At 35.0% G+C, this 123873-nt stretch overlaps 6 protein-coding genes across 7 annotated transcripts in view; 2 read left to right on the forward strand and 4 right to left on the reverse strand.

Moving 5' to 3' along the window:
• Positions 1-1569, reverse strand: part of Zyx (lipoma-preferred partner zyxin) — a 1993-nt gene extending 424 nt beyond the window's left edge. The window contains exon 1 of the mRNA XM_089640042.1: positions 1-1569. This exon is cut by the window's left edge and continues 424 nt beyond it. Within this exon, the coding sequence (XP_089496168.1) occupies positions 1-1307 (1307 nt within the window). The 5' untranslated portion in view covers positions 1308-1569.
• A 178-nt stretch (positions 1570-1747) lies between these two features.
• LOC149417469 (transmembrane protein 216-like) lies at positions 1748-5409 on the forward strand. The gene is made up of 2 exons (XM_089640043.1): positions 1748-2150; positions 2593-5409. Exons 1-2 carry the CDS (start codon positions 1931-1933, stop codon positions 2784-2786), a joined length of 414 nt encoding a protein of 137 aa, XP_089496169.1. The 5' UTR covers positions 1748-1930; the 3' UTR covers positions 2787-5409.
• Positions 5410-10117: 4708 nt separating this feature from the next.
• LOC149417470 (transmembrane protein 216-like) lies at positions 10118-13761 on the forward strand. The gene is made up of 2 exons (XM_089640315.1): positions 10118-10453; positions 11619-13761. The coding sequence occupies exons 1-2, from the start codon at positions 10234-10236 to the stop codon at positions 11810-11812; spliced, it is 414 nt and encodes a 137-aa protein (XP_089496441.1). The 5' UTR covers positions 10118-10233; the 3' UTR covers positions 11813-13761.
• Positions 13762-13910: 149 nt separating this feature from the next.
• Positions 13911-35688, reverse strand: sll (adenosine 3'-phospho 5'-phosphosulfate transporter 1). The gene is made up of 8 exons (XM_089640314.1): positions 35424-35688; positions 34991-35205; positions 29087-29289; positions 27621-27842; positions 24289-24439; positions 19658-19872; positions 17520-17645; positions 13911-15474 (listed from the first exon to the last, which is right to left on the reverse strand). Exons 1-8 carry the CDS (start codon positions 35450-35452, stop codon positions 15301-15303), a joined length of 1335 nt encoding a protein of 444 aa, XP_089496440.1. The 5' UTR covers positions 35453-35688; the 3' UTR covers positions 13911-15300.
• A 3562-nt stretch (positions 35689-39250) lies between these two features.
• On the reverse strand, positions 39251-67236 carry Ero1L (endoplasmic reticulum oxidoreductin-1-like protein). Its single transcript, XM_089640044.1, has 10 exons — positions 66781-67236; positions 66513-66647; positions 61551-61694; positions 59816-59953; positions 56023-56162; positions 52804-52943; positions 50473-50734; positions 49442-49595; positions 42297-42445; positions 39251-42076 (listed from the first exon to the last, which is right to left on the reverse strand). The coding sequence occupies exons 1-10, from the start codon at positions 66889-66891 to the stop codon at positions 42025-42027; spliced, it is 1425 nt and encodes a 474-aa protein (XP_089496170.1). The 5' UTR covers positions 66892-67236; the 3' UTR covers positions 39251-42024.
• A 6261-nt stretch (positions 67237-73497) lies between these two features.
• Positions 73498-99800, reverse strand: Med (Smad/Smad4 homolog Medea). Of its 2 annotated transcripts, XM_089640316.1 has the most exons (12): positions 99487-99800; positions 99056-99309; positions 98291-98465; positions 97747-97962; positions 95392-95685; positions 85831-85947; positions 84757-84987; positions 84261-84412; positions 83100-83191; positions 80564-80732; positions 79322-79445; positions 73498-78954 (listed from the first exon to the last, which is right to left on the reverse strand). In XM_089640316.1, the coding sequence occupies exons 1-12, from the start codon at positions 99542-99544 to the stop codon at positions 78737-78739; spliced, it is 2100 nt and encodes a 699-aa protein (XP_089496442.1). In that variant the 5' UTR covers positions 99545-99800; the 3' UTR covers positions 73498-78736. The 2 variants fall into 2 exon arrangements, with proteins under 2 accessions (XP_089496442.1, XP_089496443.1); XM_089640317.1 differs by lacking the exon at positions 95392-95685.
• Positions 99801-123873: the final 24073 nt, after the last annotated feature.

Consider the following 123873-nt stretch of genomic DNA (forward strand, 5'->3'; position numbering starts at 1 on the left):
GAGATATGGAAGCTGCGGTCCAACGCCACCACACGCACCGTCTCGTCCTGCCCCGGCTCCGGCATGATGGGCTGCCGGCACACACAGCAGCGCGGGGCAAACTTCTTGTGGAAGTCCTCGATGCAGTGGATCTGGTTGGTCGCATCCACCGTAAAGGGGATCCCATCCAAGCTCTTCCCGCACACCACGCACGTAAAGCAAGTGGGATGGTAAGGCTTGCCCGTGGCGCGCAGTATTCTGTCCAGGATGGGGTTCATGCAGACGGAGCACTTCTCCAGAGTATTCAAGTAATCTTCCTCGCAGTATGGCTTCCCGTCCAGGGCGTAGAAGGGCTTTCCTTGAAGGTTGATTGCGCAATGGCAGCAAGTGAAGCACTGTATGTGATAAACTTCATTCATGGCGGTACAGCCAGAGGTCTCTCCGATTACCTTCTCTCCGCACTTGACGCAGATTCCGTAGATGTCGATGTCCTGGGAGTCTCCCCCCCCCATGGACTGCACCAGGAGGTTGGTGAGTGCGTCCACCTCCGCTTCCTTGGGCGGTGCTTGAGCCGTGGCGCCCTGAGTCCCGCTGACGTAGGGCGCGTACAGGGAGAAGTTGGACCGAGAGGACATTTGACTGGGTGGGCGGGGGTTGATGGGTTCGTACAGCGACTCGTAGGTGGAGGAAGCTTGTGAGCCCCCGTAGGTGCCATAGTCGGGCTGGTAGCTGGAGGGTGGGAAGCTGGGCACGGGCGTGTATCCGGTGTCCGTGGCTCGACGCAACTCGCTGTAGCTTGAGCTCACTGGGGATGGAGGGGGGGGCATGTCCTCTATTGTGGGGTTACACTCTATGTAGCCGGACCCGGTGCCCCCTCCACCCGCTTGCATATCCTGGGGAGGTGGTGGCGGCAACTCTTCATTGGGATTGCTGCCATAGAGGCCCACATTGCTGTAGACATGATTGGTGCCTCCGGGGGGCAAAACGTTACTATATAACCTAGTATCCCCACTCCTCACGTTTGCTGGAGGCCTGTATGGTTTATTATAGTCGGTGTTTTGATAGTTCATCTTCATGGGAGGAACATTAGAATATAGATAGCTGCCTGAGGTTTCGCTGCTGCCTTGAAGTCTGGTGGAATAGGACGGTTCACACGCCGCTTTGACACTGTAACTTTGCGGAACTTGGGGCTGTGATTTCTTCGGTTTGGGAGGAACAGCAGGAGCCACTTTTTTCCCCGGGGACTGCCCATAATGTCCCGAGGAACCGTGGTGCATCTCCTTATTAAGTATGTTCAACTCCGCTAATTGTTGCGCCAGCGGATCCATATTTGCGTATATTATGAAAACGTGAACACAGAAAGTTTGACAAGAAACAAACACGGAATACAGCTCACTTCAAACACATCCAGACAACTGTTTCATTGACTCGACAGAAACAAAATCATTCTTAAGTGATGACTGTACAGACGCGTCAAAATTAGTCAGCGCCGTATCTTCAGATAGGCGACAAAGTGCATCATTTTTATCCTTAAACTCAGCCACACCCCTCCTTATCATTTGGGCAGCCGTCACTTTCCTTATCTATGGATGTCACCATAGATGTCACACACGAAATCGGAATTTTCCACAGAGAAAGTAGTTCTTGGTTCCATTTCAAATTGTCCACAGAAATACCAAAATTAGGTTCTTATCTATTTAAATATTAAAAACTGAAATACGAATCCGGCTATGGCAGCATTACGTTAATGTCAAAACATCAACAGAAATAATATCCAAACAAACGGGAATAGAGAGAAGCGCCCGGAATTTGGTCTATTTTTAACTAAGCTACATTTTGTAGCACAACATTGTAGCCGATCAGATATTCAGAAACTTTTACACTCTCGAATATTGGTCTAAACGTATAGTTTTTGTCCATTTTTTACACAAATTTTATGTAAATCGACGAAATGGTGAATTCAAGTTTGACTTATGAAATTCTGCTGTATTTAAATTCATTTTACTTTGGAATGTTCGCTGCGTGTGAATTGGGGATGGGTGTTCTGAAAGCCGTGAACCTCCCTTACCCCGAGAACACCCTAGGTACTGAGGGAGGGCTGATGCTCGCCCTGTGCCTTGTGGAGTCTCTTAGAATTATACTCGGAAGAAAAGGAAATCTGAGTGATCGAAGTAAGTCCATTATTCAACGCCTTGTTTTTTTAGTAATTTGGCTACATGGTTCCCAAGTGGAATCCCACCGAATTAAAATCAAATAATAGCGAAATTGGTATTCGCTTCATGTCTGTACCACTGTTAAAATTATATATACAAATATATTAATTATGTCCAAAGAAGAAATAAAACCGGTGGTTTCAGCAGAATAACGCATCCAATGGGTGAAATAGTTATATTCTTAATATTATATATTGAATTTGTTTTACTGAACATCTAAATTACACTAATTTCTTCTATTACACAGTGAAACATTCCACAGTTGTGTTAAAAATGTTCAGTACATTAAGTATTGAAAATTTGGAAGAATTTTAATAAAAACGGACATTTCCATTGTTTTATTGACTGTGTTATATCAAAATTGTGTAAAAACAGAATTTACCGTACTTTCTGTTTCCAGGTATACCCGTGTGCATTTCAATCGTCCTTACGATTCCGTCCGCCCTGGCGGTGGCCTACTTCCTCATCTTCCAGACCTTCATCCTGCGCCTGGAGTACATCCTGTGCGCGCTGCTGCTGACGTTGCACGCCACGGAGCTGTTCTTCGCCTTCCTCTTTCTTATCACCATGTGCCGACCCCCGTCCTATGATTAGTATTAGCGATGCAACAATCACGATTTAGATCAAAACGGTTATTGAAGTCGCCTAAAGTTGTTCCGCAGTTCAGTTGTAAGGTCTCCCTCATAAATGAAGCACGTAAACATCAGAAAGAAAAGTTACAATGGAAATCTCCGCTGCAAGACCATGTCTCTACTATTACATAAATTAATGTCAACAAGGACAAATAAGTTCAAAATACTTCTCATACAATCCTACATAATATTATACAGTAATTTCTTATTAAAATCACACTTGTGATCAATGCGATAAATAGTTATATTACCAGTCAGGTGGTGGTTGGTGTATTTTTCAAGTGGCGTGCATTTATTGTAATATCCCTGTTTTATAGTTAATACAGACTTAATTAATATTACATTTGAAACGATCTTTCAAATACACCCTAAATGGCCGTAATTGAATATTTCTACAGAAAAATTCGTACAGTCACTATTTTCTAAAATTGTGTAAGTGACACATTTATTTTTAGAATGGATATTACGCTTTATTTTCAAGAAATAACATATACAAATTAAAATGTTGTAATATAGAGGGTCAAAGCTTGCACGGCTCATCGACTCCCGTTAAAAGAGGGATTCAAAGTTTATTTGAACCCCGTGAAGAAATGCAAAAAAATCTTGAAAGAAAGCAAAGCTTTATGATTTTTTTCACCGTGTAAACTTTGCTACAATGAATATGTATATATTATTCTTGTTGAAAGTAAATGTGTCTTTCGTAAAGCTGTCATCTGCATTTACGGTTTTTAATAATGAGGGATTACTGTATCATAATATGTATTAGATATGGGACAGACTTTTCGGAATGCAAGATGTTTAATTTGAATTGTGTTGATCATAATCGTTTAATCGTATAAGATTGTTGCATTATAAATAATAGCGTTAACACTTTTCCCTGCCGTGCACCTTTGTAGCTTTCGGACATATCTTTGTGTTGTATGACATAGTATAAAGATAGAACAATGAGAATTGACCAATATTCAATGATATGATCATTATTTGAGTGGTGCTAGTCATATTTAAAGACAACACATATTGAAGCAAATAATAAAATCAATTATTGAAGTAAATTAACAATATAAGATATGAGTATTTACTATTATAGGTTAATGTTGCAAAAATTCGATTCTCAAATATTTTTATAGAGCGAGAAAAAAATAATAGATTGATTCAAATGAAAGAACTGACCATATTGATGCTTGACAATACATATCTTTATATCATGCTTCATTTGTGTCCTCATTAATCATCAGAGGTTGTAGACTAATTTACAAAATAATATTGTACCTGACCAATATCAGTTACACAAGTCAAAAAGTGTTGTTTTTTGGCCCTGATTTTAAAAGTGGTGAATAAGTTAAATATGGAAAATTCATAAAATTTAGATAAACAAATTAAATTGCATTACAGTTTATATGCTGTGAAATTAGATATTATTATGTAAAAGTAACTTGTTTTTGAGTTGTGTCACTGCTATTTGAAAGGTGCGATATCAAACCCACGTCCAATAGAGTTTATGTGTGTGAAATAAATTGCTGTCCAATTAGGAACATTATATTTATGTATTATGTAACTTTATGTGTAGACCCAATCCAAGTGCAATTAATTATTATTATTAATGAATAATGTTTTGATTGCCAGTGCATCCTTTTATCAATTAACTATTATTTTTAACATGCATTTATATTCTCTGTGATGTATTTCTATATTATACTTTATTTTTAGTTTTCTAATTAAATTTAGTATCCTTTTCGGCAAACCTTGTAAGAGTTAAAAATCAAATGAAAACTCAAAATAATAAAATTCCAATGATTTTGTATTTTGCAGCACAGGAATACAGTAACATGCAACCCTACTTTATTTAAAAGATCAAATCTAAATTAGTGTCTGTAATAATTTGAACCCAGATAAATAATAAAATTGGTCTCAAAAGTTTTATTTAAAATTTGTACAACTGATTTATCAACAAAAAAAAACAAGCATGTGTTTACTATGACTATTTGTATATTGTTGTCTAGCTAGTCAATTATTTATGCTAAAAGTTAACTTTACAACTTATTTATGTTATTTATTACAATAAGGTGAATTAAGAACATAATTTTTTATTCTTCCCAAATCAAACTTTCCACGTTGCATTTAATACTGTATTTGTTTTTCTTCTTATTTAAGGAATAAATTGTAAATGTGACAATATGAAAATCCACCCACCATAATAATGTAATTATGTATTGAATGTATTATTCCCGAGCACATGTATGTATGTATTGAATGTATTATTCCCGAGCACATGTATGTATGTATTGAATGTATTATTCCCGAGCACATGTATGTATGTATTGAATGTATTATTCCCGAGCATGTGTTACTATGTCTGTATATGTGAGGGTTCAATGAACCATCAATGAATAAAATTCAGAATTATTGATGATAAATAATTAATATACACCAATATTGTTAAGAAAATTAATTTAAGGATATAAGTATCTCTCTGTTCAAATATGTGTAATATTATAATGCCCCCATCAATGTGTGTATCAACTCATATGCTAGAGATTGTTAGGAAGCAATAAATCCAAGATGGCGAGCCAATCCTTAGTGAAATGTTTGTTCAGTATTTTATTCATATTTCAAAATAAAATGTTCACATGTGAGAGGAATTGTTTTATTTTGATTCATCACTTTTAATATCTTTGTCAGGAGGAATGGAAGTGAACCACGATATTGGCGAAAATTTTGAATAATTAATTAAAATATGTTATCACAAAAATAACTTCAACCCATATTTCAAATTTATTCAATGGGAATTATAACTAACTAACTAACTAACCATCACACCGTTTCCCCGCAGGGGTAGGCAGAGAGGACGGACCGCCAAACAACTCGGTCTTGGCACACACTTCTTGCCTCATTCACATTCATACATCGTCTCATACATACTCTTCTATTATTCTGACTCTTGACATGGCCCGCCTCTAGTATCTGATTCACTTGATCGTGCCATGTCTTCCTCGGGCGTCCCCGACTTCTGCTACCATTCGCATTTGCATCATATATCCTCCTTACACTCCTATCTTCGCTCATTCGCTCTACATGCCCAAACCATCTAAGCGTCCCTTTCTTAATCTTACTCATTACGCTTACATCAGCCTTGCACTCTTTGCGGATCTCCACATTCCTCACACGATCAAACATGGTTTTACCACACATACGCCTCAGGGATCTCATTTCAACAGCATTCAATCTACTTTCATCCTTTCTTTGCCAGTTCCATGCCTCACTTCCATACATCAAGGTAGGTACCAGCACTCCGTTGTGGACTGCTAACTTCGCTTCTTTGGACAGTTTTTTGTTAGCGCCAACGGCGTTCAGTCCTCCATTAACGGAATTACCTGCATTTACCCTTCTTTCAATATCTCTGTCAGCCTTCCCATCTCTCGTAAACATACTTCCTAAATACACAAACTCATCCACCTGCTCCAAGTATTCCTCATTCACAATTATATTGCACACTGTTTTCGTACTCTCTCTTTCAAACACCATTACTTTAGACTTACTTACATTCATCATTAACTCATTCTTCATGCATACTTCGTTCATCCTAGACACGAGAGACTGTAGATCTTCTATACTATTAGCAATCAGCACCGCATCATCAGCATACAACAGGCAACATACTTTCAAATTATTCAAATTCGCGCCCAATCCCACCTCTTTCAATTCTTGCATACAATTATCCATGTATAGATTGAATAACCACGGTGACATTACGCAGCCTTGTTTAACACCTTTTGTGATATCAAACCACCCCGTAAAACCACCGTTTACCCTAACACATGCAACGCTTCCCTCATACAGAGACGCGATTGCCTGAGTCAGATATGTATTCACTCCATACTTGGACAACACCTTCCATAGCTTTTTCCTGTCGACTCGGTCGTATGCTTTTTGTAGATCTACAAAGGCACAGAAAAGTTTCTGGTTTTTTGCCAGAAACTTCTCAGTGAGCATACGCAATGAGAAGATCTGGTCCATGCACCCCCTTCCACTCATAAAAGCACCTTGCACATCCCATATTTTATCTTTTGTTTCCTTTCTTACTCTTTCAATCAAAATTCTACCATACAGCTTGCCAACTGAACTTAGCAGGCTAATAGCCCTATGATTCCCACATTCCATACGTGACCCTTTACCTTTGTATAATGGCATTATCACAGCCCTTCTCCAGTCTAAAGGCGTATAACCTTCCTTTAAACATTGGTTAAAAAGATTGCACAACCATGTGAGAATTATACGGCTACCTCCTTTAAAATATTCAGCAGCAATATTGTCAAACCCGACAGCCTTACCATTCTTCATACATTTAATCGAACTTTCTATCTCATCCATGCTAATTTCGGTAACATTCACTCCATCGTCATTCATATCTGATTCACCGCTGGAATCACTGTCACTCACTTCGCTTTCAAAGACTTCCTCGAAATAATTCATCCATCTCTCTTTTATTTTTTCCTCATTCGTCAACATTTTTCCATCTTTTGATTTTATCACTTTCATGCTTCCGTTTTCTGGGCCACTCCGGGACCTTTTGACTTCTTTCCAAAACAACTTAATGTTTTCTTGGAAATGGTTTGTCATTTTCATTCCTTCTTCCTCTTCCAGGCGTTTCTTTCGTTCTTTCACTCCAACTCTTACTTTTTTCTTACATTCCTTATATACTTCTTTCACTCGATACTTCTCTTCACTGGAAGCACTGCCAGCCGCAATCAGACATAACCATGCTTTCTTCTTCTCTGAGACCAGTGCTTTAATCTCATCATCCCACCATGCATCACCTTTCTTCCTACCTTGCGTACTTATTCCACAAACCTCTCTAGCAGATTCACAAAGACACACTTTTATGTGGTTCCATGTTTCGTCTATGCTTAGACCATCCATTTCCTTCGCATTCAATCTTATCTCTGCACAATTCATATACTTACTTCTCACATTATCATTTTGTAGTTTTTCTATTTTGACTCTTGTTGGAGTTAGTACCGTTTTCACTTTAGAGCGCCAACCGCGAAAGAGGTTTACTCTTGACACTACAAGAAAGTGGTCAGTTTCGACCTCAGCCCCTCTGAAAACTCTTGTGTCCTCGGTAACAGCTCTCAACCTAGAGTCAATTACTACAAAATCAATAATTGACCTCTCATTTCCTCTTTCCCACGTATATTGGTGGATACCTTTATGATCGAAGAAAGTATTCGACACAAACAGGTTCCACTCTAAACATACTTCAAGTATTCTGTTCCCGTTGTCATTCGTTCTTTTATCCCCAAAAATACCTAAGACCGAATCAAATTCGTCACGTCTAATTCCCACCCACCCATTCAAATCGCCTGCCATTATAATCCTTTCGTTCATATTTTTTAGTCTCATTACATCATTCACACCAGTCCAAAAATCATCTTTCACTTCATCGCTTTCAGAATTGACAGGGGCGTAGCAAATAACAAGAAACACCCTTGTCAAACCGATTTTAAATCTGATCCACATTATTCTCGGACTTACACATTCATACTGCAACATACATTCAATCATTCTGGGAGACAGTAGCGCTGCAACACCTTGACAAGCCCTCTCCGTATCTGGTCTCCCAGACCAAATGACGAGCCTATCATTATGCTGCATTGTACCGCTACCCTTTTTCATACTCTCTGTTATACACAGTACGTCCAAACATTTGCTCACCATTGTATCACATAGTTCGTTCATCTTTCTTTCCATTCCTCCTCTAATGTTCCATGTACCAATTCGACATTGATCACGTTCCGTCCTCCTCTTTGCGCCACCGAAGGGTTGGCGATGTGATGGATTGCGAACCTCATCGACATCTTTGTCGGCCATTCCCTTCCAAGTACTACATAAACATCTTACTTATACAACTTAACATATCGTTACACACATAAAAAAAAAAAAAAAATTTATACGCTTAATATAACGTTTAACTTAATCCTAAACATAACCAAAGAAAAAACTGTTCCAGAATGACTAAACAAATAAACTACCACTAAAAATAGATATTTTATCACTGTATAATTGTTTTAAAACACTCCATGTAGACAGCAAACCAAAGAGCGCGGGTTCAGTCCGATTTCATCCTTCATTTCCGATGTCATTATTTCACGCGCGGAAGGGCACGAGCGGTGGGGAGCGGAGGTTGCGGCAGGGGTTGCATGAGTCGCCAAATGACTCTCTTCTTGTCCGGGTTAAGGGTAGATTCCGAGAAACGACGATTCTGTGGCCTAGGCAATGTCATATGGCCCACATTCTATAACCGCACTGTATGCGTCGGACAGCGGGGTTTGCAGTATTGGTGCGGGTGGACGAGGGGCAAGGGGCAAGGGCCGAAGGGATGATCACATCTGGTGAATGTTCAAAGCACTGGTCTCGTATTATACACATTGGAATTCACACATCTTAGGATTAACAATATTATTTGTCACCTATTCTTAAAGTCGTTATACGTCCACACTGGTCACAGTAAAATTAGTTTTTAGTACACTTAAGCAATTTGAACACAGTAAGGAACATTTATTGACACTTTTAAGGGCGGAATGTATGAAATATCCCTTGTAATTGTCGAAGAAAGACGAGACCGACCAAAACGCGTCAGGCTGCTCCGAGAGCCCGACACACTATTTATTTGTCAATTGATTTTTTTTTATTTATTTGTTACCAGTTTCGACACATTCATGTCATTCACTAGCAATCTTAAATTTTATTAGGTAAGTGGGAGGGATGATTTTTGGAGGGTAGAATGTTGGAATTATTATTATTATTTATTTTTCCGTGTGTTTTCTAACTTAAACTCATGCCATTCGAGATTAAAACAACATTTTCAGGATATCAGATAGGTGTTGTTATTATAAAGTGGAAGTAAAACTTCACTATAAATTGAAAATAATCAGAAAAGATTTGCTGATAAACTGAAGCAGAAATATTATACGGACCCCAGGTAAATTGTTTGCAATTATATAAAGCAATTATACGGACAGCAGAAATATTATACGGACCCCAGGTAAATTGTTTGCAATTATATAAAGCAATTATACAAACTACATGATTCCATCATAAAGTGAAAAATAAATAACTAATTTAACTAGGCTTACGCTGCTGAATGTTTAATAATTGGTAGAAAGTATAAAATGGACAGTACTATAATAGTGTCACATCGTCAACTTGACTGAAATAAACCTAAACAAAACAGGAATAGAGTGAAGCACCCGGTTGATCTATTTATAACTACTTTAAAGTTTCATTAGTGACAGACACAGTGGCTCCAATCTTCAGAACATTTTACGCACTTGAATATTAATTACGGCATTAAAATTTAATTATACAATCGCTATATTAATTGCCAATATTAAAAAAAGTTGATTGTCAAAATGGTGAATGCAAGTTTAACTTATGAAATTCTGTTGTATTTGAATTTCTTTTACTTTGGGCTTTATGCAGCCGTTGAGTTGGGGATGGGGGTTCTCAAAGCTGTCAATCTCCCTTATCCAGAAAACACTCTCGCTAAAGAGGGGGGGTTGTTAGTCGCACTGTGTGTTATTGAATCTATTAGAATTGTATTAGGAAGAAGAGGAAGTTTGGGTGATCGCAGTGAGTTTTTTTTAATGTCAATAATTGTTATAATGTTGCATAGAATACTGGAAGATGATAGCTCATTCAGAAACTTTCTATGAATAATTATTGATGTGATATAAATATTTGCTCATCATGCTGTAATATTTATGTATCCCAAAAATATTCGTAGAAACTGTTAACCAATAAGTGCAGAAATGTTCATTACAATGCTAGAGATAGCTTCAAGAGAGACGGGGGTAGTAAGGAATATATTACAGAAATAATACTGTTTTAAAAAACAAAATTTATTTAAACTATCGGCGGGTTTCTGAAGGACCATCCCTCCATCAGGACAATAGATACAAACATTTCCGGGTTATGAATAACCTGACAATATTTGAAAATCTCCTACTACCACCACAGTAAGCGGAAAATGTTGCTTGTGTTGTGATGGAGGACTTAGCCAGCCGAGGAATTGAACACACTACGCCTGCAACATATTATACTCAGCCACCTACCGGTCAAAAGTTACATAAATATAAGTCACTATTTAGTGTTGTGTAATGAGAAATTAGAGAAATAGAATATGTAGGTGGTAACGTATAGGAAAACCAGAATGGTTTACCATGAGTAAAGAATGATCGTCGTCGTTCACGAGACGGGGATATTAGTGTTAAAACACAAATTAGCGAAATTACTATTATAGTAAAATGCGGTTTAAATTACATTAGTAGAACCATAATAGAAACGAAAGGGATATATATGCCGGCTGTCACCAAGCTATAACCAAAATGCATGAACTATCAAAGAGCCAATGAAAGTTATGCATTTGATGTAGTTAGAAACAAAGGTGGGGCGCTGCTGTGCGTAGATGCAATTCGCAGTCATATGGGTGAACGATGTTGGTGACGCATGTTGTACACGCGGTTTCTGACTAATAATTAATGGCCCATCTCCCTTATTTCTATTATCTAGAACTGATTATCGTTCTAAAAGCATTGATGCGGACGCAAATAATTTTGTTAACTTTTTTTGATCAACTTTTAAGTGTACTTAGTTGTAATTTGACTTCTTTAGAGTACATAATTATGAATGAATGTTATGATTTCTGGTAATTTATTAAAGAATTTTATTATATGATGTTTTTGCTTTGTGAATATGATTTTATAATTTAATATAGCATGTATATTTGTGTTTGCAGGTTTACCAGTGTACCTGTCCATATTACTGACAGTTCCATCAGCCATGTTAGTGGTCTTCCTGCTGGCCTTCCAGACACACCCTCTTAAACTGGAGCGGATCCTGTGTGGTCTCATGCTGTGTCTCCAGGCCACCGAGTTGTTCTTCGCCTTTCTCTTCGTCATCACCATGTGCCGTCCCATTTCCTATGATTAGCGGCTTTCCCGGTGAACCCCTGGTAGCAATATGAATCCTTGTGTAAAGAACTTCCTACACATTGCTCCAACAACCAAAACTTCTTGTGAATCTCTTCTTACATAACGTAAATATTAATCTATCACCGTGTAAACCTTATTTGGTCACTTTAACCTTTTCTACGCGACTGTCACATTTTACGTGATCCATCGGCGGCTGTCCCCGCATGCAGATGTCGTAATGTATGCCATGAAGTTTCACTAAAACAAGTGCCGCGTGATGGGATAGATTGTGATGAAAAGATCGCCATTGTAAAGTTTAGAAGGAACAAAAAAACTGGTGGAAATTACATTTTCGTACACAAACATGGGGCATTCGAGATGTGCAATGAGACTGTTTTTATTGCAGGACAATAAATTCCCTTAGATTGAAAGATCGTATTTCAATTCAACCGCTGCATGTTTATTGCCGCCATTAAATGGCATTTCCGGATGTCATAAGCAGTGATGTGACGTGTGCAATGATTTTACATATGTGATGATGTTACAAACGCAATTATTTGACATGTATGGGGTGATGTTACACACGCAATTATTTGACAGATACTGCATATGTCAAATAAAAACCATCATGATGGTTTGCAGTTGACGTCAACTTCACCACCGGTTCACATATATACATTTTTGGAATGAGTGAATTTGAATGTTGTGAAGTGATCTTAGCGCAAAATTATTGACTCATGAGTGAACAAAATAATAGGTCTTCATTGAACATGTGGAATGAAATCTCACAATCCTTCCACTAAATTTTAAAGTGACACAGTTTGCTTTTGTGCGCACATTTGCCGTTATCCCTCAAACTAGATTATGATAAGTATTTGTTAGTTGTATGCCGCAGTGCTGTAAAGGTTGATACTAAAGGTAACACTAATAATTTCGCAAGTATGATTCAAATATTTTGATACTACATATTATCATGTATTTATTTACAAGTTTACAGAATATTTGACACTAAAGTAAAAAATATTATGTTTAAAAATAATCGACTACAAATAGATTCTAATGAAATGAACTACCACATTTAATAAAAAATTAACCTGTATAAAATAATTAGTAGCACATAATATAATACGTATTATAGGAGTAAAATTGTGGACCACAATAAAATTAATGGTTTTTAAAAAAATATGTCAGCATTCCTCCAGCTACTCTCCTTGCTTGCGAATGTTTCTCAAATCCAAATTAATCCTAAGTCTAATTATGTACGTTCATTGATTGAAGTGAAATTTTATAATTATTCTTTGAATGTTGTTTTGGTATGTCCATATATCTGTTATTTGTATTTATTGAACTGCTCTGAAGTCTGTAGTGTATATTCCAGAGTGGAAGATATTCTCAGAATCGTCATGGTGAAAACTGCCAATCAGAATCGAACTGTTGCTTGAAATGGCTTTAGTCATGTTTGGTGACGGGATATGAATAGCCAGGTACTTCTCCCACCTTACCAAATTAAGCCTCACAACATACCCCAATCGGAGATGCCATAATCCCACTGGCTCTAAGCATCTAGGAGCAGAGGGGATTCTTGTGTGGTATTGACATAAAAAATTTTAGTTGAGATGAAGACTTACTTGAGTTTCAGAGGTTGTGAATTTGATTCCCGTTAAAGTGTAATTTTTTTGTTAGTAATATATGTTAATATGCGTACATAATAAATATAGACATTGTTATTTTCTTTGTTATGTTTGAAATCTATTGAAACCAGCTTCGTGTCGGAGGAGCGGTAGGTACATTAATAAATTTAATGCGTAATTTTGTGTCTGATTTACTTATCCTGTATATTCACTTCCTAGCTTAAGTTAAACTTTAACGAAAAGATTTATAAAAAAACAAAATTTTAAAAAGAAAACAATGGTAAACGTATATTTGATCCAATTTTCAAAATACAATAAAATGATGTAATAGCCTAAAGAAGTTTTTGGAATTTATTTAAGAACTAAATTTTTAACAAAACAATTTAAAAGTAACTAAAATTTTATATTCGAACATAAAAACAACCACATTTTTTATTATTATAATAAGTACTGAGAAATGAATATTTATTACGAAATAAAAAAATAACAACAAATAAATATGGTAAATTTGGAAATCTGCATTTCATTACTCAGGAAATCTTAAAACTATGAATTCACATTATACATTTATGAATCTGGACATTGCAAGTTGTTATATTATGTAGGTACTTATTGTTACTATTTGCAGAAATTGACATCTTTAAATACATAGTACATGGTATTAAGAAAGCTATTTGAAGCATGATTAGTTCAATAGTGATATAAATTTCATAAAATATTTGTATACCTAAAAATGTTTTATGTAAGTTCAATACAGTGCATTAGTCACTAATTTCAAAGTGACAAATTCAATTAAACAAGCTGCATCGATTGGTGTTTTCAAATTTTGAAATTGACTAATAGACTGCTTGTACTCGGTTAAAGTCAATACCGCAAATGAATCATCCTCGGTTCATAAGCAAGCAAGAGCACAGTCATTCCCTAAATAGTTTTTGTCTGAACGTTACAAATGGTTATTCCACGGTATTGAAACTTACACTGATGAAATACATATTTAAATCGTATAAATAGTAACATCATACTGCACAAATATATTGTTTGTCAATAACTTGTAATTCATTGAATGGATTTGACAAAGTTTGCTATTACATACAATCAACCAGACAATATTTGAATTATGTATATTCATTACTTGCCCTTGAGGTGATTTTCACAGCACTATAAAAATGATCCAATGTATCACTAACAAATATGCATGTATTAACCTTACAGATCTATGGAATCAAAACTATCCTTTGAACAATACTCTCTTTTTTGCATTTTACCGACACTACAAAAGTGACGTTGAAAAATGCAAACGGGAATACAAAAATATCAGAGTGCTAGCTAAAATTTTCATGCGTAACAAAATAAATATGTATAAATGTAAACATAAATATGCTGCCACATTTGATTCGTTACAGAATCGCATACTTAATTTAGTTGTTAACACAAAATTCATTCGTATTTGTTAATTGTTGGTCTTAATTCATACAAATGTGGTCAATTACTTAAAATCTCACCTACGACACACTTAAAGAGGTATTATGACGTTAACCCCTCCAGCTCCATCCAGAGGTCAATCCTAGCAGTTCAGATGCACGGGCATCTTGTCCCAATTTCAACACATTTGCATTATTTTGCACTGGTATTTTCAACATCTACACCACCGGCTGCAGAGTTAGTAGTGTCAAGCTGAACGGTGATATTTATACCCACAACATTTCAATAAACATACATTTATAATTGTGGTAAAAACATTTTAAACTGGTAAATTGCGCAAATACTGATTGAAAATAGATTTTGAAACAGTGACGAAACTGTTGCTGTGACAAAAGTCATCTGTGTGCATCTGGCCTTACAGTGAAACATATAGGTATAGGTATATTTAATGAGGCTAGACAACTACCCGTGACTTGTAAACGGTTTCGATACGGCTACGCAGGGCGCGTAACCGCTGCTTGCAGTACACCCTCAGAAACACGGCGGCGAACACCACCACGATGCCCATGGAGCCAAGGACGCTGATATGGTGCTGGTACGTGATGCAGGACAGGAGGATGGCAATACCCTGAGAAAGACAAATCATTTGGATTAGATGACATCTGTACGTTTGTATAATATTGACTTCATTCCAGAATGTGGGAAGGTTATTAGAAATCTACATGTACCACATAGGGAGTTTGTATACATACAATAAGGAACCCCGGTCAATATTAACCTTTTGAACGCGTTAATTTGCTCTGTTTTATCTATACCCGTACGCGGTACATATTTTCAAATACCTATGCACGCAATTAAATCTCAAATTATAGCATTCTGGCATGATTTATTGGACTATATAGACAGAACAGATTATTCTCCACAATATGAAAACAAATCCTCGTGTGTCAACACTCTTAGATGTTTATAAAAACAAAAACATAAAATTTCACACAAAGACGTACCGTATCTTTTGAATGTGGTCCCGCCATTCACTCGGCGTCATAAATAAACCACTCTCGGCGTGTGTGTACTTAGGGCACTGCGTTGATAGATACAAGTGGGACACCATGATCACTTATCATTTTTAGTTATGAAAAGTTGTGAATGACATACTAGTACTAACCGTTGACAAAAATGTAAACTAAAAGGCGCGAAGAGGCACACTTGATTATCGATCTTTTTTTATGAAATACAATTTTATTTTTGAGAAATTCTTGTAGATGTCAGCCTCGCGATAGTTCTACGAATGTCCAAGTGAGCAAGAAATACATTTATGACGTAAGAGCGCTGGAATATCAGCCGTCAAAGTTTCCGTATCAACTGTTGATACAGCCGCGTGTGAGTATAGACTTTTTGCCGTAACAACAGTTGATACGGCCGCATGAAAAGAGTTAAAAAAAAATTTCATGATCCAAATTTGATATGTAAGTTTCGGGCGAAACACCGATTCTAAAAATCATATTCTAGTAAATAGTGTTGGGTAGAATGCGATTTCAGTCAACTAGTTTATGAGGTGTTGGCTAGAGAATTTCATAGAAAATTTTTTCCTAGAATATTTTCGTATTCTGGGGGGTGTAAAAATCATCTGAAAAAGGAGCTAAAGGAAGCTAAATCACTTTTTTGGAGCTGATGTCCCATCCTGTACAGCGTTAATACAAAAATTTTGCATACACGAAATGTAGAAATGCAGTGTATACATTCAAAGAAGATTCATTAAATTTTTAAAAAAACATCAGATTATTAAACTTGAGAATTATTCAACGAATTTAAAGTTTTACAATGAAATAGAATTATCAAAAAAATGCATCGCTTCAAATAAACAAAGATGAGCTAAAAATAGAATCATTTAGCAACAGGCCGAGAACCACGGCACAAAAAATAATCCCTAAGCTCAATACAACAAATATACACATACTCGACAATTAAATGTTTTAACAAACTCCCTAAAGAAATACAAGCTGAAAAAATTATGAAATTTCTGAGAATAAACCTAAAATATGTACACTATCTCAAACTAATTTGGTTGTGTGGTATAATATATGCATTTTTAAAATAAAATCAGTACATTAAATATACATGTATCTTTTTTTTAAATTTTCTGTTAAAATTTTTGCAATAGTTAGTGTACAGGAACATATCTTTTTCTGTACATGTACCATGAACATGTTTTTCTGTGCATGTTTGTGGTAGCATTCACAAAATTATTTAATGTATACAACTCGTTATAATACTCACTTACTAAACATGAGTTCTTCTCAATTAGGGAGGTATTAATTAACATCAAGAAACATTATTTGTTATCATTTTACCCTTAGTTAAAAAGAGTATAAAAATATGTTACCAATATTTATTTATTTATTTATTTGAGGAACATAAACAGTTGTATAAATATATATAATATAATATACAGAATATATTATATATAAATATATATAATATATTCTGTATATTTTTTTAAGTTTATATACACAAACAACTCTCCACCTCAAAAAAATTGTAGTAACACAAAGAAAAAAGTTGGGATAAATATATTTTGTGGGGTGGCCGGGACACTTGTTTTGGGACATTTGTATTGTGTCTTGTTGAGTACCTCAACACTACTAGTAAATATAACATTTAATTGTGTTCTACCTGTCTGAGGGTCATGATGATGGTGAACACGATGGGTCCGAAGGTGGCGATGGTGAAGAAGATGAAGAGCTGCCCGGCCGCGGAGCTGATGGACAGCAGCACGCAGTCCAACATGAAGGCTGGATACTGCACACAATACGTTCATGGTCACTCAAAATAATATTATGCTATCATGTAGTTCTATTTTCATTTTTTTTAGGTACATTTAAGTTTACGATATTTAATTATAACTTACACCTGCGCAGACACGTGAAAAATCACAGAACATTAAAATTGTAGAATTTGTGAAGCTGAAAAAATTATTTGTCTCAGTTTCTATCATCTTTCAAAAAAATAAATTTACGTTTATAATATTAGTTAACTTGAAAAATTACAACATCTATCCGATGACATTATAAAAAAAAAAGATACGTTTATCGAACAAAAAATGTTAAGCCACTTATGAAAAGGATAGCCAATCAAAGCTTATGTGTATACGAATGAAATAGCTATATGAACAGCCGCTAAAGTGTGTCCACTGGACCGATTTCAGTGAAACAAAGAGCGTTGCCTTAGTAATGTATCTTCACTCATACACTCTTCACTCACTCATCCGTCAAATATTTAAACAAAACAAATACCCATTTTGAAAAAAGAATTATTAATTAATTAAATTATTTTGATACCTATTTCATCGCTTGCCTTATTTGAAAAGCAGTTCCTATTTTGAAAATTTAAGGCACCCACAGATGAGAGACTTTAGACATTTGGAAGGAGACTTTAGACTAGGCGACAGTTGGAAGACTGATCCAAAATTCAAAAAAGGTCTTAAAGGTCTCTAGAATGTTTCTAGTATGCACACCTCCATATCCCGTAACGGATTTTTATGACTGCAACTGTTGCAACACAACTGTCTCCGCAACTAAAATCTCTCGTCTGTGGGCACCCTAAACGTTAACAAATTAATATAAGCAATAATTACTCACCTGAAATGTCCATACAAATTGAAAATATCTCTTGAGTAAAAATAAATGTCGCCAACGGGAATTCAACTAGCACCTTCTGATTGCCGGTCAGGTGCTCTGAATCATTAAGCTACGTCGGCTTATTCCCAACCCGCCAAATCAATCAAAATGTACTAGTATTTCAATCAACAATTATTGCTTATTATTTTATTTTTTTACAGCTGAAAATAAAATTATTTTTACTCGGGAGATATTTTCAATTTGTATGGATATTTCAGGCGAGTAATTATTGCTTATAATAATTTGTTTTCCTTTGTGCCATGCATAAAAAACCTTATCTTATAAACATTAGTTTATCATTAAAAAAAACAGCCCTAAAAGTTTATTGAGCTTGAATAATGTTACACATTACGCAGGAATATTTCACATTACCCATGTAACAACAATCGAAATTAGGATGTTTAAAACCATTAAGTTTTATCTTTCTTAATGTGGTTCTATGAAACTGTTTTGAATTTATCAATTGGTTTAGTTGTTATGGTTTCCGGCAACACTCTATAATATTTCATCCCTTTTGTTTCTTGACATTGACCTTTTTTGGTAGTCTGATTTCATTGCATGTTCTTGTTTTATGTCTGTGAAATAAGTTGTTTATTATTTTAAGTATAAATAACTTTGCGTTCAGTGTCAGCATCTGTTTCACTATTAGCCAATTAACTTAACATATTAACTTCTCAAGCGCCAAATGTACCCATTGGATACGAAAAATTTGAATTCTTTGCCGCGCATCCAATTGGCAATATGAAGACAATGCTTTCTTTTGTGGATTTTTACTATCGGCACACTACAGAAGTATTTTCGGCATTTCATTTTAGTTACATCATCCCAACTTTATTTTGTATATTATTATACTCAGCACGCTTGTTAAATGTTAGTTTTGAATCTAATATAACTCCTAAATATTTCACATCAGCAACATTTTCAATAATTATCATAGATAGTAGAAACGAAGGAAAATATGGTATGGAAGCGTGCCGACTGTTGCAGAGCTACGACCAAACTGCACGTAGACTATAGTGTGTAGGTAGAAATAAACGACAGAGATTTGCAGTAATATGGGTGAATGATGTTGGCAAAATGTGCAATTTCAAGGACATCTCCCTCGTTTCTATTAAGGTTAAGGTGTCGACTTACATCAGCCATGAACTGCAGCGAGTCCACGAAGCCGTTCTGCTGCGATAGAGACACCCCGGTGAAGAGGCAGGAGAACAGGTTGACTCCGCACATCATCTGCACGGGCGTGACCGAATAGGCGTTGAACAGCGCACCCTGCCATGTGGCCGTGAAACTGTCAAACATCATGTACGCGGCCAGCAGGATCACGCCTGAGATCGTGGTCACTGTCCTCACTGCAATTCAATTACATCATAAATTAAATCATGATTAATTGCACCTATTTATTTGTTTTGGTTCCATGAAATCAGAACATTGAAGAAAAGTGAAGAAAAAAACAAAAAAACAACATAAACCTAACCTAACCTTACCAATTCCTTTATAATTTTCTGTTTTATCCGGTTAAGATTTCTCTTGCATATTGTAACTTAGATACGATAAAAGAAAGATGTAAGTACAATATCCAAAAATAAAGACACATACAAAAAAGAGAAAATGAACACCTTATTTGGATGGAGAAAATTAATTTACTAAAACCGTTTTTAATGGGGGCTCAAAGTTTGGTAGGGTCACGGAGACGCATTTTTTGCTGGGAAAAATGTGTCACTCATCAAATACCGTGTAACGCCACTGTTGCATTCCATCAGCAACACTACCAATAGTCCTACTCCTAGCGTCCACGAGTGGTCTCTTAAGCCCCGCGAGCCCTGGGCAATGTGGCCAATGGCAATACCATCAGCCATAGCAGATAGGAGAGGATGAATGGCGAATCTCCGGCGCCATAAAACCGGAACCCCCCAGCTAAGGGATGGAAACCCCTACAGAAAAACCCTGGCCCTCCTGGTAGGGGGTTGGGCGAGAGGCTAATAACCTCTCCCTGTAAAAGCAACGCTATTACGAATCCTAACACAGAGCCTCGGACAACAACTGAACTTAGGAAAAGACCCGGCAAACGAAATAAGGACTTGAAAATAGCTACCTGGAACGCAAGGACGCTGTATAGAAGTGGAGCCCTAGGAGAGATCACTAGGGAGATGACGAAATACAAAATAGACATAATGGCGGTGCAAGAAACCAGATGGATAGGATCTGAGCCATTTGACACAAGAACGCATACGATACTGCATAGTGGAAATGAAAGACATCATAAATTCGGAGTGGCCTTCATTGTGGACCGGAAAATGGGAAAATGCATATTAGACTTTAAACCCATTAATGAAAGAATGTGCAGCTTACGCATAAAAACGAAATTTTTCAATGTAACATTGATCAACGTACATGCTGAAACGGAAGATAAAGAGGACATAATGAAAGATACATACTATCAGAAACTCGAACAGGTCTACGACACATTACCATCGAACGACATTAAGATGGTAATTGGGGACTTTAACGCCAAGATAGGACAGGATCCTCTGCTCCAACACATTACAGGAATGAACAGTCTACACAAGCACGCTAATAATAACGGAACCCGAGTGATTGATTTCGCAGAATCAAGAAACCTAATAGTGGCCTCGACTCAATTCCCAAGAAAAGACATACACAAACGGACCTGGACGTCGCCAGATGGTAGACACCATAACCAAATTGATCATGTCCTGATAGAAAGAAGGGGGGCAACGAGCATCACAAACGTAAGGACGTATAGGGGTGCCAACTGTGATTCAGACCACTACATGGTGGTGGCCACCTATAGGAGCCGAATTGCAAACAACAGGACACGAAAATCACCAACTATTCCAAAAATCAATACGGAAGCTCTAAAAACACCAGAAGGCAAAGAGCAGTATCACAACGCCCTTTTAAATAGCCTACCAAATCAGATCACTGAGCAGAACTCCCAAGAATCACTCGAAAAAGATTGGAATGATATAAAAGAAGCAATTGTAAGAGCAGTGGAATCAAGTGTCGGAAACATGCCCAGACAGCCCAGGAACCCGTGGTTTGATGAAGAGTGTGAAAGAAAGATAGCTGATAAGAATACACTCAGAAAGAAGTACTTGGAAACGTCAACAAGAAACAAAAGACAGGCGTACGAACAAGCGAGAAAAGAAACGAGTAAGCTGATACGGGGAAAGAAAAGAAAATTCTTGAATGATATACTGCTAAAAATGGAACAGGACTTTGTCAATAATAATCCTAGAGAAGCATATAGGGGAGTAAACTTCTTCAAGAAGGGTTTCAAACCGAATACAACACTATGCAAAGACGCTGATGGATCAATTATATCAGATAAAGAACGAATAAAAACAGTGTGGAAAAACTACTTCTATAAACTTCTCAACCCTAATAGCGACCTGAGAAGTCACCCTACCAACATCCCCACTGAATCAAGTAATGAAGAATCAGCGAATCCACCAACAATGCAAGAAATAAATGCTGCACTAAAGAAACTTAAAAACAACAAATCACCTGGGAAAGACAACCTCCCGGCAGAGCTGTTCAAATATGGAAATGAGCATCTGAGAAATCTGCTACTCAATTTAATAACTAAAATATGGACACTGGAAAAAATCCCAGAGGAATGGCAAATAAGCATAATATGCCCAATTCACAAGAAAGGTGACAAATTAAAATGCGAAAATCATAGAGGAATATCACTTCTATGCACAGCATATAAAATCTACACCATGATACTGAAACAAAGAATTGACAAATATGCAGAAAACCTACTGGGAGAGTATCAGGCAGGCTTCCGCACCGGTAGATCCACAACAGACCAACTGTTCACCGTCAGACAGATCTTGGCAAAGTGCTGGGAATTTGACATAGACATACACCAACTATTCATTGATTTCAAGCAAGCATATGATAGCATAGATCGGGAGTGTCTATATGACATACTACTACAATTCCAGATTCCACCTAAATTGGTTAGGCTCATAAAAGCCACAATGTCAGACTCAAGATGTCAGGTCAAAATAGACGGAGAATTGTCGGAAGAATTTACAGTATCACAGGGACTTAAACAGGGGGACAGTCTGGCTCCCACTCTCTTCAACATTGTGCTCGAACATGTAATACGAAAAACACTAATAGACACTGGCTCCAATATTTGTTTCAAGAGCAGTCAAGTTGTCGGATATGCGGATGACATCAACATTGTCGGAAGATCAATTTCAGCCATTAAGGAGGTCTTCGACCCTTTAGAAACAGCGGCGCGGGAAGTAGGACTGCGAGTTAATGGTGACAAAACAAAAATGATGGTACAGAGCAGGAACCCCTCACACAGAAGAAGAAGTAGTGCACTATTTAAAGACAACTACTCATATGAAGTGGTCGATCAATTCACCTACCTGGGCTCCAGCCTGACAGAGAACAATGAGGATCCAGCAGAAATCAGAAGGAGAATCACAGCAGCCAACAAAACATACTTCTCTTTGCTGCCAGTGTTTAAGTCACGTAGTGTCCACAGAAAAACCAAAATAACCATATATAAGACCATTGTAAGAACTGTATTGGCATATGGATGTGAGGCGCTGACACTGACGGTAAAGATGGCTGAAATGCTGGATACTTTTGAAAGAAAGGTGCTGAGAAGAATATGTGGACCCGTGAAAGAGGGCGAACAGTGGCGTATCCGGCACAACATAGAATTGTACGATATATATAAGGCCCCTAGCATCTCTGCACACATGAGACTCCTCAGGCTGAGATGGGCTGGGCATGTACAGAGAATGCCGGATACACGCGTCCCAAAAAGAATTCTGACTGGTCACCCAGGTGGAAAGAGAAAAGTGGGAAGACCCAGACTGAGGTGGGAAGATGAGGTAAGAGGGGATGCAGCACAGCTTCTCCAGGTGACAAACTGGAAGTCAGCCGCTGAGGACAGGAGGAGTTGGAGGCGACTGTTGCAGGAGGCCAAAGCTCGATATGGGCTGTAGCGCCATCGAAGAAGAAGAAGAAGAAAACCGTTTTTAATGACATAATATCAACATGTTTCAGAAACAGTGTTTCGTCATCAGGATACAAAGAATATTTTGTATAATGTACTATACAAAATATTACTTTATGTACTTTGTAGTATCCTGATGAATAAATATATCCCATTGGTTCTGAAACATGATGATATAATATCATATGTATACAATTAAAAATAAAGTTGTTCAAACTAAGGGTTTCATTATTATTTAATTAAAAATGGTGCCACAAAGAACATTCACAACTAGGTTGGAACCTAAATTTTTTTTAGTGAAAATGTATTACATATATACATGATATTTAAAGAGTTTAAATAACGACAGTTAAATTAGTTTGTCGATATCTTCTAAAATGACAAAGTTATGAGCTTTCAAAGCGAACTTGGGTATAACAAGCAACGGTGTCGGTTTTGGTGTCACATGAGACACAATTCAGAATTAGAATACAATGCAGTACCAACGTGTATGTACCGTGGCGTAACACGTTTATTGGCAGGTCGCAAATATCAAGATTTTGACGGCTTATATCTTTAGTACTATTCGGTATTTTACGAAAATTCTGTCCTCAGTATGCTCTGATAAATGTGTCTGTATTTAAAAAAAAAAAAAAAAATCACTGTAGGATAAAAAGTCATTATTGAAGAGTTTTTTGTTCTTTTTAAATAATTTTATTGAGCAGGTCGGCCCATATTTTACAATGGGTAATTTTGGTTCTATTCATTAACATACCTTTATTGTCATCGCTGCTCCCTATCATGAAGAAGATCATCCCCATAGAGATCATGCCCGCCGTCACATACTCGTAATATTCATATTTGTTTCTGGAGACTATCTTCCCCATCATCATTACGGGGATTATCTTGCAGGCCTTTGCAAGAACCTACAATCAAATAATTTATATAAACAAAACAATCATCTCACCTTTCTTTATCTAAAAATTATTACATAATACGCAATTTGAGATTTATGGGAGTTTTTTTTATTGATTCATGTGGTATACATATTTATGTTTTCTTTTTCTCTTTGAAGCATGAAATTGATATCAGGTATTAATAAGTTATATGCATACTGTATAATATATTATGAATCGTGGAGATGCAAAACCCGTTCTGGAAATTTTGGTTTTCATACATTAACAAGAAGTAAAATGAAAGTAAATAACCGCATCAAAAAATACTAATTTCGGTTTTGTCTGTCCTGCGTATCTCTGGAACTCTAATTTCGGTTGTGTCTGTCCTGCGCAACTTGGAAACTCTAATTTAGGTTGTGTCTGTCCTAAGTAACTCTGGAACTCTAATTTCGGTTGTGTCTGTCCCGAGTAACTCTGGAACTCTAATTTCGGTTGTGTCTGTCCTGAGTAACTCTGGAACTCTAATTTCGGTTGTGTCTGTCCGGAGTAACTCTGGAACTCTAATTTCGGTTGTGTCTGTCCCGAGTAACTCTGGAACTCTAATTTCGGTTGTGTCTGTCCTGAGTAACTCTGGAACTCTAATTTCGGTTGTGTCTGTCCCGAGTAACTCTGGAACTCTAATTTCGGTTGCGTCTGTCCTGAGTAACTCTGGAATTCTAATTTCGGTTATGTCTGTCCTGAGTAACTCTGGAACTCTAATTTCGGTTGTGTCTGTACTGCGTAACTCTAGAACTCAGATTTGCTTTGGTATGTGTAATTTTTTAAATTGGAACTGATATTTCCAAAAAGTTCTAGAGAAGTTTTGGGTTTTGCAATTCCATGACCTTTGTATAATGCTGGGTGAAAAAAGTAGAAATAAATATCATCATGAATCTTTATGTGAAATCAACATGACAATACTGAATAAATAAGTTTATTTTAACAAAAATAAAGCTTAATTTTTTTTATAAGTGATGTAGGAAGGGCAACTCAAGATAAATAGAAGTAGCTGTTTTTGACTTGTGCTCTTCATACCTAACATGGTAGATTTTTGTAATCATATATAATAAAATAGCCAGTTTTTTTTTATGACTGTAATAAATATTGGTAATTTCACGAATGACTTGCTAATCAATAAAAATTTCAAACCTGTCATTTTATTCTTAAGCGTAGTGTTTTGATGCTAAGATTCTAAAATAAACTAGAAAAAAGGAATACATACTCATAAAACGAAATGTAAAAATCGTCAGTACATATTATGAATAGAAGTTTAACTTCAAATTTTCGATTAGTACACAATCATATAAGTAATTTTAGAAGATGTTGATAACCGAGTGAGGAATTTGACACATTTTGGATTTAAAAATATATATTAGAAGCAGATTGTGGCGTAGAAATGAGTTTGAATAACCATTCTTTTAGATATACATATGTTGTGTATATATCTTAGTAATAAGATTGACGGCCGTTGTTCCCAATCCTACTAATCAACTGTTGAGCCGAAATTTTGGTTCAACACTGCTCAAACGCACAACTACGCTATTTCCAACAGAAAAGTGACGACTGAGCGCGATCAACCAATTTAAGGAAGCCAAACCACTGGATTCAGCTTGCCTCAGTAAATGACTACATAGTTATAAAAAGTGTCGAAAGAGTGAAAAATATTCGCAAAGCCAAGACACGATGGCATTAAAGACAAGCTGACACTTTATTTTTAACATATTACATATGTTTGTTTAAAAATATATAAAATATCAGTTTATAAATTATAATATTAAATATTTGGCTAATTTATATATTTATATGTATTACAGTATTTAAAAAAATATATCCTATAATAATATATATTTTTTAAGGGCGGAGACGGTTTACACGTAGTTCCCGTGAGCACTTAGGCCATAGGCCCACTGTGCTATCTCCCATTTTACCTCTATCCTTTAACCTCAACCCAGTCCCTTTAATAAAGTTCACCAGGGTTGTTATTGGGTATATGGCTATGTCTTCTGTTTCTACTGAATGTCCAGGTATCTAGGTACCATAGGACATTTGCACCATAGGTGAATTGGAATCTCTTCATCCTCTTCACATTTCCTGCATCTATTGGTGTTTTCCATTCCCAATATCTGCATGTGTCTCCTGAAATGGCAGTGTCCCGTTAGTAGTCCTACCAGTTCCCTCAGCGAGTTTCTGTCTATATCGAGTAGTTTCTTGGTTCGTCTAGGGTCTGGTCCTTTTATGAGTACTTTGGATTGTCTCATTCCAGGTACCTTCTCCCATTATTTGCGGTGCTGGGATTTGACCCACCTATCAATATGTAATTTTGTGTGGCAAGCTGCTACTCCTACGGCCGGCTCGGATCCTACAAGTGGTGCTTTCGCCCCTTTCCTTGCTAGTTCGTCAGACCGCTTTTTGCCCTTAATACCTTTATGTCCTAGTACCCAGATTAGGGTTATTTTATTGATGGCAGCGAGTTCTGTAAGAACAGTCCTGCAATCAATCACCAGTCTGGAGTGGCATGGGTTACTTCCCAGTGCCATTAGGGCTGCCTGGCTATCAGAACATATGCTTATGTTCTTAGCTATAATAATAAATACAATAGTTAATTTGTCAATATAAATTTAACATTAAAAGTTTTTACTTTGATGTCATTTTATAGTCTATGAAAGTGGGCGGGGCCACCTTAGATAATCAACAGTGAAGATGTTTGGAAACAGACGAATCGAACGTTACTGAACAAATCACTTGAGAAATTGATCGTTCGAAAAGTTTGGAACAACGGCCGTAAGGGTTTCTTTTTAATCGTTTAATAACTCATTTCATCTTTTTTTCCTGTGTCTTATTCGCATCAGGGAGCCATTGCTTCAAAAAGGCTCCTCCAGCCATCCCTATCCTCGGCTGCATCAGCGGTAGATCGTTGCCCTCCCCAACAATATCTGGGGCGGCCCACTGAACGTCTTCCGTCTGGAATTGCAGTCAGTATTTTATGCAGAATTCCTAATTGTTTAATCATTCCAACTACATGGTCTCCTGGTCACAGGCCATAACTGACCAACCATCACAATGTTTCACTGCAGGGGCAGAGAGGATGGACGGCTACACACTCATTGCTTGCTCATTGCCATTCACATTCATACATCAGGTGTTTATGATACGAAAATACAAAAAAATTAACCTGCGTGGGGAAGCTGACGTACTTCAGGGCCTCGTACTGACACCACGCACTGAGGATGTTGCTGAAGGAGCAAAAGGCGTACTTGTAAAGGGGTGCCTTGTGGCGCGGGTGGCGTTTGCTCATGATGTACACCCCTGACATTACAAACGCCAGTATCCGGTTCACAAACACCAGGAACTGCGAGTCTTTGAAGCGAGCCTTGCCACTTGCATTCTCATAGTTCTGAAACGACAATACAATACAATTTACGTATTCTGTTTAAAAATAGAGATAAATATCCCGGGTTACAAATAACTTGACCATATTTGAATTCTTGCTGCTTCAATAAAAGCAAAAAATTTTGTTTGTGCAGTGATGGAGGACTTAGCTTAAAATTAAAATAAACAATATAATTACAATTGAGATTTATTTTAACTCTGCTTACTTTATGTGTGGGCTCGTGAAATAAAAAACTTGGAAAATGTTGAATTATTTAGAACTAGCTGTTCCTCGCCACGCGTTGCTGTGGCTCAGTCTGTCTGTGCAGATAGATAAATAATAGCGCGTTTTGCTTTTACGTCCAACAGATGACATCTGTTCAATACAGCTAAATAAAAACACCCGTATTGGAATGCAACGTTGTGTCAAACTTTCAAAGCAATCAGTTAAGAACTTTCCGAGATTTAACATTTTTAACAAATTAATATTTACATTTTTATTTATATAGAAGATAGATGAACAATAACCATTGTCAATTGCTGAGAAATTAGGCTGCTGTACATATGGTGTCCAGAAACTAGTGGTACAAGCAAGTCGATTTTGTGGTATGATTTGATTAGATTTCGAGATAAATCGATTCCGTAGTTGGAATTTTTAGGTCAAATTTGATTAAAATTGGCAAGTAGGGGGTTAATATCAGCTGTTTAATGTCCTTAAAAATGCGTCGAAGCATAGCTAGACACGCTCCAAAAGGTTGTAACCCTTTAGTTAGTTGCCGAAAAAAAAGTTTAAAATAAAAAAAAAATCGCGGATCCAAAAAAAATTGTTATTGTGTGTTCTCTGAGATATGTATCTTATTTTCCCTATATAAGTCTGAGAGATCTTTAAAATTTTTGCCATCAACTGCACAACAAAAGTACAGTTACAAAAAAATACCTGTTAAAAATACTCAAGTATTTTATACTGGGACTGAGTACATACTTATTACTTCCATCCCCAGATACTCAGGTGTCCTAATCCTCAGGTCGGTATAAAATCCTTTTGAGTATTTTGTAACCGGTATTTTTTTGTACCTGTCCGAACTGTACCCAGTAACGAAAAGTACTCACAGGACCCACCTCTAATCAGAAGCCAGTAGGACTATGACATCCCCATTGGAGTAACCCCCGTTGTGAGGCTCTAGGCAGTGGGAGGGGGAAGAGATGAGGAAAAGTAAGATAGAGAAGTACACTTGAAGATAGTATAGTATAAAAAATAGGATTAGGTACCTGAGTCATGACCTTCTCCTGCAGGAGTCCCCAGGTAAGGTAGGAGGCCATGAGGCCGATGAAGCAACACGCCAGCAACACCAGCTCCTTATAGGTGCTGCGCCCCGCCTCGGAGTCGGACTTGGACTGCTCCCCGGGCAGCAGGCGGTCGACTTCCGGCTCCTCAAAGCACTGCCGCACCACCAAGGGGAAGAAACCACCATCTAGTACATACATGGATACTGTCAATTCTGTTGTTAAATTAAAATACCAGTCCTTAGAGGATTGGAGAACGCAACACAGTATCGCATCTACGCTAATGATAATACTTCTAGACATGAAAATCTCAAATTATAACCAAATAATAATGTGTTTTTATTGACAACCTGGAGTGATTTTAATACAATAGAACCTAAATCATACTTTCCAATACATTACATAAAAAAAGTTGAGTCAAAAATATTATGGCTTATAAAATATATATTCGTGTAGAACAAAAAATGCTGTTTCTGAATATATAAGTTTTATTTTGTATAATTATTTGTAGAATTAATAAACCGTCATTTAAAAACGATTAAAACCGTAGGAGATTAAGACGCCTCGCTTCCTCACATTCGGCTGCGTGCATTATAGGCCAGTCAATAAAGGTTCAAAATGAGGCTAACCCAAGCATTAATTCCCCCGTCGATGAAATTTTTGCAGTCACGTGGAGTATCATTTAGGGATGACGAATGACAAGAAATCCAACAAAATATTTAACGGGAAGTTAGTTATTTTTAGCAAAAACTGAAAAAAAATTATAACTCTCGCTGGAAAAGTATTTCTTTCGAGAACTCTTCACATATTGTTAGTATTAATTAATATCCACCTGATTAAATAGAAATCCAACAATATTTTTGTAGGGAAAGTGTTTTTTTTTAAAGAGATTTGTTTTTTAATTCTATTGTTACCGGGAAAATTACTCCCTCCAATTTTTGATCACGGAGTGTCTTTATATTGGTGTTTGCTTTATTTAATCAAGAGATCCAACATTTTTTTCTTTTGGAACATGCTTTTTTGATATCAGTCAAAAATATCGCTCCGGAAAAATCATCCGTCCAATTTTTTTACGCCAAGTTGATGGGATAGCTATGTAAAAACGATTTCTGCAAAGATCCAACAAAATTTTGAACGGCAACCTATTTTTTTAAATTAATTTCGAACGCACGCTCATTTCGCGTGATTTTTGGATGAACGGGAGCCCGCGGGGTAAGGGGAGGGGTGGGGCTAGTCGCACGGGGGGATAGCGAGCCGTTCGGCGCGGGATATAGCTGACCGCTGCCCGCGGGGCAAGGGGAGGGGTAGGGCTAGTTCCATTCGGGACTACGCTACGCGTTTGACGGCCGCTTCTAGAGTCTGTGTAAAATTAACAAAGGGCAAATTGCATGGTTTATTGACAACGCTTCGTATATCTGCTTTCGATTCGAGCTTTTAAAACCACAATTCCTTATGGATTAATAAATCCAATATGGACTTTTTGTAAATTCCATTTTTATTCGAAAAAGAATCTGAACTCATCAATTTTATCAATAAATTGATTACACTTTTCAACAAACTTTTTTTACATAGTTACATTGAAAAGAAAAAAAACATGACAATACTTCTATTAAAATCGAAAATAAAGTTGGCAGTTAATAAGTTAATAATTAATAACACAATTCTGAAACGAATTGATATTTGCCCTGAAACCGGGTAAAAACCATAAAAAAATGTGGCTTTATGATAAGGGTTGGCACATTCAACGATAATTAAAGTACATTTTTATTAATAATTTAATTCATAACAAAACATAACACACTTTGGTAAATTTGATTTGATTTGGTAAAATTTGGTAAATTTGGAATTCCGCTTCACGGTAAATATGGAATGTTTATTTGAATTGATACTTGAATTTAGTTATATTATTACTAAAAGTGACTCTTAATGTTAAAGAAAACCTAAAAAAATATACACTTCAAATTTTTATTTCGTTTTAATTATTTCACATATACATACGATAATACACCGGTCGTCAACCAAAATCATAACGCCATATTACATTTGTTCGCGAGATTTCAAAGCAACTACAAAGTAATATGACATTTGCTGGAAATACCAACCACACAAAATAAATCTGAATCCTAGTAAAAACGCGAAAGTATCTCCTATATTCTTCTCCCTTCCACGTACGAAAATTATTGCAATACGCCTAGAAACAAAACGATGTTTACGTTATTGTTCCTATAAGTATGTTTTTTATGTACCTGCCTACTTGTAGACGTAAAACGAGATCAGTTGACTGTCGAATTGTGTGTGATGATAACAAGTAATATGTTTTGATTTCTGTATTTTTGTACTGAATTGTATGCCACTCAATTTCAGACTTTCAATCAGTTTTTATTTGGCGTATGGATTTAAAATTACCATTGAGGTAAGTACCTGCAAACATTAAAATAAATAAATATAATATATATTTATTTCAAGCTTATTCCAGGTGAACGGGTCGGATATACAAAAGTGGGATAATAATAATGTAGTTCTTATAATTGCTTTAAGAACGTATCTCATTGCCCCTAAAATAATATATTTTACCTACTTTTTGTAGTAAATATGTAGATAGTTTTACGAAGAAAGATAATAATAATTTTTATTCTGGGATTCAGTTTGCCAGCAAAAAAATTCTATGCAAAAAAAAGAAAAATCGAGTGGGACTTTTTATTTTTGGTATTGTTTAATGATGTTTGTCGTTTTTTATAGGAAAAAGCAACATATTGAATAGCCAAGATGTCTCAGAAAAAGGATCGAACTTTGGTGTTACTTTTCTGAAGTAGATGGAGGGATGCATTGCTCCACAATTTAGAAATGGGAGTTAAAAAATAAACATCCGACTATTCCTCTCCAGGTCCAGCGCCCTGCGCCTTCCGTGTCCTTTGCGGCACCCATTTCAACGATTTTATTAGTGACTTGTAAAATTACTTTTTATTTTTGTTCGTAAAATAACATATTTATTATAAAGTTTGTAATATGTTTATTTTGTGGAACGACATATTGTTTTTTACTAAAGTTACTCCAAAGCTCTCCTCGCTTTAAGAACTCTGTGCTATAAAGTGTAAAGCTTACAAATACAGGTTTTCTAAGTAAAGTTATAAATGTACTTCTGCAATGTACAAAATAAATCCCTATATTTGATATTTTTGTGTGTTTATTTAAAATGTTTTTTTCAAAACGAACACATTTATGTGAATGCGAAAAAATGGTTCATTATTGCTTTCTTTAAGTTTCCTAAATGTGAGCAATCTAGGTACAAAACCAAAATGAAGTGTCGAATCAAGGAATTAAATGAATGAATTCGATGAATTAGTTCACTTGACCAGGTGAATAAGAATGAATTGATTCATTATTGTGAATGAATCTGCCCATGTCTAGTACTAACCGAAGCCACCGCGTGGAAAGGCTCGGTCATTAGTCCGCCGTTTCCCATAGTCAAGCCCATTATTCGATCCCCTCCCATATGTTTTCTTAAATACATTGGCATCAATATTTTTAATTATGACAATAGTAGTGAAAGTGATTTGCAAAGTGAACAACCATCTTCTTCAAAAAAATCCAAGTTTGCAGCGTAATTATTTCATCCGAATTAATTCAACAAACCTTTTTTGAAACACAGATTTTTTTTATATTAACAGCTAATTTAATTTTTTTCCTCGCAATTAACACATTATGTGGGACATGTTATTTGTTTTATCTAGATTTTAGATAGTATGAAAATATTTCTTATGATCTTATTGTGAAAAAAATGTGTATTTTAAAATGTAGTTCTATTTCTATATTTTTTCTATCTTCTGTTTCTATAATAACAAAAATAATATCAACCTTTGTACCTTATTTTATTGTATTTTTGTTTTATTTTTTGGTCAGTTAGTAAATGATCTCTAATTTTAGTTTCGCAGAGTAATGTTTTTAAGGTGTAAAACTTTTTTTCATATTATAATAGATTTTGATTCAACAATAAAACGTTAAAAATAAGAACTGATCCCAATTGTTGTCATTGTATTGTAGTTACCTATAATGTCTTATAATTAATATTATTATTCCACACTAACTACACCCATTTAATTTTCACATAAATAGGCAGTTGTCAAAATAAAGAATTGGTTAAAATAACATTATATTATGCAAGTATTTTAAAATTAAAATTGATATTATAGAAGCTTTACGTCTCCTTCATTGGTTTTAACAACGCTTTCGGAAATGCCTGTTTGTGTTGCTTTTTATTGAGAATTTGAAAATTATGAAACAACCTCATTTACAATGCCACAATAATTTAAAAATATATATTTAGTTTGTTTATATTGCACTTCGCATATAAACCACTAGTAAAATTTAATTTAATTCTATGGTTACTATAAAACACTTTTACAGTAATAGAAACAGATTTTGTTTAAAACATTCATTCTTCCATTGAGGTATAATATTCAATGCATTTTTCACATTTTCGGACAACCAAACACAAAAAACATCAAGTCGGCTTCCCACCCCTCCCCAAGTCCCCACCGCGGCTTACTCGGCCGGCAGCGGTCAGCTATATCTCGCGCCGAACGGCTCGCTTGCCCCCCGTGCGACTAGCCCCACCCCTCCCCTTACCCCGCGGGCTCCCGTTCATCCAAAAATCACGCGAAATGAGCGTGCGTTCGAAATTAATTTTAAAAAATAGGTTGCCGTTCAAAATTTTGTTGGATCTTTGCAGAAATCGTTTTTACATAGCTATCCCATCAACTTGGCGTAAAAAAATTGGACGGATGATTTTTCCGGAGCGATATTTTTGACTGATATCAAAAAAGCATGTTCCAAAAGAAAAAAATGTTGGATCTCTTGATTAAATAAAGCAAACACCAATATAAAGACACTCCGTGATCAAAAATTGGAGGGAGTAATTTTCCCGGTAACAATAGAGTTAAAAAACAAATCTCCTTTAAAAAAAACACTTTCCCTACAAAAATATTGTTGGATTTCTATTTAATCAGGTGGATATTAATTAATACTAACAATATGTGAAGAGTTCTCGAAAGAAATACTTTTCCAGCGAGAGTTATAATTTTTTTTCAGTTTTTGATAAAAATAACTAACTTCCCGTTAAATATTTTGTTGGATCTCTTGTAATTCGTCATCCCTAAATGATACTCCACGTGACTGCAAAAATTTCATCGACGGGGGAATTTTTGCATACCTCAAACTCTTTATTGATTGGCCTATTAAGAATTCACAGACTCACACAAGGGTTACCGCTACGGTAAACAAATTATTTCAAATGTATTCACATTTTTTGGAAATCTTGTTAAATATTTAAATTGGGATTTGTTGATTTCATACAGACCCGAGTGGGATTGACCTTACTGTCAACCGACAAAACCAAAATACGTATGACTTCACGCGTAACCTTTCAGATTTCGATCGTTTCAGAGGACTTTGAAAAATGCTAAGTTTTAAAATTATTTTAATTGTCAAATCGACGGTTGTAAAAAAAAATACCGACAAATAAAAAAATAAATACAAAATTGTAAAAAAAATTTATTTGTTGTTAGTTTGGGTTATTTAAGAAATTTATGCGTGTTTAGATTGAAACAAAACTTTCGCAAACGTTAAATCCATACTAAAAAAATCCAAAATGGCAAGGAATCGTTTTAAAAGGGAAATTTAGAACTTTGAATAATAATGGAATTTAAATGCATCGTTTGCCATCTCTCCCAACGTAAATAGTTGTTTCTCGTATTAATTAAGTTGAAACGAAGTGAAATTTCCATAATCTGTGCCTTTAAAAGTGCGGCGGTTAAGTAAATATTTACGATTTTCAGATTGTAAGTCGGTAGGTGGACTTATATATTATACAATGAAAGCAATTTTTCTTACCAGATCTTTCGAGATATTTGGTTTTCCTGACATACTTGTGTATGAGGAAACCGGGCACAAAGATGGACGCATATCCGAAGCAATTGATGCCAAGCCTAAAGATCCAGGCGTATTCTGTTTCATGAAAGTAGGCACTTTGACCTGAGGCAACCAATATTCCTTGGAATAAATGGGAGAATATATATATGGTTCCAATACAGGATATTATTAGCAGGCTGAAAGAACAAAACAATCCATTTGTATTTTTAAATATAACCCTTTAGCAAAATCTAAAAATATGGTACAATATTGTTCCAACAACGTTTTTCATCATCTGCCAACCAGACATTAATTTAATAATATTATTTATTCGTTATTGGATTGATGCGATTAGGCTCAATGATACAATTAATTAATACAGGGGTTAATTTAGTTAACGTAATACTTCCTTTACCATATTATTATTTCAGGAACCTGCGACATTCTAAAATATTTACTACAAAATACATAAATACTGATCAAAATTATAGTACGTTCAGTGTCAATCAGGAAGAACCAAAATAGCCAATGACATAAATATTAAACAAGAAATTGTCTAACATTAGAGAGTTCGGTTTTCGTTTTAATGTGGACATTCAAATGTTACACTATACAAACATAAATTTAAAAATATGAACGCTGATCTTTTTAATTTATGCACATTTTGACGTATGAACAATTCATTTCTATGGACAGAACTGTCAGCTGACGAAGCATAGAAAATGGATTATCTGCTTATTTTTCTCAACAGGTAATGGGTCCTACAAGCCATTCAACTTGCTCGAGCATTGTATCAATCTGCTTGAGATTAACGTAAAATTGAACCGCGTGTAGACGTGTTGTACGCGATAAGGGGGCGTGGCTATCAAATTGAATCGTGTACCGTCAGAGCATCCAATCACCCATAGATATACCATTCCAACCACCATTCAACCATCCACTCACGTTGAATCGTATGTAGCGCGAAGTAGAACCGTGGAACCATCGTTGAACCAAACTTTCTCGGTCTACCTAATACCGATTCAGGCCTTTCAATTTTAGTTGATCAACTTTTATTGAACGACAAGATTTCTAACAAAATCTTCATCAACTTTAATGAAAGAAGGTTCACACTTGTCATTCCGCTATTAAGTGTCGAGTTGGTCAACTTAAGTCGAAACGTCTGAACTGCTATAAGTAGCCGTCAAGGATTTTAAATGGAATGCCATGCATGACTAATGAACGTTAAGTTTTTTATACTTTTAGTAGCATCATATGGCTGATGATTTTCCTTCCATGAGCTATTTTTTCCCTACGTTTGTCTTTCTTTTCGTGTTAACAGTTAACGATGCTAATAGAGCGATAGCATTTTTTAAAAATCAAATAGAAGACATGCAGCCTGCGTTCCCAAGGCTAATAACTGACGAAATTGAACCAATATACGCAACACTCAACGGTTGACACACAGCGGTTGAATAAACCTAATTGATTGATCTGTAGGGGGTTTAAGTGCAAAGTGGTGACTGGGCAACTCGACACAAATTTTTACTAAAAAAATATTATTGATACTTCTCTATATACATCGAAAACTCTCTTTCCAATTGGAATCTAGGATAGTAATTTCCCATAAGGTTGTTGATAACGCGAATTTTTACGCAAAATATCGTAACATAAGAATAGCGTGATATTCTTAATTTTTGTATTTTTACTCAATATTGTTACAAAGCATTACAATAACGGGGAACCATGCGGGTACGTTTTATATTTCTTGTATATATGGTAGCATATGGTTTTGACAAGCTTGAATAGTCATAAAATGGAACGCAACTAACTTCACATCGGTGGACGACTACCTTTGGGCCGGCATGCAAATACAATATTGGATGAAAAAACTATTTATTCATATTGCATATGTGCAAATATTTATTCATCTTAACACATAATATTTCTGGCGGGTATTTTTTGAGCTGGCGCTAACGCTTTCTCAGGGTGAAAATAAAGGTCCCGCCCGTATTTCTTTAATTTATTATCGCTATATCTTTGAAAATAATTAAAATATTTTAATAAAAAATTTTAAGTAGTTACTCAGCATATTCAAGTTATAAAAGTTTTTTTTTTATATTAACTCCACACAGGAGGCCCTGAAGAAAATAATTTCCCTCAGGGCCTATGTCATCTTTGGGGATGCTGTTTGGAGGGTCTTTTTGTGGAGAGGAAGGAGTGAACATGGGTCTTGAAGAGTCCCATGTTGTAGGAGGGAGGAAACACAGAGGCCGGCAGTTCGTTCCACAGCCGAGCTGTTGAACTTAAGAACGAATCGTAGAAGCGACCCGTTCTCATGTGACAAATGTCAACTGTGTACAAATGTTGGGCGCGCGTTTGGCGTGTATCCCGACTACGCACCGGTGCCGAAGGGATCAATGACGCTAGTTCCTCAGAGCATCTTCCATTGTGCCTGTGCTCTAAAGATTGCAGTCCGTTTGTTAAGATTGGGGAATCTATCAAGTACTAAACCAAAATCGAATATTATTTGAAATGCCAGTTATATGACAGTTTGAAAATGGCCTTGAAAGCCGAAACCTCTGTAACAATAACAAAAACCAAAAAATACTTGCAGAACTTGATAATTATATTATTAAATTTGATTTTAATTTAATTTTAAAAAAAATTTCAAATGCAACTTAATTGACCTTGTAATATGTTTATCAATGTCCGTCTATCGGTATTTGCCCATACCTGCTTTCTTTAAATACGCCCGACATTTCTCGCTCGCTTGCACATAGGAGTTGAGTGAGGCGGAACAGAGATAGAGATTCAAATCAGGTTTTACGGACATAAAAACCCTCATTCCAGGAATTGAATTATTACAATAACAAATAATATACTATCCTGACGGCCGGCATAGTCCAGTGGTAACGCATTGGACTGCCATTCCGAAGGTCGCGGGTTCGAACCCGGCGTGCGCAAATAAATTTTATTTGATTGATTTGTGTTATTTCACAATTAATTAATTAAAATAATATATAGTATATTTGCGGCACGTTCCAGAGTGGAAGATACTACCAGTATCGCCCTGGTGTAAGACCACCATTCAGAATTGAAACGTTGCTCCAAATGGCTTTAGCCGTGTCTAGTGACTAGATCTGAATAGCCAGGTACTTCCCCACCTTCCTCTTTCCCTTCCCCACTTACCTTCAGCCTCACAACATCCCCCAATTGGGGATGCCATAGTCTCACTGGCTCTAGACGGGAGCAGTTGGGACTCTTGTGAGGTATTCACTATAAAAAAAAAAAATCCTTTTGTTGAAATACCGATGCAAATAAAAAGCACGAAGATAAACATAAAAAGAGAGGACTTGCATTACGATTCGATAATAATTATGGACATATAGTTGGGACCTTTACAAAGAGATTAATATATAAAATTCATATAAAACATTGAATAATTCCGTCTTTTCTGCCATTGAAATGAGGCCGGCTGAAAAAGTAGAGCTACCTTTCCTTCCATTAAGCATCAATCGACTGAACGGCTAGAACTACCTTTCCCGGCCGAAGTGTGTTAATATTTTAAAGTATGTATATATAAAGAAAACAATTTTAAACTTTTTCCACTTGTTTTATTTGACCGTGACCGGTTTCAGCCTGTTAGGGCCATCTTCAGACTGGTACAATTTTTGTCTTAAACTAGGGTTTATATACATAGGCAAATTACATTGAGGGGAGGGGTTAACATAATAGGTTGGTTTGAATTATGAGGGGTCAGTCTGAAGATGGCCACAGGCTGAAACCGGTCACGGTCAAATAAAAACAAGTGGAAAAAGTTTAAAATTGTTTTCTTTATATATATTTATAATGGAATTCCACCACGAAATAACAGTTTCAAATATTAATATTTTAAAGCATAACTTGTTTTTTCCTTATAATAATTAGCGCCATCAATGAATGAGCAGTTTATGAATATTTTCAAGTTAATCTTTAACTTTGAGATTTGAAATGTATACTTTCCACTCACAGTAATGAAAACTAAGTTAATTTTCTGGGGAGGTGAACACCGCATCCTTAGCTTGAAGAACTGGAGGGAGACAGCAGGAGACCGGCAGGAGTGGAGACATTACCTCAAGGCAATCAGGACTCTGCAAGGGTTTCAGTGCTTAACATAATGATATTTTTTTTCAAAAAGACATTATTTGGAATTTAAAATCCAAATGAATATGGTATTTTGATTGAATTATGGGCACATAAATAAATAAAAATCGGTTCCAAAATAAGTTATTTTTATAACAGAGATAACATTTTACAGGTAGAAATATCACAGCAGTATTTTAAAGTATTTAAATAAAAATATTTATTTTCAGCATCCCTAGTTCTGTAATTGGCATACGACTTGTCAAGGCGTACAGATTTATAAAACGTAAATAAGAGATATAAAATCAGTAACGGAATTACTATAATAATAAAATTGTTGTGGGCACAATAAAACCTATATATTTTTACGATGCAACCATTTAAACTAATAGTACTTGAATATCTTCAATAGCGTTTACCTTTATACTCCTGAGGTTTTACAGTACAACCCCGAAACACGGTGCATAAGAGCTCGTTAATAAAATAATGAAATAATTATAATTTTACAAGATTTCTTCAAATTTCCCATTCAGGGGCGTATTTTACAATATCGCCGACATTTAGCATAAGTGTTCAATACATAATTGTAAAAAAAATAGTTTTTATTGATTGATAAACAATGTCTCCCATTTACCACATGTACTAATTTTAGAAAACGATCCATAGTAATTTAATTCATTTGGCAGTGATTTTGAATTCCCGGCTGAGAGTGTAGAGCAGGCTTTACATTTCCTTATATAGTCGGTGTAAGTCCAATACCGTGAAAAAAGTTAATATAATTTAAATTTAATTTATTTTGAGTTTCTGTTTTATTAAAGAAAATATTTTTTTTTATATTGTTAGAATCTATGCAATATTAGTTGTGTAACACACGTGATATTGCCTTAGGATTATTTGTATTGTACCCGCTGTATTGGATCTAGGGAAATACGCGCCCTTGCTTGCTTCTTTAGTGGGGATGTTTCATTCGCGGGATTGGCTTTACGCGAGAGCAAGCGATCAATTTCAAAATTTGAATGCGTGTAAAAAGAGTGAAAAAAAAGCAAAAATAATTGCTTTCAAAATGTGAACTTTATTATTGTAATTTTGCTTTCTACGTAAAAAATTTCAATGTTCGTTTCTTAATATTAAGAAATCAAAAACAAATAGTAGTCACATAAATATAAATTATTTATATTGCACAAGTTTTTTCAATGCTCTCTTTATCATTGTACCATGCAAAACGTTAAATGCATAATATTGTAAGTTTTCATAAAATAAAATGTACAAAATGGATTCTCATTCTAAAAACTAGCGTAAAATCCAAATAATTGTCATTTTTACATTGTTCATCTGCTGAGCAACCTAAAAATTTCTTGATAAAATTGACAATTTTGACTCTTGGCACTGCGGCTAACTTACTTTAGAAATACATTAATTCTCTATCTAAGTACGTAACATAAACAATTCCTCAATTTATACAATGCCAAAACTGTGATGATTTATACATAGGCACTAATTAAAGCAAAAAATGTCACTGAATACTATTTCCTTAACTGTCTGTGTGTTAACCTCTAAGAGAGTGAGTTTTTGAGAGAAGAAAGTATTCTAAGGAGTGCAATTTTTTTTTACTAATTTCTAGTATGTATTATAAAAAAATCAAACTTTGTTCAAATAATACATAATATTATATATTATCAAAATAACCGAATTAATCAGACATTAGGAATAAAAAATATTAATATTATTACAAAAAAATTATATTAAATAATAGTTCTGCAAACACCGCCAGACGTCCATACTTTTTTATGCACATTTTTTTACAGACGTACACAGTACGGCTATACTCTCCTAAAGGTTAAACTATGTTTAGGAATGATTGGTCATGAAATTTAATTAAAAGATAATATTAGTAACTTATTATTTAAGAATCGGAAAATATGTTTTTTGTCAAAAATTGCTCATTCGTACAAACGCATTAACACTTCTTATGAAATAATGCTTCCTTCCAAAGCATATAGAATTCAGAGGAAATCAAATAATAAGAATATTAGGTCAACTAAGCAACTTTAGATCATAACCATTTGACTGCAGATTATGAGTAGAAGGGGGGGTAAACGTGCGCCCAACATTTGTACTACCATTTAATTCTCAGGTTCATCCATTTCTTTCCTTATAAAATCCTCCAGACAGCATCCCCAAAGATGATACTACTTAAATAAGTGAAAATATATTTAGCAGTCAAAGGTTTTAAGAAAAAAATTGAAGAGACTGGAATTCACGACTTCTAAAAGTTCTTCATTTGAAGCAGTTCTGTGAAAAAAAAGTAACATCTATGTTTACGTAAACTTTACCTTATTTTAAATTTTATATTAAAATAAGGCTAACTATTAATTTGTATCACTGCCGTGAGCATTTATGATTTTTTAAATGTTAAATAGAATCAAAACACACCGAATATAATATAATTAATATTAGGTCAACATTACATTTAGTACGTCAACTATTTAACCAATGTGCTCTGTACACCACTCAACATATTATACAGATCGATATATCTATGCAGCCACTGAATATACAGGGCATACTAGAAATGCCTTCGACGTAGATTTGAATGTCGCCACTGAGCTAATACCTTGGATTGGCCAGATTTTGGATTACAAAACATGCCCACATTGCATTTTTTGCCTTTTTCTTTATTCTATGTAAGAAGCAGATATTGGGGATACAAAAAACTATGGATTAAAAAATTAGTTTGTTGGTTGGTTCGTTCCTCTTTTGGCCTGCATAGAAGTGTCAAGTTTTAATAGTTTTATTTCATAAGATAAGCATCTTTTTATGCATTATTTCCTTCTAATGTCAACATTGTGCTAAAGAATATTATAAATAATATGTTTTTGTGTCATCTTCTTGTTTCCGTACCGTTGCGGTTGTTACCGTAGCATTTTCCTAAAATCTTCCAATTCCCGTATACTGGTCGACAATCTGAAATAATTAATAAATTTACATATATTAATGTGAATGCAGAAAGCAGCCAAACCACAATTTTGTGAAAAATAATATATTTTAGTAATCCGACGGAGTAAGGTCAGTTCTATGTTCTACTAAAACCAGCCAGGCCGCTTTCATACAAAAATTCAATTTGCATTCTGAAATATTTGTTGAATACGAAAAAACCATTTAAAAATGTGCAGATATTATATACCTTCCAAATCCATTGAACAGAGCAACTATTTCACTTCTCTCGAGCTGGAATTGGTTCTTATGTCTAATAGGTAGTTTTCCACTCATCGGATCGACTCCATCAAACTTTCCAGAAAACAAAATTTTCAGCGCTGTGCCGAGTCCGTGAACCTTCAACAAATAAACATAATCTATTAGTAATCAAAAGATAAATACAAATTAATCCTTATTCATAGCATTCCACATCTGGCATTCAACACAAATAACATGCATATTATGCATAGTAATAAAGGAAATCAGTTGCAGTGAAAATACACTACTGTGAATGATGTCAGCAACTCAGACCTAAATTGTAATAATAATATGTATGTACATGATTTAAAAATAATTTGTACAGAAAGGGAAGAAAATTACAAAAGCATTAGGTATATAAAATTAAATTTCAGTATAATAGATGAGTGAAATCTTTGTACATATATAAATTAAAACACTTTATTCAATTTATAGACATGTAACATCCATCTATTAACTTAAGTTAGAACCTTGAATCGAATTCCTACATAGCTCCCATTTGGTGAAAGAAGTTATAGACTTTTATTAAATTTGTACAGGGTTCTAACTTAAGTGAATAAACGGAACCCTTCTATAATTTTGAAACAAGGCTATGCAGGGGGTTATAACTCTGATAAAAAATTGGAACAGAAAAAAAGATACGGTAATCTCCATGGTTTGTGATGTCCACATCCACCAATGAAAAACTCTGAATGTCTATTGAAAAATTGTTGAAATGTGAGTGCTGGCTGAGTGGAATACATATCTATGGCCGTTAGAAATCTTTGTTTTTATCTCCTGTCTTGTGCATTTTTTGTTGTGGTCCCGACGCCGACGTAAAATTCAATGTGAATATTTTGAATATCTTATCTGCTGAAATTGTCGATTCCTAAAGTTCAGTCTAATGTTAAAGGCTGTACAGATTTCAATTCAATTCGACATAAGTTTCCGACAAATTTATGTTGCAAGGAGAGTCAGTTTCGGGAATAGTCTGGAGCAGATTGGAATATATTGAATACCCGATATTATAGAGATGGCCATCAGTTCGTGGCTCTCATTTCTCAATCGGTAGCAAAAGGCCGAGTGATTCGTTGAGAAATTGCGCATTGTCAACGCTTAATCTTTATATCTCGAACACAAAAAAAGGACTCATGATTGTAACCAAAAAAACCAGGTACCAATCTCTCTGTTTGTTTCTAATTTGTAATTCTTAACTTGACCAATTCTTAACCCTTTGCACGCGGCCGTATCAACTGTTGTTACGGAAAAAAGTTCATACTCACACGCGGCTGTATCAACAGTTGATACGGAAACTTTGAATGCCGATATTCCAGTGGTCTTTTGACAAAAGTTTATTTCCCGCTCGCTTGAACATTTGTAGAACTATCACGATGCTGACATCTACAAGAATTTCTCGAAAATAAAATTGTATTTCATTAAAAAATATCGATAATCAAGTGAGCCTCTTTGCGCCTTCGGGTGCCATAGTTTACAATTTTGTCAACGGATGGCGTAAGTTCAATTTTGTTTTTATATTAAGTGACATAAAATTTAAGTGTCCAGTTTTAGAAAAAGTTTTCATAACAAAAAATGATAAGTGCTCATGGTGTCCCACTTGTGTCTATCAACGCAGTGGCCTAAGTACACACACGCCGAGTGAATGGCGGGACCACATTCAAAAGAGACGGTACGTCTTTGTATGAAATTTTATGTTTTTGTTTTTATAAACATCTTAGAGTGCTGACACACGAGGATTTGTTATCGTATTGTGGAGAATAATCTCTTCTGTCTATATAGTCCAATAAATCATGCCAGAATGCTATAATTTGACATTTAATTGCGTGCATAGGTATTTGAAAATATGTACCGCGTACGGGTATAGATAAAACGGAGCAAATTAACGTGTTCAAAAGGTTAATCAGAATTGATTCTATTTTTTTTTCAGACCGTGTCTGTGTTTCTGCCAGAATTGTGCGTATTATATCATGCAAGGCATAATTCCATCGTTCTACCTCATTCATTAATGATTTAACCTGTTATACAGGGTGTATCGGCACTAACCCGACAAACTTTAACCAGCTATTCCTTAGCACATTTGGAGTAAAAAATGTTATGTGCACTTTGCTGTCCGGTAACGTTTTTTTTTAATAAAAAATTAATTAAACATATTTTCACCACATGTCACCACTGTTTTATCCTTTGTCAAAATTTGAAAGCAACATCGCAACTCTCGCGTGTTGCTGCGAACGAAGCCCGTATTACATAATCCAGTACCAGAAAAGAAATATTTTATTTAACAATAATGATTATTCACATTTTTCGTATGCGAATCACTGATTGTCTTCTTGTATTGTACACATCAGTTTTATTTTTGTATCTAAATTGTTTCACCTCTGGAATGCTTTGGTTTCACCTCTTACGCGTTTCACGTATTAAATAGTCTAATTTTGAAACTAAGAAACTAATTAGTAGATTTCCTGAATTTATAATCGAAGTCCAATAATTCTGAGCACTTTTAAAAACAATTTTCCTCACTTAGGTACTTATCAATAATAATAATTGGATTATTTGAACAGCGCCGTTGTTTTTTAAATCACCGTAAGTGCTCTGTCAAAATGTTACTTGCTAGGCTATCCTACAACGTATATTTTTTAATAAATTTAGTTATTTACAACTTCGCGGAATGTGATTTATGAATATTATTGCTTATGTTAAAAGCCTTCCAGAATTACCGGAATATAACGAGCAGCTTGACACACTTAAGTTTATTTCCACTAATTTGAAGGTACAAAGAATGTATAGTTTTAAAAACAATCCCGATGAATCAAAAAACGGTTCATATAAAACTGCTGCGCAACACACTGAGACAAAGGAAAGCACTCACACAAACGTCATGACTGCATTGGATTGACCACCTGCAAATGAATGCTGCCAGATTGCTAATTTATTTAAACAATAATTATTAAATTTTATTTAAAATATCGCAATTTTTTTAAAAAATCGACAATAAATTACAACTATAATTTAAAAAAAATATTCTTAACCCCACGCTTTTTCGTAATTGATTAATTAATTCAGAATTTAAACGTTGCTTGAAATGACTAGCCGTATTTGGTGACCAGATCTGAATATCCAGGTTCAGAATTTAAACGTTGCTTGAAATGACTAGCCGTATTTGGTGACCAGATCTGAATATCCAGGTTTAGAATTTAAACGTTGCTTGAAATGACTAGCCGTATTTGGTGACCAGATCTGAATATCCAGGTTCAGAATTTAAACGTTGCTTGAAATGACTAGCCGTATTTGGTGACCAGATCTGAATATCCAGGTTTAGAATTTAAACGTTGCTTGAAATGACTAGCCGTATTTGGTGACCAGATCTGAATATCCAGGTTCAGAATTTAAACGTTGCTTGAAATGACTAGCCGTATTTGGTGACCAGATCTGAATATCCAGGTTTAGAATTTAAACGTTACTTGAAATGACTAGCCGTATTTGGTGACCAGATCTGAATATCCAGGTTCAGAATTTAAACGTTGCTTGAAATGACTAGCCGTATTTGGTGACCAGATCTGAATATCCAGGTTTAGAATTTAAACGTTGCTTGAAATGACTAGCCGTATTTGGTGACCAGATCTGAATATCCAGGTACTTCCTCACCTTCCACTCCTTCCCTTAGCCATAAAACTTACCCCAATTCAACATAAAAATTGTTTAAATTATCGGATGTAATGAAATGCATAATAATTAGACCCCAAAATACTTAATTATTCAGGGAAATAAACCCCTGAGTCATCAGTTGGAAATACCAACGACATTAAGTGAAATTAACAATGCAATAATCCTATTATTGCATTGTTTAAAATTTCACTTAATTATTAGCATTAGCAAATAATATTGGGATTAGCAAATAATAATTTACGACAATTTACTCGGAAATCAATAAAGCCAGAATAATAAAAAAAGAAAGTTATCACTTACGTCGTCTGTAAGTGGCTTTACCAAAGTTTGATAATGCCGTCAGAAGGTGAAACAGCTGTCACGCGTAATAATAATTACAACTAGCAGAACTTGTTTATAAACACACTGTTTTTATAAATTTTTTAATAAGACTGTTAAAATAAAAAAAATCTCTAAATTGAAATGGAGTTCTACAAACTAAACTTAAAATCAAATAAATTTATTGCGAAGGTTCAAAGTACTGTACTGTAATATTATATTAAATAATTTTTACGTGTTTAATTATTGTTTAAAGTCAGATTAAAGCGATTAAAAAACCCACCTGGCAATTCTTATTCGAGTTTCGTTGTTTTTACGTATTGGCGCGCTTACAAGCATCAGTCGTCTCATTTTTAACCATTAATATTTAGTGTGTAGGAAAGAGAGAAGACGCTTTTCGACACACTTGTCGAAAAACTTGTTGAATGCCGACGGGCATACTCTTCTACAGATTTTATTAAATATTGATATGTAGGTAATATTGATGTGTAAATGAATGACATTGTGAGAATTTTACCAATAAATAATAAATGAAAATGCGGACATGTAGTTTATGTTAATTTTTTTATTGGAGCATTTGTTCGAAGTGACTACCATTATTTTCGATGCAAGCGTGTAGTCTTGTTATATTTTGATTATTTAAGTTTGCAGGATTTGCTTTAATTTCTGCAGCGGCTTCCATCACTCGTTCGAGCAGTTGCTCTCTTGAGGCTATTGGCTTAGCATACACTTTTTCCTTGAGAGCCCCCCACAGGTAGTAATCCAGGGGGGTCAGGTCGGGTGATCTTGGTGGCCAAGCAATGGCCGGACTTCCACGGCCTATCCAACGACCAGGAAACTCGACATCCAAGTAGTTCCGCACGGCAATCGAATAGTGTGGTGGGGCTCCATCGTGCTGGAACCACATTCTCCGTAGTAATTCGAGGTTCACATCTTCCAGAATCTCGCCCAGTTGCACTTGTAAGAACTCCAAATACATCGGTCCATTTAGTCTGGGAGGCAACTCGATTGGACCGAGTATTTGATTTCCCAGGATTCCTGCCCACATGTTGATGGAAAATCTGTCCTGGCTCGACGACTCCCGAACAAGCTTGGGGTTTTGTTCAGCCCAATGGTGCAAGTTGTGCACATTTAGCACTCCTGTTTTAGTGAACTGTGCTTCGTCGGTAAACAATATGTTTTTCATGAAGTCTGCATCTCTTATGACATTATGCAGCATTCTTCTGCAGTACACGACTCTGGAAAAGTGGTCATTCTCCATGAGGCCTTGGCAGCGCCTATAGTGAAAAGGTTTGAGCCCGTGCTTCTTCAGAACTCTCCATACCGCCATGTGTTCCCTGTGTCCTATCATCAGAGCGACCCGACGCACGGACAGCGTGGGGTCTTCGGTAATTAAGTTCAGGATTCTCTCCTCAACTGCCACAGGAACGATGTTGTGTCCTCCGCCGGCGCCTTCAATCCGTCCGATGCCACAGTCACGCAATTGTTGATACATCTGAAACAAAACAACAAATAACAACTGCTTTTATTATTCAGCTCAGTAATAATGTCAAATAAACAATCGCGGGCTTTTTCACTCATTTTATTTTTAAAGAACACTTATTTTAGGCACATATCAGAAAACTTACGTTTTCTCTTCATTTATTTCATTTTTTTATAGTAAAATGTATAACAAAGTGTTTTAAATTATAATTTTCTTAACTAGGTACGGTTGATATCTTGGATTCACAGGGGTGAAATTGAATTCAAGTAATTTAAATAATCCCATGGTGAGAAAGGGAGTGAATTCAATTGCAGTGAATGATGCATTTATTAGAGATTAAAATTAATTAACTTTTTAAAACGCCGTTTAGTGACCACTGAACACAAATCACCTAAAGTACAATTTACATTTTTAAAGTTGGTGGCCCCTTGTTATGTTTTTAATGTTCCCAGTTTAAATTTCAAAAGCGCTTTTTGGCATTATCAATGAATGTAAATAGTTTCAATAAACAATTGATAGGGTACAAACCTGGACAAAGGTAGCATGGTGTGGGACGCGTCTTCCAGGAAACCTCATGCGATACTCCCTTACGGCTGCTCGTGAATTTCCATTGCAAAATCCATAAACAAAAACAATATCTGCTTGCTCGGCAGGTGGATAATTGAGGGGCATATTTCAACAGTAAAAACTTAGATAACAAAACAAAAACGAAACTAGAAACTTGATGACATGCGAACTCCCAAAACAGCACTGACCACTGATACGAGACGGGGTGGCGGGAACCACACGGGACTTGAGACAGAATATGTGTGAAAGAGATGACAGTAGCGCGGCGTTGCCAATTATTTTACCCCTATACTGTGGGCAGTAGCGGAGTGTGGAAATTTTATTTATTTTTTGTTTTTAAAAGAAAAAAAATGTTACCGGACAGCAAAGTGTACATAACATTTTTTACTCCAAATGTGCTAAGGAATAGCTGGTTAAAGTTTGTCGGGTTAGTGCCGATACACCCTGTATATTTACTGTCTTACTGAAATAAAAAATACTTGACATGTAACTGAGTTTTTCATTTTTCTGTTATAAATGGAGAAATGTCAAAATTCGATACCGTCATAGAAAAGAACAATCATATTTGAAAATGTTCATTAAAATTTTTTGTCATTTTCACGACAGTTCGATTGTTTTTCAACAGGACAACATTTTGTTGATTTTGACAACAGGAATCAGCTTGTCCAGGAGTGACATGTGAATATATCCATCCCACTGCGGCGCAAGGCGATGGGTCGAGAGACCTTATCGTGAGGGAACATTTCTATTTTTAAAATTATATTTTAGGAAAGGGGTAGGCTCCTAATGAAAATTATATTGTCTATGGTTGGGCCTTTTTTTTTGCTCTATCCTCGCCGATGGTGTGTGACGTAGACAAATCGCATTTATAAAATGTGTCTAAATATATGCATATCTATGGTTAAACAGAGGACCAATTTTTTTCATACAAAAAGCAAGGAGTTATCAATCTAGTGAGTGGTTTATTTACGAGGCTATGACTCCTGTCAATATATGAGAGTTACGTAAAAATATTATTGATACAAGCAGTGACAATATAGTAATAAATCCAGATTGTAATGAATTACCTGCAATTTACCCCACAGCTTGCACTTGTCGCAGCCAACACAGTCCATGATGCGGGAGATGTTGCGGAAGTGTTGCTTGAATTCGTCCTTTAGTTTTATGGCCTGCTCGCCCCCGGCAAACATCACACTCTCGTTGAAGTGCTCTGGGAAGGAACTGAAATATGAAGACTGCATTGTTAATCCAAAACCTTAACCTAGATTTCCATGAAAACATTTAAAAGAAAGGTCCTAACATCAATGGATAAAATCATTGAGCTACTATCCTTCGAGTACCATATATGCAAAAGCTCTTTCTCTTTTTTTTTCTTTGTTGCTTTTTTTTCTTTCCTTCTTGCATTGTATTTATTATTTATTATGGGTACATCATTTATGTCAAGCAATTGACTGTGTTATTATTTAATTTATTTTTATTTTTACACTTACACAGACTATTATACTGTTTTTAATGTTTTAAATGCAATTGCTAGCATTTTTCCTACTTATTTTTATTTTTAAATACAACTTTACTCTACGTATATAATAAGTTTTTATGGGGTACTCCATCTCAATAAGATCTCCCACACTAAAGTTTGTTAATTTTTTTTATATATGTATGTAATATTTTATATCTAGATTATTTTATGTATTTTTTACTAAGCCCTGATTTGTTTACAAAATATATATAATGATACTGCTACCCGGCTCAGAACAGATATTGTCTAGTGAGTCGGGTAGTGCACATGATTTGTAAATAACCATTGATGTCAATAAACGACCAGGTTATCGGCAATTATTTTTATTATTATTATTTATGTATTTATGATTTTAGTGTTTTATCTGAACAATTGCAATTTCTGCGAGATTTCTAGCAGCAGCTACTAGAAAACTATTCAATGAAATAAATTATACTCAAACATACATAGTAAAAAACAATGTTAACTCACTTAACAACAATGAAATAAAATACACTAAATACACTTCAAACCAATGATAACTTACTAAACAACAATTGAATTACTAAACAACAATGAAATAAAATAGTGTCAACTTACTAAACAACACCCAGCAAATTCTTGACAGCGGACCTGACCTCGGCGTCATCCTCGCTGTTCCCGGTGAAGTACTCAACGCGCTCCAGGTAGGGCCCTGCCTTAGCCAGGGCGCGCATCTCCAGCAGGTAGATGAAGTAAAGGTTCTTCAGCCAGTAGGGGCCCTCGCCGCTGGTCTGCGATGGATCGAACCGGCGCTGGAACTCCTCCAGGTTGGGACCCCACTCGCTCATGGCGGAAGACGAGAAGTCTAATCCTTGCTTTTCTGCAAAATTTCAAATTCTTACGTATTTTTTACAACTCTGATGTAATCTACTTCAATTTAAAGTGCTGAAAGACAGTAAAAACTATGACTGGGAATTTTGAAATATTTAAAGATATTAACGCCACTATCGTTGGTGATCGTCTACTATTAAATATAACCTTTGGAAGCAACACCAACATTCTATATGATAGAAACCCAATTTTGAATTTACTTCAACTTTTGTTCTATGAATTAGACCATAGCATAGATGAGGTTTTTATGCATAAATGCATCAGGTTCATTGGCTAGTATGTGCATACAATAGTAGGATACAAGTGTAGCTAATTATGTATATTTGAAGGACAATCGAAAATAAATTATCATAAATATGTAATACAACTTTTTTCACCAGGCAGTATTATTAAATGCTGAGCAATCTGTGGTGGATGTATTTATAAAATAAGCATTCAAAATCAGTTTTCCGGTGGCTAAAAAAATCAAAGGGCACTCGCTTCTTCCTGTCTTTTCTCCTCACAACAATGTCACTTAACACGAAGCGGCTGGCACGATATCGGCGCGAATGACAATGTCATAAGGTAAGGGAGATGAGATCTCGCGCGTATGCGGTTTTATTGTGAGCTGAGGGTTATTGAAACATACTGATTACCAAAGGGCACATAAAATGAACAGGAATGGAAAGAAGGTAGGGCAAAGGACAATAATACTATCTCAGTACAGTGGTCGCAGGTATGTGTGCATGAGATGTATGTATAAGTTAATGTCTATTGCGCATTGGCGCAACTTCATACTCTTATTAATTTTAAATTTAGCAAAAAGAAAAAACGGTGTTCGTTCTTTTTGCTGCAAAATAATATAAAGTTAACATAACGTTGTAAAACACCACAGCTCTGGATGAAAAATTACACCGGTTTTCCGAAAAGTTCCACAAAAAACAAGGTTAATATAACAAAAATAACATGAATTTTCAGGTCCATATGGATATATTATCAAAAATGACTATTGTTAATTATTAGCTTTTATTACTCATTTTCGTTACATTGAAAATTTTTGACAGAGAATAATACAATACCAATAGGCGAAAATACTCTTTAAATTATTATTATACTACATAATAGTAGGTAAATATTAGGTAATTTTATATTTTTTAGTAACATTATATTCGAAAGATGATTAAAAAGGGTATTGACACTGCTCCAATTGTTTCTTTTACTAATATTAATTGTTCATTTACATAAAAATATGGTAATTTATTGATAAATATTTAAATAACGCCTGCCTTCTGGTTTAGTGAGATAAAAACAGGTTACCATAACAAGTTTACATAAAATAAAAGATGACGAGTGACTAACAATTTAACACTTCACAAAAAATAAGCATTGTAATGATATCAAACTGAGATTTACTAATATAGTTAATCATAATCTCTTACAAATCACTTTCGCTAAAACAACTTTTGGCCAGAGAAATTTTAGATATTTTGCAACAAGGCTATATAATGCTCTCCCACTAACCATTAGACTGAACAATTTTTTTTTAAACAAACACCAAGACTTGGATCATCAGCCAAGACAGATCCAAGATCAAAAATTTTATAAAAACCCCTTCATAAGTATGTACTCCAACTAGATGCTGATTAACCAATTTATCATTTATTATTATTATTTATTATTTTTTATCATTTTCACATTGTCATTTAATGTAATGAAATCTTATATGTATCAAATAATATGTAAACACTAATTTATGTATCCAATACGTCTGTCTCGACACAGGTATATCCTAGTGAGACAGACATCGAAAAACACCCGTAAAAAAACTTTATATTGATAATAAAAATAGTTAGAATGCAAGCAAAAAAAAAATTCTTATCATGCGCAGAAAGGGCGTGATTCATTAGTAGTTCGCTAGCGTTCGTTAGTGGCTTACCACGCCGCATTCACCTCCTGCACCACACTTCACTACGGGCGAAGCTACGGAGCGGTAATGTTTTTTGGTCGAACTACAGTGATAGTGAATAGTGAGTGATGATGCGGTACTTTTGCGGGGAGATTGACTTTGGGTAGACTCACCTGACAGCAGATATTTGGAGGACAGGTGAATGTTAATGCTGGTGTGGAGGCCTGATATGACTCTATAGAATACTCTCTTCTCAAGGCACATGTTGTTCAGGTCTGCGCTGTCCATGTAGGGGAAGATGCTCTTCTTTGTCCTAAAGGAAATACAACAATATTAATGTACATACATCATTTTAAATTATAATCATATTCTTCCTTACTCAATCTTAAATTCACCTCTCGAAAAATATCCTCCACAACACGGGTGAACTTCTAGTATGGAGGATATATACCTCATTTATATAAGACATGATTAGTTGAATTTACGCTAGGCAACTTTTACAGTGCCATTTTTGCGAAATTTCACCAGAAAGGCTCTGTTTTGATCCATTATAAACTCGAAATTTACATGCCTGTTCTATACTGTAAAATATGAATTATTATTACATATTGGTTAATTTTATATATTGTTGCTTATTTATTTTTAAATCCCCTGAAGTGTGCTTACAAGTTATTGTGTATATGCTGTTTATGAACTCGTGTGTGTGTACGTGTATTGTGTGTGTATGTTATGTATGGTGTGTAATACACTATATATGTATACATATGTGCATGTGTACATATACTTTTCTGTAATTCGCATTGTTTCTTTCTTTTTTTAATATGTATGTAAAAAACATAATTTGTATTTTAAAACCATGTATGTAACAAAAAAAAAAAAAAAAATAAAAAAAAAAAAAATTTAAATGTACTTTAAAGTTCTCAACATATGAATGTGGACAATGGAAATATATGTACATAAATATAATCTGTGTAATATTATGATGGTAATGTAAACCCTTTGTAGAAACCTGTATTTGAGTACATTATGTATTACAGTGTTAGACAACACACTTGAAAATGAATTTGAACAGTTATACTTAGGAGAGACATCCTTAGAGAGACACCCTTAGAGGCCAGACATCCTTAGGAATCTTTGTTTGTATAAACATAATTATTATGCTAGATAACACAGTTGAAGATGAGCTTGGACAATGAAATGTCAGACATCCATAGGAATCTGTCTGTTTGTACATATTACTATGCTGGACAACGAAGGTGAAGATGAGTTTGGATACTGAAATGTCAGACATCCATAGGAATCTGTCTGTTTGTACATATAACTATGCTAGACGACTAAGGTGAAGATGAGTTTGGATACTGAAATGTCAGACATCCACAGGAATCTGTCTGTTTGTACGTATAACTATGCTAGACAATGAAGGTGAAGATGAGTTTGGATACTGAAATGTCAGACATCCACAGGAATCTGTCTGTTTGTACATATAACTATGCTAGACAACGAAGGTGAAGATGAGTTTGAATACTGAAATGTCAGTCATCCATAGGAATCTGTCTGTTTGTACATATAACTATGCTAGACAACGAAGGTGAAGATGAGTTTGGATACTGAAATGTCAGACATCCACAGGAATCTGTCTGTTTGTACATATAACTATGCTAGACAACGAAGGTGAAGATGAGTTTGAATACTGAAATGTCAGTCATCCATAAGAATCTGTCTGTTTGTACATATTACTATGCTAGATAACGAAGATGAGTATGGATACTGAAATATCCATAGGAATCTGTCTGTACATACTACATACTATGCTAGACAACGAAGGTGAAGATGAGTTTGGATACTGAAATGTCAGACATCCACAGGAATCTGTCTGTTTGTACATATAACTATGCTAGACAACGAAGGTGAAGATGAGTTTGAATACTGAAATGTCAGTCATCCATAGGAATCTGTCTGTTTGTACATATTACTATGCTAGATAACGAAGATGAGTATGGATACTGAAATATCCATAGGAATCTGTCTGTACATACTACATACTATGCTAGACAACGAAGATGAAGATGAGTTTGAACACTGAAATGTCAGACATCCATAGGAATCTGTCTGTTTGTACATATTACTATGCTAGACAACACAGTTGAAGATGAGTTTGAACACTGAAATGACAGTTTTCCATATTTAGATACATATATATGAATAGAGTAAGCATCAATGCTCCAAATATGGGCCACAAACTTGAAGCCAATTTATTGGCAGCTAATAGATAACACAGACTTCAGTCGGTTACGAGGGCTCGTCGGCTACTTGTCTTCAGCGATCGCTGATTGTCGTCATCAAAATGCTTACATCTACCTTTCTGCCGCTCTGGAAAAGATAGAAAATGCAATGGTGTAACCTTTCATTGGGAAGTAGTGTTTCGCTCCACAAAAATTCGCTATTTTAATGATAAAAAAATATTATTTATATTTGACCAATGAGTGTTTGCCGTGTGCATCGCATCGATATAATACATTGATGACTGTGAACATTTTGTCGCGCTTACTCGGCCGAGGGCAGAGAAAATGAGAATAATTATATTTCTAAAATTCTTACACATTACAAAAAATAAAAGTTTAATTCATACATGAAATATATTATGTACAATATATCAATAAGGTTACAAAAATGTACAAAATTTCATCTTAAAATTTGCAGGCGATTGAGTCAATAGAGACTCTTTCAAGAATCAATATGATTTCACTTTTAAATCTCTCCTCATTGACGCAAAATATGCGAGCTATTGTTCAGGAGCAATATACTCCCCACCACCGGGAGAACCATTGGCAGGTTGGTCCTACATCTATGAAGATAACTTTATCTGAATCCTCCCAATATAAGGGAGCAAGGGAAGCGTTGCGAGACAAGGGAATGCGGAATAATAGTAAATAGAATACGTTTAACACCCTTGTGTAAAAAAAGGTGAAGAGACATTGGACAATCAATAGCACTCTTTTCTTCTCGCTCTCTTATGCTGCTTCTGTCACATTAGGCGTCAGAAGCACGGTCGTTACACCATCAAAATTGTGTATGTATAAACATGTAATTCATTTTCTAAAGCAGTTGAACAAGTGATGAAGAAGAGATATTCAACAATCAGTTACACACTTTTATAGTCATTTCTTCTCGATCGAAAGATATCTAGATCGAGAAATCATACCATATCTTTCATACTAGACACATGATTTCAATTTAGTGTAGAAAATTAATTAATAAATGTAGTAATTTATTTTTGAGGTATAGCTCACATAAGGCAGTTTACTTTATCATACTAGATGTCAATCACACGGTCATTAAAATTTAATAATTAGTGTAGAATAGAGTGATTTATTTTAGAAGTAGATAGTCACCTAAAGCAGTTCTCCATGTAGATGCTCCTCCAGATCCTCTGTGCAGACACCCCCTTGTAACCCGTGTACCTCTCGGGGTTCAGCATCAGGTCCACATACTCGTCGCCACCCATTCCGTCGGATACCTCACAGAAACTGTCCTAGTAATGAAAATAAAGAATTCGTTATCGACCTAATAGTTAAGAGTTACCTATGTGTGCAGCCAATAGCCCAATAGAGAGGAGCTCATCATATTGTGAAGTATACAAAAAGATCTGGACTTGGATTCTGCTGTTATCCAATATGACATCTCCGGACTTGCCAACACAGCCACCGATAACTGGACAGGTGCCCAAATAATGAAATGGAGACGGTAACCGGATGATTCTAAAAGTGATATGAAGTCATGAAAAGTATTGAAACAAAAACTAGATTAAATAGGTTACGTAGGTTAGGTTTGTGTGTTAGTTTTTTCCATCGCTTTTAATAACTTTATATCTCTTATTAAAGATGTGTTGAATTGTCATTGTGTTTTATAATGGAACCAATGGAGACGTAGAATTATTATTATTATTATTATGTAATGAGCAGGCAGCATTCTGCTGATGCGCTCATATCTGATTTCACAACAAGTTTGACAGTAATTGAGTTGTTTTAAGTTTGAATTAAGTCCTTTCTTCTCTCCAAATGTGAATCCAATAGAGCTTTGAATTGATTTATATTTGTTGCATCGATGACATGTTGTGGGAGTTTGTTCCAAGCATCCACTACTCTATTTGCAAGGAAGTGTTTTCTAGGATTAGATGCAAAAGGCGTTTTGGTAATTTTTTTTGAGTGTCCACGGAGATTTATATTTTTATTAGTAGTGAAGATTTCTTGGATGCTAGGGCAACTGTAATGTCCAGATAAAATTTTGAAAGTCTCGATCAAGTCACCCCTTTCTCTTCTTTCTTGTAAGGTTGGTAATCTTAGTTCCTTGAGTCTATCTTCGTATCGTAGATCTTTCAGATCTCTTGGTATTTTAGTGAAACGTCTCTGTACTCTCTCTAACAGATTTATATCCTTTGCGAAGTAAGGGCTCCATATTTGGAAAGCATATTCCAGGAGAGGTCGCACATATGTTTTATATATTTTTAACATCATGTCCGGTGTTAGGTCAAGGAAGGTTTTCCTGATTAGATATGTTAGTGAATTTGCTCTTTTCACAATTCCAGCGATGTGTGGTTCCCATTTCAAGTCCTGTGATATGGTAACTCCTAAGTCTTGTTGTAATGTCACTGCTTTTAGAGGTGTTCCATTAAGTTTGTAGGCAAGTGTAGGGTTAGTTTTTCCAACATGTAGGACAGTGCATTTTTCGACATTGAGTTTTAGAAGCCAATCATTTGTCCATTGATATATTTGTACAGCGCCCTTGAGGTAATTTCTCATGAAAACGGCGCTAGATAAATTACCCAATATTATTATTCGTGGGATTATTCTTAAATTATTGTATGTATTAGATGTTTTTTACCTACTTTCACCTCACCTCACCTCACCTCACCACACTAGCCGATGTCTGTTCTGAGACGGGTAGTTAGTTGATTAGACAAACATTCCCGGGTTACGAATAACCTGACTCTACTACCACCACAGTAAGCGGGAAATGTTGCTTGTGTTGTGATGGAGGACTTAGCCAGCCGAGTGGAACCCAAACGTGATGTCAACTCAGCCACCGACCGGTCGTTTAGTTTCACAGAGTGTTTTACTTCTCAACTCTCAGTAGCTTTCAACACTATTTTCTTAAATTCTTTTATCTTGTTCAACAATTGACCCGTTAATAGTCGTGTGCACATCCACCCGGAAGTCGAGGATTGAATCCTCTGCTAGCTAAGTCCTCCAACCATTGTACAAGCAACATTTCCAATTTCATGAATAATGTTAGTAGGAGGTTCTGAATATATTGTCTTGAAAAATATAGAATGAACAATAATATGAGTCGTGTAATTTCTATACCCGCTATATCAACTTTCATTGATTTGGAGAAAACCGCAAAAAACTGTCACATCTCTAGCGTACATAAGTAAATGCATTACATTTTTTTATATAATGAATTGGAGTAATAAAATTTCGAAAAGCATTTATTTTTCTATATATGTCTAGCAATAATTAAGTAATTTCGATAAATAAAATGGATATAGCGGATTTTGATACTCACTTCGTGATTTTGAAAGTCAACTGAGGCGACATGGCGGGTTTAGAAACTCACGCGTAGATCATTTCGACACACGAGCGTGGCGTCAGAGCGGCGGCCATATTGTATTTTGGCAAAATAACTGCTTGTGATTCGTTGAATCCGATATAGCGGGTTTTGATAGTAACTTTCTGTATGATATAGCGGATTTGGTTTCTCACTCGCAGTTTTAACATGGTTTTTGGTCGCGATAAGGAGAGTTTTGAAACTCAATTTTAGGCTCCTCTTGTTGCTCGCAAAAATGTGAACAAGATGTCATACTCAGATCATTTTGTCAAAAAATCGGATATAGCGGGTATAGAAATTATAGGATTCATATGGTGTTTGACTTATTTTTTTACTTATTATTTTTCGGAATAACTTATTGAGTAAAACCTCAAATTATAATATTTAAATATTGAAGACAATATTAGTGATTCTTAAACGCAAATCTGAAACAGAAAAATCAGAAAAGGAAACGGTCACATCTGGATGTGACCGTTTCCGGATCCCAGATGTGACCGTTTCCTTTTCTGATTTTTCTGTTTCAGATTTGCGTTTAAGAATCACTAATATTGTCTTCAATATATTATTTTTTTACGTTTAAATGGATTTTTCAAAGATCCTCGAAAATACTTGCAAAGAACTAGAAATTCCAGACAGAGATGGCTGTGTGAATTTCATAACGCTAGGGCTCATAGATTAAGAGATTTAAAGACATTATGTTTGAAGAAGATCGATGGCTTTAGGCTTGTCAGTTTGCATCTATACAGGAAGTGTTTGCATAAACATTCTCACACGTACCTATTTAATTTCTAAAATTATTTTCAAGTATTTATAATTGTCATTTTTTATGTTGTGGTGAGACTAAAACCACAGTACTTGAGTAACAGTCTAGAATGCATTTCATTACAATATTAGAGATAAATGCTGTAATTGGATGTCAATGCTTTAAATAACATTGGATTTGGTTCTAGGTAGGGAAACAGAAGCAAAAATCGCAGATCTGATCTTCAAACATGGAGCCACTGCTGGGCTGGATCCCCAAAATACTCGATAAACCTACTTAATTCTGAGCAAAGGAGGGCAGTCCATCTGATTGACAATCCATTGTTCTACAGGTATTTTAATGGAGCCTGCTCCAAGGAGCTTGCAGCATTGATGCCCGGTACACTGGTGCACATGAGTGAAACGGACACGAGCGAAACACCCGTTGGTTGAGAATGCGTCGCTACCGGCATCTGTTTTTCCTCCTTCATATAATCCAGGCCGCTTCAAGAACCGCATTAATAAATTCCTTCCTACAGCTCCTACCTTAAAACACTTCACACCGCTGCCCAACAGGTTGGCAACATAGTTGACCTCTCTTTACACTGTACAGAGAGGGGCGTTCTAGTGAGGTTTCAAAAAAAAATAATGGCTAAATCTATTTCAAGCAATATTTCGATTCTGAATGACGGTTTTTCACCAGGGCGATACTGAGAGTATCTTCCATTTGTCCTGTCGAGAATCGGCAAAACTGGAGAAATTTGAGGGAGGCCAATTTCCAAAATTGAACGCCGGATAGCTCATGAAGAAGAAGAATATATTCATGTGTGAACTTACCTGCGCATCATCAAAGGCAGTCCACTTGGCGATCTCCTCGTAGGTGGCAGCACTGATGGTGGTGTTGATGGAGCCCAGCTTCGTGTTGTGGTCAGTGCACCCCTTCTCAGGGACATCCTTCTGGGCCTCTTCCATATACTGGAAATATACAGTTTATTTTAATAAATACTATTTTAATATATCAATAATTAAGATTATGTACCAGAAAAGTAAATCTTATCCCTCCAAACAGTTGTTTAGGGAAACCGATATTTTGGACCTTAGACAAACCTATAGTTTTCAATGTCTTAAATTTATCTACAAGCACCCAAACAATTTTATTAAAAATTCTAATCGTTCCAGTCGAAGATGTGGCGCCTGTGAGTATGTTGTACCTCACTGTAAAACTAGACAGGCCCAGAGACACATTAGTTTTATTGCTCCAAAAATCTATAATTCAGTATGTTCAACCCTTAAAGAGACCACTCGTCAAAATCTTCATTCATATAAAAAATATATCAAAACTTGGCTCAAAACAGCCAAAATAGATATTTTTTCTTATAAGTTATTAACAAAGCCATTAATTATACTTACAACTAATTAGCTTTAAGAGTAGATATATAATAAAGTCTGCTATGTGTTTGTTGTATCAATTAATACTTGTTGTACCAATTAATATTCATTGAGCACTTAAATATTTTTGGAATTTTAGTAAAAGTAACTGAAATTACGGTAAAATCAATCACCATGTACAATATTTTATTTTTATTTAAACCACTGTTTTAAATATCCACATACAAATAATAATGCCCACGCACAGGCCTCGCCCTTTGTGGGATTTTTTTGTTACTCTCTTTTATTTTTTGTTATTATGTATATATATATGTATCAAAAAAATTTTCAATAAAAAAAAAAATTAAAAAATTAAAAAAAAAATACAATTTATTTTAATATAGTTTATTTTAACACAGATTATTCGGGCAAGAACAAGGGTCTCGTTCGAAAACCTGTTTCTAAATTTCTAGAATATTTCTAGAATTATTATTTTCTATATAATATTATGTAGGGGCAAAGCTGTTTTGTTAAAATTGCTGCCTCACATAGTTGTGAATGTTGCTGCAAAAAATAAAATAATATGCCCATTTTTATAGACCCATTTAGGTGAAATTTCACCACCAGAATCTTTTCAAATCTATTCAAACGATTAAGTAGGTACCTACCAGTATCATACTTTCGCAGACAATTTTTATCGTGATTTTTGAAATGTAATAACTAGTTAACCAATAATGCAGACCCTTGAAAAATCACAGGATATTATGTTAGTAAATAACGCTTTTGAAGTTTGTTCACAGTCATGTAGAAACAGGTCTATGTTAGGTGGAGGTTGACCTCTTTGTGTGATACTATGTGTGATGAATTTTGTTTTTATTGTATTAACGGTAAGAATATTCCAGTTTAGCCATTTTTTGACAACTGATAGACTTTTTTCGGCAATTATAAATACATCTTTCCATGTGGCTGCTTGACAGAGAAGTACTGTGTCGTCAGCGAAGGTCACGATTTTACCTTCAATTTCAATGTCACATAGTTCGTTTATGTAGATGAGGAACAATAGAGGGCTGAGTACACTCCCTTGTGGGACTCCGTACGTGATCAAAAGTGGATGACTTGTCTTGCTGTCAATTTTTACTTGTTGCGTTCTGTCAGACATGAAGCTTTTAATTAGATCGAATTCTATTCTATTCTATTATAATACCTTTGTGACGGGATCTTCTGCAAGATGCTGAACGTGCTTATCCTGGTATCCTTTCAGTCCCTCGGGGATGTCTCCTTCCTGGCACGCCTCCACATGGCAATGCCTCATGGCGCACCGGCTGTCGTCTGCCCAGAACGGACATACCTAACAACCAAAAAATGGTAGTTTTAGTAGAATGTGTGCAGACACCATCCAGATGTCATATTGTTGCCTAACTATATCCACCAATGAAAAACTCTGAAAGTCTATGGAATAAATTTTCATAGTTTTTCATTGGTGTATACTATAATAAGTAGGCCCCGAATGAGAATTGTACTGTCTATATATTGGCATATCTATGGTTTTTTAGGACCAATTTGTTTCATACAAAAAGTTTGAAGATATCGATCTAGTGGGTGGTTTATTTATGCTGACCGGCTTCCGACTTGGATGAGAGTCGCCCAGGATCGTTAAACTCCCGCAATGTCCAATGATAACATACCATAGATAAAAAAACAAGGGAGATGGGCGATGAACCGTAATTAGCACTAAACCGCGTGCACAAAAGTGTCACCATATACTTTCACCTTGCAAACTACCCTGTATTACTGCAAATAGAATCTATGCACAAAGGCACCCTGCTATTGTTTCTACCTGCATACAAAAAGCATAATTTTATAGACAGGGCAATTTGGTCCTAGCTCGGTGACAGTCGAAATGCTTCCATATTTGAATCTGTTATCTATGCAAATAACAGTCACATCGCCAATCCAGAAATATTATTAAAAAATTGTTTCTGAAAAACTATTAATATTATTATTAAACTCCAAGAGAGTGAGTTTTTGAGAGAAAAAAGTGTTCAAAAGAAAGTTCTTTTTTACCTCAAGAATTCCCTCATAAAAAAAAATGATTCTGTCACATGTCGCCACTGATCACACTGCTACACGCACGACGAGATTGCGTGATAGGCACTCTCTCTCCTCTGTTACCGTGCTGCTGGAACGAGACGGAGTGCATATCACGCGACCCGCTAGGCCGTGCTCATTGCGACGTGTGATGGAAAAATATGTTTTTGATTGAATATCAGACAGCAAAATGACATCTATATTTTTTAATCCAATGCTCAGGAATCGCTGGTTAAAATCCTCCTGTTACACCCTGTATAATATCAAAATATCCAGATTCCTACAAACATCGCTGTACGGTGTACTTCCATATCCCTTTACGCATATTTTATTACGGACGTACATGGTACGGCCATACTCTCCTAAATGTTAAAGTACAAAGGCACAAATCATTAATTTGTTCCGAGATGCAGACTTAATGTACCGTTTGTAATGCCTCTCGGAAAAGTATTGTATGCTTCAGTGACCTTGCTTTTGGTATCCACATTGTTAAAATGAACACGTTGAAAACATTTAACAAGCTATAAAGTAAATAATGTGTATGTATTGGTCATACCTGTAATGTATTTTTATTATTGGAACATTCAGTAAATAATTTCTTTTCAAATGCTGTAATCCAAAGACTTGAAATTCCCAACCTTCCTCTGACTCATCTCCCATCTCTTCCCTTCCTTCGCCCTCACAACATAATCTAATTGGGGATACCATAGTACTACTGGCTCCTATTGGAGAGTGATTGGGAGTCTCGTGTGGTATTCTAATGTACAAAAAAGACCGTCTAATTTTTCTACAGGTAAATAGATATTTCAAAGCTCCACAGCTCATGATGAAATTACATGATAGGCTGAAAAGAGTTGTGTTGACCAAAAAATTTACAGACAAAAAAACTGTGCAAAATTTGACGATGCAAATGACGAAATTTCATGACGTCAGAGCTAACTGTTTTAGAGTTTTCTCTGCTTTATAGAGTTATGATATTATGACAGTGAGATATTTAAATGTATTTTGTTTAGTCTAAACATGTGTTAAATTGTTTAAAATAAAATAAATAAATCAATCTTATTCACTGGCACAAAATGTGATAAAACAGAACGTAAAATAATTGGAAAAACCTTCAGATAACAGGGAGATAAAGAGCCAATAATAAATAGTATATCAGGATTATATGAAAAAGATTAAACTTGGATTAATATACCAACTGGTTACTAACAAAACACAACATGCACATATATGTTCATACTGCATTACTGATTAAAAGAAAAATCCTTATATAAATGAATCAAAGCAGATAAATTATATTCTCTATATACTAGCTGAGCACAAGTTTCATCATTCTTTTTTCGAAATCTTGTTTGTTTTCAAATATTGAACAATTAAAAAATATTAAAAAACTGTATGGTGCGTTTTTCCTATTTAAAGTAATTAAATATCTTACCGTCTTTCTCCTAAGTTGGGTAGACTTTTCCATATACATACCAACTCACTCATCATGCCATTTTCCCGAAAGGGATAGAGGAATGATTGTATTTCATACATCGTCTCATACGTACTCTTTTATTATCTGACTCTTGAAATAACCCCAATCAAGGATTCATTAGATTGCGCCATGTCTCATGCCATGTCTCATGCCATGTCTCATGCCATGCCTCGGGCATCCCCGACGTTTTTTAAGGTGTTAAAACTTAAAAACTGAAAGAAAATGTATTTATGGTAGCTGAGCGGCATTTTCGATTTTTTTCAATTTATAGCTTAGATCCGCAATTGAATCATAAAATTCTTAAAACTTTAAAAGAAATTTTGCCCAGAGTGCGGCGGTCGTTTAGAATACGGTGCTGTTTTTGTCTGGACGGTGTAAACACATGGATTGAAATTAGAGGCAGGATTGCATTTGAATTACGATGACACAGCGACCCTCGACATGCATCGCAAAGGGAGGGTAACAATGAATGGCAGGCATTTCGTTCATAAATGATTCTAATTCTACGGGTTATAATATAACCTGTTTTAGCACAATATATCATGCTGAACATTCAAATGCTCTAACAACAGATCAGATATGTTGTGAGTTTGAAATTGGCAAAATTCCAGAAAAAGGGGTTTCAAGGTTGAAAATGAAATAACTGAAATATATACTGAACTGTTTACCCATTGTTTACCAGTTATTGTTAATTGTTATTTACTTAATAATATAATGTATAAATGATTTTTTTTTACATTTACTCCACACAGGAGGCCCTGAAGAAAATAATTTCCCTCAGAGCCCATGTCATCTTTAGAGATGCTATCTGAAGGGTTTTTTTAAGTTCTGGGAAAGTAAAAGGTATGAGTGACGGACATATGAATATATCCCTCCCACTGCGGAGCAAGGCAATGGGTTGAGAGACCAGTTGGAGAGGTCAAAGGGTCTCCCCAAAACAGCCTCTCCCGATCTGACACGCCACGCAGCTGGTGAGCCGGCGCATCCTGAACACACCTCACTCGATGAACCCGGGCACCCCTGCTCGGAATACGAAACTCGGTTCGGTTATAATATCTCATACAAAAGGTACCTACTTATTAAGCGCGCTTAACTTGCTGACCGACTTTGACTTGTGCCTATGTTCGTAGCAGTTCGTTTTCGATTGCGATCCAAAATTTAACTGCTTTCTCGCATATTCTGTGGAACAGTCGAAAGCGTGGGTACATACCAGTTCATACTATCTTTGCAAATAATACCATATCAAGGACGGCGTTCGGGGTTTTACCACCACATCAGAAGGAACGGTTTATTCAGTAGAAAGTTAAACTAAAACGCGTATGTTTGATATTATTGTCGATATCGTGGTTTCAATTTACCATCTGCTATTTTTCAGCGAATGTTCCGCTTCTTTGATACAAGCATACAGGATAAAACATGTCATTAAGAGATGAGTGATGGTCAGATTACTTATTATCAGTTTAGTCAGTACTCGCAGTTGTCGGGCATTGTATGTTGAATTTAAAACATTTCTTACTCTGCGAAAGTTTTGAAGTTTAATTGCAGGTTATATCGATCTTGTATATCAATTATTAATAAGGCATATCAATTGCAGGTTGTACTAATTTATGATTACTTTTGTGTTTGTTCAACGTATAAATTAAGAATGAGTTTGAATGTGGAATACATTAAGAACAATAAAGTGATAATAAAAAATGCCGGTCCACCTAAAACCTGAACTGATAATAAAACAAGAGTGAAAATCTGGATCGAAGAAGTTTACTCGATCATTTAACAAAACAATGTATAACAAAGCTTCGTAGCTCTGTGCATGTGATCAATTGAATAGTTTATTTTGTTTTCCATGTTTAATTTACGATATTGATAGAGTTTGGACAATCAGCGGTGTTACTGATGTAACTCACCTTTCTGAAAAAATCAAAAAACATAATTCTTGTCATTTACATTTACAAGAAGTTTTGAGCAGGTTTTAGGAAAAGTTGACATAAGAATGCAATTGGATTCAGTCTACCGTGCCTAAGTTAAACACCATAATGAGCTATTTAATAAAAATCGATACAGGTCAAATTTCCCAGAACATGATTTCAATGTGACGCTTAAAACGTATGACTTCCTAAATAAAGTTCAGTAAAAAGTGAACTCTGTGCAATTTACGCCCGCGACGATTTTTCAAAAGCTAACGGCGCTTTATCAATTTTACAACTTTTTTATAGTACTTGTTTATTAGAAGACTTTCCCGAGACTGTGAAATTACTAACACTTTTGTGCACCATTCATGGCCTTTGGAATGACCTCAGTTGAAAGCTTAAGATGTTTCTCAATGTTAAAAAGAATAAAATCTTTTTTAAACACGTTGAGCCAGGAGGACAGACTGAACTCACTATCAGTGTTTAGCATTGATAGAGGTCTTCGCTAAACAAAAGGAACAGAGAATAGAACTTATTTATAAATAGGTATGTACCTTTATTTAATTTATTTTATGACTTAATGTTGTAATCCGGTGAACCCCCACATATTTTGACCACCGGCTGCCACTGGCCAGAAGTGCTTTATATTCATGTCATTTACAATTTTAAATATATTTAAACGTAGAACTCTTACCTTATTCAAATTAACTTTGTAAAATCGGAAGAAGTCTTTAACTAAAAGACTCTGAAGTCGCGGAAACACTTTCACATTGTTGAAATAGTCGACCGTGTCAATATTACAGCTACAGTCATCCAGATTTCCCTTTAGCTGAAACAACACAAAACATTCAAATTGATAATAAATAACGGAGCTTTTGAAGCCGGCACGACCTCATTAATCTATTTACATATTTAATCAAAGCATTCTACTAACACTACGCACTAATAAACATGTTTAATACCTGGCAGAAACACGGTTCACTGTCTTTCAGTTCAGTCCCAAAATACCCCCCGGTCACGTATAATAAACCACAAAAAACACTTATAAATAAAATTAAATCCCTAATATACATTTTGAGTTATTGGTTTATATAGGAAAATGAATACTAGCCAATTTAAGTAAACATTATCATTCCCATCGCAAATGTCACCTTCGCAATTTTGACAGAACCAAAAACAGAGTAAAATAATACAATACTACTAAAAACGGAACTACCAACTCAAAAATTACGAAAACTGGAACTCGCGGAATAAAATTATTGTTATTATTAGCGGAAAATACAAATTTACTGAATTCCACGAAATATATTGATTTTAATATCCTTTTATAGTCCTTTCACAGTGAACCGGCGAATGAAACTGTTTTGTTTAATATATTCACGACGCTAATATTGGAATACTTCCTCCAAAGAAAGCGAACCACGTCAGTATTGAGTATACAGTGGTACCGTTTTGTACCGTTTGTAATAACAGAGAGGAGAGATTGCATGTTAACGTGACGAATCGCGTCATTATATTCATCTTTACCCCCTACGCCCCTTTTGTACGTGATGTACGTCAGCTACGCAATAGGGTGGATCGCCATTGTATGGAAATTTTTTTTTTATATAAATCAGATTTCGCGGGGTGCGGAATAGACGCTCTAGGTACATACAATTAAGCATCCAAAATATCAATTTAAAATTTTGATAACAAGTACTGCCCCAAAGCCGTTGAATTATTTAAAATCTAGTAAAAAATTGTCCCTTTATAAAACATTTTTGTCTCAATATTAATACTTAAATTTTTTCTTTTATATTTCATAATGAATAAAAATTGCCGCGCCTTAAATAATATTAATAAAAAAATGTGATAATATTTATTTTCCTGCGAAAATTTGACAAATTGCTGAGTCCATTTTCGTGCCTCGCTCGCGCACCGCGCATTTCCTCACGCAGTTACGTAGGGCCGCGGGGGTGTTGCATGCGTTATTGCAATCATCAGTAAACAATTGTAATTAGCAGCTAATGTGTTACCAAGTTATGAAGACATGATGAAATATTTTATTCACGTCTCGCAAAGCACAGAAAAACGATTCCAGGATTTGGTAAGAGATACTAGTGAAATTGTTGCTACTAAAATAGAAAATATTTAGAAACGAGCGTCTTTACCAATTGTGGAACATCTCATAATTTTGGTGCGAATAAAGGACTACCATGAAAAATATCGGGCGATTCTTAAACCATGAAAAGGTAGAAAGCATAGTGTGAGTTACCTTAAAAAACTGGATGATTTCAAAAGACGCAGCCAGACGTTATTTGATATCGCTGCTTGCAAATGAGGACCACGCTAGGACCACACTGACTGCCATCAATCAGCCCCATTTTATTCGTGCATTTGCATATCGTTTAACGGTCGAAAGTATAAAACATTAATCATGGAGGATGGATGCAGAAAAGTTGTGAGAGAAAAACATATCAGTCTTTTGAAAGAACCTGGCAAACAATACATTTGCCACATAGGCGTTTAGTTCGGTGATGCTAAAACAATAGGTCAAAAATTGTTTGCATATTTTGTGGCAAAATCCATTGATTTAGCGTGCATTGTAGGCATCGGATGTGACGGAAAAGCAGTTAATAATGGAACTAAGTCTGACATTATTCGATTTCTTGAAGGAAAGCTCTATCGTCCACTTCAGAGGTTGGTCTGTCAGTTACTTGCTAACGAGTTAAGTTTAAGACACCTTTTCGAATACCTTGATGGAACGACAACAGATCCTAGAAGCTTTAGCGGCCAACTAGGAAAGTTACTCAAGAACTGTGAACATCTTCCTGTGATAGAATTTCAAGCAATAGAATGCAACTTACCGGACATTACAAAATCCCGTGACGACCTTAGCACAGACCAGCTTTATTTATTGGAAATGTGCCGAGCAATCGCCAAAAGACAATGTAACGAAAACTTAGCGAAAAGAAACCCGGATAAAATCTGTCATTCGCGTTGGTTAACAACAGCCAATTCTATTCTCCGATTTTACATTTCAACCAAGAATCCGATAGAAAATCAGGTGTTATTGACTGAATTTGTGCTAAGAGTGTATGCTCCGATGTGGTTTAAAATAAAAACACAACCTTCGTGTGTTTACTGGGCAAGACACCTCCACGAAACCATAAAATTGTCTCGTTATCTTCCAGAGCATTTGAAAAAGGTGGTCGATTCCGTAATTCAACGCAACGGGTATTTTGGACACAGCGAAAATATACCTATTAGTATGTTAAACGACGAACGAAAACAAATTAGAGAGTTGGCTCTGAGACGGATTCAAAGTATCCGAGAACTTACGTCAGGGTTCTCTCCAATAAGAGTATTTAAGCTACCTACTTTTAAATTCAACGCAGCAGACTATTTTGACTTGATCTACTGGGAAAAACCATCAGAACCACCTCTTACAAAACTGATATCTAGCGAGACAATAATTGATGCCATTGCAGACCACGAAATTATCGAATCCAACATTTTGTATAGGTTCCGATTGATGCCCTGTCACACGCAATCCACGGAAAGATGCATCAAAATGGTAACGGCATCATGTTCTACTCTTTGCGGACCTGAAAGACGTGAAGGGTGGATACAAAACAAGCTAGAATCTTGTCGTATAATGCCAGTATTCAATTCGAAGAAGGACTCTAAAACACAATAACTTTTATGATTTTTGACTTTATTTTTTAACATTGTTTGTGATTTTTTTGTGTAGCAATGGTACTTTTATTGTTTCTTGATTAGTAGATAATATTATTAGTAAATGAAATGTTAATTTTTTTTATATTTAACTACTTTTATTGAGCAAAGATTAAACCCTTCTTTTTCTAGTTTCTCGCTGTTTTTTTTAAATTTGAATTGACTTGGGGCAGTACTTGCACTCGAAATATCTTAATGCTGTCATAACGACTTTTAAAGGTATCCCCATAGAGCATCCATTCCACACCCCGCTGCTAAGAAAAACACAAAAACAAAAAATCGATCCACCCTACTACGCAACTGTTCAATAGCTTTTACGTTTGCATCATAAATAGATAAAAAGCCTTCATTGAGGTTAATATAATTTTACAATATAAGTTCTTGGAAAAACGTTTGAATTTCCATTATACAGGTACTTAATCTTTACTCATACTTAATTTTGAATTTGCCGCAATTTTTTTTACGTTATTTTTAGCATAGTGATGGGGATTTTTGTTTAGTTCTTAGAGCATAATCGAAGTGTTCGACATCTTTTCGAACTATTTGAAATTATATCGAAATATTTTGTGGTTCCTGTATGGACACGATGATCATTTCGAAATAAAAATCAATTCTAAAATAATGTTTCGAATGTTACTTATCCATTTCAACCCGTTTTTCCTTCCTACAATTTTTTGATGATTAAAAACCACATTCACAATAGTTTTTTATACAATGCAATTTTGGTCTTGGGAGAACTCCTCTCGGAATTAAAATTATAAAATGTCGATGGGAAAAAATTACGTCTTCGTTGTCCGAAAACTTGTGAATTTTAATCACATTTTGAATTGGTTTTGTGGTACTTACAACTTTTTTCGGTTTGATCTTTCGTTTTCCAGTAGGTAAATTGAGAGAAATTGGAATTTTTATGTTAAATTCGATAAAAATCACTTGCTAAGGGTTAAGATCAACTTTTTAATGAATTTTTTAGGGGCTTAAAAATGGAAAAAATACACATATGTACATATATTTATGTTCTACATGTGATGTACATTCACCAATTTCCCATTTGTACTGTGAGTTTTCAGACACCGTGTATATTATAATCAGGTCAAGCAGCTTCCGTTTTTAAATTGTTATTTAATTCTTTTTACACTAGCTTCATTAAAAAAATAATTTCCCTCATGGCCTGTGTCATCTTCGGGGATGCTGTATGGAGGGTCTTTTTAAGGAAATAAAGGAAAGGAAACAGATATGGGTTAGTAGGTCACCAGGTAATAAGTGGGGGGTCACCAGGTAATATCTGGAGGTCTGTGTCCTGTCGGAGGGGTCAAAGGGTCCCCCTCAACCAATGTATACCGACACGGCCTGCCACGCTGTAGGTGGGCAGATGCATCCGCTGCTAAAACCTAGACAAACCTAACCCCATGAACCCGGGCATCCCGGCTAAGTCACAAAAAGTAGCAAACCACTTGGGGTGACCTATGGCAGAGCTCTTGGTTATCCAATAAATAGTTTCCAGGGTGGCGGTACCTATACCTGAGTCCCAAATTACCGCACTGTCCAGAGCCAACAGGATTATAGCATCCCCAGTTTGGGCTAAATATAGTGACAAGGAGAATATTGGAATAGGAAAGTTAGGAAGTGCATTTTAACTCTAAATCTTGAAAGACTATTGGTAGACCGATCAGTGGCTGAATTGGCATCACGTTTGGGTCCCACCCAGGCGCGGTGTGTTGAATTCCTCGGCTGGCTAAGTCCTCCATCACAGTACAGTTAGATAATAATGAGAAGTATTTCATTTTCCGGATATGGAAAATAATGCATTTAAATAGTAACTTCGTTCAAATTAAAATCGTTTGTCACTTGGCGGCCATTGTTATTGATGTGAATTTTTAAGGTTGGTTAAGAAAAGTTGTCAAATTATAAGTTTTTTTTAACAATATACATACCTGTTAAAATGCACCATTTTCGGTTACTGAAATAGTCCCACTTTTTTGTATAGCAGATATTTATTTGACTGCTTGTCTACCATGTCTACAATATGATTTGCTTGGCAAGGTATCTCAAAGATTAGAACCAATGAAAACAAAATCATACATGAATAAAGTTTATTCAGAAAAATTAGAATACATATTCTTTCATATCATGATACATCTTTTCTCTTATTTGATTTCATAAAATTGCTTGGGCAGGTATCTTATCATGTATCTTACAACTTCTAAAGGGAGTGTTGCTTAGTTAAAGTCTATGTTATATTATTATTCAATTTCAAAGTGCCAAAACTGCAGACCTAAATAATAATAATGTATGCAAATAAAACATTTATAAATATTATAAACCACAACAGACATAATAATGACTACATTCATAAACTGGGTGACTTCATAGACTCAGTTATAAAATATGTTATAATAAAGAAACGAAAATTAATAGAATGCAATAAAAACAAAATGGCACACATATTTTGGCACTATGTAATTCACGCTATGGTCTTTTTTTTTTTTTTCGAAAATAGGGTTCTCTGTTGAGGTACATAACATTTTGTGTTCACGCGGAAGGTGAATTTCTACAACTTATACTTAAATACACCTCTAGTAGTTTTCATAAGCTCTCATTGACAATACAGCCCCTCCTCATTCCTTCTCTCACAGCCACGGCCCGTCTTCTCACTTGCACAAACGCAGACGTACTTCATGTAACCAATGTTATATAAGCCACTTAGATTTTAAGTAGTAAATGGTAAACATCCATATAATTAATTATAAGAAGGATATCTTACAGGAGAGCTACAATACTTTATATAACACACAACACAATAAACTCGAGAGCAGAAAACAAACAAATAAATACCATGTATAAAAAAAAAACTGTCATAACTGTTTATTATTGGTAAGTATAAACATAAACACTGGGACACAATATGCGTGTGTACACTTCTTGTCAAACATATTATTAACATCTGATTTGCATTTTATTATTTTAAGATTTATCATCATGAATGATTGGATCGCATTGCATTGGGGTTATTATCTTGATAAGAATGCCTGATGTAGACGGTTGTAGGAATGACGTGCTAGGGTCTATTGTACATATATCCAATCTATCTCTAAAAGTTATAAATTGTTGTTGGCAATGTCGACCTTGATGCAATCATTAGTCAATTTCTGTTGGGTGGAGACCTTTTTGCATTCATTAGTCAACAGCCGCTTAGTGGATAAAATTAATTCAATAGCAGCCAGGTGAAACCTAGTTCCATTAATTAGTTGATAGCCGCTAGGGGAAGACCTAGTTGCATCAAATAGTCAATAGTGTGTGGAAGAAGGTGAAAGAGGGAATAAAACAGCAACTGGAAGCAAACACAATGCGGCCTAAACTAGACAAAGAACTATCTCACTTGCTGCCCCACAATCATTATGTGTAATGTGTGTGCATTCCGCTAGGTGGTATAGGTTCGGTTTACGGAGATAGCTGAAAACTGTCGAGGGGCCTCAAGCTCAGGCTGGCATTTACTCGGTTGACTGCAGTATAGGCTAACCACCTGTGGCTTCCTAGATATACAGGGTGTATCGGCACGTACCCGACAAACTTTAACCAGCTATTCCTTAGCACATTTGGAGTAAAAAATGTTATGGGCACTTTGCTGTCCGGTAACATTTTTTTCAATTAAAAACAAAAAATTATAAAAAAATCCACACTCCGTCACTGTCATTGGCATTGTTTCTCGTGTTCAACAGCTGTTATTAGCAAGTGTGTCAAAAAGCGTGTTCGCTCTTTCATACACACTAAATAATAATAGCTAAAAATGAGACGAATGGTGCAATGCCCTTTCGTTGTGATCGTAAAAGGGCGTTAATGTAGGTACGTACGTATATTATTCAATGAAACTCGAATAAAATATTGCCAGGTGGGTTTTCAAACTTTGACAAAGGATAAAACAGTGGTGACATGTGGTGAAAATATGAATAGTAAATTTTTTATTAAAAAAAAATGTTACCGGACAGCAAAGTGCCCATAACATTTTTTACTCAAAATGTGCTAAGGAATAGCTAGTTAAAGTTTGTCGGGTACGTGCCGATACACCTGTATACTGTTGTAATGTTAAAACTCAATAAACAAGTAATTGTATTCAAACTACGTGTATCCTTGTAACCTTAATCTTCACAAAGAAGTAAATCCCTCGCACAGAGATAAGAACATTACATTATAGAAAGGCTCAACTAAAATATCTACTTTCTAACTTTATGTTACTACGTGTGCGTATAATGCCCAATTTATGCGGACAAGTACATTGCTAAAAATCTACAAATAAATTATGACCTTTCAACTACGGATTATTGCCAAACAGAAAGTTGTCATTAATATTGCCATAAATTATTTTATAATTTCTTTCAACAGTTTGCAGAGATTTAGAGCAATATACCGACCTCCACAAATGTGGCGTAAGCCCTATAAAATATAAACGCCTTAAAAGGTGATGCTCAAAAACATATAATTATCATTCTCGTAAACTTGTAAAGTAATCAACGTAATTTAAACAATAATAAATGACAAAGTCCACAAGTAAAATGATTTAATCTTAGGTAAAGGCAGGCTCTAAAGAAAATATAAACACGGATCTCCAATATCTGAGAATCTATCACAACAATGTTATAAAATACCCAACATAAAGATCATAAACATCTTTGAAACATTAAAATGTGTTAACTTAAATAAAAGACATCTTGCATTTACAGGCCAACCATGCAAGTGATTTTTTTTCCAATAGATAAAAGTTTTAGCAATTTCAAAAATATAATATTATATAATAGGTACTACAGAGCAATCATTAAATACTATGTACAAAAATATGTCACGTACAACGTATTTTACATAATATTATGCAACTAAGATTGGATTTTCCCATTCTTATCAAGGAACATGAATCATTATCAATTTAATGTTTTAATAGATTCATTTTAGAAAATATAATAAAAACTAGGAAACAATCTGGTGCAAAGTCAAATACATACACAATATGTACTTATAGATTTTGTCAGGATTTAAAAATTATCATGTTGCTTGTTCGTCATCGATGGTGCAACATAATTTAATTACTTTAGGAAAAAACACTTTTTGCAAGTATTTTTAGGCCTGTACATATGAATATGAATAATTCTTTCGAGAAAGACATACAAAAACAATATTGTATAGTTGATTCAATCCAATATTGTATTTGTATGCCTTTCATGAAAGAATTGAGTTTTTATACGGACAAAACTATTTATTCGTATTCATACACCTTTCGTACAGTCGCAAACAAAGAATTCATCTTAATATTTTGAATCATATCTTGCAAAAAGTGTTTGTTCCTAAAATAATTAAATTAGCGCCATCTGTGTAGAAGCAGTTTGAATAATTTTTATTTAACCCTTAAATATGAATAAAACCACATTTAAATCATAAATTCTAGATTAACATTGTCCAAATTTAAATTAGTGTATGGCCTTTCTTTTTAATACAAATAAAAAAAAATGAAAAGACAACATAATTGTTGGTTTTTGCAGTGCTAAGCCGTGATGTGCGACCTACTTCTTTTTGAGCCAATTTTTCTGATGATGGACACCGCAACACAGTCAGAAATATTGGCTGAACACCTTAAAAATAAACAACCATAATATGTACTAAGAAACGTAAGTCATGTTGTAAGCTTAGACGAATTAATAGAGGTTACCGAGACAACACATATTATTTGAGTGGCCGTCCTATTCATGAGTGGTGCCACATTTTTTATTGGATTAGTATGAATATAACATGTCTTATATTTTTTTATAATGTCATTGGATGTTAAACATTATTATTCAAAACCAGGTGAAGTTTGCAATGCTGACAAATTTATGTGTCAAATAATATTGTTTTTTAGTAAAATATGGAGTTTTATTGTATTTTAAATTACGCTTAATTAATAGTAAAAAAAATGCACCAATTTTAGTATGGACAAACACTCAACGGTACAACACATTCACACAACGCACAGGGAAGGAAAATAGGGTAGAGGTTTTCAGCGCTATTTTAGGTAAAAAGTAAATAATAATACATTGACTGTTCGCTTCTTTGGAAATACATTTATAGTTCAACGGTAGAGGGCTGGCACTCACAGCGCCTTCTTTGAGTGCTATTATTAGTTTAGGGAAAAGCAATAAACATATCTTCTAGTTTGCTAACAATAGTAGTTATTATGACAAATTGAGATCAACGTCAGAGAAGATGTTTAAAGTGTTACGACCGGTAACATTTATACCATTATTGAAATTGTCGAGCCAACAGACTCTACATACAGTATAACCTCGTTAATTCGAAATCCACGGGACATCAAAAATCAAATTTCGAAGTAACAAATTCCCACGTAATTCGAAATTTTATGAAAAAAAAAGACGCTGAAAATCGATTTTCCATCCGTCGCGGTGGACCCTTTGTAATTCATATATTCGAAATAAATTCTTAAAAATAGATATATTTACGCGTAAATAGAGATTTCGCGGCCGATTTCCGTCGCCGCCGCGACCATTTGAAATTCAAATATTCTAAATATTTACGCGTAAATCAAGATTTCTGTCGCGGCCGGCACTTTATTTCGAATATCTAAATTTAAATTAGTAAAAATGCGATATATGTATTTCTGCGTAAACAGACGATTTCGGTCGCGGCCGACCCTTTAAAATCAGATATTTGATGTAAATTCGTAAAAATATGATATATTTCCGCGTAAATTGAAATTTTGCATCCGATTTACGTCACGGCGGGCCCCTTAAAATTTAGATATTCGAAATAAATTCGTAAAAAATGCATATATTTACGCATAAATCGAAAATTCGCAGCCGCGTTTCGTCGCGGCCGACCCTTTAATATCAGATATTTGGCGTAAATTCGTAAAACTACAACATATTTCCAAGTAAAAAATAATTTTCTCGGCCCTTCAAACTCGGATATTTGAAATAAATTGGAAAAAATACGACATTCCAGTGTAAATCGATTAAGATTTACAAAAAAATAATACCAATCAGGACGATGTATAACCACGTAAAAATACATTGACAATAACGCCATGGCCGTCTTTTAGATTCAGATTTACGACATGTTCGCAAAAATCAAATTTTTTCGAATTACACATACAGATTTGTGCACGGACAAAAATAAATTTCCGGGGATATTTTTTTGGCGAAAATTTCGAATTACGCGTTTTTTCGAATTATCGGGGTTCAAATTAACAGGGTTCTACCGTAGTAATATGGCATTTGAATAGAGTAGAAGAAATAATAACCAAGGTCCATAGACTTGCATAAATTAGGGAATCTGCAATTTTTTTAATCATCTATTATTACGTATTATAATTCAGTTATGATTAGTTGATTCTGGTTATTTGTTCAATACTCTATCCACCTAAATTAATGTTTGGTTATGAGTTATGAAGAAGATGTTTGTAACTAGCTTGAGAAAGAAATTAAATTTTTTTATGACAACTATAATAAACGCTTTTAAAGTATGAATACCAACATAATTAATTAATTTATTATAATGTAGCAAGTACTCTAGTCATAACTGATGAAGTGAAATTATATTATAATCAATTGAACTTTGAAATGATTTGAAATCTATTTAAAACATGCAATGATAATATGTAATATGATCAACATAAAACAATACTATCTTAAATATTCCACTTGCAGAGAACAAAGCGAATAGCTTCGTAGAAAGCAAACATTAATTTATTCATATCACTTTTGATTACATCTAGAATAACAGAATTTCTTAAAGTTAAAGGCTGCACCCGGGGTGAGACACCACCAATGAGGCGTCTCACGATGGCGGAATTAAATCAATAGTTAAAATATATAATTAGGTGACAGGACAGGGAGATGGTCGCATTACCGCTATTCTTAGACTTATTCAAACCCTACAGCTAGATCCTATCCTAGATGAATTGTGTGGCTTCTTTTGTAATCCCACTGTAAATTGATTTCAAACACTCCCGAGCAGGTGGCGGTTTGCCAAATACAAAAATACCTTTCATTATATTTGTACCAGAATGGTGATAGAATTTCAAAGGATTTATCAGCTGACCGGCGAATAACACTAATTTCTTTAGCGTGCATCAACAATCAACAAACGATCCTGTAATTTTAAATTTTCAATCAAAAATAATAAAAGGCTCGCAACTGTAACACGCAAAATACAACTGTACAAAATAGATGGTATATGACGTGACTGATAGAGAGTTAAACTTTATACCAATCATTTTTATAATTTCCACACAATAATATGGGATAAATTTATAAAGAGACAAAAATAGTCGGTGTAACTAATGAAATTTTATACTCCAATCTGCCTAAAATGTTGACATGATCTAAACCGACTAATTCCACTCACAACACATAATTTTGCATTCCTTAGCACTCCTTGACGAACATCAATTGCCAAAACTTTTTATATAAATTTTACAAATTGCCAACACTCTTATTCCTTTTACAAAGAAATGAATATTATTTATAGAATGCACTATTCCACAAACACGAAATTCACAAATAGTTTTAGGTCAACGCTGCAAGTCAATCTTCACTTCAGTAACTCGGAACTTGCGGCCGAGGGAAATCAATTATAAAGTCAAATGAGCACTGTCTTCCAGTGGGATATACCACGGGGCACCGGTGAGGCAGCTGTCCGTCAGCTCCCAGCTCCCGCCGCTCTCCGCACCACCCACCCACTCGGATATGTGATATGCGGGGAAGAGACGGAACTAAATTGTAGGAGCAATCAATGCTCTGCGTTGGAATGGAAAACAAAACCTGCACATTTTGTTTAAAATATCAACTTCTGACAGTATCTACCTGCCTCCAACAACCGAGTATGCCAATAAGTTACCAATCACATTTCCTTCATTTTAATTCAGTCCAGGAATGTGATACCCTTTTGTCTCTTACACTTTATTGAGTATCTTTTAATGCTGATAAATTTCAGTAGTCCCAGTAGAAAAACCCACTAATACCAGAGTTATTGAAATGAATCAGCTCCTTTAGATATTGGCATACTGGAGTTAGTTGATGAATGGTGCCCGTGTTGTAGTAGCCCGGCCCCTGAGAGACGCGTGGCGGGCGCGCGGCTAGCCGGGCCCGCGAGGCCGGCACGTGGCTAGCCGGGCCCGCGCGGCCGGGTGCGCGTGGTGTCTCAAAAGAAGCCGAACAGTTCCTACTCTATCTGGCGCGCGCCGGGGCCGTCGATGGGCATTGTGTGGAGAACCTCGTCCAATAGCTGCAAGGCGCGGTGCAGGTGCACCTCCACCCAGCACGGGGTCTCCTTGATAGATTGGCGCGGATAGTCGGGGCCCCAGCCCTTCACAAAGGACAGCCGCACGATGCAGAGGCGCCGGAGGTCGTCCACGCCGATGCCAGCCGCAGCTGACAGACCTGCAAATGTATTATGAACATTCTGATTTTATTTCATTTTAAAATGAAAGACAAACATTCATGGGCTATTAATAACCCGACAATATTTGAAAAACTCTTACTACCACCACACTAAGATGAAATGAGGAGAGAAAATGAACCCAAGAAGCCGGTGGGAACCCAATGATAATAACTATCGCCAAGCTAGGACCTCATGGATTGTCAAGTGGCTACGCAATGAAAGTTTGGTGTATAGCTAGAAACAAAGTCGGGACGCTGTTGATGTTGGTGACAGTTCAAGGCCCATCTGCCATGATTCTATTATGTATGTCACAGCGGACTACATTAGTAGTGTAGTTGAGAAGTGGTCGGTAACAGGTTGGCTTACACTTGGTATTGGGCAGCTGCGGGGTTATATGGCCAGCCACTGCTGCGGCCTGAGCGGCGGCCGCCACCTGAGCCGTGGCGGCCTGCGATTGCATCTGTCGGTGGCACTGACGTAGGTCAAACACCTGCAACATTTATACATACGATTTCCTTACTATTTTATTGTATGAAGCAACATAAACTGTTAAAACATTAAACATTATTTGATGTCATGAAATTTTTTAATTTTTCTTGTGAACGCAACTCGCAGGGTAATTTTAACCATTATCGGAGTTATCATTATCGGGGAAATCGCATTCTCTCAACCTTCTCATTGGCTCGAAAATCAGGCGGGCTGCAACAAGGCCTAATGTTTTCCCTCATCTTTAATTTAGTTGAAACTAGTAATAAATAATAAGCATACTTTTTTTACATTTAACAGCTTATGCGCAGACTTTACCATCAGACTCTGTATCTGTAGAACGCCGGCCTATCGGCAAAGTAAAACCATATTTTCTTTTTGTGGGATATACTATGTGGGATTGTATCTGCGCCTGCTAAAAAATGATCCTAGCATACTAAAATAAATCATATTCGATTAGAAACAAAATAATAAACCCGATAAGAGTTCTTCCCTTTAGTTTTGTATAAAACTCATGCGTAGGAACTTTCTCGAAGCTTCTATTGTGTCTCAGTTCCATTGTTTCTCACGTTTTATTCATTGATATCTTGTAAAATATAAATCTTGTATATCTGTGTTGTTTTTTAATATACATTTAAAACTAGAATTTCATCATTTATTTTTTAATAACATTTATATATTTTTCTTATTATATTTATACATTTATTATTTATATAATTTTTCTGAATATAAGTAACTATTCTGTGAAAACTACTAGATATATACAATTTTTATAAGCACATAAATACATTATCAGGTAAGAGGGTACAAATTACAAAAACATCATTTTGCAAAAAACAAGTTGTTACGAAAATAAAATCATCTGGCGCACGGCAGGCCATGCGAAAAGTTACTATCAGCACACAATTGGCTTGGCGTTCCAAAGGTTAACTCCACACAGGAGGCTCTCAGGAAAATAATTTCCCTCAGGGCCTATGTCTTGACGTGTGCGCTGTAGAAGGAAATGAGGTTATTTGTTTCTATTATATAACACCGTTGGACAAGTGGTGGGCTCCCCTACAAAGGACCTATGTCTTCTTGGGGATGCTGTGTGGAGGAATACACATTGCATCAGTGGCCTACCTTAATGCAAGCACTGGGGTATATCTTGTGCACTGCGTCGCCGGGAGCGCGCCCAGCCTCGCGGTCTAGATAGTAGCTTTGCACAAACACCGAGTGGTCTGACAGGCAGCGCAGCCACACGTCCCCCTCGCCCCGCACATCCAGTTGCACTCCCTTGCCGATGTGGAGCCTGCAGACATAGGTTCACAAGACAAACAAACAAACATCTCCTGGTAGAAGCTGTTACACCCCTTACCAACCTCAAGTTAAAATGTAAATATTCTCATTAGCTTCCCAATGCCGTTCCGGGCAACAGCTTCCCTTCAGTGTTCTACTAACTGCTTTACAAAAAAATATACATCGTTACCCCTAAGGCTAATTTGTTCGCTTTTGAGAACAGCTCATGTATATGGTTTCATAGAAATATTTGTTTCTCCCTTACTTCTAATTTGAGAAATCTAAATTTGAAAAATCTCGGAGAATTTGAACAATTCATCAAATTTCAACGTTCATTTGCGGTTTCTGTGAAAGTCCTATTCAAATTCTGTTATTATATCATTATAGGCTAGTTGCTTGACAGAACTGAAATAAAAACAGAACTTAAAAATATCTTTCACAGAACTTGAAAATTAACTTTGAAATTTGAAGAATTGTTCAAGTTCTCCGAAACAACCCGTCCTAAGCTTTATAATCAAATCTAGAAGTTATCCACAAATAGAACCCCGTTAATTTGAACCCAGATAATTCGAAATTTTTATCAGAAAAATATCCCCAGAAATTTTTTATAATACAAAATGGTTTTCGAAATTCGAAATTTGTTAATTCGTAATTCGAAATTTATTTTTGTCCACACAAGAAATTTTTTTATTTTGTAATTCGGAAAATAAATCATAAAATTTCGAAAATCTGAATCTCCGAAAAATGTATTTTTACGTAGTACTAATTAGTTTTATTACTTTCTAAATCTCGAAAAATCTGATCGATTTACACTGGAAAGTCATATTTTTTCGAACTAACTAACCATCACGCTGTTTCCCCGCAGGGGTAGGCAGAGAGACCGCCAAACAACTCGGTCTTGGCACACACTCCTTGCCTCATTCCCATTCATACATCGTCTCATACATACTCTTCTATTGTTCTGACTCTTGACATGGCCCGACTCAAGTATCTGATTCACTTGGTCGTGCCATGTCTTCCTCGGGCGTCCCCAACTTCTGCTACCATTTACATTTGCATTGTATATTCTCCTTACACTCCTTTCTTCGCTCATTCGCTCTACATGCCCAAACCATCTAAGCGTCCCTTTCTTGATCTTACTCATTACGCTTACATCACCCTTGCACTCTTTGCGGATCTCCACATTCCTCACACGATTATACATGGTTTTACCACACATACGCCTCAGGGACCTCATTTCAACAGCATTCAATCTACTTCATAAGATTTTTTCGAATTTATTTCAAATATCCGAGTTTGAGGGCGGAAAAAATTCCCTGTTATAATATGTCGTATTTTTACGAATTTACAGCAAATATCAGATTTTAAAAAGGTCAGCCGGAAATCGGGCGCGAAATTTCGATTTCTGTGTAAATATATTGTATTTATATGAATTCATTTTGAATATCTGAATTTAAAGGGCCAGCCGCGACGTAATTAGAGGCGAAAGGGCCAACAGCAACGGAAATTGGCTGAAAAATTTCAATTAACGAGTAATTATATCGTATTTTTACAAAGTTACTTAGAATATCTGAGTTTAAAGGATCGGCTGCAACAGAAATCAGCCGCAAAATTTGGATTCAGGCAAAGACATTGTATTTTTACACATTTACTTCGAATATCTGAGTTTAAAGAGTAGGCCGCGACAGAATTTGGCCTCGAAAAATTACACGGGAATAAGTCAAAATATTACGAATTTACTACCTGAATTTGAAGGGGCAGCCGACGAACTTGATTTTATACATTTTTTTTTCTTAAAATTTCGGGGATAGTGGGAATTTGTTAATTCGAAATTTGATATTCCGTGAATTTTGAGTTAACGAGGTTCTACTGTAATATATTTGTCTAAAAAAATGTGTGTGTTTTTATTTATTTTTTCATTCATCAGTAATTTTAGTTACAAAAAAAAACTGATATGAACCATTTTTAAAACTTATTTATGTTTGCATTCAAAATTTTAATATTTCATAAATTATATTATAATAAAAATTGAAAGTGTATTTCATTACTTTTCAAGTACAGTTTTTAGTTTTCGGATCCATTTAGAAATATTCCATTCATATGTATTTTATTGCAAAGCAGAAATTCGTCGACCCTCTGACAGAATATGCTAATTAACCTGAGGGGTTAAAATAACATAATACAGATGCTGGAAAGGATAAATGGCTAAAGCACCATACTGCTAAATTATTCACTTATCCTTTCCATCATCCACATACATGTATTTATTTATCTAAATAAATTCATTCTTACAGACTCGAGTTCTTTTAATCATTTATACAATACAATCTTCCCACAGAAACTATAACAAGTCTCCAATTCAAGATTGAGAAGTGCTTACCTCGCTCTCTCGCTCTGCTCTGTTCTGTGGACGTTGCTCAAAGCTCCTAGGCAGAACCTGTTTCCTCCAGAGGGGTCAACGTAGCCGTCCACCTGGACATATTAATTCATTTAAAACACCTTTACATAATACATAACATTAGAGTTATGGGTACCGCTGTCCTGGAACGAACCTGAACGGAGAATTCATCTGCCCACCGGCTGAGTGTTGGGCCAGATCGGTAGAGGCTGGTTGAGAGAGACTCTTTGATCTTTCCAGCCGGACTCTCTCAACCCATCGCCTAGCACCGCAGTGGGAGACACTTACCCCCAGATACCTTTCTACCCCACATACCTTTTTCTTTACCATTACTTCATATCATTTAAAACACCTTTACATAATACATAACATTAGAGTTATGGGTACCGCTGTCCTGGAACGAACCTGAACCACCGGGAACGGAGAATTCATCTGCCCACCGGCTGAGTGTTGGGCCAGATCGGTAGAGGCTGGTTGAGAGAGACTCTTTGATCTTTCCAGCCGGACTCTCTCAACCCATCGCCTAGCACCGCAGTGGGAGACACTTACCCCCAGATACCTTTCTACCCCACATACCTTTTTCCTTACCATTACTTCATATCATTTAAAAGACCCTCCACACAGCATCTCCACAGATGACATAGTGTGGAGTTAATGCAATTTGTTTTTTTTAAATAGACCATCATCCAATTATTATTATCGAAAAATGTATCGATTGTTAAAATAAAATATTTGTATTTTATCCTTTCTCCTTACAAAATATTCCTAGTGAGACAAGGACAAATGTGAGAAATGTTTAAACCTAACATATACAGTGTCCGGAAACCCGAATAGACAAAAGAAATAAGTGAGATGCACCATGAACCAGCATTAGTATGAAACCGCATGCAAAAAAGTGTCACCAACATCATTTACCAATGCTACTGCAAATTGTATCTACGCACAACGGTGCATCACTAACATTGGTCCGCGTAGTTTTCATATCTCCTTTTTTTTATATTTTCTAGTGAAAAAATGTAATGAAAACTTATTTATTCCTTTCTCCATAATTTGAAATGATGGCCTAGGACACCTTTGAAACCAAAAGCCATGAATGATGAAAAAAAAAAAAATTATTTTGTAATAGACTGAAGTCATTCTCACCGTGACATTGGGCCGGCTGGACGGAACCTTGAAAGTCTCGCCCACCTGCGTATCCAGCTCGAAGTAGGCCACGGAGCACCAGTATTCGGGGGCGGGCTGCGCCGATAGTAGGCCCCCGGCACCCCCCTCGCCCTGCACGCCCCCGTGGGGCCCTGGGCATGAACAAGAAAAATGTCACGTTTGCATGTATTTTGTTAGGAAACCGGACAAAACAGAACAAAAATTAAAAATCCTTTTTTTTTTCGCCGCCTCCGGTAATCATTTATTGTATGACTAACACTGCTGATCACCCCAAGTGGTTTGGTGACTTAGCAGAAGAGGGGTGACCGGGTTCATGGGGTGAGGTTTGCATACGTCTTGCCGGCGGATGCATCTGCCCACCGACTGCGTGGCGGGCCGGATCGGAAATCGGGAGGCTGGTAGAGGGAAACTCGACTTCTCCAACAGGACTATCTCAACTCATCGCCTTGCATCAAATAAATATGAATAAACTCACAGTAGGAATGATGGTGCTGCCTGTTCTCCTGCGAGGGGGGTGCGCTCTGCGTGTATGTCAGCGTGGACGAGCCCGTCCAGGTGGCGTGGGGGGTGCTGGGGAGGGGGACCGAGGGGACAGGGGGGACCGAGGGGGGCGCTGAGGGGGGCGCGGGGGCCGAGGGAGGGGCAGCGGCCACGTAGCCGTTGGGGGGCAGGTGGCGAGGGGACACGGGCGACGTGCTGGAGGCGCCTGGAATCATCATCAAACAAAGATCAGATATAGAATAAAAACAAAACTAGCTAACAACCATCACAGCGTTTCCAGGCAGGGGTAAGCAGAGAGGATAGACCGGCACACACTCCTTGCTTCTTTCACATTCGTATTTCGTCTATATATCTACATTCATATAATATACAGGAAAATGTAAAAGTAATAAATATTAAATTTATCCAATAAACTGCGTTTCAACAAAATATCAATGCTTAGGTAAATTATGAATCGATGACTAAATAGTGAAATTTGGTGTGCAGCTCGGAATATGATCAAAAAGGCTTGAAAATCAACATCACAATAGACAGATGTGCCAAAACACGCAAATTAGTTCACTTGGATGGGAATCTAACCCATAATCTCCAAAGACACCAAGAGAGCTCATCTTTGACTAAATTCACATTGTTATAGTTGGACCAAAGACAAAAGACAGATAATAAATCTCACACTTTCTGTGCATAGCAAGAGACATGCTACTATTGCTTGTGGTCTAGCTATAGAGACATGCTACTATTGCTTGTGGTCTAGCTATAGAGACATGCTACTATTGCTTGTGGTCTAGCTATAGAGACATGCTACTATTGCTTGTGGTCTAGCTATAGAGACATGTTACTATTGCTTGTGGTCTAGCTATAGAGACATGCTACTATTGCTTGTGGTCTAGCTATAGAGACATGCTACTATTGCTTGTGGTCTAGCTATAGAGACATGTTACTATTGCTTGTGGTCTAGCTATAGAGACATGCTACTATTGCTTGTGGTCTAGCTATAAAGACATGCTACTATTGCCTGTGGTCTAGCTATAAAGATGGCAATACTAACCCAAAGGTTGGGAGATCTGCCCGTCGGAAGAGGAGTGGTCGGGCTGGAAGAAACCAGAGTTGGAGCCCGAATCCATGAGCGCCCCGGACATGCCCAGGCCATGCTGATTGATGCCCGCTGGAACAGTCAATAAGACCCTCATGACTGTTAATTTTCAATAAACTAGTCATTACAATATTACTTCTCAACCTTCCTCCTTCTCCTTCCCTTCCCTACCTTCAGCCTTACAACATACCACAATAAGGAAGTTGAGTAAAAAATATTTCGACTTATAAAAAATATGTTCATGTAGATCAAAAAATATCGATTCTAAATATATAAATATATTTCTATATTATTATTCTTAGAATTAGTTAAACGTTCTTGAAAAAGCATTCAATAGCAATAGACTGTATACGCTCCACGATTGGTCGAAAGAATTCTGACGTCACATGTGTCGTGACTTGTACGTACAACGGATCACCTATGGTGCATCTCTTTCTATTACATGAGAGATGGTCGGTTTAGATGAGAGAGGTGTATAGGCCAAAGGTTTATTTGGGTTTGTCAAATATATGTACGTATTTGTTGTTATTATTATATGAAATGGATTTCTAAAGATACATATTCGTATAGTGCTTTATAATAATATGTTGTTTATTGCATAACTTAGAAGTTTTTATTATTATACATGTCACATAGCATGTGATACACTTCAGGCCGCCGGCCGCCTAGAAAAGTCTCACAGTGAACTGGGCTGTAAACCGTTATTTTACTTTTGGTCTTTACTTTTCTGCGCGGTGGTCCTGAATTCGCGCGGGGCAAGTCAACAAATAGCGAGGCAATACCGTACCGGGCGGGAAAAGCAAATATTCTAACTTAAAATATTAATTTAACTATGAAATCTTAATCAATTTTCTTTTTTTTTAATAACATCAATTCTAATAGACGGTTAACATTGGTAAAAAAATTACTGGAATTCCTTGTTGAAGAATTACAAATTTTTCCATACAAAATGCTTATGCGACGTGGTTTTCACAGTTCGAATGACGTCACACCACACCCCGCCTCTTACCGCTCGGATTCCGCTCGTTTTGGCGGGCTTAATAAAATTTAAACTTTGAGAATTAATTTAATTATGAAAACAAACTTTAAAAAAAAAAAAAAAATACCAGTATTTAAGTTTGAATGCGAACATTGATAAAAAAAAATAAAAAAAAAACGACTCAACTTCCTTATTGGGAATGCCACAGTCAATTCTATCACTTCAGTGACAGATCCTTTACAGAGAAATGATATTCGCGCAACCTTGGAATAATGGTGGACGGTAAATTGGGTTATGAGGAACATGTTAAAAAGAGGTCACGGTGGTGCTATTCCAAGCTTTGTTTATTACGTGAGATTATTATTAAAGTCTTATTCTCTCAATATTGGACTATGGAGACACAGTGTATTCTCTTTGTGTCGGATAATGCTGTAATGTCCTGAGACGCGACCATGACTCTAACCTCCATCAGCACAGGATACTAAATATGTATGTTGAACAGCAGCACCCTTGAGGTGATTTTACACAAAAACAGCGCTATATAAATCAGCCAAGTATTATGTATAAGTAAGTTACATGGAATATGTTAAATGTACAGTTTGAGGAGTTCAAGGTTCCTGCCAATCCGTTAGTCTCATATACACAGTACATGCCAAAGAGACCATTTACTTGTTCTCCCCAAAATAAAACTGCTGTATTTGGGGGTAGTTACACTTATTCAACATCAAAACTTTGGAATGAAATACTCTCTTTCGAATATCGACATCGTTGCAGTGCTTCAAGAAGCTCTGCAATGAATGGTTGCTGAATGCAGTCAACCAAGCACATAATAATTGGTAATGAAAGGGATACCTACTTGTGTTTGTGATTACAGTATTTAATTAGAATTAGAATTTTATTTCTGGTTATTTAATTTAATTCTAATTTTATTTTAATAATTTATTACGTATTTTAGAGGCACTGCAGAAAATCAGCTGCATTCCGGGAAAAATCTGGAATGTACAGGTGAGCAGTGACCCTTTTGTCAACATAATAACATAATTTAAAAAATATTAAGTATTAATATGTAACAATCTATTGTGAAATAAATATTATTATTCCGTGCTCTCCCATTCCTCAGTTAGGACATGACACATCCTTCTAGCACGGAATGTCATTTCTTCGTAATTTGCGCGTGGCGACGGCATATCCCTAATTGATCGGACCCACTCTCCTGTCGTAGGGAGAGGAAGATTATACCATAGTGTGACACCACAACTATAATCTGTATAGGCCATGCCCAAAAAAGCATTTTTAATATTTTTTTAAAGTTAAAAGAAATATGTATACACTTTCGATTTCACTATCTTAACTTAAAAATAAGCATTAAAAAAAAAAACAAATATTGTTTACCACCTAACTTTAAAAATTACCTTTTAATTTCGCTTACTGATCTTAAGAGCATACAGTTTTTTTTTAACACGTTGAACGCCATTGTGGAAATGAAGAAACATTACCATTTTAAATATGAAAAAAAAAATACTCATCGGTGGCATCGGTGACCATCAAAATGTATTCCTTTTTTTTTGACCAAAATTTTCCAAGAAAATCAACTGCCGTCAACGGTGACCGTCATGGCGCTGTGGGAGAAAAATGACGATATTCGTTATGAGGTCACCGGTAATCTACATGGCGTTCAACGTGTTAAATATATTCATTATATTTACTGTTGTCAAGCTATCGGGAAGGAGATTGTATGTGTGTACACCCTTATGGTCTATGTTTCTTTTACCGCTTTCAGTCTTTACTGAATTTGTGAACAGTTTATTATTTTATCTTTTGTAGTGTTCATGAACTTGTGATTTTTTCATAAATGTTGTATTAACATATAATGATTAACACCTGAACTTAAGGAAAAGTAACATTCAATGAAACGTGGGGTTAGGTTGGGTTGTTAGATGGACGACACCATAGAAAATATTAAAACACCCAACAAATACACTACCATTGGGTGGTATCACTGCTACTTATCAAGTTTATCATATGTACAGACTTAATTCCAGCGCCCTTGAGGTGATTTTTAACAAAAACGGCGCTATATAAATTGCCCAATTATTATTATTATTATTAAGGTGAAATATCACCAAATTTCAATATGTACCTACAGTGAAGCCTCTTATAAGTAGAGATGGCAAAATTTCGTTTTAACTAAAAACGCGAAAAAATATTTATGGTTCGAAAATAGGGCATTTATGAGTTTTCTTTGCGTTTCAAGGCATTTGAAAGTGTTTCCAGTGATTTCTATTTCGCGAATTAACGCGAAAAACGTGATTTTGGCCGTATTTCAGCTAAATTATTCTATTTAGCGAAATAGGTGCGAATTTCCCGAAAATACCGGGTATTAAAATAATATGTGAGAATTTATCTTCTTTATTTCATTTTTGGAAGCCTTTCCTACGATTTTTTATAATTTTTTTACTATTTTATTTGTAAATATTTAATATTTTTGTAGGCTAAAATTGCTTTTTGACATTACACAAATTGTGCGAAATAAATTACGCCTATTGATGTTAATCGCAATCTGCATTTGTTGTGTTTGTGTTCGACCCGTACTTAGAGTTTCCTTCCTTATTAATTTAATATTCAAATTAGGGTCAATCCGCACCAAATCATCCAGAAAATTTTGGATTTGTCACCCACCATCTCAGATTTTGATGAAACTTTAAATTTTTAATCCTTCCATATAGATAAGAAAATATACCAAATTTTACCTTCCTACCTCAACTGGTTTTTTTTTTATGGGCAGTTGAAGTTTGGGCAAAATAAGCGTTTTTACATATTCCGAGCACTCCGGAAGAGCTTGTACCTTCAATGAAAAAAAATTGTATCTTTGTCATTTATAGTGCAAATGCAATGAAAATTTTCAATATTATCAAGAAAACTATGCTGATTGCAGAAAAAAATAAATAAACCCTTTACATTTATCTACTTGACTTTAAAAAATTACCAAAAGTAATTTTTTAAGTAATTTTTGGGACGGAAAAGGTACTTTACAAAAAAGCAATATCTCGGGAAGGTACAGTGTTAATGAAGTAATTTTTTTTTTATTCATATCTACAAATAGCATAGAATCACATACAAAAATAAAATTCATGGCATTTTACTTGCTTCAATAAATAAAATCCATTTTAAACTTTTTTCAAACTTTTTGTAATTTTTTTTTTATTCTTATCTACAATAAACATAGTACAACCTAAAAAAATAAAACTCCTGGTATTTTGTGTGCTTCACAGTGTAGAAACGTTTTTAAAATGAGAAATCTTAATCATACAGAATTGTTCCAAGTTTTTTAAAATCTAGATACTGTATTTGCAAATAAAAAAAGTCAAACTTATTCGGTCCTTTACAACATGCTGGTAAGCTTGCAATGTAAGCTTAAGGCACCAACAAAATAATGTACCTTGTTCCTTACCCTGAATGCATACACCATAGCAATATTTTATAACAAGATCAACTTTTTAACTCTTTTCAATACAAAGTTAACTCTTTAAAAAACAAATACAATAAAAATAAAACAGGCAATGTAGGATTAGGTTAAATGAAAGTACATTACAATAATATTGTTTACAAATAAATGTTCAAGTTCATTTTTTACTTTTATTCTTGATCTGACCCATAAGATGGTTGAACTTTTGATCAGCATGATGAACGTCTTTTTCAAGAAAGTAGTAAGCTCTTCCTGAACCTTTTGTTGTGGGAGGGTCAACGATATTAAAAATATTTTGTAGTGGAACAAAACAAATATCTTCTTTTTGATGTGGCCAGTAAAAGGATGGAGCTGGGCCAAAAGGATGCATAAACTTGATTGATACATCACACTCGTCTTCATCTTTGGAAACCACAAGTCCAAAAAACCAATGGTTGTCATATACGCAAGCTACATAAGAGTTTGTACAAATTTGTACCATACTTAGTTGCTCAGAGCGATTTCGTTCCCCACTGAAGTTAAAAATCAAAGCATAATCTGAATCTGAACTTATCCTTTTTGTGCCAACTTCATTTTCAGACAGAGGAACAAAGCAGTGGAAACCTCGAGTGCCTGGTATTGTTTTAGCTTGTGAAAAACGCTGCTGTAATTGTTGCCTGCAAGTGAATAAGCTTTCTTTTCTCAGCAAGTAAAAATATATATTTTCTACTCTCGACTGACAAAACTTAAAAGTTTTGTCTACAGTTGTGATAGTGTTGCCAGGGCCAAGTTGCAAACTTTCTCTAGTTAGAAGACGTTTTACTGTTCCACCTATTCCATCACAGGGAGATTTCCCATGACTCGTAGCAAAAAACGACCAACATGCTTTCAAGTTGAAGTCTTTTTGATGGTGACACAGATTTAAAAAGTTTTTGCAGTTTTTATATTGCGCTGCGCAACCATCAGTAAAATAATGAACACTTTGAATTTGGGGAAATTTTTGATTTAAAAATTGAGCAACAATTTTTTGAGTTTCGTAAACGAAACTTACATCATGTTCCAAGTCATCTGAAATTACACACAAGCTTGACACTGTGAGATCTTTGCCAGGCTCTTCACAAGTGTAAATTACCACTGGGTGGAGTGAACAACTGTCTTGCGTCCAGTGGTAACCCTGGACTTCATTCTGGATAACATAGGAGAAGTTTTCACTGAAGTCTAATAACACAACAGCTTCATTTATCTGAAGCTGTGCTTTTAGGGACTCTTTGAGATATTTTGATTGAGACTTTGTTATAAAAGAATGAGGAAGAAGTTTTACAAGACTCTTCACAAGATGTTCTACATATTCATGAAAGGGAACTGTAACTGAAACCTGCTGTGTTCTATCAGTAGTTACCCATGCACTGTATGTAATTTCATCTTCTTGGTCCCATTCTTCAAATTTTTCTAACAAATGTTTCTTAAGATTTTCACTAGATGTTGAACACTTATCGCAATGTCGAAGCATACAGTCTCTTCACCGTCACAAGCATTAAGAAGCAACACTACATTTTGATGAATTGCACAAACGCAGACAGAATGAGAGCCTGGAGAACCTACTGGCACACACCATTTGGGACGCAACCAACAAAATTTCGAAATCCCAATTTTTGAAGCAGGGTATTCAAACTTGAAGGTAGCATAAAGTTCATTCAGGTTACAAAGCAATAGTCTTTTTTGTTCATAAACATTTTTGGTTATGCTAACTTTATCTTTTTTCCCTGGCATAACACGAGAAAATTCATCGTTTTGGTAGAAATTTTTAACCAAAGTAACTGTTCCTTGGTCTAATGGTTTTCCTTTTTTTGGATCAGGTAAAGCAATGATACCATTTTCATTTAGTAGCTCTCGTGCTTTACGAACTGAGTATTCACCAACACTGAATTCTTCAGCAACCTTTTTTCTACTCCACGAAGTTGGAGCGAGAGTTAGAAGCTGAATTCTCTCACGGCGTGTAACTTGTGTTTCCAATTTTTTTTTAACCAACTCAACAAGCCTGTCCATGTCATTAGCTTTTTCTTGAATACATCTTGGTATTTTTGCATCACATTTTACTGGGGAAAATTCTTTTTCTAAAACTTTACTTACTTTTTTCTTTAAGGTTGAACAAGCAGAATCTAACTTCCGTTTAGCGTAACTAGACTTACTGTGGGGTGGTATTGCATGTAGTTTAAATGGAGATTCTCCAATGTCAGTTAAAGAAGTGTTGATTTCTTGTAAAAAAATTTCTTTGTTTAAAACATTTTCAACTTCACTTATGTCTTCTTGAAAAGTGTTAAGCTCTTCAATTTCATTGTTAAGGTTTTGGCTCTTACTAATTTTTGCTCTGCATGCATTACAAATTTTTTGTCCAGGGATTGCTTTATTAGTTACTTTTAGAATGGTATTAATGTTCTCTGAAAATTCCAAGGATACTGTTCTTAAAGTTTTTGTAATTTTCCTTTTGTGGCTTTGGAACGGGTCAAAACAAGCTTTTTGAAATGTTTCATATTTATTTAAGTTAAATATTCTGTGGTGCTCACAAATGTTGAAAACCAAGTCTGTAGATACAAAACTTCTTTGTTGAATAAGCTTTTTTTCAAATTCACTTAACAAATCCACACTCGTTAATTTCTCTGACTTAGTATAACTTTTTTTGTGACATTCAGTACCATTATGTTGTCCCACACTACATTTAACTAAACTTGTTTCGATTAGAGACATTTTAACAACGTACACCATAACATGAAACAACTACTGTATTTATATAGATGATCACTGCTTTGAAGCTGACTCAGAACTAAGCATGTCAGAGGAAACAAAGCATGTAGTATCCTGCAAACTTAGTGATGAGGCAGATAGTAATTTTCATGTTCTGTCTTGTTCTTGTTGCAGATACATCATTTCCATGTAGTGACTTGTCTCTAGGACTGTTTCTTTGATATTAGTCCATTCATTCAACCTATATTACTAGCTATATACCTAAACTATAACTTGCCCAATTACAAACTAAAAATAGATATAAAAAAAAAAACAAAAAGTTTGAAAAAAGTTTAAAATGGATTTTATTTATTTTTGTATCTAGATTTAAAAAAACCTAGAACAATTCTGTATGATAAAGATTTCTTATTTTAAAAACGTTTCTACACTGTGAAGCACACAAAATACCAGGAGTTTTATTTTTTTAGGTTGTACTATGTTTATTGTAGATAAGAATAAAAAAAAAATTACAAAAAGTTTGAAAAAAGTTTAAAATGGATTTTATTTATTGAAGCAAGTAAAATGCCATGAATTTTATTTTTGTATGTGATTCTATGCTATTTGTAGATATGAATAAAAAAAAAATTACTTCATTAACACTGTACCTTCCCGAGATATTGCTTTTTTGTAAAGTACCTTTTCCGTCCCAAAAATTACTTTTGGTAATTTTTTAAAGTCAAGTAGATAAATGTAAAGGGTTTATTTATTTTTTTCTGCAATCAGCATAGTTTTCTTGATAATATTGAAAATTTTCATTGCATTTGCACTATAAATGACAAAGATACAATTTTTTTTCATTGAAGGTACAAGCTCTTCCGGAGTGCTCGGAATATGTAAAAACGCTTATTTTGCCCAAACTTCAACTGCCCATAAAAAAAAAACGAGTTGAGGTAGGAAGGTAAAATTTGGTATATTTTCTTATCTATATGGAAGGATTAAAAATTTAAAGTTTCATCAAAATCTGAGATGGTGGGTGACATGGCCTGGATGATTTGGTGCGGATTGACCCATAATTAATTATTTATAATCTTTCACATGAAAATACTTGCAAATGAAGGTTAAAGATATATTTTACCAAAAATAATTAAAATATGCGCTAAAAAAATTCAGGAAATACATTTTTTTCTATTTTGCTACAAAACGCTAAATTATGCCTCAAAATGCTATAAAACGCTAAATTTCCAATTATTAATGCTAAAAAATCTGAAAATTAATGCTAAATTTTGCCATCTCTACTTATAAGGTTCCCACCTAACAAGTTTTAATGCTTAAGAATTTAATTTTTTTCTGTCCCTTAAAGAATGAAATTAAAAAATTACCAATTAAACCCACATATTGGGTGTATAAGGATGTACTCGACAATCGACCACCACAACACGGGCATGTGCCTAGTATGGTGCTCAAAAAGTTTATTCCTGAGTTTATTTGGAGTAAAAAATGTAGGTGGTAATTGGAAGGCCACTGATCATTGTTTAGGTAGCGGTTTAAATGCCGTCAGAACCCGCCGACCAATCACAGAGCGTTTAAGTGTCTCACGGTTTTAATTGTTTTTAAATGACGATTTATTAATTCTATGCTTAATTACATATAAAAAAACTATCAGAGTTTGTTGACCTTTATGGATATATGTTAAGAGATAATATTCTCTCAACTTTTTTATTCCAACTTCGAAAACGACATTTAAAATAACATTCTGTTAAAATATTGTAATAAAGGTAATAAAGTTTATCACTTTATTAGAAAAAGTTGTAATTTTGAAAACGACACTTAAATTCAAAGCAAATCAGAGTTCAAGAGTTCATTGAACCACTGAGTTACAGACAGACACACACAACCGAAATTAGTATATTTGATAACAAAATTTGGTTCGATGAACTCAAATGTGGAATATTCAGACAAGCACTTAAGTACCTATCTATACAATATAACATTTTAACAGCAAATTATTTTAATTGAGCCATTTTTAAAAATGGAACTGATTTGTCAAGAAGATTATCAATTTATATTTCAGATTATCCAGTCATTTTTCACAGGTTTGATCTAGTTACTAATACAAAATAACATATCCCTAACACCTGGGGTAGGGTTGGGTTGTGTGGGGTTAGTGGTTACTATTAGTTGGACATAAATAATACAGGCGAAGGTAATATAGGTATATACATATTTAAGACAGATGGGTTACATTAGGTTGAGTTAATGTTAATCGGATGACTTTGTTAAAAAGAACAAAAGTTTAAAAATACTGATTAAAAATAAAAAATAAAAAACTGAAAAAAGATTAAATAATAAAAAATAATAATAATAATCTCACGATGCTGTATCCTGGTGGGCAGCCAGGTGGCGCGTCCCTCGGGGGCCTCCTGCTTGGGTACCAGCATGGGCGGGGGCACCTGCCCCTGGCCTTGGTGAGGGGACTGGTGGGGCGGGTGTGGGGACTGATGGGGCAAGTGGGGGGACTGGTGGGGCTGGTGGGGGGACTGGTGGGGCTGGTGGGGGGACTGGTGCGGGGGGTGCTGCGGTTGTGGGGGCCGCGGGGAGGGAGGGAAGGAGGCGGAGGACAGGGGGGCGGAGGGAGGTGTGGCCGGCTCCATGGGGCGCAGCATGCCTAATCGTTAATAATGGTAAATAATAGTAAATTATAAAGAAATAAAAATAAAAACTATAAAATGTCTTCAAAAATAATAAAACATAATTCCTTGTTACCTGTTAACCTTTAGAAGAGGTTGTATCTGTAAAATAATATGGATAAAGGAGTATGTATGTACATACTTCGTATGGCGGTGTTTGTAGGAATCCTCCTATTAATAATAACTAGGTGTATCCCGCCACGCATTGCTGTGGTTTAGTCTGTCTGTGCAATAGAGAAACAATAGCGCATATTGCTTTTACGTCCAACAGATGGCGCTATTTTTGAAAAAAAATCAAGTTTTTACCTGTCACAGGTGACATCTCTATCATGTAGGTATATAAAAAGAAATACGTATTCCAAAGCTACGTTGTGTCGATTTCAGAGCCATCGGTGACAAACTTTCGGAGATTTAAGATTTTGAACAAACAAACATTTACATTTTTATTTATAACATATGTAATTTTTTTAACATAGTTTGATTTTTTCTAATACATAATATGAATACAATTTAAAAAGATGGGAATTTTTTAATTAAAATAATCTCAATTCTTTATCACACTGTCTCCTCTCAAAAACTCACTCTCTTGGAGGTTTTACATAGTTGAGTATAGTATCCACAATGGAAGACAACACTGCTGTAATAGAAATAAAACTTAAAGAAATTCAAAAAATTAATTTTGAATAACCACCAGAATTTGAATTGTCGAGAAAAATTACGAAAATGATGGCATTTTTATGTGGACAAGTAAACGTTTTATAATGATTACTTTTGCCGCCATAAAGATATATTTGTGCGGAGGGTTTTGGTGGCGTCACACAATGTGTGTGACACACATCCATATTCTATATCGTATTGTGAAAATACCCTATGCACAATTAAATACGAGTTTCATTTTTTTCTTTATACTAATTATTTGAAAAAGTCAAGTATGACATTTTATATTTAATTAAGTAATAACACGATTTTTTCATTTTTTAATCAGTTGAAAAATATCTGTGTCAGGGGACAAGTTATTTAAAAGCAGAATCCTTTTTTTAATTTATATTTTTTCATCTAATGTTAATGGCAATATCGACGGAATGAATAGTAATAAATTTAGTATTTCCTGTGGGGAAGATTTAACCCGGACATTAAATCGAAAAATAAAATTCCTCAACCCACCCGTAACCCCTCAGGCTATTTGGTTCTCTTTTAGGAACAGCTCTCATAGAAAGCTCTCATAGGTCTCGTAGAAATCATTGTGTCTCCCTTGTGAGCAATACGATCTAAATGGTATTAGAAAAAGAAAATACCACGCTTTATATTCAAATCTAGAAGTTAACCACAGAAGAATTAAAACATACAACTCTATGAAACCAAAGGTTCCGACAGCAAATTTAGAAAAAATTATGAAACTTTGTGAATTTATTTGTTATTATTTATGAAACCACAAAAAAAGTGAGGCGACAATAATGTTTACAGTTAGTACAAATGTGAGGTGAGATTTTAAAAACTTTTTCATGTTTGCATTAAAAATTTGAATATTTCGAAAGTAAATAGGTTTATCTCTAAATAGTGTAAAATAAAGTCTCTACCCCAGACTGTTTGTGAGTTCTTCTAAACTACCGATTTTGATAGGGTTTTCATTATCATGTAGAGAATTTCTTCCGAAAAGTTCATATATAATACAGGCATTTTATATTTATAGTTTGTAGAAAAAAGTCGAGCATTTTAGATTTCGGATACATACAGAAATATTCCATTTATTTTGATTTTATTGCAAAGCGGAAATGCACTTAAATTCTGATGCCTGATGAGGGGTTGAGCAGTTCGGACTCTTGTTCGGTATTAAAAGAAAAGCGAAATATTCAGGTCCCAATTAAGTATACAAACTTTTTTTAATTGACTTGTCACAAGCGTTAGAACATCTGTAAAACCTTTGTTTTATGTTTATTATGAAATTTATTTAGTTAAAATTTTTTAAATCTTTTATCCCCCAAGACAAAATCCTGGATGCTCCACTGTCTACTGTAATAACATATTTAGTATTTATTTACCCTGCCCCTGCTGTAGGTGAAGGTATCCCTGGTGATGGTGCAGTGGCGAGGCGGCGTGGTGCTGGATGGTCTGCTGCACCACCATCTGCTCCGCCGTATCCACGTCCATGCTGCCCCCGCCGCCGGCCCCCACACTGCCCGGACCTACCGCCCCCGCACTGTACTCGTCCTTCACCAGGCGGCTGGGGCCCGACTGCAGCGTGAGGCCTGATAGGTCTGGAAGAAGAAGGTGCGTTATTAAGTCATTTAGTTAGGAGATTATATACTACCACAGTGAATCTTGTGTTAGTGTTCCTAGTATAAGACAGAACGTTAACATCCGGTGTGACGGTGTTGCCAATGTGGCAATGGCATTCAGCATTATTGACTTTTACAATAGAGTAATTTTTTTAAATTGTCAAAAATAAAATAAACACACAAATAATGTTGTATATTTAAGTGTGAATGGATAATAATAATATTTGGCTAATTTATATAGCGTTGTTTTCATGAAAAATCACCTCACGGGCGTTGTGTGTTGTTAAATGTAGTATATAGGTCTCACCAATACCAGGAGAGACAACCCTCTCGTAGTGGTAGGGGTTGACGCACACACTGTCGCACTTGAGGTCGAACGCAAACTGGCAATACTTGACGTGCTTCAGCTCGTTTTTGTGCAAATCTGGCCAGCGCCATATCCGGGCATAGATCACGTGCGGAAAACCCTTTCTCCCCGCAACCTGAAACGGCACATGTTACACTTTAATACATACACTAACATCTCTTGCAATGCAACTGGAAGGCACACATAGTCACCAATCTTATATGTGTTTGCCTACACTGGCCTAAGTCATAGAAAGAATTTCCTTTCAAAATTTTCTTACGTTGTATTAGGCACACATTATAAATTTATAGATAATAGAATCCAAAAAAACTCACTAGCCATCACGCCGTTTCTACGCAGGTGTAAGCAGAGAGGACGGACTGCCAAACAACTCAGTCTTGGCACACACTTCTTACCTCATTACTCTTCTATTATTCTGACTCTTGACATGGCCCGACTCAATTATCTGGTTCACTTGACCATACCATGTCATTCCCAAACCATCTGAGCGTACGTTTCTTAATTTTACTCACTACGCTTACATCAGCCTTGCATTCTGTACGCATCTTCACACTTCTCACACAATCATATACGGTTTTACCATGTACACCTCAGATCTCATTTCTACGACATTCAGTCTAATTTCAAATAGGGTTAGGTAAAATGCTAAACTTCAATATTTTGAGGCTGTAATTCCAGAAAGACCGAGTAACCAATGACACCCACCTGAAGCCGCCCATCTAAAGTCCTCTGGATGGTGACACATTTGCTGGGGTGAGCTCCATTGGTGGTTATGGCCGTGATCAGCGAGTCCAGTTCATCCCGCTTCTCCTTCAACTTCTTCACCAGCGACTCGATTGCTCTCTTGGCGAAACCCTCGCTCTCCCCGCCTTGGCGGTGGCACATCAGCGAGTGGACGATGCTGAGGCAGGCGTCAGCTGACGTGGGAGCATTATTCGTCATAGCCGTCATCTCGCGAACTACATCATAATAAAGCACATTTTAAACTATCTAAAACTGTCCATACTAACAAAAATTGTATGTAATATTGCACATTGCGAAGTATTTCTCGTCAAACGTCTAACAAAGAGATCCGTATTCGTAAGTGACAGATCGAATTAAATTTGCCCGTGCGGGAAGGTTAAAATGATAAATACCTTCTTGTGGGGGTACTCCTGACGCGAAGAGGTGGCCCCCGCCGGATAATCCTACCATTCTACTCTCCCAATCTATCCCTGCTGTCGTTGTTCAGCTCTTGAAGTATTATGCACAAAATATCAATCATTTATTTGCGGTGGCATTTTTTATCAAAAAATCCCGAAAAGACCAATCAGAGGCCGGAAATTTAGTTTATAACTTAAGTTTTTATGTAATCTATTCATATAAAAGCAACGGTGAGCAGATATTGGATTTAAACTTAAAATAAATATATATTTAAGAACAGAAACAACGCTCTCAAGGAAAATGGCAAAGAGCATAAACAATGTACATAAAGTAGGCAGAGAGAACACAGAAATACAATCGCAGTCATAGACAATACGTACTCGAACACAGTGTTGCCAACGAAGGCGATTTATCGCCATTTAGGTTACTCAGAACGAGAATCGGCGACGTAAAAATCTAAAAGGCGACTGGTCGCCGATTAGGCTACCTCAAAATTTGGAAAAATGTGAGGAATTTTTCGAAATGGAATTCCGTAGCCACCCCCCCCCCCCCATGGATTTCGAATAATAAAAGGGGGAATCAAGCTCACGTAGAATATTTGTGGGGAATATGTGGGCAGAATTAATGCAACTGAAATTCGGCTACATTAGGCTACTAAATGTTTGAAAAACGGCGACATTAGGCCAAGATCCGTTGGCAACACTGCTCGAACACATTGAGATATTTCCAATAGAAGGACAAATAATTAGATCGATTTTTCCTCATGCTACTATTGCGAGTCATAATAGGATGATGGCCAATAATTATTATCATTTCGCTGTCACAGTTCAATATTATTTAATTATGATTCCTATCGAAAAATAAAGCACAACAAATTAAAACCCCTACTTATTTGGTTGGTTTAACCGTAGTATTTGGGGAACACAGTCAGCATGCCTACTTTATCAAAAAAACTTTTTTTTTCTCTCTAGTAGCTTCGTTAACTAAACATGAAAATAAAAAGACAAACGTGGGCAAACAAAATGGCTCGTGGAACGAAAAATTAATTCAGTCGTAAGATGCTACTTATTGCTAAGATGAAAAAATGCTTTTTACGATTTCATTCGTTGCATCCCTTTGAATAAATTTGAACTGCTCCAAAAGGATCACAAGAGCTTTGTTCCTGGTATCAAGTAAGCAAGTTCAGTAAGCAATCCTCATATAATTATTTTTTAAATCCGTCTAAACAGGGCGATCATTAGTAATGCTCATATATTTTTATTAATTAAATGCACGCTCACAAACAAGTACACACGACGGCTCCCTAGGCATTCTGAATAAAGTTGTTTTAACCGCTCAACCATGCTACACATGATTCAACTTGGTTGACGGTTGGGTGGTTGGATGGTGATTGAATGTTCTGGCGGAATAACCGTTCAACTTGATAGCCACGTCCCCTTATCGCATACAACGCATCTCAATACGATTCAACATTACGTTCAACTCAACCACATGGATTCAACCGTCAACCAAATTGAATCGTCCGTAGATCCGCAATTCTCATACCACTTCTGCAAGACACTTTCAACTAAATTTGTAGATAAGCGAAAAAGTTCCGAATTTTGCTGTTATATTTTAAAGTTAATGTTAAAAACACAAAATATTTATTTTCTACTACATAACGTGTACTAAAAAATTAGTAATTTTTTCACAATTTAGGATGCAAAAATTACCTATTATTTCTATTTCTCATATTTGATCTATTTCTATGGCATGTTTTTTTCACAAATCAAAAACAAACGTAAGTGTTGCTTTAACGCTTTCTGGCTAAACTTATATATTAATTCTGTTTATATTAGTTTCTAATTCGTAAAAATATATTATATTTTAATAAAACGTGTGTCCGATCATTTTATATCTTGCGAGGTACTAATGATTAATGAGCATTATTACGTACATATTTTGTATGACTCAGTTGGCTCACTTTGCCGCAAATAATTATCCTGATATAAATTGCTGATTTTTCATCGCAGTACTGTATTGCGACGTTGTTGGAAGGGGTGAACTCATATAATTTGTCAGTCACTCGTTGCACGCCTTACATTTCGAGCGTATGCAAAACGCACATCACTAAAGTGAGCGAATTCCCGAATAAGGTGTAAACGAATTAAAAATTCAGTCTATGCTTTCGAATAAATTGTAAAATTATTTAATTTCCCCTGTGTAATTAATTTAATTGCTTTCTTAGCGAACAGTGTTAACTTTTATCTAAGAAAATGGATCGGAGTGGATTATCGTTTTTAGAATCTGTGATAAATATTTTAAAAGATGCCGGTGTTTTTGAACCCGAGAAAAAAAATGTTCCCGTCGTTGAATTTGAGCATCCTTTAGCATTAAAAGTAAGTTTTTTGGTTAATATTTTATTAATTTGCTCGAGTTCTGTATGTTCTAGTACAATTAATTTATTTATATTTTATTTTATTTATTTTTTTTTATATTTACTCCACACAGGAGGCCCTGAAGAAAATAATTTCCCTCAGGGCCTATGTCATCTTTGGGGATGCTGTGTGGAGGGTCTTTTTGTGGAGAGGAAGGAGTGAACATGGGTCTTGAAGAGTCCCATGTTGTAGGAGGGAGGAAACACAGAGGCCGGCAGTTCGTTCCACAGCCGAGCTGTTGAACTTAAGAACGAATCGTAGAAGCGACCCGTTCTCATGTGACAAGTGTCAACTGTGTACAAATGTTGGGCGCGCGTTTGGCGTGTATCCCGACTACGCACCGGTGCCGAAGGGATCAATGACGCTAGTTCCTCAGAGCATCTTCCATTGTAATACCGATAGAACAAGGACAGCATACCTACCTGACGCCTGTGCTCTAAAGATTGCAGTCCGTTTGTTAAGATTGGGGAATCTATCAAATGGACCGCCCGTTTCTGCACAGAGTCAAGGGTTTATTGGATATTTACAGTATTATCTTTATATTAACAAAACATTACAGACTGACGACTTTTTAATTAGATAATTGATCTACCTAGTACTCGTAAATGGAAAATCTATGCATTTGAAATAAAAAACTTTTATTATGAGATTGATGAGGTTAAGTACTTCTTTCACCATTACATTATCATCTTTATGACTTTCCCACTCCAGTCATGTGACTAGGACTCAACGCGTATCTGGAAATACGTATTTCATTATATTTTATAGTAAAAATGTTTATAGTAGGTACCGAAAAACTAAAATATTCATCATAAAAAACATTAAAGTTGTGAATTCCTGGTGTGGATAACATCCTAAATAAGTTGTGTATTTTTTTTTAAATCATACCCAACGTGTAAATAGATAAACATTTCTCTGATTTTATTTACGATTATTTACATTAATTTAAATCCAAGATAACAGTGGCGCACATTGCCATAATACGAATAAACGTATATTGTATAAAATCACTATCTTGGAGATGAAGTGACTTTATTGAATGACAATGCTAATATTATTTATTGTGAAAAATTCCTCTGAGGTTAGAAACATAAAAGTGATAATAGATAGCAATGCCTGATTAATGGGCACAATTTAAATAAATTGAAAACATTAAATTATATTTATATGTACATATAAAATTATTTGAATTATCAAAACTCAATCAAGCTATCGATAATTATTGGAAATCACTATTTCATGATAAAAATAGTGTTAAATTAAAATAATAAATACGCGGGTCGCCGAAAATTGAATGAAATAATTTTTAATTCCCAATTTCTACAATTTATAACAAGTTTCCCTTTAACTCTGATCCAAAAAGGTTATTTTTAGGATAACATAATAATTTGTTATGCCGAAAGGTTAATAATATGAAATTACCTCGACAGAAAAAATTGCAAAGTAACCTCCGAAAATTATTTAAAACACGCTTTGTTCTGTTATTTGATATGTTATGGACACGAAAAAATTCACACTGTATCAATAACTAAAGCATTGTCGAAATTCACACTGTATCAATAACTAAAGCATTGTCGAAATTCACACTGTATCAATAACTAAAGCATTGTCGAAATTCACATTGTATCAATAACTAAAGCATTGTCGAAATTCACACTGTATCAATAACTAAAGCATTGTCGAAAGATTTATGCTCTATTTCAAACGAGTCGTGTTTTATTAAATATTTTCACGTTAAGGCGATGCCCTACATCGTGTAATATTTTAAATTGAGCCGCTATCAATAATAATCCTTACGTAGATGGCGATAAGATTTAAATTCCCGCTTAACACCTTTGGCCTGTTTTGATTTATGCAAGAAAAAAACATGGCCAAAAAGTGCCTTTTATTTTATTTTGTGGATGTTCAGGCATAAATATTTTAAAAAATCTCTATCATTTTATAAATAACTTAATTTGCCTCATTATACTATAAAATCATAACCGAAAATGGGTTCGTAAGTAGGAGATTTTGAACTTTAAAGCAGTTTTCATATGCGTTATACATTATTTTTTTCTGGGCTTATAAAAAGACTTATCTAAAAAATACTCGATTATTTCAAAGACCAAGATGTACCTATTCTACTCGCAGTATTTAATTAAAGCATCTGAAACATTTCTAGGCGACCAAATTTTCAAGCCAAAAACACATGATTTTGCATTACTACGTGTGGCATCGCCTCAATGGTTATCGTTTTTTTTTAATATTAGCTCGCTATCCCGAATTACTTCAATGTATCAATATCCATGTTCCCAAAAAATCATGCGGACATTTCTTACCTTTTTACTTCAATAACATCAGGACACTAGCTTACCAAAATTCTCCGATTCCGAGACTTCACAATCTCGGAAACAAATATTCTGATCTGGGTGATATATTTCATTTGAAAACTAATCAGTATAGGTAAATGTTGTATATTCTATCGCTTTTATTATTCTAGGCGCAAATAGACCTATGTAGGTACTCATATAACTTCTCCGCTTCTACTATTTTGTTTTGTTGAATCTTTTAAATTCAATTATATGCTTGAGGATTCATTGTTGCCATTATGTTTACATTCTTCTTTATTGTATTAATTTTTGAGTGTTTACTCTGATACAAAATGCTTGTATTTTTTTTAAAAAAAAGCTCACTAGGGCGTGTAATAAATAAATAAATAAATATAACATTATTTGCAAAATAAATTCTAGACTCCGCTTGCCAAGAGATTTTAATGCCTTTTACCGATATGTGTGGTGATATAAAACACACTAGCCCCCTTAATTATAAACCCGGTATAAATATTACGCAGCGCGTAAGGTCAGAAGACAAACTCAGTGAAAAACTTGACTAATTAGCACCGACGTTAAATCGGCGTGTAAGAATCTAATTAGTAAGATGGTATATACGTAATTTATATTTCAAAATAATTTAGAAAATCGGAAAGATCGGTTTATTTATGTGCGAAATAATGGAACCACCGTTTTTAGTGGGATAACTTTTTGTATCGGGGCAATTTAATATCATGACGGTGGAACATTCGAGGCGAGGATATTGCTTACTCCTGTCATTTAGTTTTTTTCAGCACCCGCGTTTGTGCCAATCGAAATGCGTTTATCCCATGTTGTGGTGACAATGACCGGAATATTTAATTCATGCGGGTAAAAACAGGTAAGGTTTGGATTGGATTGTAAGGTTTTATATTTACTACTATCGATTTGTATTTTTACCTAATGTTTTGGGAAATCAGTTCATCAGTACAAACACCACAACAGGACTCAAATCACTTTTAAAACAACACCATATAAGTATCAGTCAGTAAACCTCAAATACGTAAATAAATAACAATATTATATAGTTATTATATTAACAAGAAGCAGTGTTACAAGTTTGTCAAGCCTATAAGATTATTCCATTCAAATTACATAAACATAAAGATTTTAATAAAGGTTCAGACCATACTCTTTGGTTCAGACACACGTTCGACGTCTCACGGGTCAGCAATCAATCGACATCAACATAAACTAAATCTTGTAAGAACCTTAGTAGAAAAGCTCCTCACTGAACTGAGCTGCAGACCATTAACCCCTCCAGGGTTTGAGGGTCATATATGACCGGCCGTCCATATTTTATAAAAAAAAAAAAAATTCTATTATACGGAAATAAATATGTTTTTAGGCGTTAGAAAGAGAAATATTCATTTGTAGTTGGCCTCAAATATTTATACTGGAATCCATACATAAAATCATAAAAATAACCAAAATGAATAATTCATATTTCGAGCCGCTGTAATAGGTATATTTAAAAATTATTTCTTTTTTTTATTATCCAAGCGAGATTAAAGGTGAAGGTACAGTTTTCTTACAAATTCCCCAAACAAAACGAACTTGTTTTCGAAATATCGAGTTCTCTCAATTTTCCTATGATTGGAGTAAAAAATGAAGTAAAAATTTGGTTAGCGTTTTTGACAACATTTTTCACGTTTGATATTAAAATTGTATTATTTAGAAATAGTAGGTAGTTATTTTAAATGCATACACCGGAAAGATTATTTTATCTAGTTTCTAAAATCGTATTTTATATTTATATTCTATGGCGAACTTAATTTTCTGCGCATTGTCTTTCAGCATTCGGTTTATGTCGATTGCTTACCGATCCGTGAGACGGGCCGTAGCCCTTCAGTCAAGCCCATAGTTATAGCAAAAATGAACATCTCGCGCTCAGCGTCTAGACGTCTCCTGAGATGGCTGTTTCTCGTTAGTAGTCATTGTATATTTCTAATAATTGAGATTAAATTTTCATAAATTATGAATATCATGATTACCTAGGCAAGAAAACTTGAGAAAATGCAATTAATAATGTTGTGACGTGAGACCACATTCATTCATATTAATCCGTTATCATATTAGTTAAAGAATGTTTAAAGTCGAAAGGTTACACACATAATATATGTAGTTATATGAAACTGTATCTAGATATTAAAGAACTAGCTAGGTACAGAGATTATAGTATTTATTTATTTATTAAACGCCATAAAACGCTTTTACAGTAATGTGATACATGAGATTATAAGTACACAGTGGTACATATGCGAATATTAGTATTACATTTAAGAACACAACAATGTGTATACAAAACGACATTGAATGTGATACAGCTGAAATTTTCTTAAGGCATAGAATGCTACAATAATAGAAAACACTTAATTTAAACAGGATAAAATATACAGAAAAGGTGACTTGCCAACAGATATAATCTAGCAAAATATTATAGTAGCGCAAATAGTAGTGAGTTTATTGTTACAATCAAATTTATCTCCACTTGGCCACTATGGCCGGAGTGTATGGCAAAGTAGGTTTAACAATTCAGGGCTGTCAGAGACTTGACAATTAAAAATAACATTTTTCATTAAAATAATACATCCGTTAGCCAACACTTTTTTTTAATTTTTTTTTTTATTATCAATATAAAGTTTTTTTACAGGTTTTTTTTTCGATGTCTGTTTCACTAGGATTAACCTGTGTCGAGACAGACGTACACTATAAGACATCTGAAGCAAGCAGTTTATATAGATGCTATACATACAACATTTCACATATATGTATATTATGTGGAATGTATATGTATAAGAACACCGTACATATGTTACACATAAAGAAGAACATTTCAGTATGATGCAGTACAAACAGACATTTAACATTTCACAAACATATCAGTTACATTCACAACCGAGTATTTTTGCCTTGATGCAAGATGGTGAGGTTTTGAAAATATCAAAAAGGTCCTGTATACGTGTTGGTAGTGCGGTGAAAACGCGCCAACGGTGAATGATACAAATAGTTAGTGCTATGATTGTCACTGTGGAAAAGGTGGTGGAGTCGAGTTGATTTAACAGGGACACGAAAATTTATAACACTTAACATTTGAGGGCAGTCTATGAGATTGTTCAGTAATTTAAAAATATGAGAATGTCATTAATAGTTCGCGGGGTAGAAAGAAGTGGTAGATTTAGACCAGACATTAATGTATTGTAGCAGATATCAATTACAGGCTGTCTCAATTCGAATTGAACGTATCGAAGAAATTTTCTTTGTACTTTCTCCAAGCGGTGTAAGTTACAGGTATAAATAGGAGACCATACAGGAGATACCGACAGGTCTCTCGGCTAAATCGGAACCGTTAAAAATGCTGTCTATTATAAATGTATTTCTTGTTGAGAATACTAAACTTATCGACTAAAACATTGATATTCTGCTTCTACGAGATGTATTGCAGAAAACAATTCACCACGCTTGGAAAACCCCCCGCTTTCTTCTAGCTGCAGTTTGGGTACAGGCATCCAAATACAAAAGGTGGCCTTGCAACCTATATCAATCCATTGAGTATCTCAACTATCGATGGGTCGTGGAGAAGCAGTAGACTAAAAATTAATTTGAAAATTAAAATAAAAAAATAGTGGACAGGATAGACCTCTCTGGGAATTCTCGCATAGATTTTGCTCTGCAGGTGAAGTGATAGTTAAATACAGTCATCTATGCATTAATCAGCTGGATTCATCCGAATTATATTGTTTAACAAAAGAGGGCACCACTATTCCTGTTTGGTCGATTTAAGACTAAAGGATTAAAATATTTTTGTCACAATAAAGTGACAGTACTTTAGAATTACAATGTGTTAATTCTTTTTTATTCTAAATTCTACTCTCTTGAGAGCTCTTCGTGACAGATTATAATTTCATGGTGCGAATGCAAGTGTTATTGTGCCGATTGTCGTCCGCTGCCGAATTTAAAGATTAAGGAATCGCTGCTAAACTCAATGCGAGTGATATATTCGGTGAGTCCTCTGTTTTTATGTATTTGGGGCTAAATTATAATTTGTACTTTTCCCGCAGAGTGAATTTTGTAATCAACCCATTTTTTAATAGGGAATTAATTATTCCCTGATAGTCTGTGTGGCTTACAAGCCAGTTCATCACCATAATTTTGGTCCTGCGTAGCTCGGATATATTAATTTTTTTTTAAAACTCCCTTAAAACTTAAGGCTCCCCGACTCCCAGCTCCCAGCGAAATCGTATGAATGATCGTACGATCATACAAAATAAGATGCTAGGTACCTAGTTAGTAGGTGTAGGTGCATAATATGTCCAAGTCCAGATGTCGGACTGTCTGACGCCGTTCACGTCTCTTATTAATAATTAATACTTGGATATTTTATAGTATAGCGTAATATAATAGCGCTATATTTCTAAAATGTTTCCTGATAAAAAATTAACAGTTCAATTGAGCTGTAGGACGGTTTACCAGAAGTCGTAAGAATAAGATCATCAAAAAGATCTAGTTCAAGTGTGCGGCTCGTTTATGAACGACTCATCACTAATCTCAATGTATCAAGCCAGAGTTGCATTTGAGCCGCAGGCCCACTTTTTTCACATTGTGAATCATGATCCCTCTCTAACTGGCATGAGGCTCCTCTAATCATCACGACCTGCAGGGACATGCTGCAGAGACAATGTAACGGACATCATAGATAATAACAAACCGAGATACGGCATAAATGTGTGCCGACTCTCGTCGAGTTTCCACCATGCATGGACTATCAAGCGACGAAGCCAATGACAGTTATGCGTTTGGTGTATAGGTAAAAACCAGAGATGTGCAAAATGGGTACCCAAAACCATTTGAAATGCAAAATGGAAATGGGTCAAAACTTTTCCATTTGAAAATGCAAAATGGTTTTTAGAAAAGCATTTCAAATGCAAAATACCTATTTTAAAAATGCATTGAAATTTGCAAAATGGTTTCTCAGGTCAAACAATTAAAATAATTATAGAATTTTTAAACAATTTTGTCATTTAACCTCTTAAGGACCACGCCAGAGTATACTCGGGCGGCTATTATGTGCCAGAATTCGGAATTCATACTAAAGAAAAATTTTAATAATTTTTTCACACTATGCACCACAACATCAATATTCAGTCCCATTTTGGGCCCGAAATGGCTTTTATATGATGATATATATTTTGAATTCATTGATTAAAAAAAGGTGTTTTTTTTCCATTTTTAATTTTTAAATGATTACTGAAGGGGTTAATAATGGACATCAATGTAGAACAAACATATTACATGATGGTAAATCCAAAAACACCACGACTACAGATTATGAAACCACAAAAAATTTGCGCGGGACTAATGTTGCCAACTTAAAAACATAGAAACTGCTATCTAACATTTAATATTACAGCGTCATGGCCCCATGTTCAGTATTTTTTTAAATGGTATCACTCAATTGGCAGGGCTCCTACCAGGGGGCAACTTGACAAATGTAAATTATCTCTCATAGCGAGGTTGAGGACCGACTGATATTTGGGGCTTATGAAAAAAAGATGAGTGGAGATAGTAGGAAAAATGTTGCAAAAAAGCATTTAAAATGGAAAATGCATTGAGAAAAGCATTTAAAATGCAAAATGGTTTTTAGAAAAGCATTTAAAATGCAAAATGCAAAATGGTTTTTAGAAAAGCATTTAAAATGCAAAATGGAAAATACCCATTTTGCATTTCCATTTGAAATGGATTTATTTGAAATAAAGCACATCTCTGGTAAAAACAAAAGCGTGGCGCAGATGAGATTTGCAGCAGTATGGGTGAATTAAGTTGTCAACACTTTGTTTCATACACGGAGAAAACTTACTGATATAAAATATTGCTAATTTATTAAAAATCTAGTCAAATTATTCGTATTCCTGTTAAAAAAGGGACTGCAGGTCTTTAACGATTGAATTTGCAGATTTCCTATTAAACTATCAGTAAAACAAGGATGTCGGAAAACGTGCATAGCATAAAAATTCTAATATTGTCCCATTTCGTCATTATATTTATCAGGAAAAGCGCTGTTGAATGAACACGTGTTCCGATATATTCTGAATGGATTAATATTTTATTAGGAAATGGGTTGCCATCACGTTTTTAACAGGATCTTAATGACGCCAGTGACGCCCTCGTTTATAACCCGGTCATATTGCTTTACTATTGATATTTTAGGATATTCTGGGTCTGTCCCTGCAAGAGTCGGATCAGCCGGCCTCGGAGCGCAGTCTGCAGGAGGTGTGCAGGGCGGTGGTGCGTTACAGCGTCAAGACGGGCCACCCGCACTTCTACAACCAGCTGTACGCGGGCCTTGACCACTACGCTCTGGCTGGATCTTGGATCACGGAAGCCCTGAACACGAGCCAGTAAGTAAAAGGGTAAATTTATCTACTTTACCATTCTTCTAGCCGGGACGGTGTGTACCGGTATTTGAGCCGGTATGTCAGTTGCTGTTTAAGCTCGACTTGAGATATATTTACCCAATTTTACCCGATATATGACAACCCAATCCGACTCATAATTTTCCAGTGTATTAAAAACTGGCCTTATTACCCTTATTAAGGCATCGCACTACGTCGTGTAATATTTTAAATTGAGCCGCTATCAATAACAACCCTTACGTAGATGGCGATAAGGTTTAAATTCCCGCTTAACACCATCCGCCTGTTTTGATTTATGCAAGAAAAAAAACATGGCCAAAAGTGCCTTTTATTTTATTTTGTGGATGTTCAGGCATAAATATTTAAATGTTTTCCGATCATTTTATAAATAACTTAATTTGCCACATTATACAATAAAATCATAACCGAAAAAAGGGTTCGTAAGTAGGAGATTTTGAACTTTAAAGTAATTTTCATAGGCCTAATACATTATTTTTTTCTGGGCTTATAAAAAGACTTATCTAAAAAATATTCGATCATTTCAAAGGCCAAGATGTATTCTACTCGCAGTATTTAATTAAAGCATCTGAAACATTTCTAGGTGACCAAATTTTCAAACCAAAAACACATGATTTTGCATTACTACGTATGATGCATCGCCTTAAGCCTCTATTGGCATTACAAAGGTAGCATTTAAAACTTTTTTAATTTTATGTTTTAGGTTTTATTCAAATAAAAAAAAAGTTCCAGAGTGGTAGATATACTATCAGTGTCTACCCGGTTAAAAATCACAATTCATAATCGAAACGTTGCTTGAAATGTGCTTAAGGCGTGTTTGGTGACCAGATCTGAATATCCAGGTACTTCCCAACCCTCCTCTGCCCATTTCCTTCCCATCTCCCTCCAGCTTATACCACAATCGCGGGTGCCATAGTCATTCTGACGTGTCATAATCAAAGTAGAAAAAAAGATCTCTAAGTAGTTACTATCATCTGTTTATTATTATTTGTAAATGTGAACCTTTTTGTTGTCGAAATAGAAGGAATAAATAAAAATTACAAATAACAACAATTTTTTTTGAGTTCTCCATGTGATAGACTTCTATATTAACGTAATGTAGATTCCCTAGTTTACCGCATGAACAAATAATTCCCAGACACCATGTATATTTTTTCGGATTCACTGCGCAAATTCAAACGTGGCATCATGTCAATAATTTAAACTATTCAATGCGCATACATACAAACACTCACGCATACATTACACACGTCACACGCATACACCTATAAACTACACAAGTCACCTGGTAATGGAATAAACATACAAACTTAGCAGACATTACAAGGAATCATAGGTACACAACGTGAAGTATCTTATGCTTGTATATTGTTTCATCTCTGTAAATCGTGTACTGTTTGGTTATATAATATAAAATAAAATAAAATTTAAAAAATATGTACTTCTTTTTCATTAAATTTATTATATTTTATTTAGTTTGGCTACAGTGTAATAATAATGAGTAGGCACTAAGATATTTATTGACGTAATAAGTTATACATGGAATTCACCTTGTGGAGCAGATAATGCTGACATCAATATACTTATGATATTCCACGCCTTCATTGAAAACTTGTTTTATGTATTCGTAGTTGCAGATATATTCAACCCATTTCCAACTAAATATTGTAATTCGAATACCTTCGGTTATCCTTATCGATTGCAAAATTTGCTTTGCAAACATTGCAAAATGCAAAAGTAAACTAATACTACTTCCCTATTCCTTTTTAATACTACCTACCAGTAATATTTTTTCCATTTTAGTTAGTAGTTAGGGTAAAATAGGTAATGATGGGCATTTTGACTTTGAATGGGTGTAGATTTGGTCCGGCCCACCGTATTTCTAAACAATCAGTCGTTAACAAAAGAATAATTAAGTATTACATTTCAAATCCATCCATTATATTATATATTACTCCGTAACTAAATGTAATTTTATTTAAAATTAACTTTTTTTAAAAATTTTAATTGGTTGCCCACAACAATGACAGTGATTGCCTACTTGTTTATAGTGATTGCTTACAATAATGACAGTGATTTCCCACTTGTATGTAGTGCTTGCTTACAATAATTACAGTGATTGCCCACTTGTTCATGGTGATTTCCCACAACAATGACAGTGACTGCCCACTTGTTTATAGTGGTTGCTTACAATAATGACAGTGATTGCTCACTTGTTCATAGTGATTGCCCATAATAGTTACAGTGATTGCTCACAATAGTTACAGTGATTGCCCACTTGTTAAGAGCGGTTGCCCACAACAATGACAGTGATTGCCCACTTGTTCATAGTGGTTGCACACAATAATGCCAGTGATTGCCCACTTGCCTATTTGTTGCCCACGATAATGATGGTGATTGCCCACTAAGTGATTCGATAAAAAATGTTAATAAAACGACCTTACGATACACCCAAGATACCAAGGTACACCCTTGGTTTGGATTATTAATAGGTAAAATGTTAAGATAATAAGAAATGCCTGCGCAAATTGAAAAACTTCGACGAGCTCATTAAACCATTGGTTCCATTAATTTACATACTTTACAACACGTTATGAAAAAATATTCTAACGGTTGTTTTTCCCAATTAAAAAATTTAATTTTCAAGAACGTGGCTGTTTCTGCCGATTTGGCAAGATTTTTGTGAAATATTTACATACGTTAGTGATATGTAAAAGGATAATCAAAGTGATAGTGGGCAATCACTAGTGTATTTGCGGGCAATCATAGTCTGGTTACCCCTATGCCGTATCTGTCGCAAGGGTCGATTTATTTTTATACCATTTATATTATATTTATACCATTGTAACATTGCAGGTACCAAAGCAGAAATAAATTCAGTAATGAACCGACTACACAGTGCAGGGAATAAATATTGCGTGAACACTAACGGTACTGAATGTCTATCAGCCTATAAACACATTATTATTAAATCTGTATGTCAAATATGAACTTGGCAAACATTAAACGGAGTATGTGCGAACTATTTCTACTACTCTACAAAATAGTTTAAATAAATAAATATTTAAATACTTAGTTTAATATTATAGTACTTAACTTAATATTATAGTACTTTGTTTAATATTATAATACTCAACTTAATATTGTAATACTTAGTTTAATATTATAATGCTTGGTTTAATATTGTGATACTTGACTTAATATTGTGATACTTGGTTTAATATTGTAATACTTAACTAAATGTTTTTCTATTAGACTTTTTGTCGATTCTTATCCTAATCTTGCGTAATAGAGATTGTTAATTAGAGTTACATAGTTTATAGGCTAATGTGAACAACAATTTCATCCTTTTTTATTCAATTGATTTGGAGGATATTGGCAGATCATATATTTTTATTTCATTTACTTAAATTTCATGTTACCTAAGTTTCGTAAACTCTTGTTTCATGTTACCTATATTTTGTTAACCTATGCATTGTTAAATCTTATATTTTATGTAATCTGTATATTCTTATATATTATTTAAACTCTTTACTGTTATTGTATTTAAAAAACATAATTGCATTGTATGTAAAAGCCCTATGGGCGTTTAAATGAAATAAATAAATAAAAATAAATAAATAAAAATCCAATTTATAAAACTGATCTAAAAAGTTTTTTAAACAATTTACTAGTAACTTACTTTAGAGACAAAATGCATTACAATGAAGACGTCCACAAATATATTGTGGACCGGTCAGTGGTTGAGTGGGCATAGCGCTTGGGTCTCACCCGAGCGTCGCGTGTTCGATTCCTCGGCTGGCTAAGTCCTCCATCACAACACAAGCAACATTTTCGGCTTTCTGTGGTGGTAGTAGGAGATTTTCAAACATTGTTGGGTTATTCGTAACCTGGGAATGTTTGTCTTTCTTTAAAAAAAAAAAAAATTAAATTAAAATTTAAAAAAAAATATTGTCCAACTATGAAATTTCCATTTTAGGACAGTCAACTTGAAAAAATTGCTTCATAATATTAGAAAATAGGTACACACCTGACAATTTAGAAATTTTACTATTTTTTATATTTTACGATAAATTTATTTATAGTTCAACACTAATTATATCTAATTCCTTGAGGCATTTTCTGTATTGATTTATAATTATTGCACTCAAAATATTTGTTTTTGCTTCATTCTTGATTATTTGGAGTTTTTCAGGTATTTTTTTTAAAGCTACCTGCTTTAACTAAGATAGAGAATAGGTTTTGTGTTCAATATTGTGACTGGTGTCTGCGACCAAATAGACCTCTCAATAGATAAACTAAGTGCAATTAATTACCGCATAATCAATCATGCGTTTCAGTGAACATTAAAGCAATGTTATCATGTTATACAAACATCCATTAATCATCGATCATTCGCATTGCAAAAGCTGTAAAAATTAGTGTTATAATGATTTATTACTTTTCATTAATATAACTTTGATGATTTTTAAAATCTAAATCGTTTTCCGCAGTATATGCATTGTTTGTTTGTTTATAATCGACACCATAAACATTTAATTACTTACATGAAGAGAAACTGTGTCTATAATCATTATTATAATAAAATTATACGCGCATTATTAACATTTCAGAACGTTGCACTCAGGGTCGGCCCTGAGCCAAACGGCGCCAAATTTTTTAACACCCCTTGTTAAGGGCCCGCTTTCCGCGTGAAGAATTTAGATTTGGGCAACACCCTCAAAATAAACAATATTTAGTGTTAAAAGAATCCGACAGAGGTGTCTGAATTCGTATTAGGAATAATTTTGGGGATTATAATTTAAATAACGAAATTAAATTACCGACATCTATTGCAATTTTAGAAAAACAGAACCATTTTTAGTTAGCACCGAGCGAATTATAACGATGTCGAAATGAAGATGGTTCTCAAAATATGGGTTTTATTACGGATTTAATTAATTATTATTTTTTTTTAATTTTACAAAAAACATTTACGAAAGTTATTTGAATAGGTATAAAAATTACTTTACTATACTAAAATACTATTATCACTTTTATAAAAGTAATTTATAACTTTTATAAAATCAATAAATATATTTTTACATCAATAAGGTTTTTCTTATATGGTTATCTTTATAGGGTGTCCGGGGGTAAAGTGCTCAAACTTCAGGAGGTTATTACGGAAAAACTTACCAACCGTCACATAGAGCGCACGCAAAAATATTGCTCCACAAAAATTATCCGAATTTTAGCGTATAATTCAAAAAAAGCAAACAAGATATCAGTAAACGTTTACATGAAGATAAATTACAGTTAAATTCTACGGACTGTGAACTCTCAGTGATTTCATTAAGTGATTTCAAGTGATTTCAAGTGAACAATCTCTACAAAGTGACAGTGACTATTGTCGAAAAAATCCATCAGCTTATTTCATAAAATTTCTCTACCAAGAAATTTCATATTGCACCTATTTCACGATACGTCATAAGCGGCCAATAGTGCAGTGGCGTGAACAGTCACGAAAGCGGCAGTCTAGACAGGGGAGATATCTGAACCAAGTGAGTTCGAATCCTACTTACTGTTTCAAAAAGTTTTTTTTTCTGTTACTTTAATAATAAATTAGCTAAATAACCTAAACTACTTGAAAATAGATTACAGTGACTACTTAAATAATTGGAACTGAAGGCAATAGAACTAAATTTAACTTAATTAAAGTGACATCTATCGACCAAATCATAAGCACAAATTTAAAAATGTCGAAATCACGTAAAAACACCAGTGCATCTCCTACTCCTCATTCAGCCGAATTACTCGAAGACCTAACACATCGACTAATGTCGCACATAGACACAAAAATAGATGAACTAAAAAACGAACTTTTCAAAAAAATGAACCTTGAAGCAGCAGAAAGACAAAAAACCATAGACTTTCTTTGTAATAAATATGATGAATTAATAGAAAAAATAAACCAATCCATTCTCTCGGAAAAAACAATGATGACAGATATCGAAACATTAAAAAAAACACTAAACGAAAAATGTATTCTACTAAAGAATCTGGAAATACGGGCTGCCGAAAGCGACCATAGAATGCTGGCAGACTCGTTAGAAATATCCGGAGTACCTCTTAAAGCGGATGAATCTATATTGGAAATAGTAAGGTCAATAGCCGAAACAGCGGACATTCAGATCCTTCCGGAAGACATTCTACAGGCCGTCAGACTACATCCAACTACTGCCAAGGCTCAACCAGGGGGACCGTCTGCAGCATCAACGTCAACAAAACAAAGGGACCATCCGAAAATCAAAATTAGATTCAATAATCCTAAATTACGTGAGCTTTTGCTCTCTAAGAAAAGAGAAGTCAAATACAAAACGTCCCCAGGGCTACACTCAAAAATCTACATCAGTGAAATCCTGTCACCATATCTAAAGGAACTACTATGGAAAACAAAACAACAAGCCATCACAAAGGGTTATGCATTTGTATGGACCAAAGATGGAAAGGTTATGGCGCGGAAAGCCGAGAAAGATAAAATAATTTATATTAAACATATGATATAATGATGATATAATAAAGATGATCTGAATTTACTATCCCAAAATCGTACACATCCATCCGATAATTTTAATCTTACCATGGCTAAACAATTAAAAATATTACACCAAAACATACGCAGTATCTCAAAAAATTTTGACAATTTCACTGTCGTACTTCAACAATTGGAGACAGAATTTGACGTGATAATTCTCACAGAATGTTGGCTAGATAAAATCTTCACACCAATACAATTACCTAATTATACGGTCACTCACTCCAAAAATATTAAAAATCAAAATGACGGTATTGTAATTTACTGCAAAAAACATCTACATTCAACTTTAACGGAGGTAGATATCACAGACGCAAACGGCTTTGAAATAATCATAAATAATGACATATGTATTTTAGCTATGTATCGATCACCTTCTATAAAAAACATATTTCCCTTTCTGAGGTCCCTAGACAGTCAACTTATCAAAATGAAAAAACAAAAAAATATCTGCTTAATAGGAGATATGAATATAAACATTTTAGAAAATAAAATACATCCACAAAGTGACGATTACTTAAACCTTTTGTTATTCCATGGACTCTTTAGCACCATAAATGAACCCACAAGAGTCAACTTTAAACAAAATAACCTATTACCCACGCAAACTTGTATTGACCACATTATGTTAAAAACAAAAAGATCATACAAATCCACAATCCATCACTCGACAATTACAGACCACTATACACTTATCCTGGAAATAAACACTACAAACAATTCACAAGAAATACACTCCAAAACCACAAAAACCCACAATACAACTGATATTTTAAAATTAAATGACATACTACTTAATAAAAAATGGGAAGAACTCGTAGAAAATAATAAAATTAATGAAGCATGGTCACTTTTTATAGAATGTATTCAAGACGAATTTAAAAAAAATACCATCACGTCCGAAAAAAGTTCTCCAACTAAACATAAACTTCTAAAACCGTGGATATCAAAAGGACTCATAACAAGTTTCAGTAAAAGAGACAAACTCCACAAACAATGCAAATCTAACCCATATGACATCTATCTCATAAATTTCTATAAACGATATCGAAACTTATGCACACGACTTGCACGTATATCGAAAGAAATATATTATAAAAATAAATTAGATAAATGCAACAAGGACCCCAAAAAAATTTGGCAAATCCTAAAAGAAATATCCCACACATCTTCAAAGAAAAGCGATTCCATAACCGAGATTAAAATAGATAACGAGATTATTAAGACATCAGAACAACCACTAAAAGTATGTAATTTTGTGAATAACTATTTCGCTAACGTCGGCAAGGTATTAGCAAACAGAATCACTACAAATGACGATATCCCAGAATTCTCAAACCACTATACACACACTAGTGTTTCTTCCTTTAAAATTCCATACATTACCCAAATACAAACACTAAAACTTATAAACGAACTAAAAAACACAAACTCTCAGGGTAGCGACAAAATATCACCGATGACACTAAAAATAATAAAGTCAGCACTTCTTATCCCACTTACTATACTTATAAATCGGTCCATTAAAGAAGGAGTGTTCCCAACTATTTTGAAAACGGGCAAAGTAATTCCAATCCACAAAAAAGGAAACAAGGAAGAAATTAATAATTACAGACCAATTACAATTCTAAACACGCTCTCAAAAATTCTCGAGAAACATATCAAAAACCACCTTTTAATTTTTCTTAACAAAAACAATATACTATCACCAAATCAATTTGGATTCAGGGAAAATATGAGTACCTCACATGCCATAGCCTCAGTAACAGACTTCCTCAAAACAAATATAGATCAGGGTAAAAAATGCCTTGGAATATTCCTAGACCTGGCAAAAGCGTTTGACACAATTCACCACCAAAACCTGTTCAATAAACTTAAATATTTCGGAATCACGGGAACAGAACTCAAATTAATTGAAAGCTACATGGAAAATCGCACCCAATATACCTCAATAGAAAACACATGTAGTGACAAGGAACAAGTATCCTACGGAGTACCACAAGGCAGCGTACTTGGCCCAATCCTATTTCTTATTTATATTAACGATCTTTGTCACCTCGAAATAGACGGGGAAATTATAAGCTTTGCTGATGACACTGTGTTACTTTTTAAGGCCACTGACTGGAACACACTAATCACAAAAGCTGAAGTTGGCCTAAATATTACAAAAAAATGGCTTGACTCTAACTTATTAACTTTAAATATAGATAAGACTAAATTCATAACCTTTAGCATAAACTCGAGAGGCCAACCCGCCAAAAACATCTACCTTAAAATACATTCCTGTCACTCAGCGAGCATCCCATGCAATTGTCCTCCAATCACACAAACCGAAAATATAAAATATCTTGGTATATACTTCGACCGATATTTAAAATGGGACAGACATATTGAATCGGTTAAAGGAAAGATAAATAAGTTGATTTACTTTTTCAAAAACGTGAGAAATATACTGAACATATTTGATATTAAGAATATATACCTCGCAATAGCACAATCTATAATGGAATACGGCATTATTGCCTGGGGCTATGCCAGTAAAAAATACATAGACTCACTATTTAAAGCTCAGAAAACCTTAATAAAAGTAATACTTAAAGTACCAATACTAACACCCACTTCAACCATATTTAAACAATTCCCAGTGTTGAAGATTCAAAAAATATATTCAAAACAAATACTTACTTTCCTTTACAAGAACCTAAACACATTTAAAACTTCACAAACTTCTCGCAATACCAGAACAAGACATGCACACCAACTACTAATACCAAAAACCAACACATCCTTTGGACAAAAACACTACAGATTCCAGGCTATAAAACTATTCAATTCACTTCCAACACAATATAAAACATCTAATCTTACAGAATACAAAAAACACATATGGAACTGGCTACAATCCTGTTAATATTTAATTTTTTATATTTCACTTTTTTGGAATAACTATGGAAAAACTACTGTTATAACTATGGAAAAATCGATTTTATATTTTAATTTTTAATGTTTCTCTGTGTAACCAACTCCACTGTATTGTTTTAGAATTATATAACTTTACAATTGAAAAAGTCCTCCACAACACAGGTGAACTCCTAGCGTGGAGGACAATATACTATACCATTGTTTAACAAATATATTAAAGCATAAATAAAGCATAAATAAATAAAAAAAAATATTCTAAATGCTAGAAGAAGTAAAAATGAAATGGAAATTATTCGAATTTCCAAATTTTTTCCACAAAAATTTATTTTCCGTAGAAGAAATTGTTTTTTTTTCTAAAAAAATTAAACTTTTTTACTCGAAAACTATCTTAAAACGTTGGAATTCCAAAAAAAGTTTTTTTTTCTTTTTTACTTGTACTATCAATTAGAATCACCTCCCGAAGTTTGTGCACTTTACCCCCGACATCTTGTATAATATGCGCAATATAATATTTATACACGTGTAATATCTACTTTTGTACATTTATATCAATTATATACACGTTTACATTTTTATGCTCATCAAATTTATTATATTATAAAGATAGATAGAAAGATCCTTAGTGCTTCCCGAGGACTTACAAATCAGAAGACTTTTTTGTAAGTATTTATTTATTCATTTAAACAATTCAATAATTATAAAGAGTAATAAAACATGTAAGCAACATAAAATTACATTCTAAAATGTGAAAGGGGCTCTATTTATTTACATTTTTATGAAATTACTACTTTTAATAGTTTAAGCTTTCAGTGAACTTTCAATTTTATTTTTAACTTCTCTAAATATTATTTGTTTAAATTGTCAAATATAATTTAATCACAAACACAAGATTCACTCAAAATGAAAGATTGGTGGTTCTGAAATGTTCCCATAAATACGGTGAAAGAACCCTAAACTATAAACTTATTACCCTAAACATGCTTCGAGCGAAATGCGGATCTGGAAACCTTATCGTCAATCTGAGCAAAACATACCATGAACTTCAATATAGCAACAGCCTTTGTTCTGCTGCAGTTTCATTAAATGCCGAGAGATCCGTTTACAGTCTCCAAAAAGCAATACTGGGGCACAACCCTAGAAGCAAAGCAAAATGATTGGAATACAGAAAGATAAAAACACACCATTGTCAAAAATATCTTGGCCGTTAATGATTAAATAAAATTAGATTTATTCAGGAAGGCAAGCATTACGGTGATCGATGTTAAAAATCTAACATAGCCCTAGAATAACTCCAGTATCTTTAAGAAACCTTTCTCTTAAAGCTCAGAAAAAAACTTTCCATGACAGTTAGATATACCACTCTACAACAAGACCGCGTACGGTAAAACTGTAAAAAAAAATAAAGTAATAAATAACAAAATAAATATTTCACAACACAATCATTTCATCGAAAATCTTAAATCCGTTTCACCTTTCTACATTTTCTATATTCTCCTTAAGAGTATAATCCTTAGATAATGCCTTTTCAGATTATTCGTGGAAGCTAGAAAAAAATAAAATCATTGATTATAACTGCACTTCAAGTGACCTTTTAAATAACAGTAAAGGGCTCAAATGATTTTATTATTACCTCCGTGCCTTTGCATCTTTACAAGACTTGGGCAAAACATTCTGTAGCGGAGTATAGATTTCACATCTGAAACATAATTAAAGAGTTTATTGAAAATAGAACACCAAGGTACGGTTAGTCAAAAAACGTACAATTAAGTTAATTCTGGGTAGAAATTGTACAGTTGACATTCAGGACAGGTTCACTCCCTCCTCCTCAAAAAAGACCCTCTATACAGCATTCTCAAAGATGACACAGGCTCTGAGAGAAATTATTTTCTTCAGGGCCTCCTTCCGACATGAAAAATAACATCACTGAACTTAATTATATTATTGTAGAAAGCAATCACTTTGTGGTTTGACATATTTAATAAAATAAAATACTTTTTTGTTTTAAAACCACGATATTTATTAATTTAAGAACCGACCGGTGTCGCTTTACTTAAGCATCATCAGGGTACAAATTAATACTAAACAAGAAGTACATAATGTGTACATATATATAACAAAATATAGAGGGAGACAACATGATACAAATATATTATAGAGGGAGACAACATGATACAAATATAAGCAACACAAAGACGGTCATAAAATACATTAACATAAGTGTACAAGTAATGGAAAACCGCTAGATAATTATGTAGACTAATGGGTTATACGAATAAATCGAGAAAAACAAAACATCAATAAAACCTCAATAATAACGGTTTTTTCCGAATTTGCAAATCATTTGATCGATAAAGATCATACATTCTGTCATAGCACCGGTGCTAACATCTTACATAAAAACGGGCATGGTAACAGACTAAACAATTTAGAGGCACTAGAAATTAAAAAAGCTGTAAAAACCAAAAGTCAGATACTTAATAATCAATTAGACATATCAAGTAGTCCAATATTAAGTCTGTTTCCAATAAACCCATAAAAAATTCCCAGTTCTCCTTACCTCCTTACCACCTTGCCAGTTGATGTTTTGTTTCTCCCGATTTATTCGTATAACCCATTAGTCTACATAATTATCTAGCGGTTTTTCCATTACTTGTGCACTTATGTTAATGTATTTTATGACCGTCTTTGTGTTGCTTATATTTGTATCATGTTGTCTCCCTCTATATTTTGTTATATATATGCACACATTATGTACTTCTTGTTTAGTATTAATTTGTACCCTGATGATGCTTAAGTAAAGCGAAACCGGTCGGTTCTTAAATTAATAAATATCGTGGTTTTAAAACAAAAAAGTATTTTATTTTATTAAATTATATTCCCCACAGTTTCAGAACTTTCAATAGCTTTTTTCGCTGGCCCGTTCATTATTTTTCTGGATTCCATGTTCGAGTATTGTTATTTGAAACAGGTGGCCCTTATTATTATTACATATTATATTATATTTCGGACATCGTTGCATTGTGAATCATTAGAGCAGATCTTAGAGTAATATTACTCTAAGGAGCAGATGTAAAGTGACGTGTGTATTTGTGTACGTAGAAAGTTAATTCGCAAATAAATCACGATCGTATAGGAACAAGAAAAGAGACAAGACAACAAGAAAACTAAATTAATAAAAATTTACCCCGTAATTTCTAATGCATTGGAATTAGTTTTATTTCCCAAAGTACCTATTCTGAAAAAAAAATAATAACTTTTTACTACACAATACATAAATAAAAATATGAATTATTAATTTTTATAGTAAATTATCGTTTATAATAATTATAAGCTTATAAATCAAAAATTGTATTTTTTTCTTCTCACCTATTAGATAGGATATAATTTTATGAGATAACATTTTTTCTTTGAAATACGGGATATCTTTCGTGTATTTCCCATCTTTGAAAAAACAATATTTATTAACTCATAAACTTTACACGCGTAAAAATTATCTTTATAAATTCAAATATTTGCACGTAATCGCACGTCTGTAGATCATAGAACGATGAACGACACGTCTGCCCCCAAAGCCCTCGAGTTGGCGAATGAACTTTTCAAATAAAGATAGGTTAATCTTCAAGTCGGAGCGAGCGCGCTATAATAAATATGATTTAAAAGCAATAGGCGTAAGCGACAGTTGTGAAAA

This window comes from Hesperophylax consimilis, chromosome 15 (assembly GCF_061612785.1).
Source record: "Hesperophylax consimilis isolate HC1 chromosome 15, BYU_Hcon_1.0, whole genome shotgun sequence".
NCBI lineage: Eukaryota > Metazoa > Arthropoda > Insecta > Trichoptera > Limnephilidae > Hesperophylax > Hesperophylax consimilis.

Bases quoted from the DNA above. Each gene is read 5' to 3' on its own strand.
- LOC149417470 (XM_089640315.1), top strand. From the start codon at position 10,234: ATGGTGAATGCAAGTTTAACTTATGAAATTCTGTTGTATTTGAATTTC. The intron at 10,454-11,618 runs GTGAGTTTTTTT...TTGTGTTTGCAG, and splicing joins AGGAAGTTTGGGTGATCGCA to GTTTACCAGTGTACCTGTCC.
- Ero1L (XM_089640044.1), bottom strand. From the start codon at position 66,891: ATGTATATTAGGGATTTAATTTTATTTATAAGTGTTTTTTGTGGTTTA. The intron at 61,695-66,512 runs GTAAGAGTTCTA...TTTGGTTGTTAG, and splicing joins ACAAAGTTAATTTGAATAAG to GTATGTCCGTTCTGGGCAGA. The intron at 50,735-52,803 runs GTGAGTCTACCC...GAAATTTTGCAG, and splicing joins CTCCAAATATCTGCTGTCAG to AAAAGCAAGGATTAGACTTC.
- Med (XM_089640316.1), bottom strand. From the start codon at position 99,544: ATGGTAGGATTATCCGGCGGGGGCCACCTCTTCGCGTCAGGAGTACCC. The intron at 98,466-99,055 runs GTGGGTGTCATT...GTGCCGTTTCAG, and splicing joins CTTTAGATGGGCGGCTTCAG to GTTGCGGGGAGAAAGGGTTT. The intron at 84,988-85,830 runs GTTAGTATTGCC...TGATGATTCCAG, and splicing joins GCAGATCTCCCAACCTTTGG to GCGCCTCCAGCACGTCGCCC.
- LOC149417469 (XM_089640043.1), top strand. From the start codon at position 1,931: ATGGTGAATTCAAGTTTGACTTATGAAATTCTGCTGTATTTAAATTCA. The intron at 2,151-2,592 runs GTAAGTCCATTA...TTCTGTTTCCAG, and splicing joins AGGAAATCTGAGTGATCGAA to GTATACCCGTGTGCATTTCA.
- sll (XM_089640314.1), bottom strand. From the start codon at position 35,452: ATGTCGCAGGTTCCTGAAATAATAATATG. The intron at 29,290-34,990 runs GTAAGAAAAATT...TGTATGTACTAG, and splicing joins CAAATATCTCGAAAGATCTG to ATGGTGGTTTCTTCCCCTTG. The intron at 19,873-24,288 runs GTATGTTAATGA...ATTGAATTGCAG, and splicing joins GAGCAGCGATGACAATAAAG to TGAGGACAGTGACCACGATC.